The sequence below is a fragment of the Apium graveolens genome, chromosome 10 (assembly GCF_009905375.1).
Source record: "Apium graveolens cultivar Ventura chromosome 10, ASM990537v1, whole genome shotgun sequence".
NCBI classification, from domain to species: domain Eukaryota; kingdom Viridiplantae; phylum Streptophyta; class Magnoliopsida; order Apiales; family Apiaceae; genus Apium; species Apium graveolens.
In genome coordinates, this window is record NC_133656.1 from 194,370,705 (window position 1) to 194,514,883 (window position 144,179).

The 144,179-nt window shown below is 35.0% G+C and overlaps 4 protein-coding genes and 1 pseudogene across 5 annotated transcripts; all 5 read left to right on the top strand.

The window, feature by feature from the left end:
• Positions 1-40,752: 40,752 nt before the first annotated feature.
• Positions 40,753-45,439, top strand: LOC141692298 (transmembrane 9 superfamily member 5-like). 2 transcript variants are annotated; one of them, XM_074497059.1, is made up of 7 exons: positions 40,753-41,091; positions 41,641-41,681; positions 42,009-42,597; positions 42,720-42,851; positions 43,572-43,728; positions 43,813-44,297; positions 44,942-45,439. In XM_074497059.1, exons 1-7 carry the CDS (start codon positions 40,946-40,948, stop codon positions 45,156-45,158), a joined length of 1,767 nt encoding a protein of 588 aa, XP_074353160.1. In that variant the 5' UTR covers positions 40,753-40,945; the 3' UTR covers positions 45,159-45,439. The 2 variants fall into 2 exon arrangements, with proteins under 2 accessions (XP_074353160.1, XP_074353161.1); XM_074497060.1 differs by lacking the exon at positions 41,641-41,681.
• A 464-nt stretch (positions 45,440-45,903) lies between these two features.
• LOC141689277 (cell division protein FtsZ homolog 2-2, chloroplastic-like) lies at positions 45,904-52,249 on the top strand. Its single transcript, XM_074493526.1, has 8 exons — positions 45,904-46,120; positions 46,435-47,133; positions 48,207-48,506; positions 49,445-49,535; positions 50,503-50,627; positions 50,998-51,090; positions 51,733-51,789; positions 51,865-52,249. Exons 2-8 carry the CDS (start codon positions 46,543-46,545, stop codon positions 51,976-51,978), a joined length of 1,371 nt encoding a protein of 456 aa, XP_074349627.1. The 5' UTR covers positions 45,904-46,120; positions 46,435-46,542; the 3' UTR covers positions 51,979-52,249.
• Positions 52,250-52,689: 440 nt separating this feature from the next.
• On the top strand, positions 52,690-55,487 carry LOC141689278 (cytochrome b-c1 complex subunit 9, mitochondrial-like). The gene is made up of 3 exons (XM_074493527.1): positions 52,690-52,860; positions 53,693-53,740; positions 55,189-55,487. The coding sequence occupies exons 1-3, from the start codon at positions 52,759-52,761 to the stop codon at positions 55,234-55,236; spliced, it is 198 nt and encodes a 65-aa protein (XP_074349628.1). The 5' UTR covers positions 52,690-52,758; the 3' UTR covers positions 55,237-55,487.
• A 6,894-nt stretch (positions 55,488-62,381) lies between these two features.
• Positions 62,382-90,342, top strand: LOC141691533 (large ribosomal subunit protein uL1z-like; annotated as a pseudogene).
• Positions 90,343-91,894: 1,552 nt separating this feature from the next.
• Positions 91,895-95,265, top strand: LOC141690258 (large ribosomal subunit protein uL1-like). Its single transcript, XM_074494960.1, has 6 exons — positions 91,895-91,982; positions 92,074-92,100; positions 92,824-93,043; positions 93,713-93,878; positions 94,425-94,630; positions 94,991-95,265. Exons 2-6 carry the CDS (start codon positions 92,096-92,098, stop codon positions 95,042-95,044), a joined length of 651 nt encoding a protein of 216 aa, XP_074351061.1. The 5' UTR covers positions 91,895-91,982; positions 92,074-92,095; the 3' UTR covers positions 95,045-95,265.
• The last annotated feature ends 48,914 nt before the right edge of the window (positions 95,266-144,179 follow it).

A 144,179-nucleotide genomic window follows, 5' to 3' on the forward strand; every position in this document is an offset into this window, starting at 1 on the left:
CACATCCAGGTACAACACTGTATTAGCAGTCAAGGCTCCTGCAATGTAAGATTCAGACAGAAATTTCACAAACCCTTTGAAACTGTCAGGGGCTTGGTTAGCATCAGTAAAAGCCAAATAGTTTGTTCCTTTCTCTGGGATAGTTGCTCTAACAGTGTTTTGTGCCATTGTAGTTTAGTGAGTGGGAATGGGTAAGAATAATTTTTGAGAAAGAAGTAAAACTGAGAGAGAAATTTGTTTTTGCTTGAGAGGCTAGGTCACTTGAGATCTCGAAAATTTTAAGTATGTATGTGTATCGAGAAGTCTGGGTAATTATAGTAAAAGCAAATGACTTGTCGAGAACTCAAAAATAGACGTTTAGGATTTGTCTATCGAGAAGTCATTTTAAGAAAAGAAGTACATATCGAGAAGTCATTTTAAATTACTCTTATAGAGAACTAAAAATTGACTTATCGAGATGTCAAATAAATACCCAGTTTGTCCAAAATTGGACTGAATTAATTCCAATTTTTATTTGAATAAATTCAAAATAAAATTGGAATACATTTTCCAAAAATATTTTACCAAAAAAATTTATTAAATTAAATTATTTTAGTTCTGAGTTATTGATAAGTCAAAAATTATACTTGTAGAGAACTCTGTGAATTACCACTACTAGAGAACTCTACAAGGACTTATCGATAAGTCATATATAAGCCTATCGAGAAGTCACTCGAGAAGTATGTAAATTGACTTGTCAAAAACTCACTCGAGAAGTCCTAAAATGACTTGTCGAGAAGTCAATTAGACTTATCGAGAACTCAGTTCTATACTTTTGATTAATATAATTCTGTCTTGTGTTAGTTTTACAAATTAAGGATGTAAATTAACAACTGAGCAGTTTACTTAGAATTTAAAAAATTCCAAGTTTAATTTTGAATTTTGAAAAATAAATATGCAGAGATTTCTGAAATATTTATAATTCATATTTCAGTTAATTTCTAATTAAATAAAATTAATCTTGATTTACTGGAAATTAATCCGCTGCAACATATTAGTTGAGTTCTTGCCTTAGGATGAAGAATTAAGCATTCCAATTTCACTTACAAGTCTAGTGAAAGTTGTGGAACAAAAAAGAGCTCAATGGTACCATTTGTAGAATGTTCTGTAATAAAATGGTACCTTAAATCAATGTGCTTTGTTCTAGAATGATTAACTGGATTAGCCACTATAGATATAGCACTAGTATTTTCACACATGATAGGAATTTTGTGTAACACTAGGCCATAATCCATTAGCTGATTTCTAATCCAAAGCACTTGAGCACAACAACTTCATGCAGCTATGTATTCAGCCTCATCTGTAGAAGTTGATACAGATTGTTGTTTCTTTCTATACCAGGATACAAGTATTTATCCAAGAAATTGACAGCTTCCACTAGTACTCTTCATGTCAACCATGCATCCAGCAAAATCTGCATTTGTGTAACCAACAGTTTCAAAACCAGTTCCCTTAGGATACCATAATCCCAAGTTTGGAGTTCCCTTCAAATATCTGAAAATCCTCTTTACAGCCATCAAATGTGATTCTTTTGGATTGGCTTGAAATCTTACACACAAACATGTTGTAAACATGATGTCTGGTCTACTTGTTGTTAAATAAAGCAATGATCCAATCATCCCTCTATAACTTGAGATAACTACACTCTTTCCCTTTTTATCTTCATCCAACTTTGTTGCGGTAAACATAGGTGTAGATGCGGGTGAACAATCAACCATACCAAACTTTTTCAATAGATCCTTGACATACTTAGTTTGGCTGATGAAGATACCATCACTTCTTTGACTGACTTGAAGTCCAAAAAAGTAACTCAGTTCCCCCATCATATTCATCTCATATTCATTTTATATAAGCTTGGAGAATCTTTGGCAAAGCTTCTCATTAGTAGAATCAAAGATGATATCATCCACATAGATCTGAACCAGGATCATATCTTCACCATGTTTCTTGTAGAAGAGAGTTTTGTCTATAGTAACTCTAGTAAAACCATGCTTCAGTAGGAATTCTAACAGTGTGTCATACCAAGCTCTAGGTGCCTATTTTAGTTCATATAGAGCCTTGAGTAACTTGTACACATAATTTGGAAATTCTGGATCTTCAAAGCCAGGTGGTTGTTGTACATAAATTTCTTCTTCTAGCTCACCATTCAGGAATGCACTCTTGACATCCATTTGATACACCTTAAAATTTGAATTTGCAGCAAATGCTAGAAAAATTCTTATTGCTTCAAGTCTTGCAACTGGAGCAAAAGTTTCATCATAATCAATTCCTTCTTCTTGTGAGTAGCCTTTTGCAACCAACCTTGCTTTATTTCTGGTAACTATACCATTTTCATCCATCTTATTCCTGAACACCCATTTTGTTCCAATTATGCTTTTATTATTTGGTGCATGAACCAATTCCCAAACTTTGTTTCTTTCAAACTGATTCAGCTCTTCCTGCATAGAGATATCCAGTCAAGATCCAGTAAAGCTTCATCAATTTTATTAGGATCTACTTGAGACATAAAACATGCATGTAGGCACTCATTAGCAGTTGCACTTCTAGTCCTCACACCAGCAGTAGGATCACCAATAACTGCTTCTCTAGTGTGACTTTTATCCCACTTCCTTGTATGGGTTTTTTGACTTCTGCCTTCATCATTTTCTTCATTGTTGGTATGACTGCTAGATCCTTCTTCTTTTTCTCCCCCTGAGTTTGTGCTATCAAATTCAGGTGTTTGGGATGAGCTTCCACTTTTATGATTTTCCAGTTGAGTATTCTCTTCATTTAATATATGTTGTGCATTAACTTCATCTTCCCCATCAGAATCACTATCAATGTTGAGGTTTTCAAATGCAAGGGATTCTGCTTCATTATCATCAAGGCATTCCAAGCCTGGACACTTGTCATCATCAAAAGTCACATTTGTGTTTTCCATAATTTTCTTTTGGTCAATCACATAAACTTTGTAGGCTGTTCTTTCTAATGAATATCCCAAAAAAATTGTTTCAAAGACTTTTGAGTCAAATTTTCCCACATATTCAGAGTTTTCTTTCAAAATATAACACTTGCTTCCAAACACATGAAGATGCTTTACAATAGGCTTTTTAGACATGATTGAGTAAGGTGATTTTCCATGTTCTTTGTTGATGAGATATCTTTTTTGAGTGTAACATGTAGTGTTAAAAGCCTCTTCCCAGAAACTTGTGGGCAACTTGGTATCTTGCAGCATTGTTCTAGCAGCTTCAACTAATGTTTTGTTCTTCCTTTCAACTACTCTATTTTGTTGAGGTGTTCTAGCAGCTGAGAATTCTGAACAATGCCTTTACTTTTGCAGAATTCACTCAATGTAGCATTTCTGAATTCTGTTCCATTATCACTTCTCAATCTTTTTACACAATTGTAATCTTCAGCCTATTTTCTATCTCCTTGATGTGTGGAGTTTCATCTTTAGAGTGAATGAACTCTACCCAAGTGTATCTTGAGAAATCATCCACCATCACAAGTGCATATTTGTTCCTTGAAATTGATAAGACATTTACTGGTCCAAACAAGTCCATGTGAATGAGCTGCAATGGTGCACTTATAGAATTCACAGTTTTTGACTTGTGACTTGATCTTTTCATTTTTCCTTTCTGACAAGCTTCACAAACTTTAACTTGAGCAAATTCCAGTTTGGGCATATCTCTTACTAACTCCTTTTTGACTAAGGTATTAATTGCCTTGAAATTCAAGTGAGACGGCTTTTTATGCCAAAGCTTGCTTTGTTCTTCTGATGCCTTAGTGTAGAAGTAACAAATGTCATCCTTATTTGTTGAGTCCAAGTCTGCAACAAATAAGCTTCCTTTCCTTGCTCCTTTCAGAGCAACTTCACCAGTTTTCTTGCTGATAAAAGTGCATTCTTCTTTGTTGAATAAAACTTCAAAACCTTTGTCTACAAATTGGCTAACACTTAGAAGATTCACTTCAAGACCAGCTACCAATGCTACATCATCAATGACAACATTTTCAGAAACAATCTTGCCATATCCCATTGTGAATCCTTTGTTGTTATCTCCAAAGGTCACCAAAGGGTCAGCTTTCTCCTCAAACTGTGATAGCAGGGCTTTATCACCTGTCATATGCCTGGAACATTAAGTGTCTATGTGTTAGGAATATGTTGTGAACTTGATGATAAATTAAACAAAACACCTTAGTAGATTTAACTTAGTGAAGTTTGTAGCACTCGACGGATGATCATATATAGTCCCGACGGATGATTCAATATAGTCCCGACGGATGATAATTTGACATTCATCGAGTGAGTAGCTTATGTAATAATAAGTATTGTAGCACATTTCTGCAAACAACTTTGTGTAGATTCTGTAGGAGCATATGAGTCATGTTGACTACTAGTAGATATGCAGAATAGGTTGATTAATTGTAAATATGAGATGTCTTGTAATTCTGCATAAGTGAAATAGAGTCAAGTGACAAATAGCTACCCGACGGATGATCAACAAAGCTACCCGACGGATGATCAACAAAGCCACCCGACGGATGACAAGCATGTACCTGACGGATGATCAAATTCAAATATCTGTTGACAGTGACAACACAGTCACATGCATCGAGTGTTTGCAAAAGGAATGTGGTAGCCTGTTTAGCAGGGATTTGAGAACAAAGAAGCATTACCATTTCCATGCTATTATGAAGATATTCAAAGATACTGGAATAGAGTAGTGAAGTAGCATAGAGTTAGACTATATATGTTTTGTTTTATTATCCTGTCTTATTGTCATGTAAACTTGGTGATATATAAACCAAGTGTAGCAAGTAGAACAAATATCAAACTAAGCACACACATTTTCAGAGAAACATTTTCAAGTTGTATTCAGTAGCATTTCTCTGTAAGTTTAGTTGTTCATACTTATAAGCAGCTATGAGCTATTCAAGCTTCCCAGGGTTCTCACTCGATGTATATATATATATATGGTGGATACTTTCATATCCACCAGAAAGTTTTAAAAGCTTGTGTTCTTATTACTTTGTGCTTTGATTCATATAATTCATTTATTCCGCACTCTGCAAATCAAACACATATATATTATCAAGTAAGAACTGTTTTAAAATCTTAAAAAAAAGCCAGAATTACATTCAACCCCCCTTCTGTAATTCTTATTGTATTGTTAGGGAATAATAATTGGTATCAGAGCAAGCTCTTGAAGTACAAAGACTGTAAAGATCACAACAAACAGCAAGATGAACAAGAAGGATGTTGGAGTTAAAATTCCTTTTCTGGACAAAGAAAATTATCACCACTGGAAGGTGAAAATGCACCTAAATCTTCTTTCCCAAGATGAGGCCTATGTGGATTGTATAGAGAGAGGTCCTCATGTACCAATGAGAGCTGTAACAGGCAATGAACCATCTGTTCCCAAGCCTAGGCATGAATAGTCAGATCCTGATATTGAGCAAGTCAGGGAAGACAAGAAGGCTATAAATATATTATTCAATGGAGTTTATGGTGATATGTTTGATAACATCATTAACTGCAAAACAGCCAAGGAGGTTTGGGACAATATCCAGATTATTTGTGATGGTACTGAGCAAGTAAGGGAGAATAAGATGCAGCTGTTAATCCAACAGTATGAGCACTTCCATTGTGAAGATAGTGAGTCTTTCACTGATATTTTTAGTAGATTTCAAAAACTACTAAATGCTTAGAAGTTGCATGGAAGAGTCTATCAGATAAAGGACTCTAACCTCAAGTTCCTTAGATCTCTTCCAAAGGAGTGGAAACCAATGAAATTCTCATTGAGAAATTCTTAGGATTATAAGGAGTTCACCTTGGAGAGACTGTATGGCATCCTGAAAACTTATGAGCTTGAAATCGAGCAAGATGAGAGGATTGAGAAAGGAAGGAAGAAAGGAGGGTCCATAGCACTGGTTGCTGAGTTAGAGAAGGAGAAATAGATGAAGGTAGAAGCTGTTGAGTCTACATCAAAGTTCTGTGAAAACAAGGGCAAAGGGCTGGTAGCTGAAAATGAAGATCATTTGAGCCAAGATGATATGGATGATATTGATGAACATTTATCATTCCTTTCTAGAAGATTTTCCAAGCTCAAGTTCAAAAAGAACTTTGGAGCAGCCAAGCCAAGTAGAAACATGGTGGATAAATCCAAATTCAAATATTTTAAATGTGGCTTGGATGGGCATTTTTCCAGTGAGTGTAGAAAGTCAGAATCTAGCAAGAAGAAGTTTGAGCCTATTGATTATAAACAGAAATACTTTGAGTTGCTCAAGCAAAAGGAAAGGGCTTTCATTACACAAGAAAATGACTGGGCAGCTGATGGATTGGATGAAGATGAAGAAACAAGCTATGTCAACCTAGCCCTGATGGCCAAATCTGATGAAACAGAAACAAGTTCTTCAAGTAATCAGGTAATCACCACTAACCTAGCACATTTATCTAAAGCTGAGTGTAATGATGCAATCAATGACATGTCCACGGAATTATATCACTTGCGTGTTACACTTAAGTCCCTAACTAAGGAAAATGCTAAAATTAAAGAAAAATTATTTTTAAGTGAGAGGAACAATGTGCTAGAGTCTCAGTTCATTGAATTTGAAAAATTGAGAATTGAATGTAAGATTGCTAAGGATGAATTAACTGAGTCCTTGAAGAAAGAAGAGATTTTAAAGAAGCAGCTTGAACGAGAACAGGAAGTGATTAAAGCATGGAAATCATCCAGAGATGTCCATGCTCAAATCACTAAAGTTCAAGGTATTGAGTCCTTTTGTGATGCAGCCTGGAAAAGGAGTAAGGAGAAACTGGAATCCAACTTGGTTGAAGGATTGTTGACAGATGTGGACTCAACGGATAATGAGAATCATCCGTCAGATAATCAAAAGGATTATCCGTCGAGTGACAAAGAGCCACATCCGTCGGCTGTGAGTAAACCTGTGAGCAAAGCTAAGCTTGCCAAGCTGAATTAAAAATATGGATCAGTTTCTAAAAACTTTGTTTTAGAAGAATCAAGTCAAGTGAAGAAGGAGAAGAAAGTTAATGTTGGTCATCTGTCCATCAAGCAATTGAATGACAGATTAGAAAAGATTGAGGCTAAAACAGAAACTAAAAAGAAAAGCAATAGAAATGAGAAAGTAGGAATTAACAAGCATAACAACTACACACCTGATAAATATGCACCAAAAAAAATTTGTGTTAAGTGTGGTAGTGTTAATCATCTGTCTGTTAATTGCAAACTTGCCATGCCTACTTCTGTGTTTGTGTCTCCCTCTTTTCCTAAAATGAATGATATACCTACCATGCCTATGAATGCTATGTCTACTCAGAATATGAATGCACAATTTGCTAATATGCCATTTACACCTAACCCTTATTATGCTGCATTTAGTATGCCACAAATGCCATTTAGCATGCCTTATTGGAATAACATGTTTGCAAACAACATGCCTTTTTCCTGTCAATCAAAATGTGCATGATAATTCTGTTCTAATGAATGGTTTCAAAGGTCCAACTCAAATGACTAAGGATGAATCAGAAATTCCCAAGTCAAATGAAATTAAACCTAAGAAACCAAAGAAGAAAGCTAACAAGGCAGGACCCAAGGAAACTTGGGTACCAAAATCAACTTGATTCGGTTTTGATGTGTGCAGGGAAACAGAAAGAATCTTTGGTACCTGGATAGTGGTTGTTCAAGGCACATGACTGAAGATTCTACCCTGCTCACAGAGTTCAAGGAAAGAGCTGGCCCAAGTATTACTTTTGGAGATGACAACAAAGGTTATACTATGGGATATGGCTTGATTTCAAAAGGCAATATCATCATTGAAGAAGTTGACCTAGTGGATGGTCTCACGCATAATTTGTTGAGTATTAGCCAGCTTTGTGATAACGGCGATTCGGTAACCTTCAATTCAGCAGCCTATATTGCGACAAACAATAGCAGCAACAAAGTGGTTCTCACTGAAGTGAGAAAAGGAAACGTGTATCTAGCTGACTTCAACTCATCTAATGCAGAATCAGTCACTTGTCTTCTCAGTAAAGCAAGTCAAGATAAAAGTTGGCTATGGCACAAGAAGCTGTCCCATCTAAACTTCAAGACCATGAATGAGCTTGTCAAGAAAGAACTAGTTAGAGGCATTCCTCAAGTGGAGTTTTCTAAGGATGGATTATGTGATGCCTGTCAGAAAGGAAAGCAGATTAAGGCATCATTCAGAAAGAAGCTTGATTCAACAATTGAAGAACCATTGCAATTGCTTCACATGGATTTATTTAGACCAGTCAATGTGTTATCCATTTCAAGGAAAAGATTTTGCCTAGTAATTATGGATGAATTCCCAAAGTTCTCTTGGACATATTTCCTAAAGTCTAAAGATGAAGCTAGTGAAATCATTATCAATCACATAAGGCAAGTCAACAATCATCCTAATTTTAGAGTAAGAAGAATCAGGAATGACAATGGAACCGAGTTCAGGAATTCTATGATAAGATCATTTTGTGAAGAGAATGGGATTATGCATGATTTTTCTGTAACAAGGACTCCACAAAAAAATGGAGTAGTGGAAAGAAAGAACAGATCTCTTATTGAAGCTGCAAGGACAATGCTTGAAGAATCAAAGTTACAAACATATTTTTGGGCTGAAGCTGTGAATACTTCCTGCTACACTCAGAATATTTCTCTGATTAATCAAGCAAAGTGTATGACACCCTACCAATTTTTCAAGAACAAGAAACCAACTCTGAATTTTCTTTATGTCTTTGGCTGCAACTGTTTTATCTTGAGGAATCAAACTGATTAACATGGGAAGTTTGATGCTAAAGCAGATGAAGGAATTTTTGTTGGATATGTTGTAGGAAAGGCATATAGGCTCTACAATCTAAGAACCAACATTGTTATGGAATTAATACATGTTGTGTTTGATGACAAAAAGATTGATGGACTGCAAGATAGAGATTTCCATGAAAGCCTCAAGTTTGATAATGTGGAGATGGTTAGTGATGACAGTGATGATGAAAGTGATCAAGAAACAGTGAATAAGGATAATGCAGAAAAATCTACAATTAATGAAGCACATAATTCAATATCTGTCGAGTTGCAAAATGCTTCATCCGTCGGGGGACAATCTGCCTTATCCGTCGGGAGACAATCAGCTTCATCCATCGGGACACAAAGTGCATCATCCGTCGGGTCATTAAGAGATGCTGAAAGTCAGAATAGATCACTTACAGAAAGTTTCCCTTTCTCAAATCAAAGATTCACAAACTCAGGGGGAGTTTCTAATAATCAAAACTCAGTCACACATCAAGACAATAATGAGGCCTCTTCATCTAGAGCTAATCTACCTCAACAAAGAAAATGGACTAAAGATCACCCTTTTGAGCTCATCATTGGTGATGCATCTTCTAGATTTCAAATAAGGAGAGCAACTCAAGAAGAATGTCTATCCAGTAGCTTCCTATCTAAGGAAGAACCAAAGAAGGTAGAAGAAGCTTTGTTGGATCCTAATTGGATTTTAGCTATGCAGGAGGAGCTAAATCAATTTGAAAGAAACAAGGCATGAAAGCCGGTACCCAAACCTAAAGGAAAGAATCCAATTGACACCAAGTGGGTATTCAGAAACAGGATGGATAAAAATGGCATAGTAATCAGGAACAAAGCTAGATTGGTTGCTAAGGGCTACTGTCAACAAGAAGGAATAGATTTTGATGAAACCTTTGCTCCTGTTGCAAGACTTGAAGCCATCAGAATCTTCTTAGCCTATGCAACTCATGTCAATTTCAAGGTCTATCAAATGGATGTCAAAAGTGCTTTTCTGAATGGAGATTTGGAGGAGGAAGTCTATGTTAGTCAGCCTCCTGGTTTTGAAGATCCAAATTTTCCAGAATATGTTTACTATCTTTTGAAAGCACTTTATGGACTGAAGCAAGCACCTAGAGCCTGGTATGACACTTTATCAAAGTTTCTTTTAGAAAATCACTTCACGAGAGGTACTGTTGATAAAACTTTATTCTTCAGAAATGTTAATAGTTTTAGTATACTTGTTCAAATTTATGTAGATGATATTATATTTGGCTCTACTGATGAAAAAACTTTGCAAAAAGTTTGCCAAATTGATGTAAAGTAAGTATGAAATGAGCATGATGGGAGAACTAACTTACTTTCTTGGTTTACAAGTTAAGCAAGTTAGTGATGGAATATTGATTAGTCAAACTAAATATATTCATGATCTTTTAAAGAAGTTTGATCTAATGGATTGCATATCTGCAAAAACTCCCATGGCCACTACAACTAAGCTTGAATTAAACACTACTGAAAAGTCTGTGAATATTTTAAGCTACAGGGGCATGCTTGGCTCACTTTTGTACTTAACAGCTAGTAGGCCAGATATAATATTTGCCACTTGTCTTTGTGCTAGATATCAGGCTGATCCTAGAGAATCTCACTTAGTAGCTATCAAGAGAATTTTCAGATATCTCAAGGAAACACCAAAACTTGGCATTTGGTACCCTAGAGATTCTGGTTTTGATCTAACTGGTTATTCAGATGCAGATTATGCAGGTTGTAAAATAGACAGAAAAAGCACAACATGACTCTGTCAATTTTTAGGGAACAAGCTTGTGTCCTGGTTCAGTAAAAAGCAAAATTCAGTTTCTACTTCTACAGCTGAAGCTGAATATATTGCTGCTGATAGTTGCTGTGCACAGATTTTGTGGATGAAAAATCAATTGTTGGACTATGGTCTACAAGTAGATAGAATTCCCATTTTCCAGTGATAACACAAGTGCAATTGCCATCACTGAAAATCCAGTGCAACATTCAAGAACAAAGCACATAGACATCAAGTACCACTTCATAAGGGAACATGTGATGAATGGTACTGTGGAACTTCATTTTGTTCCAAGTGAAAAGCAGCTTGCAGACATATTTACAAAGCCACTTGATAAATCCACCTTTTCAAGGTTGGTAAGTGAGTTAGGTATGCTTAATTACTCTTGAATCATTTCAAATATTTTTGTAAGTTGTCGCGCAGCCAGAAACTTAATTGATTTTTCTGTTTTGAATGAAATTTTGGCTAAGTCAAAATTTACATCCCGACGGATACTCATTATCCATCGAGTTTGATCATCCGTCGGAATACTATTTGTTAATAAAGATCAATTATTTTTCTGGAGTATTTTTTTTAACTCGACGGATAACTGATTTATCCTCATACGTCGAATTGTCTTAATCCTAGTCGTTAAAACTCTGAACATTATCCATCGAGTATACTTACAGTTTGTAAGCATGACACGACGGATAAGTGACAGAATTTTTACAGTTTATTTATTTTTAAACGGCTATTTTGGGCTATTTTGATTGGTTACTTTATTTCTCTTTATTATTTTTGTCAGTTTATTTCTAAGATAGTATAAAAACAGAATTTATTTTTATTCTACTTGTAACATCCGCGATATCGCGTGTAATTATTTTTATCAATAAATAATTTTTATATGATTATTATGTGATTTCTGGTGAATTATCTGATGATTGGTGTAAATATGTGAATGCTTATATGTGATACAGTATAAGTTTGCTAATTTTATTATGACCAGAATAAAATATAGATAATTACGGTATTTTTATGGTAATTTTTGGGTTGTTAAATGATTTTATATTGATTTATGAAATTATTAATTATTTTCTGAATAATTACAAAATTATTTTATAAGTCGGGAATCGTCCGACTTCAACCGTTTTTACGTTTTTACAACCCGAAACTTTTCCGAAAACTCCTTCCTAACCTAATTTGGTAATTCCGGACATTTTCCGTGTTTTGACTTTTTCGATCCGGATTACGGTTTAACCCGTGAGCGGCCCGGCGCAAGATTTTCGATACGATAATCATTTCGGTGAATCAACAAAACCCGTATTTTCGAAAGACGAGATATTATTATATTATTTTCGTATAGAGTATTTTATAAAAAGTCCGGTTGGGATAATTATCCAAAATTGATATCAAATCGGATCGTTATTGCAGTTACTTAGCGACTAAGCAACTAATTTAACGATCCAAAACGAACCAATATTCCGTAAATATAAATAGCATATTTATTATTTCATTATATTCGTTTATTCATTTACAACCAGTAAAAATATAGTAATTACAGAGAAAAACCCTAAAAACCGATACGTTCTTGAAAATCAAACGCACAAACGAAGACGTTATCGAACTCCGATTCGGGCGTACAGCATATCAAAACGACGCTCTCGAAATTTTCTTTCTGAATCAACCATTTGTTTTCGCCCAAAAATCAAGGTATTTTTCTGATTTAATTATTTAAATTCGAATTAATTATGGATTAAAATATGAATTTTTATTCTTGATGTTTTTGATATGATTTGATGGCATAATCGTGTAGATTATTTCTTCCTGGTCATTTTGGTATATTATATGATAAATTTGGAGTTCAATAACATATAGAAAATGAGGTTTAATTCTCGGATTTATAAAATTAGGGTTTTTAGCCTTTGAATGTTTTCAATTCGATTTGGGAACTTTTAATCTGATGATTCTGGGCTTGATTAAGTTATACCAGCTTATAAATCGTTTAAAAATGGCTCGATTCACGTCAGTATATGTGACGTTGGGTGCCTATTTTGGTTTCGCCGGAAAAAGCTTGAACTGCCGGCTTTAATGGCGATGTTGTCGGACCTGTCTGTTTAAGGACCTACTGTCCCTGATATTGCCATAACTAGATTCCCGTTGAAATATCGAATATAACCCAATCAAGAAAGAGGCATAACCGTGGCGTTTAGACTGAGATCAGAGTTAGCCGAAAAAGTTTCCGGTCACCGGATTCTGGAGAAATCCGGCCAATTCTTGGCTGTTCTTCGAGACCCGGTTGACCCGGATCTTGACCCACTAGAAGACCCGGTTTTGATCTTCTGAAATTATAATTCCAATCCTGAAAACTGTTATTGCATATTTTTATTTAAAAATTAGTTTAAAATTCTATTTTTTTTCTAAAACTTCATTTTAAATTCTAAAAAATCAATATTTAATTCTGAAAAATTATTTTTAATTTTAAAATAAATCATAATTAATTAATTAATTAATTTTAGTTGATAATTAATTATTTAATTAGTCAATTAATTTAAATATTAATTAATTAATTAATTTAATTAGTTATTAATTAATTTTAATTGATGAATTAATTAGATTTAATTATTTAAAATTGATTTAAAAATTCCGAAAAATAGTTTCGAGCTTCAAAATATTATTTAAAATTATTTTCAAGGCTCGATAATTATTATAAAATTATTTTAAAGTCAGATTCGGGTGTTTGAACCCTATTATTTAATTATAAAATGATTCGGAATCCCGTATTAATTCCGAAAAATATTTAAAAATTGGTAATAAATACCTGGAAAATTATTTTAACCCCAAATCTTCTTTGAAAAATTATTTTGATCGAATACCTTACGTGTTACGTGCTACATGTTCACTGATTGATGCGTTATATGCCTATGTGGTTATGGTTTGACTATTCTATTCATAACTTTCAATCCGTACGTCGGATTTGGGTAAAACGAAGGGTAGGTAAAAGCTTGTGACGTCTATGTGATAATTATAATGATATGAGATTGAGTATTGATAGATACTTGTGATGCCTAGCAGAGTCAGCGAGGCATAGAAAAGGAAACTAGTGATTTATAAATATAATCAAAGCGTAGAAAGAGAAGGAAAGTGATTGATAAATAGAAGCAAGGCATAGAAAGAGAAGAAAAGTGGTTGATGAGTAAAACTATTAGATGAGTACAAGTAAAGTGGAAATCGTCGATGATAAGGCAAGTATTCTGAACCTTTCTTTAAAATATATTGCAAATATTTTCGAATTGTTTCATAACATGTCGCTATTATTCAAATAACTCTTGTTTTATACTGCAAGCACTTTAAACTATTTAACCTTGAACCCTGATTCTTATTGATCTTTAGCCATAAGCCGTATTCTTCATAAACCATTGATTGTTGAATTCTCACATACGATCCAAACACATACGATACTACCCCACAAATACATATCTACCACATACTGATTTTGATATTGAGTTTCTTAACATACCAACCCTTATTTCTTGTTTAACAAAAGACCAATTTTTGGAACCCTTGAATCCTTGGTCTTCTACTTTCTGATTCTTTCCTTGATTGAAAGCCAATCTTTTTGAATTCCTTGTTATACCCACATGGTATTGTGAATCACCCTATGCTTCAAGATAAATGTTGTTTATGATTCAACTTATTGATTACATTGGTGAAAGGCATATGTCATAGCCTACTCGTTTATTCGAGTATTTAACTCAACTCAAATAAGAATGTAATAAGTAAATAGTGGATCTATCATCAGAGAGATCTCACAAAGTAACATCTGTCAAAGAATAAAGAAACAGTGTTCATCTGCAGACTTGAAGATTCACTGGAAGAAGTTCAAGAATTTGATCATGCCTCAGTGATATAAATCAAGATCGTGGATTTTATCAAGTGACAGAGATCTCGTCAGGGTATCATTTATTACAAGGATTCAATCAGAATATCAAAGTCAAGACATGAAGAAATGTCACCAAAGTTAGTCACTCATGAACCAGACAGTACATCGAGTGTCAGCATTGAAGTGGCGGAATTGATTCATAAGTCTCAGTGACTTTCAGAAGATTGTCAGAAGAATGGATGCTGCTCAGGGTTAGTATTAATTCTCTATTAATTAATTAAGTCATATAATTTAATTAAGAAAATAAATTATATCTGCAAAGTTTAATTTATTGATTAATTAAATTAAATTGATTAATTAATTTAGAATTAATATTAAGGATTTACAAAATTTTAATTGGTTTAAAATCTGCTTAAATTCAGCAAGACAATTCATTTGAACTAGTATGACAATCGGTATGACAATTGATAGTCATACCGAAAGTCATGCCAATACATTTAATTGTCTTATTAGAATTTCTGTTTAGATTAAAATCAGTTATTAATTCAGCAAGACAATTTATTTGAACTAATATGACAATCGGTATGACAATCAATAGTCATACCGAATGTCTTGCTAGCTCATTTTAATAGTCTTGCTAGTTGTAAATTTTGTCACACCGAAAGTCTTGTTGGCCAAAAGGATTGTCATACCAGATCAATTTACATTCGGCTGTTTGATAAAAAGAAGCAGAAGTCTGTTACATTCGATTAGCAATCAAAAACAGAACATACTCAAGAACAAAAAGAAAAAGGAGCAGAAAAATATTACATCTCATCTGCAACTTCAAGATCAATTTCTAGATAGTAAAGTTAAATCCAATCAACTAGAAATACTTATCTTGTTCTTGTGTATCAATCTAGCGGATTAAAATTCCTAGAACTTAATCTCAAATCGCATTTAGCATTTGATCTTTTAATTACAAAATAGAAAAAGTTCATGTCGAATTTATTCTAGATTTGTAATAATTGATTTGAGATTAATCCCTTGTAACCGATACCGTAGTTGTAACACCTTTCAAGTTTAATAAAAGTTTTATTTAACTTGAATTTTGTTTCACAATTTTATTCCGCATTTTATTCGACTAAACGGTATTGTTTGCATTCAACCCCCCCTTCTACAAACAAATTGGGACCTAACAATTGGTATCAGAGCCTTCTGATTAACGTACAAATCTAGATCCTAGACTTTTGTGTTTCTTTCACTTCTTGAATTTTTTATTCACTTAAAAAAAAATCATAATGACTACACAAAAAGTTGGAACCGTTAAAATTCCACTTTTCGATAAAGAAAATTATGTTATGTGGAAGAAGAAGATGCTACTGTTTTTACAGGTTGCTAATCCCAAATATTTGCAAGTGTTGAAGAAGGGTCCAAAAATTCCTATGGTTATGGAACCAGAGGTAATAGAAAATGATGTGGTGATCACCAAAGCGAGAACTTATGTGAAGGATCCTGAGGACTTCTCTCCTGCTGAAATAGAAGAAGCTTCCCTGGATGCTAGCCTTCAATTAATCTTAGTAGATTCCCTTAATCCCCTGATGAATAGACATGTGATGAATTGTAAAGATTCCAAACATATCTGGGAAACTATTGAGATTATTAATGAAGGCACAGAGGAAGTTAGGGAGAACAAACTAGAAATCCTAACCTCTGAGTATGAATACTTCAAATCCAATCCAGGAGAAGGAATCACTGAAGTGTTTGAGAGGTACAATGCATTGATCAACAACCTGAACATTAATGGTAAATACTATTCCATCAGGGAGGTCAACAAAAAGTTCCTTTTAACACTGCCAACTCATCTCGAACATAGAATCACTGCCATAAGAGAAGCAAGAGATCTGAGTGAGATTTCTTTGGAAAGGCTCTATGGTGTGTTAAAGACTTATGAGTTGGAGCAGATTCAGCAGAAGGAAGTTTACGGGAAAGGAAGAGTGGTCAGCACGTCTACTGCTCTAGTAGCTGATGAACAACAACAACAACCACAATATCAACAACAATCTCAACAGTCAGAAAGAATGGTACAGTCTTCCAAGGTTGAAGATAATGTGATAGTAGCAGAATTTGATTCTCCTACTACAAATCAATCAGGAGATGATTATTATTCCTTGGAAGAACTGGAGCAATTGGAGGATGAGTCAATGGCCCTGATTGTCAAGAGATTCTCAAATGTCAGATTCAAAAGGAATCCCAAGTTCAAGTACAAGTCCAACTACAACAGATTTCTGAAAGGTGGATCTTCATCCTCTAACACCAGCAGTGGTGGGTATAAAACAGGGATGGTTGATCGAAGCACCATTCGATGCTTCAACTGTAATGAGTTGGGACACTTTGCCACAGAATGCAGGAAGCCAAAACAAGCTAGGAAGAACTCTTACGATTCTAATCAGAAGAGTAAATCTGAAAGGGCGTACCTGGCAAAGGGAAGAAGCTGGGATGATACTGACAGTGAAGATGAAGAAGTTGGGAATCTTGCTCTCATGGCTAGTAATGCAAGCACCTCATCGTCAAGAAAAGAGGTGAAATTTACTGATGCTGAATTAGTTTATCATCTAGGAGGTTCCTTAGATTGTGCTCGTCGTGATAATGAATTGTTAAATCAACAAATCAAAGACCTTGAGGAAGAGGTCAATGAATTAAGACTTGTGCACATTAATCAAGATAAACTAAAAGAACAAGTATCTTTTCTAGAGAATAGAGTTGACTGTTATAGACAACTCGAAACTATTCTCAAAGACAAGATCACCGGTCTTGAGGCTAAGGTTAAAGCTTACTTTAATTCTTGTTCGAAGTCCAAAGAGTTTTACAATAAGCAAGCTGTTAATCAAACACATATAATAGGTTATGATTACAATGCTGCTATTGGAAAATTAGGCATAAACTCCCCTCCTCATGTATGTGCTAAAGGCAGGGAAGTACCATATGTGCTTAAGGGTGTTGATGAACCCCTCTATAAAGAATCAATTGCTGAACCATTTGATGAGACCTCTTTTATTATTCAAGAAGAAATCCGTGCTGAAGATAATGCTAATGGGAAAGATGTCTCCAAGTCAAGTGTGTCAAAAGTTCCAGTCAAGGTTGTGAAAGCAACTGAGACTAACTCAGACACACATGAGTTGGATAACACAAATGCCATGTCTACCATGCATAAGTTGCCTATTGTTAATCCTTCTCATTAAGCATGTGGTGTTCCTGATTGTATGTCTTGTGCTTTTAATCTGTTGTTTGCTTATTTTAATGGTAAGCATGTTTCTAATGATAAGACTACTCCTCGTCAGCATGTGAATAATAGAAAGCATGATAGGTCTATGACTGCTAGTCCTCCTAAAGCTAGAAAGGAGACATTTGTGCCTAAGCCTAAACAGAAATTTGTCAAGGCTGTTCACAAGGTCAAATGTTCAGTCATTGAGAACGTTGAGAATATTGAAATTAAGAATGTTGTTTTGCCTGATAAAGGCCAATTTTACAAGTATGCCGGACCCAGCCAAGCTTGGGTTCCGAAGAAGGTCTAATCCATTTGTATTGCAGGGCATTAAACAGGTACAACCGGTAGTGTGGATTCTTGACAGCGGATCGTCAAGACATATGACCGGAGATAGAGCCCTGCTATCAAATGTGGTTGAGAAAGCTAGCCCAGTGGTTACCTTTGGAGATAACAGCAAAGGTTTAACGGAGGGATATGGCTGTTTGCTAGCTGGAAATGTTATCATTGAAAATGTATATGTTGTGCAAGGACTTGAACACAATCTGCTTAGCATTAGGCAGTTCTGTGACAACGGCTACAATGTTTTATTCGACAAGCTGAAGTGTCAGATTCTGCACAAGAAAAGTGAAAAACCCTCCTTAATGGGAATCCGGAAAGGAAATCTGTTCGTAGCTGACATGAACTCTGGAAGCAATCTTGAAGTCAATTGTTTCTATGCAAAGGCATCGTCAGATGAGAGTTGGCTATGGCACAAGAGACTTTCCCATCTCAACTTCAAAACAATGAATTCTCTTATCAAAAGAGAATTGGTAAGAGGTCTGCCTCAGCTGGAATTCTCTCCAGGAGGACTATGTGAGGCTTGCCAGAAAGGAAAGTCAAAGAAAGCAAGTCACAAAGGCACTGACACATCTTCCATAACTGGTGTTCTGCAATTATTGCACATGGATTTATTTGGTCCAGTTAATATCCTTTCTATGTCAAAGAAGTGTTACTGTCTTATGATAGTTGATGACTATTCCAAGTATACGTGGGTTTTATTTCTTCACTCTAAGGATGAAACACCACAAGTTGTGATTGATCATATCAAGATGATTGAGTTAGATTCTAACATCCCTGTTAGAGCAATAAGGTCAGATAATGGGACAGAATTCAAGAATGCACTTCTCAATGGATTCTATACAGACAAAGGGATTACCAGACAATTTTCAGCTCCTAGAACCCCTCAGCAAAATGGAGTGGTAGAAAGGAAAAATCGTACATTGATTGAAGCTGCAAGAACGATGTTAAGTGAATCAGGTCTTCCAATGTACTTTTGGGCTGAAGCTGTCAATGCTGCATATTATACTCAGAATCGAACTCTAATCAACAAAGACTTCATGAAAACTCCTTATGAGATTTTGAATGAACAGAAACCTTCTATCAAATACTTTCATGTATTTGGTGCCAGATGCTTCGTGCTCAAGGATGGGGATAATCGTCGTGGTAAGTTCGAGGCAAAGGCATATGAGGGTATTTTTGTTGGATATGGAAGAAGATCATATAGAGTGTATATCATTGATCAACACAAAGTAACTGAAAGTGTCAATGTTACATTTGATGACACTAAACTCCCTAGTATCCAAACTGAAGATCCTTCTGAGAAACTGAAGTTTGATGATACGTCAGATTCAGAATCAGAACATGGTCAAGAACCTGAGGTTGTTGCTGGTGAAGAACCTGTTAATCCTGATGATACTCAAGGTAATAGTGATGGAAACTTTGGCAACAATGGAGATACCACTGCTACTGACGGAGAATCTTCAAGTCAACATGGCAACAACTCAGGGGGAGATGCTGAAGGATCATCTAGTAGGACATAACATCACAATGAATTTCAAGGCGAATCATCAAGATCAAATCTTCCAAGACAGACTGTCTGGAATAAAGCTCACCCTTTTGAGTTGATTATTGGTGATCCAGATGTTGGAGTCAGAACTAGACGTGCTACTCAAAATGAGTGTCTGTTCTCAGGATTTCTTTCTGAGATGGAACCTAAGAAAATTGAAGAAGCACTGACTGATCCAGATTGGGTGATTGCTATGCAAGATGAACTCAATCAGTTTGAAAGTCAACAAGTCTGGAAACTGGTACCTAGGCCTGTACACAAGAAAGCTGTTGGTACTAGGTGGGTATTCAGGAATAAACTAGATGAAGATGGTGTGGTTACAAGAAACAAGGCAAGACTGGTAGCTAAAGGGTATTCTCAAGCTGAAGGCATTGATTATGATGAAACCTATGCTCCAGTGGCTAGACTTGAGGCCATCAGGATATTTCTGGCATTCGCAGCATTTTCAAACTTTAAAGTTTATCAAATGGATGTCAAGAGCGCCTTTCTGAATGGAAAGCTGGATGAAGAGGTATACGTAGAGCAACCTCCTGGTTTTGAAGATCCAGATCATTTGGATTTTGTCTTCTTTCTTTTCAAGGCTATCTATGGGCTAAAACAGTCTCCAAGAAAATGGTATGACACTCTCTCTGAATTTCTTATTGAAAATAGCTTTATTAGAGGTGTCATAGACAAAACTCTCTTTTCTAAAACACATAAGAAGGATACTATATTAGTCCAAGTCTATGTGGATGATATAATATTTGGGTCTACTAATGATAATCTCTGTAAGAGATTTGCTAAGTTAATGCACAGCAAGTTTGAAATGAGCATGATGGGAGAGCTGAAGTTCTTTCTTGGATTACAAGTAAATCAAAGGTTAGATGGAACATTTATTTGTCAATCCAAGTATCTCAAGAAACTCCTCAAAAAGTACAATCTAGAGGATTCTGCATCAGCAAGGACTCCATCAACTACAGCTGTCAAGCTTGGACCATGTGAAAACTCCATTAAGGTAGATGTCACAAGCTACAGAGATTCAGATTACGCAGGACAATTGAATAAGTCTGTATTTCAGTTTTACTATTTTGTAAATATTTTCTGATATTTTTACTAAGTTATATAAGTCTTTATAAATTTATATATGTGTGTGTTTCTGTGTTTAAACCTGATATGACAATCGGCAAGACAATTGAAATTGTCTTGCTGAAAGTCATTTCAGTTCAAATTTTGTTATTATATTATTCAGTACAGTTTTATACTGGCAAGACAATCGGTATGACTATCAATTGTCTTGCCAGTTATAAACCATATATATAATTATTTTCCTTTTATTATTATACTGGTATGACAATCGGTATGACTATCAGATTGTCATACCAGTTATAATTTTAGTATTTATTTCTGTTTTATTCTTTTCCTTCTTTTGCCTGGTATGACAATCGGTATGACAATCCCAGATTGTCATACCAGCTGTTATATATAGGCGTGTGTTTGTTGTTTTTTTTTACCATTTTCAGCAGTTCAGTTCTTTTCAAAAAATTCGAACAGTTTTTTTTCTCTTCAGTTTCTCTCTTCTCTCTCTTCGAACTGCTCTTTCCTTGCTCGAGTTTTTACTCAGCAAACTGATTCTTCACTTTGTGATATATACGTACAAGTATATATATACAGAGGTGCTGTTGGATTTTTATTAAAAAAAAAAAACACACAAAAACAAATAAAAATCAGTTTGCCCCTTCAAATTCAATTTGTGTTTGTTGATTTTAAACTTTCTTTTTTAATTTTAATTTCTGATTTGTGTCTTTTGGTTTTTCAAAACTGCGTTTGTGAATTAAGAATTTTAACGAGATACATTTCTGTCTAAATTTTTCGATTATAATTAATTTAATTCGAATTATTAAATTAATTTAATAAATTCGAATTTTCTTAATATTATTCTTAAAATTCTGAAAAGCGTGTGTCTTATTATTATTTTAAATGGCTCTCAATTTCCAAATTGTCGCGCATAATCAGGTTGGTTATTTTAATCCGGAAAAATGTGATGTTGAAAAATTTAAGCCATGGATTAGATTTTTAAATGACCATTCGATTGTTAGCTCTGCTATTAAATCAAATGTGATTTTAAACGTCGATCTACTTAGACTGATTTGCACAACCTCTACTGTGGCCGATGATTCAAAATCTTTTTCATTCACCGTCGCAAACACACAGTATGTAGTTGATGAAACAGTCGTCAATCGTGCGTTAAATTTTCCACTAGACAATTTCTGTAATTTACCCTCTGAAAATGATATCACAAATTTTTTCAATGCTATTCACTATCAGGGGGTGATCAATTTAACCAAACTTTCTAAATCAAATTTGGTGTCTGAATGGGATATTTTCTTCGATACACTTTCCAAAGTGTTTGCCAACTGCACAAAATCCAATTTTCATAACATCACTTCCACTCTGCAGTATATTGGTCTGGCGGTTGTTTTCAATCAAAGGATCAATTTTGGCAAACTACTTTTTCCCATTCTCTTGAGACGTCTAACTTCTGCTTTACGTGATCATTCTACAAATCGTAGGGTATCATGTTACTATGCTCGTTTTCTCATGCTTATAGCAGATCATCTACTCACACCTGAACACAAAGCCCTTTTTGCTAACTCTGTAGTAACCGAACCCCCTCCAGTTAGCAAAAAGATTTACACTCGCCAAGACACAACCTTCAAATTCATGCAAGTTCCAGTACTTGTATCTGCTTTCATGGCCACTTATATTCCTTTACCTATTTTCAATCTTCCCGGCCATGAACAGCAACCTCAACCTCCAGTGGTTCAAGCCACCCAGGCTCTTCCATTACAGGTAGTAATTCCTCACTCTCACTCTCTTCCTACTTCTGTTGAAAGACCCCCAGTGGTTGATAGGGCTGACCATGAAGTTGTAGAACCACAGCTTCAATCCCAGGTCATAGAGCCAAACACAGAGTCACATTCTATCTCAACCTTCCCCCCACTGTCTAAAATGTTACCCAGAAGATTTCTAGGAAGTAGTACATTGTTAAATATGAGTGAACCCTCAGCTCTGCCTCCTCCTAAGAAAAGAAGAACATATTCTGAGGCATCTGAAAGCCCATCCTTGTCCTCCCAACAGGACATGGACTTTGAAATGGCCAATGAACAGTTACTAGAGGCATTCTCTCAACAGGATGCATCTATTGAAATTCGCCATAGGGCCATGGCATCTTGTACTGAGTCAAGAACAATTCCATTACTCACAATGGAACCATACACTTCCCCAGATCATACTCAGGACACACAGCGAGGAGTGCACGTAGAGTCGGTTATAGTGCCTGCCATAGTTACGGCAGAAGAGCAGTCACATGCTTCAGAGGGAAAATCTGACTCTCCGCCATCTTTAATAGAGTCATTTTCTCCCCTCCCAGATCCAACACCTCTGGCTCCCTTATGGGATTCTCCACTCGCAGATTTATCTGGAGAAAGTGGAGGGCAACTCGGTCAATCTATCCCTGAAGCAATTCAGACATCTATTCCAAAAGATTTGATAGTATTGACTGAGGATCGGGACTCGCGAATTCCCATTGCACCACCACTGACCTCTCTTGAAGAGGCTAGGGTGATTTTTAATGCAGGTACAGAAGAACAGCAACAGGAAGACTCCTCACGAGCAATTATATTGAGAGAAACATATGCACGTGAGGTGAGTGAACCAAACACGAGTGAAATTCAGGTGAGAGCACACACAGACACTGATACTGTAAACCTGTTAGCTCAGATTGCTGCCCTAAAGGAAGAACTTGCTAAAAGCCAAGCTGAAGCTCAAGCATTCAAAGTACAAGTGGTTGAACGGTCTTCTTCTTCCACCTCTGTCAACAATCAGCTTGCAATCATAAGGAATGACATCTCAGATCTAAAGACCACTGTAATACCAAAGCTCAATTCTATTCAGGACACTCCAACTTTATCAGCTGATGACATATCCAACTTCTGCTCTCTACACACAAGAATGAATTCTCTTGAAGACCTCGTTGAGATGAATCATTCACTGGACTCCTCAAGATTTCTAAAGATAGAGACGGGCATGGAACATCTCAATGAAGGGATGAAGCACCTATATTTCATGATCAAGAATTCTCATTGCCCTAATGAAGAACAAAGAACTTATTTTGAAGGACCGTCTGGTGGAGGATCAGGCTCTGGAGGTGATGGAGGTTCCAAAGGAAAGTCAGTAGAGGATCCCTCAACTAAGAGGGAGAAGAAAGGGAGTAGTGCCAAAGGGAAAGAAAAAGATACCTATGCTGGAAACAAAGGAAAGGCTGATGATGTTTACTACAGTGGAGAATAGGATGACTTTGATATTTTTGACATTCCCACTGAACCAGTTCAGGAAGATAAAGATGGGTTATTTGAAGCTGAAGAGGAAAGTGATTTTGGAGAATGGGAAGAAGAAGCTCAAGTGGATCCTATGTTTGAGAAAGAATTTCAGAAGGAGCAGTCAGAGATGAAAAGAAAAGAAGCTGAACTCAAGAAGGTCTCTCAGATCATTGACATGAGAAAAGACATTCAAAGAACAGAAACTCTTCAAAAGCAACGTCTTCATGACATTAAGGCTCAAGAAAGGAGAAGAGATGTCAGACTAAAGATTGGTGAAAAATGGGATGAAGCTAGGAGAGTACTTGATATGCCTCAGCTGAGCACTAACAATGATAGGCAGTTCCTACATCTTCTTGACAAGCTGGAAATCTCAAATCCAAACAATGACATGTACATGAATGCTATCAAAACTGAAGTCTCAAGGATCACAGCTGCTTTTGATAGATCCCTAAATGAGATGAGCATTTTTGTATATTGTCAGAGTGAAGGATCTTTCAAGGTGTCACTTCATCTATTTGAGAATCGTTCTTTGTCAGAGATTTGGGTTCTTTTAAACAAAGTCAAAAGAAGCTCAGAATTGAATGAAGTTCTTCGAGAAAGGCTTAAAGAGTTTGTCAGCAGGGCTAGTCCTCAAGTGGTCAACAATCCTCATCAGGTGAGATTCTTTAAGTCTGATTGTCTTCAAATCTGTCAGCTAGATGTACAATCTCTTAAAGACTACTCAGCTAAGCATCTGGTCTGGATGGAACATCATTTGAGAACTGCTGGATATTCATCCATGTTGAAGACTCAAGCTGCTGACTTGATTCAAGCTTATTGTGAAAAGAATGTTAAAAGATACAATCAACTCAAGAATAAGCTGAAGTCAGTTGGAGTTCAACCAGTCAGACCAGCAAGCTTCACTTCAGAAAAGGATCGTGTCTTTGACAAGGAATTGCTTCAAGATTTAGAAGAAGGTGAAGTCAGAAGAGAAGACAACTGAAGTCAATTAGCTCAAAACTCAATGTAATATGATTAGAGCTTTATGAATCAAGATAGTCTAATGTAGTTATATGTTCAGGCTAGAGGAACATCTATCTTGTATTCACTTGTAAATTTCATTTGGAATCTGGAAAATGTTAAATATAATCCAGAACTTTTCTGCTATTTACTTTACATTACTGTTTATATCTTTTTCTTATTTGTTAGTTGAGTTATCCTCTAGGTATTTGTTGTTATTGTCTAACAAGCAAATAGGGGGAGATTGAAAGGCATATGTCATAGCCTACTCGTTTATTCAAGTATTTAACTCAACTCAAATAAGAATGTAATAAGTAAATAGTGGATCTATCATCAGAGAGATCTCACAAAGTAACATCTGTCAAAGAATAAAGAAACATTGTTCATCTGCAGACTTGAAGATTCACTGGAAGAAGTTCAAGAATTTGATCATGCCTCAGTGATATAAATCAAGATCGTGGATTTAATCAAGTGACAGAGATCTCGTCAGGGTATCATTTATTACAAGGATTCAATCAGAATATCAAAGTCAGGACATGAAGAAACGTCACCAAAGTTAGTCACTCATGAACCAGACAGTACATCGAGTGTCAGCATTAAAGTGGCGGAATTGATTCATAAGTCTCAGTGACTTTCAGAAGATTGTCAAAAGAATGGATGCTGCTCAGGGTTAGTATTAATTCTCTATTAATTAATTAAGTCATATAATTTAATTAAGAAAATAAATTATATCTGCAAAGTTTAATTTATTGATTAATTAAATTAAATTGATTAATTAATTTAGAATTAATATTAAGGATTTACAAAATTTTAATTGGTTTAAAATCTGCTTAAATTCAGCAAGACAATTCATTTGAACTAGTATGACAATCGGTATGACAATTGATAGTCATACCGAAAGTCATGCCAATACATTTAATTGTCTTATTAGAATTTCTGTTTAGATTAAAATCAGTTATTAATTCAGCAAGACAATTTATTTGAACTAATATGACAATCGGTATGACAATCAATAGTCATACCGAATGTCTTGCTAGCTTATTTTAATAGTCTTGCTAGTTGTAAATTTTGTCACACCGAAAGTCTTGCTGGCCAAAAGGATTGTCATACCAGATCAATTTACATTCGGCTGTTTGATAAAAAGAAGTAGAAGTCTGTTACATTCGATTAGCAATCAAAAACAGAACATACTCAAGAACAAAAAGAAAAAGGAGCAGAAAAATATTACATCTCATCTGCAACTTCAAGATCAATTTCTAGATAGTAAAGTTAAATCCAATCAACTAGAAATACTTATCTTGTTCTTGTGTATCAATCTAGCGGATTAAAATCCCTAGAACTTAATCTCAAATCGCATTTAGCATTTGATCTTTTAATTACAAAAATAGAAAAAGTTCATGTCGAATTTATTCTAGATTTGTAATAATTGATTTGAGATTAATCCCTTGTAACCGATACCGTAGTTGTAACACCTTTCAAGTTTAATAAAAGTTTTATTTAACTTGAATTTTGTTTCACAATTTTATTCCGCATTTTATTCGACTAAACGGTATTGTTTGCATTCAACCCCCCTTCTACAAATAAATTGGGACCTAACAATTGGTTATCATTTTGAATTATTTTAGAATTGGATAGTTTTATAAATATCGACCGGATTCGTGGTCGGACCAGATTCGTGGTCATAGTAGGCCAATGTGTGCCTTGGATCCAGTATATAGAGCAAAGTTGGGAGCCTTGCCCGGGATTAGTGCGTGACTGATCAGCAGCATAACCTTGGTTTTTAAAATGAAAAGTGAATGTCCAATTCTAATCATTTCTTATTCAGAAACCTGATTCTTCTGAATCGTTTCAATTGGTAATTGTTTAACCTTCATTGCTGCTATTATTACTTGCTGAGCTAGTAAGCTCATTCTTGCAAAAAAAATTATGTTTTTAACAGTTGAAGAAGAAAGTGTCGGTAACAAGGATTCCTTGTCCAGTATGCGAGCGAGGGTTTCCGGTTAAATTGGATCGAGCTAGTAGAAGCTTTATAGTGTAGGTGGGTTATGAAAGATTGTAATAACGATATCATTAGCAATTGTAAGTTGAACTAGTTGGGTTTTGGTGCGATGTAATAAAAGTTAAGGTTGTGGCTTGTTCTCATACTTTAACCTGTTACGATCCGTGGTTGTGTACAGAAGGGTCCATGCATTTAATAATTTACATACAGGTTTAAATATTGTGGTGTGTGTTTTGAGCCCCAAACTTCTGACCTGGGTTTGGAGGGCGTCACACTACTCTTTTATCATTCTCAATTCAATTGCTCTAACTTCCTTTCTTCTCCAAAGAAAATATTCTATATGCAAATTACTCAGTCTTTAACAATGGCACCAGTCATCAAAATCATGTCTCAAACTGGATATATCTACGAAAAGAACAACTTCACGGCTCATGTAAACAAGGAGATTCAACAGTCTGTAGAGTTTCACAAAATTATGGACTTTGTGAAAAGCTGTAAACTTAACTATGCAATGCTGGAATCTCCCACAATCTACTGTAAAGTTGTAGAGGAGATATGGACAACTGCAGTATATAGCTCTACTGACAGGACCATCACTTTCACTCTCAAAGGTAAACAGTTTTGCATTAATAGTGACATTATCAAAGCATGCTTTAGAATTCCTGATAATACCACTACTGTTCCACACATAGACACATATATAGTTAACATGCTAAATTCCATCGGCTATGCACTTTCCACTTCTAATTTAAGTGAAATTAGGAGGTTAGGTCTTAGAACGGAATGGAGCTTTTTATGTGATGTGGTCACTAAGGTATTTTCTAGTAAGATTAGTAACTTTGATTCTGTTAATATTTACATGTTTAACATGCTTTACATGCTAGTTACTGATAAGTACTTTAATTTCAGTGACTTGGTCTTGTTTGAGTTAGGTTATAAGTTAGAAGAACTAAATAAGAGAGGTAAAAGTGTCTACTATGCTAGATTTTTTATGATACTTGCTAACGACCTCATTGAGAACATTATAATTGAGAACCCAACCAACAAGCTGAATTATTGGGTTCAAGAAAGGAGGATTATTACAGATCTCAACAGGACAAACCACCACAAAGAGGTGCCTCTCCTTTATTTTCTAATCATGGAGGGACCTCAGGTAAGTGAGGTAAGTTCTACTGTCTCCACTCTTCCAACCTCACACACTTCTTTGCCTTCAAATGTAGCAATGACATATGTGTCGATGACCCAGCAGATGCCTACCCAAGCTACTAAATCACAAATTTCAAAATCCAAGTCTAAGAAAGCTCCCTCTTGTTTCTTTCAAAAGAAACCAGTTGCAAAATCCACTAAAATTAAAGAGGGGAGTGTGAAGGAGGGTAAGAAAGGTGAGGGACAGGGTGAAAATCAAAGAATCCCTAAGAATAAGATTGGAGAGGTGAGTGTTTTCCAGCCTAGCCACACTGCAGCTTCTCAACAAACTGCAGTGCTTAAAAAGGACTTAAGCTCATTACTAGTTGCATCCTCCCAAAAGGATGTGACTATTGAAGAAAGCTCTCAGCCAAGAGCACAGGCCAAGAGGGTAAGGGACACTAGCTCACCCCAAACTTATGTCAGAAAGAAGAAATCTAAACCAACTAGGGATACATGGGGTGCACACACAGTGTAAACTAAAGCAATAGACTCAGTCATTGCACCCTCTCAAAGTCAGTTTGATGTGGCTCCAATAAATGTGGAGTCACAACCAAAATCTTTAACAATTGAAGTACCTGAAACACCAAATTCACCCACACACTCACTGGATGTTGACATGATCTATACATCACTTCCAAATTTTCCACCTTTAACTTTTTGGAGAAGCCAAAAATCTAAGCAAGTGAGCATCACCTTTTAGATGATTTGTTGGCTCACTTGCCATTTCTTTCTGAGCCTGTTGAGACATATGTGCCTAAATTTTCATCAATCTGTACAGAGTCTACAATAGTCTCCACTCCAAACTCATTCATTTCTTTTATCCCGATGGATATTCATCATCCGTCGAGTAGTGATTGTATCACGACGGATAAGCCTTACAGCAGTCATCCGTCGGATAGCAATACTACTGTCCCGATGGATATTCATCATCCATCGGGTGTCTCTACATAACTTTAAATTTCTTCAATTATTACAAGTGCAGAAGATTTAGTGGTAGTTCTATCACCCCTAGGATTGAGGGAAGGGAGTGAATTGAGTGAGAGTCGGGGTTGCTCCTAGGAAAAATGAGAGAAAATGAGTGAACAAATGCAGTCCATTTCTTCAGGACTGGCAAAAGTGAGTGAGAGGAGTCCCACCTTAGATGGTGAAGGTGAGGGTGTGAGGGTGGGAAGCCAAAGGGAGCCCTTGATGTAAGAAAAGAGATATTATGAGAGAAAAGAAGGTACAGAAGAAATAAGGGTGGATATCATTATAGTGAGTTAATAAATGTCAATAAAGCAAACATATAGGAACTATCTCAGCATAGTCAAGTTGTTATAGATTCCACCTCTTTGGATGCTGAGACATTTACTCATCCGGTTCCAGCATATCAATTTTTGGCTGGACAGGGCAATGAAAATGCAGAAAGGATGCTGAATTTGGTGCACACCCCTCAATCCATGCAAAGAGCAAAGGATGCCATCACAGCTATGCCTTCCACAACTGGTGATGACATAGACTATGATGCTGGTGGATCAGAAGAATTCTTTGGTGATGATAGTGAAGAGGAGTCACTGGACATAGGGGAGAAGTAGGCCCTAGTTCCAGATCTGGTATGCCATCTTGGGCATTTTCAAAGAAATGTGATGAACATTATTTTAAGACCACCCTCATTCAACTCATCAGTCAGACACAATCTGCTTTACAATCAACAACAAATGCCAGCACCAAGAAGCTTCTACAAGCACACCTTGCTTCTCTTCAATTATAGCAAATCCAAGGCTTTCAACACAGTCAGGATGTCACTTCTATCAAAAATGAGGTTGATCAAATGAAGAAGGACATTTCTGAAAGATTGGATGCTAAACTTCCAGAAGCAACTATGATTGATATTAAGAGATAGCTAAGGAAGAACTCTGATCTTGCTACTTAAGTGGACTCCTTGGATAAAAGGATGACTGTTATGGAAGCTTCTCTAACAGCTATTCATCTACATCGAGCACAACAAACAGACTTGCTTCAAAAGCTAGTGGCAGCACAAACCTCTTCCTCTACTCAACTTGTTGATAACAAAAAGGGGAGAAAGAAAGTGATATTGTCCCAACCAGTCAAGAGGGATCAAGGAGTGAGGGGGAGCAGAAAGTGCTAAACATCCAAGTCAGCAAAGTAATTGTGCCAACAATTGCTTTCACAAAGCCTTGGACAGCATTGGCATAATAAATCTGGCAGCAGCAAAACTAAACACAGATGACAAACTGTTAAAGATTGATGTAGCAGCAGCTGAGAAGGAGTTAGAAGAAAAATGGAAGAAAATAGATTCAGAAATTTAACAAAAATTTGGACCAATTCAGAAGCCAGACAAAACATTCATTCATCACTCTCAAGTCAAGAATATTTATGTGAATGAAATGAGTATGAATTATCTGGAAAAAGGCCAAACATCTTGCATCAAATATCCAAAACAGATCTAATCATGAAGCCTAAAAGGAACTACTCAAAGTTCTCAGACAAAAAACCTATGGATATTGTGTATGAGACACCTAGGCCAGATGAGAAGAAGATGTTGACTAGGTCAATTGCATTTTACGAAGATCCAGTAGATTCAGCACTCAAAAGAAGATTAGTCAAGATTTACAGAAATGGTAAGGAAATTTGTGTGGTGGCTGGGCACCCTATGTTTGTGGAAGCTAAAAAGGAAGATAAGGAAGGAATAAGGCAAGAAAAGAAGCAAGCTACTCTGGATGCTAAAAAGCTCAAACAAAAGAAGAAGCAAGCTGCTATCTTAGCCAAACTTCAAGTTGTGAAGACCACAATTGAGATTTCTGCACAACCATCTGTAATTGTTGAAGCTCAAGATCAAAAAGTGCAAGATGAACCACAACAGAAAAGAAGATTCATATACAACCTCCATTCCAAAAGAAAATTGGACTTTAGTGATGAGGAAATTGAAGAATTTATTCCCAAAAAGGCTACAACTTCAACTCAGACATCAAAATCCTCAGTGGTATTTGAAGAATTCAAGGTGGGGGATCCAACTAGGAACATTCATGGTGAGCCCATTATTCCTAAGGAGGAGCCAGTAGACTGGGGTAGTTTGCCAATTCCTGAGCTAAATTCCCCTATCTTTAACAAGACAAAGAAGACAAAGACAAGAGCAAGCAAGAAAGCGAAGCCTGTGACTCTCAGATCTAAGACCCTAACCAAATCTCAATCTACAGTCAACAAGGGAGATTTGTTATACATCTGTGACATCAAGGAATTCTCTGACATAAATCTCTAGTTAGAAGAATTAGAAGAAGTAAGAGGAATTGATGCTCACAAACATCTCCCTGAAAGGCTGGTGTTTAAATACAAGGGAGGAAAAGAGATATTATGGCCACTTCACAGGATTCTTCTAGAAAGCCAAGATGTTCTAATAAAGATCTACTCATATTTCAAAAAGAACTTTGAATTCAATGTGACTGCAAGAAGATTAGTTCTAAAGAAGATTGAGGAGCTGAGGAGTAATAGAACTAAAGATGCACTACCAAAAACTCTGTCAATTCCCTTCACAGGAAAGAGAGTGCATTTGAGGCCCTATTGGTTGATGGAATTCAGGGATGAAAAGGGAGTAAGAAGATTCTTCAGATTGGAGGACCAATTGAGTATCTCTAGCAATGAGACTCTATTGGAAATGCAAGAAATGCTAGATCTCTCAGAAGCTGATGAACTTCCACAGACAACTCTAAAATCAGATAGAAGAGAACAATAGGAGGCTTGGGAAGAAATCCAGACAATCAAGGAAATAGATTTATCTGCTCAGACTAGAGGAGCACCATGATAATGATTGTGAGCAACTTCTTTGTATACTTTGCATTGTTCAATTTTCAGTAAATAATTGTAGCACATGTCAGTTTTATCTACTATTTCTATTCTGTATCTTTTGGATGTTTTGTTATCATCAAGTTTCTCTTAATTTATAGCTACAATTCCAGTAGACATAAATTGGGGGAGATTGTTAGGAATATGTTGTGAACTTGATGATAAATTGAACAAAACACCTTAGTAGATTTAACTTAGTGAAGTTTGTAGCACTCGACGAATGATCATATATAGTCCCGACAGATGATTTAATATAGTCCCGACGGATAATGATTTGACATCCATCAAGTGAGTAGCTTATGTAATAATAAGTATTGTAGCACATTTCTGCAAACAACTTTATGTAGATTCTGTAGGAGCATATGAGTCATGTTGACTACTAGTAGATATGCAGAATAGGTTGATTAATTGTAAATATGAGATGTCTTGTAATTATGCATAAGTGAAATGGAGTCAAGTGACAAATAGCTACCCGGCGGATGTTCAACAAAGCTACCCGACGGATGATCAACAAAGCCACCCGACGGATGACAAGCATGTACCCGACGGATGATCAAATTCAAATATTTGTTGACAGTGACAACATAGTCACATACGTTGAGTGTTTGCAAAAGGAATGTGGTATCCTGTTTAGCAGGGATTTGAGAACAAAGAAGCATTACCATTTCCATGCTATTATGAAGATATTCAAAGATGCTGGAATAGAGTAGTGAAGTAGCATAGAGTTAGACTAGATATGTTTTGTTTTATTATCTTGTCTTATTGTCATATAAACTTGGTGATTTATAAACCATGTGTAGCAAGTAGAACAAATATCAAACTAAGCACATACATTTTCAAGCTGTATTCTGTAGCATTTCTCTGTAAGTTTAGTTGTTCATACTTGTAAGCAGATGTGAGCTATTCAAGCTTCACAGGGTTCTCACTCGATATATATATATGGTGGATACTTTCAAATCCACCAGAAAGTTTTAAAAACTTGTGTTTTTATTACTTTGTGCTTTGATTCAAATAATTCATTTATTCCATACTCTGCAAATCAAACACAATATATATATATATCATCAAGTAAGAACTGTTTTAAAATCTTGAAAAAGAAGCCAGAATTACATTCAGCCCCCCCCCCTTCTGTAATTCTTGTTGTATTGTTAGGGAATAACACTATGATCCAGATGACTTTCTTCACTTTGCCCTGCACACAATGAGTTTTCAGTGTGTTTAGCAACCCAAGCAGTGTTGGGTACTTTCTTCTTGTTAACTGATTTAGCAGAAGTAGAATGAGTAGTTTCAGATAAAATAGAGTTCATTGACTGTTGAGCATTTTGCCTTTCTGTTGTAGATCCAATTTTTGTTTCTTTGAGGTCTACTCTCAGTTTGTGACAACTTTTCATCACTTTCAAGTTACAAGGAATGCAGTCAAACTTATCACAGAAGGACTAGGGATCACTTGCATTTGCTTCATTGTATTTGTAGGCTCCTTCAGTTGGCTTTCTAACTGCCTTTTTATAAAGGTGAGTTAGGTGATTCACAGAGTCACATTTTTTACATTTCTTTCTTGGAACATCTGCAACATAAGAAAAATTGTTGCTTTTGTTTATCCCTATTTCCCCATTTCTATTTTTCTTTTTCTTCCTTGCATCTTCAGTTTTGGTTTCTTTAACAGGTGTCTTGGGACTTTGTTTGTCCATGAGCTTCTCTTCAGTATTGGAAGACTGAGTTGATTCTGCAGTTTTCTTCTCTTTGTCCTCATCAACAATTTCTTGTTTGATAATCAATTCTTCTTCACTGAAGTTGACTTCACATGCCTTGAACATAGGTGATACAACCTTTTTCAGCGTAGCTGGAACATTTTCATTAGTTGTTGCTTTTCCTTTGTCACCTATCTCTTTTTTCTTGCTATTCAAGGCATCATAGTTAAGACCAATAGCAATATTTTCACATGGTTTATTTTTCTCACGGTATTATCCAACCAGCTCAGATGTATTTCTGAAAGACTTCAACTTCACCTCATTCTGTTCCAGCTTCTCCCTTAGCACTGCTTCAATTTCATTTGCACACTTGAGCTTGTTCTTGAGATAAACATTTTCTTGCTTTACAGCTTCAAGCTCCACCAACAACAATTCAGTTTCTTGCTTCTCACTTTCAAGCTTCTCATTTATCTTTGTTAATATGCTAACTTCTTCATTAGCAGCACCCATGCTTGTGTGAATGTGAAACATTTATGTGCTCATCTTTTCTACAGTTTCCTTATATTGACTCATATTTAAATTAATGGTGGTAAGAGTTGGTACCTGTGATTAAGATGAGGATGATTCTTCTTGCTCCAAGGCCATGAGTGCATAATTTTCAAATTCTTCATCTTCATCATTTTCAGAGTCATCCCAACTTTTACCCTCTGCAATATAAGCTTTGTTTTGCTGTTTCTTCAGAAGAGCTTCATACTTTGCTTCCAATTCCTTCTTTGATTTCTTGGGTGTCCTGTATTCTGTAGCAAAATGGCCCAACTCATCACAGTTGTAGCACCTTATCTTAGATCTGTCAACAGATCCAGTTTTATAACAATTCTTGCTATCAGAAGTGTACTTCCCTTTTCCTTTCCAATTGTTGTCTTTGTTGAAAGACTGTCATTTACCCTTGAAAAATCTTATCTTCTTTACTCTAATATTAGAGAATTTTCTAGCCAAATAAGCCATAGACTGATCTAGCTCATCTAGTTCATCAAGAGTGTAGAACTCATCTTCTTCCAATTCCAGAATGACTTGTTCATGTGAATCATTTGTTCTTTGCTCACTAGTTGAGGTCACTGGAGTTTGAGATCTTAGCTCATCAGTAGGTGTTTGGATTTCATTGACAATTAAGGCACTTGATCCATCTACAACATGTCCTTGACCAGATCCCAATGATTTCCTTTGAATCATTTCTAGTTCATATATTTTGAGAATTCCATATAGAACTTCCAGTGTAATTCTGCTCAGATCTCTCCCTTCTCTGATTGCTGAAATTTTCTGTTCCAAATGATCAGGGAGAGTAAGCAAGAACTTCAGGTTCACTTCTTAAGCTTTATAGTATTTGTCATGGAGCTGCAAGTCATTTATCAGCTTGTTAAACCTTTCAAACACATCAGTTATACTTTCCTTTGGCTTGGCCATGAAACCCTCATACTGTGAAATCAGTATCCATCTCTGATTAGATTTAACTTCTTCAGTACCTTCATAGAGTATTTCAATCTTTTCCCATATTTGCTTGGCAGTGTCACAGTTGACAATGTTGTTGTACATCACATTGTCAAGTGACTCAATCAATATCAATTGCAAGCCACTATCCAGGAAAACTTTCTTCTTTTCAGGCTCAGTATACTCAGAAGGGTCTTTTGGAGCATAATGAGCTGGAATGACCATATCACATCTGTTGATTTTTCAACTCTAACCATAGGAGTGAAGGGCCCATATTTGAGTATTTGAATATAGAGTGGATTCGCCATCCTGATAAACAACAACATTTTCTTTTTCCAAAGAGTGTAGTTAGCTTTGTCAAAGGTAGGAATTTTGATGCTATTGATTTTCTGTGTATTCATTCTTCCAAGATCTTGAATCTGTTTAATTTCAGATTTTGCTCTGATACCACTTGTTAGGAAATGAATAATACACAGGGGGGGTGAATGTGTTTTACTATTTTTGAGTTTTTCTTGAATCTTTTATGGTTGAACAAAGTAAATTAAATCTTGTAGTAAAAATGTGTTCATGCAGAAATTAAACTTGCAGAAAATAAAGAACACAAATCTTCAAAACTCACTTAATTTTATAATAAAATTAAGAATGTTTTGTTGGAAAATGAATAACACACAGAGGGGGGTGAATGTGTTTTACTGTTTTTGAGCTTTTCTAGAATGTTTATGGTTGAACAATGTAAATTAAATCTTGTAGGGAAGATGTGTTAATGTAGTAAACAAGTATGCAATAAATAATAACACAATCTTTTCAAAATTCACTTAATTTTTATATTAAAAATCAATAATGTTTTGCTACAAAATTTCTAGGCTCTTTTTTGATAAAGAGCTTAGCTTCTTCTTGAGATAGTTACAAGATTTTCTATCTAAATTGTTACTTATGACTAAAGGTCCAGTGTTAACTTTATAATTCAGTTAATTATTGGTTTACACAGTATACAATAAGACATGTTATTAGTTTTTGTAAACAGTCACTTGTCATTTCCATTTATAGAAAAGTATATCTTCTATTTATGGCTTAGCATATCTTTAGCATCTTGTGATCATCTTGATCTTCCTTTGTCAGTTAATCTTCATCATTGACCTTGCACATCCTTCAAGCTGCTTTTTGTAGACTTTACAATCCAGCTGCTTGGATTGTTTGTTGATTATTGATCTTGGATATTGAACTGATCTGTAATGCTCTACTTTAAGATTTTACCTCGAGATCTCCATTTGGTCTATAGAGAACTTGTCTTCTCGATAAGTATATTGGCTTATCGAGATCTCTAATGCTCCATAGCAAATTTGACTTGTAGAGGTCTCTGAGTTCTCTATAAGAGAATTTGGCTTGTAGAGATCTCTAGTCTTTATATCTTCATTTTGACTTATCGATATCTCTGAGTTCTCTAATGGCTAATTGACTTGTCGATAACTCAGAGTTCTCTAGTCAAATTTGACTTGTCGACAACTCAGAGTTCTCTAGTGAATTTTGGCTTATCGATATCTCTAAGTTCTCTAGTGAAATTTAACTTATCGATAACTCAGAGTTCTCTAATGAATGTTGACTTGTCGATAACTCTGAGAGTTCTCTAGTGCCTTTCCTGACTTCTCGATAAGTCATTTTGAGTTCTCGAATGACTTCTCTATAACACTAAATCTGTGACTTGTAGAGATCTTGACTTGGAATATTTTTCCTAAAATAAATTTATTCAACTCCAAACTTTTTCATAATTCTTCTGAGGCATAATTTTCTTGATCTTTTTCCAGATATAATTCTTAGGCTTGACACTGTTTATAGAAAAAGACTCCAGTCTCTTCCTTTGACATTTTTACAGACTTTAAGTGTTACAAGTACAAAATACAAATTAAGATAACAATACAACTTACTTAGGGTTGACAATGTCTTAGTCTTGTTAAGGTGCAGGTATGTCTTACACAACAATTCCTTTCATCAATAAAAACTTATCATCTAAGCTAAAGGTATGCTTAGCCAATTTATGTGTCGTAACCTAAATTACGATTAGATTAAGAAAAAGATTCCTCCATAAATTTAGATAATAAAACTGTTTTATCAGTAAAGATATCGCCTTTAAAAATATATACATCAGATCTGATACTTAATTTTGCTAGCAATCTTCTTGCTTCTAATCATCTCTTATTCCAAGATAATTTTCGTCCAAGTAAATCTGAAAAATAAACAAAACAAAGCCAACAAACACAAATAAGTCTATGCAAATCATAAGAAAGTATAAGACTAAGAATATCATTATGCCAGTATACATGACAGTATTCCTAACCAAAATGGATCCCTTTTGTTAGACACAAATAGTAAACAAATAAACACAAATAAATTGATGCAAATCATTAGAAAGTATAAGGCTAAGAATATTAGTATGCCAGTATACATGACAATACTTCTAACCAAAAGGGATTTTTTTTGTTAGACACAAATAGTTATGAACGACACATAAAAACCACAATATAACGTTAAAAGGCCATCATACATGACACTCCCCGCATAAGTACAAAATGCCACCATAAATGACAACCAACAATAGTTTATTAATTACATAGGTTATTTATAAAATAAATTTCAATTGTTACGGGACTTATTTCATTAGATTTTTTTATTAGAATTTTTATTTTTTATAAGCATTATAATCTCCACATTATTACGACACTTTTATTATACTATTTTCATGGAAATAATATTATTAATTATTGTTGGGATTTGTATTTTCATTGATTTAATCCTTTTATCCTTATTTTTATATTATAATTTATCTTTTTAAAATCTTGTTCTACATCAAATTGGTAACAAGAGTTTAAGTTTCTTCATTAATTTTTTTTATTCAGAGAACTTGGAGGTTTTTAAAAAATCATTGTTCTGCCGGAGTTACCTTCCATCGCTAGAGTTGATTATTGTTCAATGTTCATCATTGGCTACTCATCCGAAATTTAGTGTTCATCCGAGAACTGTTCATCAAAATGGGAGAATGATATAAGTTAAATAATTAAGGGTCGGTGATAACCATAATTCTTTTATTTATATTTCTGGTCAAAATACAGTTTGGTAACCTAAAATTTCTGAAAATTATGAAGCAGTCTGTAAAATTTTTAAAATTACAAATCTGCCCCTAAAGCTTTCGAAATTTACAAAACAATCTCTGAATTTTGCAAAAACTTTGAAAACAGTGTTTTTTCTTCTAGAATTTTAACGTCTAACCCGTGGAGTTTCTGAATTTTGACATTTCAACCCTGTAACTTCTGATTTTTGATAGTTCAGTCCCTTATATTCGAAAACTTTGCATTTGTGCAATACTCTAAGACATGTCTAGGTACATAAAATCTGAAAGTAAAAGTGTGAAAGATAACATCTATTTTCTTGAGTGTTAACGCGATGATTTTTACAACAAAGTCTATGTTTGTTATCATGTACGTTATTTATTAATATAAATTTAAGTTGAAGGAGTTAGATAATTAATAAGATGAACTTAAGAGATTGGAAATAAAGGTACAAAATTGAGTTGAGTAAAGAAAGGGGCAAACGTGCAAAACAAGAAATAAACGAAACAGTAGATAATGCAAAGAGGACTTGTGAGACTCTCAAATCTCAAGTAGATAATCTTATTAATTTGGACAATAAGAAAAAAGCCAAAGGAACAAATGAAATTGAATACATTGAAGACACATATATGAAAAATTAGTTGAACGAGAATAATGTGATTGGGATAAATTTATTGAATTGCATGAAACATGATATCAAAGATGTTCATGATAGAGAATCCTATGTGGAGCAAGTTTAAGTTGTTCAAGAAAAGTTAGATAATTTTATTGAGGTTGAGCATATAGACTTCGTAATTCTGGAATATTTGCCTAAACATCCTTCTTTTACTTGTAGTTTTCAAAATTATTTGCAACTCAAACGTTTTTCCAAAATATCACGAAGTTAATACATTGGTTATAATCTATTAACTAAATAGGTAATTTATAATAAAAATCAATTGTTACAAGACTTAATCTATTAAGTTATTTATTAGGATTTCATTATAATATAAGAATTGTAATTCTCATATTATTACAAAATTTAGGTTGTACAATTTTCTTGACAATGATATTATTAATTCGTATAATTCATTACTTTACTACTTTTGTTCTTATTTTTATATTATATTTAATCTTTCTAAAATCTTGCCATACATTAATGACTTAAAATTTTGATCATGCAATTTACTGGTAAATATATCTAACTACAATTATCACTCACAATTAACTTAAATTGATGTTAAAAACACTTAAGGACTTATTCCCGAGATTTTTAAAGGGTAAGAATTAAGGGTGTACGCGTTGTAGTTTGGTTCGATTGGAGGATAAAAACCCGCAAAAAAATGTCGGTATATAAAAACCAACCAAATCTAATCACGTAATTACGATTGGTTGCGGTTGATTTGGCGGTTCAACCGCTCAAATATTCAAAAAAGACTAACTTCAATAAATATTGCATATAAGAATTATAAGCCATTACAAAAGAAATTATATTTTTCTAAATATTCAATAATTTTAAATGACAAATAAATTTAATTGTCTAGTAACATATTACAAAAGAAAAATTAACACTTTAATATAAAAGTTGATGCAAAATATTCCAGACTTTATTTATATTGGGTCAAGTTCAAATTTCAATACTTGAGTAATTTTATTTATATGTATATTTCAAAAAAAAAATTAAAAAATATATTAATTTATATAATATGCAAATATAATATGCGATTGCAGTTGAATTTTCGCAGTTTTTAAAATAATAAAATCCGCAACCAAAACGCAAATTAATGGTTATCTAAAAATAAATCCAAAATCACTCGTGTTTTACGGTTAACCATAATATGGGAATCGATTGCGGGTGGTTTTTGCAGTTGAGCGGATTGAACATATAACCCTAGAAGAAAGTAAATAATGAGATAAAATATTTTAATCTCATTTTTGAAGTAAAATTTTAAAATAAAAATTGATTAAATTTGCATATTTATTACCGCTTCTCCTTTTAAGGATCCCGAAACAATAAGTTAAACTACTTGGGGTCTTTTTGTATACGGGCTTATAAGTTACTTATAGTTTATAAGATTGTAAGTATTTATCTCGGATTGTTTGTCGACCCAACTTATAAGTCGAATTTACAACATATAAGCTGATAAGTTAAATGTTAGTAACGACGTACTTTTTCTCAACTTATTTTGATTTTTTACTTTTTATTAATTTTAGTTTTTAAATATATGTTTTTAAATATTAAGTTAATTTAAAAGTCATGAATTTAAATAATAATATATAAAAATTATTTATTTTAATTTATTTAAGTTAAAAAAATCTGACTTATAAGTAAAATTAACCAAACACTTATATAATTTATAAGTATTCATCTACTTATCATTTTAAATTTTAAGTTGCTTATTTATTTTAAGTATATGTTCCTTATTTTGGAATTACCAGACGAGCACTTATTCTTCGATTCACTTATTTTTCGATTCATTTTCCTTCCTTTTTTTTAACACGGTGCAAGTGGTTAATCACTTGACTTTCTTCCCCACTGACTAAAATGTTCCCAGATTAGAAATCCACAAATCTTTACTTTTGGGTCCATCGGACCGGACAGAACATCCTTATGTTCCTGTCTTAAACCCCTTTTCTTGCATCTATCATCTATCAATTATTATAAAACCTGGGTCATAAACCATGATTCAAATCACGGGTTTCTTGATGTATTTTATGACAGCCCATTTGGCTATTTCACTTCAATTTGCCATAGCTGCTGCACATTACAATGCGGGTGATCAAGTTCCAATCTTTGTTAATAAAATTGGCCCTCTTCACAATCCAAGGTTGTTTCTTTAAGCCCTTTCTTGATTTTAATATTATGTTGTGTATGTATATGTATATCTGAATGTTGTGTGATTTTAAGTTCTAATCACAATTAGTTCAAAATATTGAAGAAATGAAATGTGGGTTGTGAATTGTGATGGTACTAGCCCTTTTCGGCATTAGTGAAATTTGTGATGGTTGTGTAAGTAATTGCAGCTAGAGCTTACTTTTCGATAATAATGTGTTGTCTTTGTTATTAAAATTGGCCCTCTTGACTCTCCAAGGTTGTTTTTTAAGCCCCTTTTGATTTCAGTCTTATGTTGTGTATGTATATGTATATATGAATGTTGGTGATTTTTAGTGTTTTTTTAGTTTTAATCACAAGTAGTTTAAAATCTTGAAGAAATGAAATATGGGTATTGTGTAATTTTTGTGATGTTACTAGCCTTTTTTGGCATTTGTGATGGTTGTGTAAATAATTGCAGCTAGAGCTTGCTTTTCGATAATAATGTGTTGACATTGTGATCCCTGTTTTAATCTTATTCGTGTTATTTGTTGTTCTGTTGCAGTGAAACTTACCAATACTATGAGTTGCCATTCTGCCGTCCAGGTTAGCGTGTAGGTTAAAGTAGTCATTTGATAAGAAATAACTGAAGTTTTTGTTAAGTTTAAGTTGATTGATTTACTAAAATAATATGTACTGGGATGTGATCTGTCTATGTGTGTGTGTTAGTGTACCAAGTACCAACTGAACTCTTTCTTATGGAAGAACATAATTGTAAGTTGTAACTGTGTCTAAAATTTGGTCAAACTGTAATAATAAATGGTATTTATGGGCAGTGTCGAGAAAGTTCCATAAAAATAATGAAATTTCCTGCTACATTTCTTTTGTTGATCATCTTTATTTTAACGTATTTATGCATTCTCTATATTGCAGCTAGTGTGGTCCAGAAGAAGGAGTCTCTCGGGGAAATATTAAATGCTGACCGTTTGGCCAATGCTTTGTATGAACTTAAATTCCGGGAAAAGAAAGTTGGTCATATACTGTGTGAAAAGAAGCTTACTGAAGATGATGTCACAAAGTTCAGAAACGCTGTTATTAATGAATTTTACTTCCAGATGTATTATGATGATCTTCCGATGTGGGGATTTATCGGGAGAGTTGAAGATAATAGTTGGAACAATGATGAAAAAGGGCCCAAGTATTATCTATTCAAACATGTTCAGTTTGATGCACTTTACAACGGTGACCAAGTGATTGAAATTCGTGCTTTTAGTGACCCAGCTCATGTAGTTGATATAACAAACAATGAAGAAGTCACTGTTCAGTTCACATATTCTGTTTCTTGGAATGAAACCTTCATTGCTTTTAAGAGTAGAATGGACAAATATTCTAGGGCGTCCCTGCTCCCAACAGCGAAGCAAATACATTGGTTCTCGTTTATTAATTCAATTGTCATCATTGTGCTCCTGATGGGACTTTTGGTAATGATGTTTATGCGCCATCTCAAGAATGATCTAAAAAAGTAATTCATGTTTGTTATGTTACTTCCAATTCTAATTGTACTTCTTTTACATCTAGTAACACAAGACCAAAGTGAACTTACAAAGGTTTTTTAATTTTTTATGTCTCATGTCCCTATTGCAGGTTTTCAGGTGGTGATGAAGAAGAAGATAAGGAAGTTGGTTGGAAATACATACATGGAGATGTATTCAGACCTCCTTCTCAATTGCACCTGTTCTCCGCTATACTAGGTTCTGGTACTCAGTTCCTGATAGTGTAAGCCACATTTATTTTGTCGTATTTCACCCAGTTTATATGCTGCAAAAGTAATTTTTCATATATCCATTTCTAACCTATTGCTGTCATGAATTACATGTTGCGTGCGACATGATAAGGCAGTGTATTCCATAGTACTTTGTCAGCTTTTTGGGGCCAAATGAGCTTCTTGATCCTTTACTTGGTCATACTGGAGACCCAAACCTACGAATCTAGTTGAGCGCTGTGTATGTTATAGAAAGGGAAGGGGCTATCTTTTTTACAAGGCTCATAACTAGCAACTAAAGATCACAATTTTCAAAAATCTAAATTAATTCACATTTACCATCAATATTGAGTTTGTTGGATAACTTTAGTTGCTGGACTTTCTTTTTGTAGTGGTAAATTGGTCACAGATTCCAATATGATATGACAGGCGTGACAGAACAACCTAAATTAAATTTGAAAACTAATGACCCCCATTATTGTTGACAATTCTCTGATGACCAATGTACAGGGAAGATGTACAGTGAATTAATTGACTTAGTTTTGTAATATTTTCTGCGTCATGCATGTGTCCAGAAAATGATTCTTGTTTCGGATATCTTGGTAGGCACTATGTTTAGAGTTTATACCATTAGGCACTATGTGTCCTATTCTTGGTAGGCACTATGTTCAGTGTGTTCCTTATTGAAAATTCATAATGCTTAAAGCCTATTGTTGTTCTGCACTACTATGCAGATCGGTCTTCTTATTTATCATGGCATTCTTCGGCGTCCTATACCCGTACAACTTGGGATCTCTCTCAACTTCTGTTGTAGTAATATACTCTCTAACATTTCCTGCTGCTGGATACTGCACCGCTTCTTTTCACCGCCAATTTTCTAAAACCGGATGGGTAGACTATATTTCACCTTTTCATTTATTATCTATCTTCATCTTTTACCCTTGTTCTCATCAAGTGATTTGCAAATTTTTCCAGGAAAAAAGTGTTCTTTTAACTGGGATTCTGTACCTTGGGCCATTGTTTTTTACAGTATTTATCCTAAATACAGTTGCGATATCATTTGGGGCTACCGCTGCTCTTCCACTAGGTACTATTGTAGTGATCTTACTCTTATATACACTTGTTGCTATGCCATTGCTTGCGTTAGGGGGGATGATAGGGCACCGGCTTAGTTCAGAGTTCCAAGCACCTTCTGTTACAAAGAGAGTCGCAAGGGATATTCCGTCATTAACTTGGTATATGAAGACGCCTGGTCAAATGTTTGTTGGGGGTCTTCTACCTTTTAGTGCAATTGTCCTTGAACTGCACCACCTGTATGCAAGCATGTGGGGTTATAAGATCTTCACACTTTCAGGCATTCTCTTCATAACGTTCATCATCCTCATTGTACTTACTGCCATGCTAAGTGTTGGGATGACATACATTCAGCTTAGTCTGGAAGACCATGAGTGGTGGTGGAGGTTCGTAACACATACTTTGTTATTATATTAGGCTTTAAAATTCTTGTTTTTTTTATGTGACCCAGTCCATGTTACTTGTAAATAAAGCTTCTAACGGTATATCCATGTCCGTCATATTTTTTCTCCCGGAGAAATTCGGCCAATCTTGTCAGAGATGTTGATATAGTAAAAATAGTTAATTGTATTTGACACTTGACTTACTTTAACCTGAACGATATGTACACCTGGAGCAATAAAGCTCAGCACCTCTTTTGGACTTGTGAAGTTACTATAGAGAACCAATTCTAGCCCATTGACAGCTGCTAGCCAGTCTTGAACTATTAAAGTATCAATTGAAGGATTAGGTCCAAGTATTTTTGGCACCCGATCGGCTGATTCCTTAAATACTAGGTGAGTATAGACTGTTGTCACCTCAATAAAAAGTTGCAGTTAATCATAGAAAGATGTAGTAGCAAAATACAGTAACTCCAGTCTTTGGAATAGATAAACTTGGGCCTTCCCCACTTGATCTTACCAAATGTGTCATGCCAAATTTTGTCAAATGTTGTATCATGGGAGCTTAAGTATTAAGATATTTACACCTGTAGAAATAATGGTTTTACACATGCATGAATATTATTGATCTTTTGAAGTGCTTGATGCAGATCTATATTGCGTGGGGGCTCAACTGCCATCTTTATGTTTGGATATTGCATCTACTATTACAAAAATTCCAATATGAACGGTTCACTGCAGCTACTCTTCTTCTTTGGTTATAATGCCTGCTTGTGCTACTCAATCTTCCTGATGCTGAGCACAATAAGTTTTTATGTCTCTTGGATATTTGTCCGCCGCATTTACCATGCCATCAAAAGTGAATGAGATCTTCTCTACAGCGATGGTGGATTAGTAATCCGCCTCGACAGCAAAGCAACGGATACTAAAGGCTGGCGTGATGTTCAGTGAGATTGCGAAAAAATATTACATGAGAATGAGAATTGAGAACAGGGTATTAGAGTTAAGGAGTTCAAATTTGTTGTATACTAGTATCATAGTAACATTTGCACACGAATTTTGGAGAGAAGTATATGTTTCTCTTCTTTTATCCATTTTCTTCGTATTGCATAGGCTATAGCGGTAAATGTAGTCTATTTTTCACGTTATCACATTTTTCTTTTAATCTTCTTCGCAACAAATGTCTGAATGAACACATTTATATGTAACAATTTGCAGTATTTTACCAACAAAAATCATGCAAGTATTACTAACACTTGAATCAAAAATTTTGGCTAAATAACACTTGAATCATTATTATAACACACAACGTACTCCTGCATCAATACATAATCACAAGATGCTATTCAAATATCACTCTCAACAAAAAATCTAATTTGTATACGGTAAAATGAGAAAATTTATCTGATAAAATAATGGTAAGGATTTGCCTCTTATTGTCCCATAAAAATTGATTTTTGCTCATTCCGAGATCGGAAACTGTTCCAGAAAATTATATTTTGGCACATCCGAGACCGGATAAATCAGACAAATACATTTTAATATACAAAAATAAAAACAAAGGGAAAAGAGAGTTTTTGTACAGCTATTAGGTCTTCTAGGGACTACAACCCTACAACAAAAGCGCCAAAGTGCCAAGCACCACCTACTTCACATCCTTCTCCTCTAAAACCCCACCTCTCCGATACAAAATCAAACCCCCTTTATTAATTTCCACACACAAAACAACACCTTTATTGTTATTTTTCTCATTTCAATTCTTAAAAAAATTATTTCTTGTTTAGTCCTCTCAATATGCTTCAAAATTCAATCTTTTAGCTCTTTCTCAGGTACCCTTTTCTTTATTTTCTTTAATTTAGTATAATGTAATTCAATCTTGTGATTTCTTGGTTCAGCTTAATTTGCATTTGGGTTTTTTGTATTTTGTTTTGTATGCAATGTACTAGTAAATCTGGTTTTATCTGTATGTATAATCTTCTATGTAATGCACTTTATTTTTGGTTGTTTTTAGATTTGTGTTTTTTTAGGATTTTATGAACATTAGTTCATATGTTTGAAACCCCTTTTAGTGGAAATGATAAATTTAAGTACATTTTGGGTACGTTCTTGAAATGATAAAAATGGGTATTTTTCGATGTTTTAGGTTGAGGAAGCATGGTTGGTGATAGAATTGCAGAGATTTAGGAATTCTGGTTTCGTAAGTTAGGTATTAGGATCATATTGTAAGTTAAAGAATTGGGTTTTTTTGGCTATGGCTACTCTTGTTCCTTGTTCTCTTGTTGGGGCGGATGGATTGAAGCTGGTGGGAATTTCATTTGGAGGTGTTCGTATGGGTAGAAGTCCGTTCCGGAAGATTGTGTCAAGCTTTCCACGTTTCAAGTGTTCAACCAATTCTCATAGAGTTACTCCAAATAACAATAAGGACTCTTTTCTAGATTTACATCCTGAAGTTTCAATGCTCGGAAGAGAAAAAGATTACAAATTTTCGACAATAAAGGATACATTTAGCGATGATAGTACTGAATCAGTGCGAGAATCATCTAGGTCAAGTAATTATAATGAAGCTACGATCAAAGTTATTGGTGTTGGAGGTGGTGGTTCCAATGCTGTGAATAGAATGATTGAGAGTGCTATGGATGGTGTTGAATTTTGGATAGTGAATACAGATGTTCAAGCCATGAAGATGTCGCCAGTTAATTCTGGGAACCGTCTACCAATCGGACAAGAACTAACTCGGGGCCTTGGTGCTGGTGGGAATCCAGAGATCGGAATGAATGCTGCAAATGAAAGCCAAGCAGCCATTCAGGAGGCACTCCAAGGGGCTGACATGGTCTTTGTAACTGTAAGTTCATCTTTCACTTCCTACTGCCCGATTTTTCTGTTGGAAGTAGAATTAGATTATGCATCTTGAATACATCTGGAAAGCAATCATATTAAAGTTTATGATGTAGAATAAATATGAAACTTGAACTCTGTAGTGTATATAGAAGTCTGCTTATTTTGTTACTCTGTGACAGTTGTCTCCTATAATTCAAAATGGGGATTTGGAAGAACTCGGAACTTTTCTCTATGCATCTGACTTGCCCTTGTTTCCTTTGACGACCTCTTCTCTCTGCATATGAAGTTTTAATCTGAAAGTACATTTCAACAGAACTCAAGATAACTTGACACCACAACCACATTTCCAGTTAACTTGACAGTGAATAAGAAAATAATTACTAACGTTCAATCCCATTCAACAAAAATTACTCGATTTCTATACATCATTAAATCGATGAAACACGCCCCCCTTCCCAATTGTGAACTATACTTGAGAATGAGTATTGCACAGGTGTGGCAGTTGCATAACACTTCTATATAATTTTATCAAGCCAGAGTATGATTATTTAGTAGGGAACAACATGTTTTGATTGAATAGGTACATGTGAATTATCTACAATTTAGGAGTGTTCATGTGTTTTAACCTTTTGTTGCATATGAGCAAAGAACAACTGGGTGGGGAATGAGGCATTTAGCATAACATAACCTGGTATGGAAAAGGTTCATTTTCATTTGCAAATATATCCAGCGCAAAGTTATTTTATAATTCAAACGCAAAATGTGACTACCTCACATAAAGAAATCCTGATATTATTAGTTTTGGCACCCTCAAGGTTTTTACTAAGTTAATAATAGAATTCTCAAGTGTTCTCGTTCCACTTTAGGAATTAGTGTTAAGGATTAATGCAAGAGGAAGTGTTAGTTGTGCTAACAGTAAGTCAAACTAGTTATAGTTTCCGGGCTTTGCTTGATTTTGGTCTTCACGTGGATATCTGTTTATTTTACTTTTGTTATGTCCTGGCGTTTCCCTGGTTGTGCCGATCTCTTGCTTGTATTGATGTCCTTAATCTCCTGATATATTATACGGAAATGTAGGCTGGTATGGGTGGAGGAACTGGTACAGGAGCTGCCCCAGTAGTTGCCGGAATCGCCAAATCGATGGGTATTCTGACAGTTGGCATTGTGACAACACCGTTCTCATTTGAGGGACGTAGAAGAACTGTTCAAGCTCAAGAAGGAATTTCAACTTTGAGAGACAATGTCGATACACTCATTGTTATCCCAAATGACAAGCTACTGACTGCAGTTTCTCAGTCCACCCCTGTAACAGAGGCATTCAATTTGGCTGACGATATTTTGCGGCAGGGTGTTCGTGGAATATCTGACATAATTACGGTACATAATGAATCACAACTGCAGCTTTCAGTTCCTTAGCTTCAGATCTATATTTTATTTACCATTTTTTTTTGCTAATTTTAATGTATCATTTCAGACCTTCTACCTCAGCTAGTTCTTGGGTTGCTTAAATATACATAGATACAACTCGTTCCTTTGTGATCTATGATAACAATACTATGCAGTATCAGGATGTTCTGTTTTGCTGATTCCTAAATCTCTAATCTTACCTTGTTTATCCAAATGGAAAAAAGGAAAGTTCTGCAACTAGAAGTGAACATTTTGCATATATATCATACTGCTCTAGTCGTTCGAGTAATGCAATATTTTATATTTGATGAAAATGCAAGTTGAATAGATTGGTGATTGTGTATATATTTATAATTAAATAGTGCTGTACCATAATTTATAACTTGCCAAAAGCTTTCTGACTAAAAGGTAATTTATCATGATGGTGATAGGGAAACTGGACAGTAATAATCCTAGCATAAGTGACCACGAATGCGAAACTAAATTGAATCTTAGTGTGAGCGGATTATGATTGTCTTAGGTTTTCTGGTCTTTATGTTATTCAAAAAAATGATGGCATATATTATGGAAATTTTTTGGACCTTCTCTTGTCTACAGATTTTTTTTGGATGTGCTACTACAAAGACCCTTTGATCGTTATATATTCTTCAATCAAAAATTCATGCTACCTTTTCTCCACCCCGTGAGTTGCATTACTTTTTTGGAAAATTCGGAAAAGTTTAAATACAGTATGCAAATGGTTGACTTGGGTGTTGTTTTGGTAAATTTTGTGAAAGCTATTGACAATAACAATATTTCTTAGCCTCAAAATTTATATTAAATCACAGCAATTTTAAACCCAGAAACTTTGAATCTATTCGTTGACAAAAGGAGTATCAACATTGACTGCTTGTAGATATGAACTGCAGATCCCTGGCATGGTCAATGTTGATTTTGCTGATGTGCGGGCCATTATGCAAAATGCTGGTTCATCTCTTATGGGAATAGGAACTGGAAGTGGTAAGTTGCATGTCCTTTGCATCCTTTCTTCTAGTTATTTTAAAAAAAAAATTATCCGTTATGATAAGCAGATGGAGCAAGAAAACTTATATGTAATGGGTAAAAAGATGATAGAGAGGAAAATATTAGACATGTAATGAACACGTGAAGGACAAACTCACATGTAATCACATATTGTACTTAAAATTACATGGACTTATGAGGGTAATATTGATGTGTGCAAGTCAACTACAATCCAAAAAGTAAGCACCTCACATCCAACTTTCTGTATTGAACTTATTAGTTTATTTAAGTTAAGACTCTAAGTTATAAATTCTTAATTAATAAATGGACCGATTAAGTTAATTTTGGTTTGTAAGTTGGTCAACTTATGTGGAAGCTCACCCAAACAGGTTTGGTATACTCAGATAATAGAAGTTGCATGCATATTATGTGGTTTATGTAGTAGACTGCAGGACTTCTCTCTGTCTGTATGTACTTTGTTGGATCTAAAAAGAAATTTCTAGTACAATTTTAAATAAATGTCAATGGTGAAAATTCGTAACTATCTACTCCATAAGCAACTGACTTTTATCTTTCTGTTGAGAATCATGCAAAATTAATTTTGGGATCAATCGTCATATTTAATATATCGGAGTTCATAGAAAAACGAGAATGCAATATATCAACTTATTAAGTGTTTGATTGCGGCACGGACTTCAAACCTTGAGAAAGAAGAACTTTTTTACCAGTATAAGATCATGGGTGTGTTGCAAGGTTCCTGTTGAGGTGAATCGAGCCTAACATTTACTATTATTTAATGTTGAACAAGTACATCAATGCTTTTTGAACTTCGATTGCTTATATAAGCGCACTCTGATCTTTGCATGTAAATATGCTTCATCTGTGTGTGTGGATGGTTGTCTGCCTACGGGAGTGGCTTTGCTTTACAGTTTTGGTTTTATTATAGATTCCTATCCTATTACAGGCAAGACCAGAGCAAGAGATGCTGCACTAAATGCGGTTCAGTCACCTTTACTTGATATTGGTATAGAAAGAGCTACGGGTATTGTTTGGAACATTACAGGCGGTACGGATTTAACTTTGTTTGAGGTAGGTTTTTATTGTAAATTTTGTAAGTGATAGTTTCAGTCCTTTCAGTTTATATATTTGGTGAATTTTGGGGTCACCTTTTATAATAAGATAAAGCTACTGTTTTTGGTCAATGTTCAAGATTAACCTAAAGAAGCAGCAAATGAGATAATGAGTAAGCTATAACTGGGAGAAATATCAGGGCTTAGGATATTGCGGTCTACTCTGTTGTTTGCTTCAATGAATATTAATATGGATTAACTGTTTGAACTTTTTTATTCTTGTCATTCTTGCTAAATTTACTCCATTGAAGTTGATGTCGGACTTTATTTCGTATACCCTTTATTGAGCAAGTTTAATTAATGTTCTCTTACAAAAACTTTACTTGAAGGTAAATGCTGCAGCAGAGGTTATATATGACCTTGTAGATCCAAGCGCGAATTTGATATTTGGAGCTGTTATCGATCCGTCACTAAGTGGTCAAGTAAGTGAAATTTCTTATATTATAGCTTCAGCTTACATCTTTTAAAAGATACATCCAGTATTCCACCCCCATTCCAAGATAAAGAAAGAGAGAAGAAAAACACAGGACTTCATTTTTATTGTTTGAAGTTATTTGTTTATCTTTGTATTTTCAACTTCTTTCATCAGATTTAAATATTTCCGTGTGAAATAGGCTATGCTTTACAATTTGGAATTCTGCAAATTCTTTATGAAAGCAAAATGAGATTTTTGGTGGAATGGAGGAAGTATGCATAGATAATAGCTTAACACATACACTGGACTTCAAACCTGTTGGAAACTCTAGGTGTACTTTCTTAAGTTACCTCTAAAGACACCAGGAGCCTATGTCACCTATTATAAGCAGTTTATAAGCTACTTATACATAAATTAGTAGGTTGTAACTCATAATTCATTTTGAATTAAATTTTAGTTAAATTAAGATGCGAGAGTTGTTTTGCTAATTTTGCTTGAAATTTGACAAGTAGAGGAGCCAAATATGCTAAAGTAAGACAGTTACTGGGTGCTTAGTTTTTAATAAATCTCAAGGGTTTGTGTAAAATCTATTAAGAACAATAAAAACTTATGAGCACTTAATCTGAGGTCAGAAAATATTTGTTCTCAGGTCAGCATAACTCTGATTGCCACTGGATTCAGACGACAAGAGGAATCTGAAGGACAGGTGCGCCTCTCATACGTAGATAATATGTTCGCACCTTTGTTTGTGTAAGGTCTTGATATATAGGTATATATGCAGGGACAAGGAGATGTTGCTTCTGGAATGAGCAGGCGTCCTTCATCATTTACTGAAGGCAGTTCAGTAGAAATACCTGAATTCTTAAAGAAGAAAGGCCGTTCTCGTTATACATAAGCATAGTGTTATATTCCCTCTCATCCTTTTGATATTTACCCACTTCTTTCTGAATTCTCGTCTCCCCAGTTGGTACTGTTTCATATATACTTGCTTTTGATATTAACTCATATATTAGCATATTGTTACCAACTTTAAAAATTCAGGATGTACAGTTGCTGTTAAGTAACCCTTGTTGGTATTTTTAAGCTTTAGTTGTATCCTTCATTCACGGGAAAATATGTCTTTCCACGACATCGTTTTGATTGTTTATTCGATCTGATTTTGCAAAGACTGGGTTTTATCACTTAATGGAATGATTTTTTTCAGTTTGGAACACAAAATATAAAATGTAATGGCACGAATGTCCATTATTTCATACACCACACTTAAGGATTAATCTCATGTCGATTGTCACGTCGAATACATATAAAAACTTAACATTTACTTATCAGAATTGGCTAAAACATATACTCATTTTTAAGAAATACAATGCAAGTCTAATTAATAAAATATAGTATATTATTTTAAAAAGATATTACCTCAGTTTTTCACTCTCTTTTTTCTTCAAGATTCCTGCATCAACCATCATCCAACTGTGTCAAAAAAGGAAAAAAAAAGTCTTCTACTGAAACATGGGCCAGTAACTAAATGGGCTATCGAATCCGGGCCCAAACTTTTGACCCGGTAATTCTGCTTCACAATAAAGAATAAAAAACGAACCCTAATTAAACATTTCAACAAAATTAGTATCAAATTTATCTTCTTCTTCTCAAAAATCAAATAATCCAAAATTCAAAAATGGCAGGCAACAGATTAATGGAAGGTTTCTACAGCGTCTTTATGCGCCGTACCTCCGTCTACGTAACTTTCCTCATCGCCGGCACTTTTCTCGCTGAACGGGTCAGTATATACACACAACTTTGTATCTATACATCTGTTTTTCATTAATTATTTTTTATATATGAAATTGATGAAATTGAATAGATCTGGTGTTTATTTTTGTGTGTTTGGTTGAATTATGTGCTCTCTCTCTCTCTCTCTCTCTCTCTCTCTCTCTCTCTCTCTCTCTCTTTCCTGTTGAAGTTGAAATGGATCTAGAAATGTGTTGTTGTTGTAGTTACATAAACTTCGTGGAATTATCGGAATTGTATTGTTTATTGGATGAGGAGAGAATTGAGAAATTGAATTAGGGAATGGATCTAGAAAGATGTTGTTTTAATTATGTAAACTAGGTGGATTTTTTGTAAATGTATTGTTTATTGTATGAAAAGAGAATTGAGAAATTGAACTAGGAAATGGACTAGAAAGGTGTTGCTGTAATTACGGAAACTACATGGAAGTATTGTAAATGTCATTTATCAGATGAAGAGAGAAATGAGAAATTGAATTAGGATTTTGCTCATTGTAGTTGGACCTGATTATGTGATATGTAATTAACTGAATTTGTGCCAAGTGAATCGAGGAAATGAAATAAATTGTTGTAAAAGCTGTGTTCCACACGTACAGTCTTGACTTTTTTACAGTGATAAACTTCGTTAACGTCACGTGATGTATATGTGCATGTAATTCTTTTGTTATACAGCGACTGTTATATGTTTCTAATGTGGCGTTAGGGGTTTAACAAGGCCGTGATTATGTGTTGAGTTGATTACTATGTAGAAGCAAGGTCTATTTGTTAAATTAGCGTGCTGTTTTGTGATGATGAAAATTTTTATGTTGTTATTGATTACAGGGAGTTGATTACGGAATCCACAAGCTATGGGAGAACAATAATATTGGGGTATGTTCTTCTATTTACTACTGTAGCTTGAATTTGTACGTGTTCTGTTTAGTGTTAGCCTGTGATTACCTTCTTAATACTCCTCAATTGTGTCGGGACATGCATCAGATTTGTTATTTTTTCAAACTAAGACACGAATTTACTGTAAAGATTTGCTGTCGTAAATACATTATTCCATCTCACTTTTTAGTCTTAAAATTGGAAGATGAAAAGAGGTTCTTATGTCAGACATAAGTTGCAAATTTTTTTAGCTGTTCCCTTACCAATTATTACTCTCCACAATAAGATAGAAGAGAAGAATATACCGGGTGTGTTACCTTGAATTTTTCAAGTACGATGTTGTGTTTGTAGGAAGTAATTGTATGTTGTGTAGAGGTAGTACTTAAGACCCAAAATATAACTCATATTTACTAAAAAGTACTCCTGTCTGAACATATTATAAGTAGGCGTAGCTAACTGTCACCAAACTGAGTTTTTTACATTGTTTTCTGAGATTAAATTTTACATTTTTTAGCAATGGTTCTGGCAAGATTCTGGTGTGTGCCAGTTTTACAACCATAAGAGAAGGGCTACATCTGCTCTATTGTATATTATTGTTAATAAAAATTATGTGCAACACTTTTGATCAGTAATGGGTAACTTTGACATAATTGTGTTGAAATATTTTGAGGCATAATTTAATCAAGTAGGAGTTGTGTGTCCAATAATTAGTAATGTACTGTGTTCTAAGATAATTACGACTAAAACTTCAACATTCATTCTAGCATGCATTGTTGCTGTTTGTTCCAGCTTTATACCAAAATATCCTTTTAAAAAATATTATAAAATTCTGTTTTTGAAGCTGAATTTTAAATAATTTATATTTGCGAAGGTACCTATACACTACTGTAGATACTTTTAGGATTTTAAGACCAATTCGGATCATTTTGATCAGGTAAACAACTTGGAAATAAAATGGGACACTGCATGTAGGTTGGGTTAGCTTTGCAGTTTTCTATGAGATGTAGGCTGTAGACTTGTTACTACCTTCTTTTCTGTACCTTTTGTGTTGTGACTATGTTGCTCTTTATTAAACTGTTGTACTCGTGTATCATAGTAGCCTATCAAGGTGCTATACATAGCATTTTGTTTTTTCCAAATTGAAGACACCCACCCATTTATCCACCTTACCACAAGGACAGAACCCTCGACGTCCCGTTAAAAGGAGAGAGGGTAATACTGCTAGAGTAAGATTGATGTGGCTCTTTGGTCATAGCGTTACTTACAGTTGATGTTGTGGGGTGTGTGTGTGTATATATTTATATATATATATATAAATATATATATATATATATATAGGAAGGTTAATGGAATAAACTACATGAACTATGCAAGTGTTCTAAATGCAGTTCTGTTTCTGTCAGAAATTAAATTAAATTCTAATATTGAATCAAACTTTTGTCTTGCAGAAACGATACGAAGACATTTCAGTGTTGGGACAGAGGCCAGCTGAGTAAATTTCCTGGTTTTTTCTTCTGTATAATGTGGCTTAATGACCGCAAAAACATGATCTAATGATCTCTTAATAAATATTTAATTATTTGGATATATTTGGCTGTGAATTTGAACTCTTGGATCCTCAGACTCTTAAAAGAAGCTCCTTTGTTTTGAAGCATGTAAGGTTTTGTCACATTGTCAATGAAGGTGTTGTATTGCCTGACTAATATATATGGGCATTTTGGTTGATAAAATATTGGTTGTTTAGTAATCTGTCTTCCAAGGAAAAGCGTTCATTAATCTGCTTTTATTATCTTGAGCATTTCCCAGTAAAGTCTCGATGATAGCATCCTTTTATTTGGTTGCTAAATCTTGCAAACTTGTAATTTCTTCTGTAGCAGCAAGATATACCAATAGAAAGTTAAAATAGGTTTATACAAGAAATCGTGTAGACCTAAATGTCATCTAACAGCAAGTCCAAGAGTGGTCTAAAGGTCCAAATTTGGACCGATTTCGGTTCAAATATATCCAATAGTGGTCTAAATTTCTGTTCAAATTTGGACCGATAAATAGTACAGGTTCAAATTTGAATCGACACTATTTATCGGTCCAAATTTGGACCGAGATTAAAATAATATTTTTAGTAATTTTTTTTTTAATTTATTGCCTAAAATTTTGATTTCGGGTATTTATAAATGTAATTAACTAACTTTGGGATATTATTATTAGTTATTTAACACATTCAAATATTAAAATAAATATTACAACACAAAAAACTTGATTTGAAACGGAATATAAATGAAATTGAATATGAACTAAATTATCAATTTAGTCCGACAAATTATATAAAATTAAATCTTATATTTTATAAAAATAAAATATTTATAATTATAAAAGCTTATAATATTAAAAATAAATATTTTAATATTTGAACCGAAATTTGGACCAAATTATTGGAATTGAAAAGAAAATCGATCCAAATTTGAACCAAAATTTGGTCTAAATTTAAACCAAATTATTGGAGTTTGCCCTGACCAACGAATGTCACGCACTGGATTAAGCTTAAAACACACCAAAAATAGAAATCCTCTCCCCTTTATGTTTCCTGTAGTTGCTAATTGCTACTGAAAATATATCAAATTTTCTCTAGATTTCCGGAAGCTTCCTCGCTAACTTCGAATATATCAAATTTTCTCTAGATTTCCGGAAGCTTCCTCGCTAACTTCGAATATATCAAATTTTCTCTAGATTTCCGGAAGCTTCCTCGCTAACTTCGAATCTCTTACTGTATATTATTGCTTCAATCCCTTCCAATTATTTACATTTCTGAGGAAGTGTTCGGCACGTATTTTAAGGTGCCTAAAAAATATAGTTATGTAACTTATCTTTACAATTTTCTTTTTCCAAATAAAAGTTGAATGTTTTAATTTTTATTCAGAAAAATAAAATTATAAAAAAAATTACAGAACTATACTTTGTATGCACCTTAAAATGCGTGTCGGACACTCTCTAAGAAATGTAAACTATTGAAAGGGACGGAGGGAGTATATGTTAATCAATGTTAAAAAGAACCATTTTAATTGTTGTGAAATTATAATTTTGCCCTTTTATTTTGAAAAATTATAAATATGACATTATTACACATTTTTTATTAAAAATAAGAAGAATTGCTGTATTCAATAAGAATCAAACCCCTTACCTTTTACTCACAAATTTCATGTCACAACCATCAAGCTACTTAATTTATTGAGTTCAAATTAAATTTCTTATTAGATTAGTAATATCATCTCCTTTTATCAAATTCTATTTTTTATTATTTTAACTTATGAGTGAATAAAATGTATATGTAAACCAAGGGTAAAAAGAGGTATTTTCATGGCTGTCAAATCACAATTTTGCCATTTTGTTTTGAAAAATTATAAAAATGTCAATATTACACATTTTTTGTTAAAAATACGTAGAATGACTTAACCAATAGGAATCAAACCACTTACCCCTTACTCACAAATCTCATGTCACTGCCATCAAGCTACATAATTGTTTGAGTCCAAATTAAATTTCTTATTAGATAAGTCATATCCTCTCCTTCGTCAAATTCTATTTTTTATTACTATAACTTTTAAGTGAATAAAATGTTAGTTTATACAATTATATAGTTGTGACGTAAATTTTGTAGTTAGACAAACACACACATATATCAATTATGTTGTAATTATTATGATATATATATTTTATGAATTAAATATTTTTTACAATTTTTTTGGATTTGTTTTAAAAAATCATAATTTCATTTAATTCGGTTTGACTTGTGTGTTTATCGAGTCAAGAGTATTCGATTTAATCCCGAAATACTTGGAATGAGTAATCAGATAAAAAAAATTAAATATACGAGAATCGAACTTGTGACTAAATTTTATCTTAGAATCATGGTGCTATAATGAATTTTGATTTTATTTAAAAAGTTTTGTTTAAAAAAATATATATTCTCTTTTTTTAATTTTAACTTTTGAGTAAATGAAATGATAGTTTATATAATTATATAGTTACAATTTAAATTTTGTAGTTAGGCACACACACATATCAATTATGTTTTTAAATATATTTTATAGAATTAAACATTTTTTATACTTTTTTGGATTTGTTTTCAAAAAATCATAATTCTGTTTTATTCAGTTTGACTTGTGTGATTGTCGAGTCGAAAGTATTTGGTTTAATCCGGGAGTACTTGGATCTAAAAAATCAAATATATTAAAAATTTAACTTTAAAAACTAATTCATTAGGTCATCTCCACGCATTGCTCTATTTTTAATATAACTTTATCTTCAGATTTCACCTCTTTTTTTTTACTTATATTACCATTTCATCTCCAATCATTTCTTCAAATTTTACTTTAAATTTACTTAATCACTATGTACAATGATTAAATAATTTTAAAATACACAGAGAGTCGGGCCTATATGATGTACAAACATGTGAGGGGGTTTATTATTGCACGGTGCTTTCCTTTATTTATAAAGATAGGATAATTCATCGTCGGAGCCCCGTAACTTCATATATAGAGTAAGAAATGAAGTAATATGGCATATAAAGATGTGATTGGAGATACCCTTATTATAGATATGTATCACATAAAAAATTATATATTACTTTTAAAGATGAAACCAATTGAAACAATATGCATTACTCTTATTCTTATCATTATTATATACATACTCCTACATAACAGAAAAAATATTAATTATAATTTATCACGAAGGTAAAAATATTAATTTTGTACGATCGGACATATGTTGATTATACAATGAGATGAGTAAGTAAATTTTGTAAGACTCTTAAATAATTAGGTAATTGTGTTGGTTTAATATTTTTCTTACCTTCTCTTTATTTTTAGACTTCTTAATATTTAATCTGAATAGATACAAGTTTGACCCGAGTCAGACTCAAAATCTGGTTTTATTCGATTAAAGAAAAATCAGCTAGTGAATAGTTCAATTATGTGAACTCGGTCGATATCTTGGCTAAAACGTTCGAGTTTTAGAACAATTAATTGGGTTAGTCGAATAATGACACGAAAAAATAAAATACTAAAATTTGATATATATATAAATAATATATTAAATGTAGTGCACTTCATTACTTGTATTAAGTATATTTGTAATATAAGAAAATTAGTGCTGAAAGTTTTAGTAAATTAGACAACATTCATTTTTACACCCTCTTTTTGAAAAAATTATTTTTATCATTATATTTTTCCGAGTGTACTTCATTTGTTATTATTTTCTAATAGAGAATGTTAGTTTTTTATCAGTTTTAAAATATTTTACACTCTTATTAGTTTACCCGCTTAGTCAACCTAAGTGTTAACAATTGAGAATTGAGACGAATTAGTAATGAATCTGCTCTCTTTATTTCACTCTTCATATTTTTAATCTCAACAAAATAAATAGGAATGAGAATTAACGTCACCCCGATCGATCCCAACCCGTTCGGGTCAGGGATTTCGAGAAGTTTTCGGGGGCGGGCCTAGCAACGATGAAGGTTTTATAAAATTTCGGGACCGGGTGGAGTTTAGGATTACTGTCTCCCCGTCCCATTTTCCCGACCCCGATTATATGTATATATATACATAACAATATATTTATATATTATATTAAATTAATTATTATAAAAATATAAATAAAATATTATTTTGTTAATTAAATTAATCTAAAATTTTGTTGATCAAATTTTTTTACATTATTATTTAAAATATTTGTCTGAATATTAATTTATCATTTCTTTATATTGTAAATCAATTTTAATATGATTTGATTTTAAAAATATGAGTTATTACTAATATTTTTGTATAATACGAATTAGTAGACTTTAAAAAAAACAAAAAAAAACATGATTATTATTTTTAATTATATCCAGAATTCTCGCAGGATTTCCCGTTCGGGTGAGGACTGGAAAGGAATAGAATATCCATTCAGTAGGGGTGTTCGCGGTGCGGTGTCGCTTGGACCAAAACCTTAAACCAAACCGCGGGTGTGGTTTGTCCAAATTCTCAAACCGCACCGCGTAAGTCTTAAACCGCGCAAACCACACCACGAAAATGCGGTGTGGTGCGGTGCGGTTTAAGCTGTTTGAGCAGTTTAAACTATTTAAGAAAATAATAAATTTTAGTGCAAACGATTTACAATTTTCAATACATCAATAAATGAATTAACAAATAAGTTCTTGGTTAATACTATTACTTCAAAATATAATTTTAGTAAATCCGAATCATGAACTATAATTTCTATTTTCTGGCATACATCAGATTAAATTTTAAATTATCTTAGTTATTGACAAAAAAATAATAAATGGTAACATCCAACCATCCACTATAAGCTGCAACATTGCTACATAAATGCTTATTATATATTTATTTATATTATAAAAGGACAATAATATTATAAATATTAATTAATTATAAAGGTACAAACATATTATATATATAAATAAATATATATATATATTATAATAATATGCGGTGCGGTTTGAACCACGAGAGCAAAGTCTCAAACCGCACTGCATCGCGCGGTTTGACAAAAATACAAACCACGACCGCACCACGAATAATTTAAACCATGCGGAGCGGTGCAGGGCGGGCGGTTTGTGTAGTTTGATGTACACCCCTATCATTTAGGGTGTAGGGTGGGTTTGGGGATCAGATAACATTTCTTGATCCCGAAATGACCCAATGCATATCCCCATAAACAAACTACAAGTATTTTTGTTACAACAATATAGTTTTAATTTTTTTTAATAATTATGTTTATCTACCTTAAACTAAGTATCTAATATTAAAATTATCGGGGGTGAGCGAAAATCGAACTTTACGACAAAAATAATTTTCACCACTTAAGTTGCCTATATGTTCGAAAAGGAAAAAAAATAAGAAAATACAGTGATGACCTTTATGTCGTCTCATTTTCATTGCATATTTATTTATTTAATTTTTTATGAATTGTAATTAAATTTATAAAAATATATCATTCATTATTACGTAATTGATGTATGAATATAAAATAGAGTCAAAATAATCATTTCCCGTATTCAAAAATTACTTTCTTATAAACGTAAATTCGTTCGAGATAATATTTCGATATAAATATAGCTTTGTGCCTCGCACGGGCTTTTACGCTAGTTTAATTGTTATATACTGTATCAACACATATGTTAGCCTCGTTAGCTTAGCACAACTTCAATATCTAGAATTCACCCGGTTGTCATTGCATTAACGTCTAAATTGTAAGATGGTTAAGAATTATTTATATTTTATAAACTATATTATATATTCTATATATGATTGACGTAAATCAGTTAGCGTGGTTTTGATCGTCAAGTGGTATGGTTATCGGTGATAATACTGTAGTATGTCATTTCAAATGTGTAAGAGAATATAACTGAGAGTAGTGCTAACTATCCCAAATCTCTACTTCCAATTTTTTTTAAAATGACGCGACATAGCATTTGTCACGTTTTTATTTGTGGGCACATATGTATACATTTGGAATTCTATCTCATTATCGATAAATTTACTGAATTATACATCTTATACATCAGCATTTGGAAACAATTTTTAGAACCATTTTGAAGACTAGTATTTTCCCGTAACTAAATTTGTAAAATACTCTCTACCCCAGATAAGCTACAAGTGCTTACAGCAAAAATAAGTACCCAAGATAGTAAAAAAAATAATTTTCATATCATTTCTAACATCTAACATATTTATAGTATGCAAGTATTTTATCAAAAAATATTAAGAAAAACACATAAACAAAATACCCTCAAGGCAGAACTTACTCTTGGCCCATCATAATATCTGGCCCAAAATTATAACTTTGACCAAATCATGAGCCACCTGACTAGGGTTTAGATATCTCTTTTCCGCTCACTCTCTTTCTCTCTCATTCGCATTTGCTCAGCCGCAATCACCAAAATTAGGGTTTCAATTCAAGGTACACTCTATCCCCCAATCTATGCACACACGTATATGTATCTATACATTCTACATACTTATTCATATATCTTCTCTTCACAAGTTCAACACACCCAATCTTCAACCATGAGGTACTTTAATCAATCTAATTATATCTGCTTTTTGTTCATTAAAATGTTAATTAACTATTTCATTTACTAATTAAAACTTCCATCTATATATATTTGTGTGTGGTTTGTTTATTTTTTATATTTAGTGTTACTTAGATATTTTGACTAGTAATATTATTACTTATAGTTTTTGATTCGTGTGTTTTTCCGAACTTATATGTATATGCAACTATTGTATAATCTCGATATGTGAGTACTCGATAAATGAATACTGTTTTTGGTCCCATCGTAAGAGCCGGTGCATTTTTAACTTGATATAACTGAATAAAGGTTTACGCTCCCGGGGTATTCACTTATCGAGATTTAACTGTATATGTAGTTATGTGCGTTGAACTGTTTGCGTTACGTAATTAAGTGCAAAATCTGATTATTTTTAAGACGCGCTTAAATGGACGTGATATGTTTTAGTTCTGTCAATTTTGGTTTTAATCAAGTTGTTTAAGTTAGTAATTAGTGCCTTGAGCTTTTTAATCTTGTTCATTTTTGTTGGTATTGGGTGCGAATAACGTAACTGGTTATTCTGATGATATGTGGGATGGTTTTTATAGTAAGTTGCAGAGTGAAGCATTAAGGGAATCCATAGCGCATATTGTTAAGGAAGCTAGTGAGAAGAAAAGGAACTTTACAGAGATGATTGAGCTCCATATTGGTTTTAAGAATTACGATCCTCAAAAGGATAAACGTTTCACTGGGTCGGTGAAGTTACCTCACATTCCGCGTCCTAAGATAAAGGTTTGCATGCTTGGTGATGCTCAGCATGTCAGAGAGGTAATGTCGCTCTTTCTGTTTTAAGAATGAAGGGTTTACAGATAGTGTAAAGTTTCTTGTAACATATTTTTTTCTAATAGGTATATATTTATAATATATGAGTTTGTGTATATAGGCAGTTTACTAAACAGATAATACAATGCACTGTTGTCACCGGAATGGTATTTGGTTATAAGATGCACGGTACTTTCATTATTATAATCTCTGTTTTGACTACTGAATTATATATGTTTGTCGAAATATCCCTTGGTCTGATATTTCTAAAAATGGTTTATCCCGTGTTTTACTAGTTCATAGTAATGCTCCTAATGGATACGTTTGATCTCCCCTAATACGTATTATTTAATCCCCTCTTTCGAGTTATTTTTCTAACCCGTTTATTCATAGATTATAATTTAAGTGTTAGATATATTTGTGATGTCATGTCTAATCTGTTGTATTTTGTTTCAGAACTTAATATCAAGACTTACTGGAAATCAGAACTAACTGAAGTCAGAACTTATATCAGAACTTAAGGCTGTCAGGATTTATATCAGGACTTAAGTATGGATACTTCGGATAAGGAAAGCAGCTGATTAACAGGAAATGATCATGACTAAAACAATAGAAGATATGCTTGAAGAGTTAGAAGACTAGAAGACTTGTAGAAGATAATATCTGATTGATATATTTTAGGAGACAGAATTATATTCCATATCAATTAGAAGATATTTTGTAGTTGTGTACTATATAAACACAGCTTAGGGTTTACACTATATGTGTTATTATTCACGAGAAAGATTATACATTGTAACCTAGCAGCTCTTAGTGATATTGTTCATCACTGAGAGAGAACAACTGTTCTATTGTAACAGAGTTTATTATATTGAATATATTTGATTATTGTTTCATACTTGTGTTCGAAATCGATTTGATTGTATAAACACTATATTTAACCCCCTTATATAGTGTTGTGTGACCTAACAAGTGGTATTAGAGCCTTTCTGTTAACACGCATACAGTAAGCCCAAAAAATCAATCATGTCTGAAGAAACACAAACTCCAACTAAGCCCACCAAAACTCAAGATACTTAAAACACTCAAACTCACAGTCGATATGAGACTATTATGGTTCCCATACTGAGAGCATCTGAGTATCCTATATGGAAAGTGAAGATGGCTATGTTTTCGGAAGCTACAGATCCAAAATACCTTGATAGAATTAATGAAGGACCATATAAGCCTACAAAGCTCTCTGTTGCAGTTGCTGATCAACCCGCAAAGACCATACCAAAGGAGAAAGGTGAATACACACCTAAAGATATCTCATCTATTTCCAAGGATACATGGGTAAGGCATTTGCTGTATAGTGCAATTGATAATTTCATGTCAAACATGGTAATTGGATGCAAGACTGCAAAGGAGATATGTGATGCTTTGGAAATAAGATGTCAGGGAACTGATGCAATCAAAAAGAAGAGGAAGACTATACTCACTCAAGAGTATGAGCACTTTGACTCAAAAGCTAATGAGTCATTAACTGATTTATATGACAGGTTTGCCAAACTCTTGAATGATCTGTCACTGGTGGACAAGGAATATGATCTTGAAGATTCAAATCTAAAATTCCTTTTAGCTTTTCCTGAAAATTGGGATTTGAAGTCAACTACCATAAGAGACAACTATGGCCTTACTGAAACTACTCTTGATGAAATTTATGGTATGCTCAAGACTCATGAACTTGAGATGGATCAAAGGAACAAGAGGCATGGAAGAAAGTCAAGGACAGTTGCTCTTAAAGCTGAGGAGGAATCTCCTAAAGTGGTTGTCTCAAAGAGGGGCAAAGGAAAAGCTCTCATCTTAAAGTCTGATTCAGAATCATCAGATTCTGATGATGATGATTCAGAAACTGAAAGTTTATCAGAAGTGGATGTTGATGCAGAGATGATGCAACTGTGTGCTCTTAGGGTGAGGGGTATCACAAAGATAGCCTACAGGAAATTCAGAAAGGGCAAGAAGTTTTCCAGGAAAGGTGGAAGCTCTGAAAAGAAAGGATTCAGAAAGTCTGAAGGCAAAGGAGGAAATTCTGACAGAGGAGACAACTCAAATGTCAAATGCTACAATTATGGTGAAATAGGCCACATATCTCCTGAATGCAAGAAAGGAAAAAGTGATAAAGGCAAGGCACTTGTCACAAAGAAGAAAAGCTGGACAGACACTTCAGATTCTGAAGATGAGGTGAACTATGCCTTGATGGCAAATGCTGATAGCAGTCCTGAAACTGCTGAATCGAAGGTACCTCAAACAACTTTTGCTTTTCATACTGATGATATTACTTAGTTGAGATTATATCTTAAAACCATGTTCATTAGTTTTAGAGATCAGACTTTAACAAATGAAAGATTAACATCTGAAAGTCTTGCTCTTAGAAATAGAAATGACTATTTAGAAAAAGAGTTAGTTATGTTCCATCAAACTCGGAAAGAAAGAGATGATACTTTGTATGTTAGAGATGAAGTGCTAAAACTGAATAAATCTCTTAAATCTGAATTAGAAAAGGAAAGATAAATCATCAAAACTTGGATTAACTCTGGCAGAACAACTTGAGATATACTAAGTAGTGGAAACTTGAAAGAGGGCTTAGGTTATGAAGATGATAAAGAAGAAAAGAAAACTGTGTCATCTAAACCAAACTTTACCAAGAAAGCTGAAAAACCTAAAGTTAATCATGTTAAGTTTGTAGCAAAAACTGTAATGTCTGATTCTGAAAAGATGAAAGATTCTAGGACATAAGTCAAAGATAAGTCAACTTCTGACAAATTGAAACAGGACAAACCAGCTTCAGTAAATATAGGTTTAATGATAAAGAAGCAGCTTAAGCATAAGCTGAAAGAGATTAGAAATGTGAACAAGGTAAAGGAAGCTAGGAAAAATAGGAATGAAAAGGAAGGTGTGAATAAAAGCAATAATTATATGCCTGTTCCTAATGCTCCTAGAAAGCAATGTTATAACTTGTGGAACTCTAACCATCTTGCTTCTTTTTGCATGAAAAATAAAGATATAAACTCTTTACCTCTTAAATCAGGAGTTAAGAGTCAGTATGTTAGGTTTAAACCATAAAATCCTTGTTTTCATTGTGGTAGTTTATGGAATTCTATTTATACTTGTAAGGAATATCATAGTTTGTACTATTATTATTATCAAATAAAACCTTTTTTGAAGAAAGTTAGTGTAATTCCTTCTAGTGTAAATTCTGATGTAAAGTCTGATATAAAGTCTGATAAAAAGCATGTTAGCATAAACTCTGAAATTAAATCCGCTGCAAATGCTAACAAACTTAAAAAGGCCAAAGGATCCAAGCAAGTCTGGATCCTTAAAGCTAACCAATAGTGGTCTTTGTGATTGCAGGGCAACAGGAAAAACATCTTAGTTCTGGACAGTGGATGTTCAGGATATATGACTGGAAATAAAGCCCTGCTATCAGACTTTATGGAGAAAGCTGGCCCGGGAGTTTCTTATGGAGATGGCAACATGGGAAAAAATATGGGATATGGAAATATCAATCTTGGGAATGTCATCATTGAAACAGTAGCTCCTGTCTCAGGTTTTAAACACAATCTGCTAAGTGTGAGTCAAATCTATGACAGAGGTTATCATGTGGATTTTTTTGAAGAACACTATGAAGTTGTAAGTAATTCTACAGGCAAAGTGGTTCTGAAAGGTTACAGACATGGTAACATATATGAAGCCAGACTTTCAACAAACTCTGATGGTTCTACAATCTGTCTGTTAAGTAGAGCATCAATTGAAGAAAGCTGGAATTGGCACAAGAGACTTTCTCATTTAAATTTCAACAACATAAATGAGCTAGTAAAGAAAGATCTTGTGAGAGAACTACCAAAATCAGTATTTGCTCCTGATGGCCTTTGTGATTCATGTCAAAAGGAAAAATAAAGAAAATCTTCATTCAAGAGCAAAACTGAATCCTCAATTCTTGAGCCTTATCACTTATTGCATGTTGATCTATTTGGTTCAGTCAATGTCATGTCTATTGCAAAGAAGAAATATGCTATGGTTATAGTGGATGAGTTCACAAGATACACTTGGGTGTATTTCTTGCACAAGAAGAATGAAACTGCATATACTCTAACTGATCATGTCAGACAGCTGGATAAGTTGGTTAAAGATTCTGTTAAAATCATAAGAAGTGATAATGGCACTGAGTTCAAGAATTCAATCATGGAAGAGTTTTGCAAAGAGCATGGAATAAAGCAGGAATTTTCTGCACCTGGAACTTCACAGTAAAATGGAGTTGTAGAAAGAAAGAACAGGACTCTCATTGAAGCTGCACGAACTATGCTTGATGAAGGAAAGCTGCCAACCTACTTTTGGGCTGAAGCTGTGCAGACTTGTTATTCCTAGTGAACTAACAATGAGATTTACAGAAGGGGGGTTGAATGTAAATCTCAAAACTTTTTCAAGTTTTGAGCAGTTTCAAAGGCTGTGTGTTTAAGATAAACAAGTGTGTGAATTGCTTTAAGCTAATACAGACAGATATATATTCAAGCACAAAAGTACAGAACACAACAGACCTTAAAAACTTTTCTGGTGGATTTATTGTTCCACCAGAGATGGTATTTCAGAAAATCTGTGATTCAAGAAGTTGATCACAGCTGCATCCTAGTACAAACTAGATAATTTTTCTCAAGATTTTTCTAAACAGCTCTGGAAAAATTCTATTCTAATTACTAGCTGCTACTTGGTTTATATAACACCAAGTTTACAAGTGAAGACAAAGATAAAAAGTACAATAATAAAATAAGTTCTCCACTTGTTTCTTCTCTATTTTACTCCAGTGCATTGTTGATTATTGCCTCTTTATACTAGAGTAGAACGGCTGCTTTTTCTGATGTTCCTGAAATAGGCTACCACATCTCAGTTGTCTCTGTCAACCCATGTGCCTCTGTTTGTAGGTACAACTACCACTTGTCAACTGCTATTTAACAGAACATCCGTTGAAGCCTTCATCCGTTGATGGCTTTATCCGTTGATGTGTTAGCAGTTGAAGCTCTATCCGTTGATGCACTCATCCGTTGAAGGATGTTATCCGTTGAAGCTTTAGAGACATCCATTGAAGCTTTGTTTCTCATCCGTTGAAGGTCTTTAAGTTATCCGTTGACACCATTTCATTTATACAAAATTACAAGGCATGAAATATTTACAATTGGCCTTCCTATCTGCATATCCTTTAGTAGTCAACATGACTTATAATTTTCCTCAACATTTAAGAATTATATCTCAAATTCAGAGACTGAAATGTGCTACAACACTAGACTTATTTCTAAGTAAAGCTACACCATCAACGGATAGCCAAAGTGGTCTTATCCGTTGAGGCTACAAACACTAGATTTCTATTTAAGTGTTTTGTTAAACATATCATCAAACTAATGTACATATATTCCTAACAATCTCCCCCTATTTATGTCTATAAGAATTGTAGACATAAATTCAAGGTTAACTTGATGATAACAAAACACTTAACAAATATATGAACTGAAACTAAGTAGAAATTTAAAAGTGCTGCAAAAGTGTATGTACTAGAAGGTAATTGAAGATTTACAGTGTTTCCAAGGGTGCTCCTCTAGCCTGAGCAAATCATCTTTTTCTTCTTTGATCCCTGGTTTTCTTTCCTAGCCCTTTGTCATTTTCCTCAATTTGGAGTTGGAGTTATCTGAAGAATTCAGCTTCATCTTCATCACTGATATCCAACTTAGATTGCATTTCTTTGAGAGTTTCATTGCTGGCAATCTTGAGTTGGTCTTCAAGTCTGAAAAATCTTCTGACTCCTTTATCATCTCTGAATTCCATCAACCAATGAGGTGATTTGTGAATTGTAGTTCCCCTTTCTTGAATGAGTAAGGTTCTGGGCAAAACATTGGGCTCCCTCCAAGTTTTCCTTATGTTGGCAATCTTGTTGAGAATTTCAGTCTTGGCAGTCCTGGTAAAGCCAGAATCCTTTTGTATGGCTGAAAAGACTCTGATCAAGGTAGAGTAGCCTTCATTCAGAATCCTGTAGAGAGGTCATGTTCTTTCCCCAGCTCCTTTGTATCTGAACACCAATCTCTCTGGTAGCTGTCTGTAAGCAGCAATTCCCCTTACATCCTCCAGCTCATCCAGATAGAGTTCAATGTCTGAAATTTCTTTTATGTCACAGATGTGAACATAATCATCTTTAGAAATGGGTGGCTTAGGGTTAGGTTTATGTTTTTGAGTGAATTTCTTAGAGTTTAGGGGAGGTATAGATTTGGATTTTCTTTTCTGTTTCTTTGGTAGTGGAAGAGTGGTTAAAAATGTAGGCAAATTGATGGTGTCCCAATCAATAGGTTCCTCTTTTGGGATGATTGGTTCACCATGGATGTTTATAGTGGGATCAGCAACAAAGGGTTCAGGTATGGAAGGTAGAGATTTAGTTTCTTCAGTGTTGCCTTCACTCCTTCTATGTGCCTTGGCTTTTCTTCTATTTCCCTTCTGCCATTTCTCTTTTTCCTCCATGCTTTCACCAAATATACTCCCAAAAACCTCATCTAAGTTTGCAATCTTGTCTTCACCCCTGACTTCAATTCCTTTCTCATTTTCAACTAGACTTGACTTTAGCTTTTGTTCAAGGTTTGCTTGTGCTCTTTTGTCAGCCTTGAGTTTTTCAGCTTCTTTCTTTAACCTTTTGGTTTCTTCCCTCTTGGCTATTGAGAATTTGGGATGTCCTTGCATCACACATATGCTATTTCCCTCTCTAAAGATAATAGCCATGTTTCTCCTTACTGCCTCATCCATGGTCTCCTTGTGCTTTATGATGCTTGTACCCAAAACTTTGTCTTCATCAGGCTTTGGAAGAGGAAAGTCCACTTCTTTCATCTGAGCAAAGTCTAGAGGGTTCTTTGTGGAGTCCTTGCTAGATCTGGTGTTGGGCTTGAGAACCATAGATTTTAGATTCTTGAAAGAAGTCTCTCCAACCTTATTTCTCCTTTCTGGCTTATGCTCCATATTGATTGGTTCAACCTTTGTGCTATGTTTCACAGATATTGATTTATCTTGTGTTGAGCCAAATAGCTGTTGCATCCTTTCATCAATTCTCCTCCTTTGCTTTTTCACTTGAATTTCAGCTGCTGCTAGCTGGATTAAATCAATTCCATCAGGCTTTCCTTTGATTTGAATGATTGGAGAAGTAGTGATGGCAGGAACTAGCACTTTAGATATTTGGATTTTTGTAGATGACTCTCCTTCCCCTTCCCTTTTACTCTCCCCCTTTTTGTTATCATTAAGGAGAGGGGTCAAGCCCTGTGCTTTTGCCAGCTGCATAAGTAGATTTGTTTGAGATTGTTGGTTGTGAAGAATGGTGGCCACAGAATCTTCAATAACTTGAACTCTGTCTTCCAATTTGGCCAGCCTCTTTTCAGTATGTGATTCCTTTTTCAATCTTAACAAAATGTCCTGCATTATACCAAAGGGCATGACTGAATCCAATTTTTCAGAATTGTAGGATTTCAAGTCAGCAATATCCTTTCTGAGTTCATCCACACTCAGATTCTGTTTTACTTGCTGCAACTTCATGAGATGCAGTGAGTCCAAGTGAGCTGTAAGGATAGCCTTTGTACCAGCATGAGAAGTTTTCTGAATGGCATGTTTGATAGTACTGATTTGTTTGACTAAGGAGACATTGAATTGCCCTGTTGTAGACTCCTTTGTGAAGGCCCATTCAGGTAGATTTGGAATATAACTAGGGCCTTCATCTCCCCCTAAGTTCATGCTTCCATCAGAAGAAACAAAGTCATCATCATCAGAATTTACTCCAAATTCTTCAAATGACTCACCAGCTGTTGAAGGCATCTTGTTAATAGCAGTTTTGTCCCTTTGAAGAGATGCTGTTGTATGTACTAGATGCAGTGTCTTTTCTGCCTCCACATTGCCCTGTGCAACCAATACTTGATAGGCTGAAACAGGATGAGTAAAAGTGTCAGCATCCAAGGAAATGTTATCAATTACAGCTTTGTAATGTTGCTGAAATTGTCTTTCCTTTTCAGCATCATTCACAATCATTGACTCATTAGCAATGGCTGGTTCCATCCTTATATCTGCTGTACCTGCCTTTCTCTCATTTTCTCTATGTTCTTGCATCAGGGGCTCCCCCTGGCTCACACAACTCACTCCCTCACCTTCACCTATTAAGGTGGTACTCCTCTCACTTACTTCTGCCATGCTGGAAGAAATAGCATGCATATTTGAGCTCTCAATCTCTCTTTTTGCCTGGGAGCAACCCAGCCTCTCACTCAAATTGTCACTCCCTTCCCTCAGTCCTAGAAGTGATTGTACAGTAATCAAGTCTTCTACACTTGGAATTGTTTCAGTTGTGTGTGTAGAGACTATCAACGGATGAGGAATAGCCGTTGAAGGTGAAACTGATGGTATCAACGGATAACTGCTGTCAAGCTTATCCGTTGAAGAACAACCACTTGTCAACGGATGAGTGATATCCGTTGAAGAAGGAAAAGAAGTAGAAATTGAAAGTGATATAACTGTTGAATCTGTGTAGATTGATATGAGTTTTGGTGACACAGATCCTTCAATTACATCTGAAAGAATTTGCGGGTGATCCAACAAATCATCTAAAAGATGATGATCACCTGTATTTGAGTGGGGCTCCTCCCTGAGTTGTAAAGAGGGAGAATCAGGAATTGATGGGAATAACATATCCACATCTAGAGATGGTGAGGAAGTGTGTGGTGATTGATGTGTGTTAATTGTGAGAGAATGGGGATGTGACTCCACATTTGTTGGAGCCACATCAAACTGAGTTTGAGAAGGCATAGATACAGATGGATGTATCTGTGCAGTGTGTGCACCCTGTGTAGAAGATTGGGTTCTAGCTCTCTTTCTTCTAATAAAGGCTTTTGTTGGTGAGTGTTTGGCTTTAGTGTCCCTCCCTCGTTTGTGTGTTCCTGGTTGGGAACTATTTTCAATAGTTACATCCTTTTGGGAGGATGCAGCTAGGGATATGCTAGTAACCTTTTCAACCATCACAGCTTTTTGAGAAACTGTGGTTTGGCTAGCTTGGGAAGCACTTTTCTCTCCTTCCTTATCCTGGGGGTTTCTTTGATGTTCACCCCTCCCCTCACCACTCACACCCTGTTCACTCCCCTCAGGGTTAATGGTAGGTGTTACAAATGTTGTCTTTTGAGAAACAACAGAGGTGGTTTTCTTTGTCTTTGATTTTGAAAGTTTAGTTTTGGTGACCTTGGTAGGAATCTGTTGGGGCATTGTCACAGATTCCATGGCCACACTAGAAGATAAAGAAATAGAGGGGTTGGAAGAAGTAGGAGTTGTAGAAGCAATTACCTCACCTACCTGTGGTGCATTCATGATTGGTAAATATACCAATGGCACACTGCTGTTGAGATCCATTCTCAATAAATCTGCAAGAACTCTTTTCTCTTGTGCCCAGCACTTGAGTTTATTATTCTCATTCGTAATGACCAAACCTTCAGCAACATGGTTAGCCAATAACATAAAGAATCTAGCATAATAGATGTTATTAGGTCTATTAGCTTTGTTACCTAATCTAGTACCCAATTCTAGCATAATATAGTTGCTAAAATTAAAATACCTATCAGAAACAAGCATATAGAGCGTATTAACAAGAGATGAAGTTATGGCATCAAAATTGCTAATTTTCCCAGAGAAAACCTTGATAAAGGCATCCCCAAGAAAACTCCATTCTTTCCTAAGGCCTTTTCTTCTAATACTCCCTAAGCTAGCAGAGTTAAGAGAATAACCTATGGAATCTAACATGCTGGATACATCATTATCAGTGTGTGGTGTCATGGCATTGTTCTCAGGTAATTTAAAACATGCTAGTAAGTCATCACAGTTAACACAGTGATTTTTACCTTTGAGAGTGAAGGAGATAGTCATATCTATGGAGTTGAACTCAGCAGATGTCCAAATCTCCTCAACTACTTCACAGTAAATCGTTGGGGCTTCCAGCATTGCATAGCTAAGTTTACAGTTTTTGATGAAGTCCATCATTTTGTGATAATCTGAATGGGCTTCATTCTTTTCTACCAAAGCTATGAAATTGTTCTTCTCATAGATGAACCCAGATTGAGACATAATCTTTACTACTGGTGCCATTGTTGTGAATAGAAATTGCAGAGAATAACTTGAAGGTTTTGCAGAGAGAAAATGGTAAAAGCTTTGAAATTTCAAGAAAGCGTAAAGTAAAAATGAAAAATCAGAAGGGCTTATATACTTTCTCAAAAAAAAACATAAATAAGAGATTAAACAATAAATATGTGTAAGTGAATTTCAGCCGTTTAAGAATAAACTGTAAGTATTCTAAAAACTACCTTTAAAACAAATACATACAGCTGTATGTATGAGTATCAACGGTTAAGACAATGGAATCAACGGCTGTGAAACACTTGAATCGACTGATGTGATATTTCAACGGATAAGGTAAACTGTCATCCGTTGAAGAGCACTTCAGTTTTATCCGTTGACGGATAAAAATTCCAGAAATGTATATGACTTTCAACGGATAATGAACATCCGTTGATAGAACAATTTTGACTTTCAACGGATAGGGAATATCCGTTGATGGAATAATCTATGTTAAAAATCAAATTTGTTCTTGCAGCTAATACATTTCAGGCTTCAATTCAAATTGCAATAAGGACATGAATTTTAAGAGTAATTAAGCATACCTAGCTCACTTACCAATCTTGTGAATGTTGATTCATCAAGTGGCTTGGTAAATATGTCTTCAATTTGTTGTTCACTTGGAACAAAATGAAGTTCCACTGTACCTTTCATCACATGTTCCCTAATGAAGTGGTACTTGATATCAATGTGCTTGGTCCTTGAGTGCTGCACAGGATTCTCTGTTATGGCTATGGCACTTGTGTTGTCACAAAAAATAGGAATTCTATCAACATGTAGTCCATAATCAAGGAGTTGATTCTCCATCCATAACACTTGAGAGCAGCAACTTCCAGCAGCAATGTATTCAGCCTCAGCTGTAGAAGTAGAGACTGAATTTTGCTTTTTGCTAAACCATGATACAAGCTTGTTTCCCAGGAATTGGCAGGAGCCTGTTGTACTTTTCCTGTCTATTTTGCAACCTACATAGTCTGCATCTGAGTAGCCAATTAGATCAAAACCAGACTCTCTAGGGTACCAAATTCCTAGATTTGGAGTCCCCTTGAGATATCTGAAAATTCTTTTAATAGCTACTAAGTGAGATTCTTTAGGGTCAGCTTGAAATCTAGCACAGAGACATGTAGAAAACATTATATCTGGTCTACTGGCAGTTAAATATAAAAGTGAACCAACCATGCCTCTATAACTTGTAATGTCCACAGACCTTTCAGTCTTATTTAATTCAAGTTTGGTGGCAGTGGCCATGGGAGTTTTTGCAGATGAACATTCTATTAAGTCAAACTTCTTTAAAAGATCATAAATATATTTAGTTTGACTAATGAAAATTCCATCACTAACTTGTTTAACTTGTAAACCAAGAAAATAGGTTAGTTCTCCCATCAGGCTCATTTCATAATTACTTTGCATTAGCTTAGCAAACTTTTTACAAAGCTTATCATCTGTAGATCCAAATATTATGTCATCTACATAAATTTGAACAAGTATACTAGAGCCATTAACATTCCTAAAGAAGAGAGTTTTATCAACAATACCTCTAGTGAAGTGATTCTCCAAAAGGAATTTTGATAAGGTTTCATACCAGGCTCTAGGTGCTTGCTTCAGTCCATAGAGTGCTTTCAACAAATAATACACATAGTCTGGAAAATTTGGATCTTCAAACCCTGGAGGTTGACTTACATAAACTTCTACCTCCAATTTCCCATTTAGAAATGCACTCTTGACATCCATTTGATAGACTTTGAAATTGGCATGGGCTGCATAGGCTAGAAAAATTCTGATGGCTTCAAGTCTTGCAACAGGAGCATATGTCTCATCAAAATCTATTCCCTCTTGTTGAGAATAGCCTTTAGCAACCAATCTGGCTTTATTCCTTATGACAATGCCATTTTCATCCATCTTGTTTCTGAATACCCATTTTGTGTCAATAGGACTCTTGTTCTTTGGTTTGGGTACCAGCTTCCAAACTTTGTTTCTCTCAAATTGGTTCAGCTCTTCCTGCATAGCTAATATCCAATCTGGATCCAATAAAGCTTCTTCCACTTTCTTAGGTTCCTCCTGAGATTGAAAACTACTATACAGACATTCATCTTGAGTAGCTTTTCTTGTTTGCACTTTAGATGATGCATCACCAATGATCAGTTCAAAGGGATGATTCTTGGTCCATTTCCTTTGAGGTGGAAGATATACTCTAGATGAGGTGGCCTCAGTATTGTCATGATGTGAGACAGAGTGTTGATTAGTTGAAACTCCCCCTGAGTTGTTGGTCCTTTGCAGGGAACTTGGAGTTCTATCAACTGATGATGTAAATCGATTATCCGTTAATGAACTATGATCAATGGATGCTTCATTTTGTACTTCAACGGATGATGCACTATGTCTTTCAACGGATACTGCATTGCCTCTATCAACGGATGCAGAATTTTGTGCATTATCCAAGGGCATGTTTTGAATCCCTTTTGAAGTGTCATCTCCATCAGTCTCCTCTTCACTATCATCACAATATATCTCAATGTTGTCAAATTTGAGTCTCTCATGGTGTCCCTCATCTGTTAGTCCATCAATCTTTTTATCATCAAACACAACATGCACAGATTCCATAACAATGTTGGTTCTTAGATTGTAGACCCTATAAGATTTTCCAGCTGAGTAACCAACAAATATTCCTTCATCAGCCTTTGCATCAAACTTCCCTTTATGGTCAGATTAATTTCTCAGTATAAAGCATTTACATCCAAAGACATGAAGAAAGTTTAGAGTTGGTTTTCTTCTCTTGAACAACTGATAAGGAGTCATGCCTTTAGCTTGATTGATCAAAGAAATATTCTGAGTGTAGCAGGCACAATTAACAGCTTCAGCCCAGAAATATGTTGGTAACTTTGATTCTTCAAGCATTGTTCTAGCAGCCTCAATTAAAGATCTGTTCTTTCTTTCAACTACCCCATTTTGTTGAGGTGTTCTTGGAGCTGAGAACTCATGCATGATTCCATTTTCTTCACAGAACAGCCTCATTGTCAAATTCTTGAACTCAGTTCCATTGTCACTCCTGATATTCCTAACCTTCAAGTCAGGATGATTATTGACTTGCCTGATGTGATTGATAATGATTTCACTTGCTTCATCCTTTGATCCAAGAAAATAGACCCATGAAAACTTTGAGAAATCATCTACAATCACTAAACAATATCTTTTTCTTGCAATTGACAATACATTGACTGGTCCAAACAAATCCATATGTAGCAGCTGTAATTGTTCATCAATTGTTGTTTCAAGCTTCTTTTTGAATGATGCTTTCCTTTGTTTGCCTTTCTGACAAGCATCACACAAACCATCCCTTGAGAATTCAACAAGAGGAATTCCTCTAACTAAGTCCTTTTTGACTAGATCATTCATTATCTTGAAATTCAAGTGGGATAGCTTCTTGTGCCATAGCCAACTTTCAACTGGACTTGCTTTGCTGAAGAGACAAGTAATAGATTCTGCATCAGTAGAGTTGAAGTCAGCTAAGTACACATTTCCTTTTTTAACTCCGGTTAGAACCACTTTGTTGTCTTTCTTACTGGTGACAACACAGGCTTCAGAATTGAAGGAAATTGTATTCCCTCTATCACATAGTTGACTGATGCTCAGTAAGTTGTGCTTGAGACCATCAACTAATGCAACTTCATCAATGATGACATTCCTTGTTGAAATCAAGCCATATCCCATAGTAAACCCTTTGCTGTCATCTCCAAAGGTTATGTTAGGGCCAGCTTTCTCCTTAAACTCTGTGAGCAGGGAGAAATCTCCTGTCATGTGTCTTGAACAGCCACTGTCCAAGTACCATAGATTTCTTCTGTTTCCCTGCACACCATAAAATCAATCAAGTTGATTTTGGTACCCAAGTTTCCTTGGGTCCATTCATGTTAGCCTTTCTCCTAGACTTCATTCCTCCTGCATCTTTAGACTTAGGTAACTTTGAGTCAACCTTGATCTTAGATGTAGTTGGTTGAGGTGTAGGGTTAGTCACAGAATCATTTAGCACATTTGGAATTTGATAAGGCATGGATTGTGCAAACATGTTATTCCACATAGGCATATTGTATGGCATTTGAGGCATACTAAATGCAGCAAGATAAGGATTGTTAAAATATGGCATGTTTGCAAAATGTGCATAAGGATTCTGTTGAGACATAACAGGCATAGCATGCAGAGGTGATGCAGACATATTAGGCATGGAAGAGGGTACATGTATGGGAGTTTTCTTAATAGATTTGCAATTAGCAGATAGATGATTAACACTATTACAATGCACACAGTTTTTTCTAGGAGCATACTTATCAGGTGTGTAATTGTTATGTTTGTTAACCCCTACCTTCCCATTTCTATTAGATTTCCTTTTAGTTTCCTTTTTATCCTCAACCACTTTGAGCCTATTCTTTAACTGTTCTAAGGTCATGTGTCCTATATTCACCTTACTGAAATCTTTGGATGTGCTTGCTTCTTCTTTGACAAAGTTCTTGGAAGTTGAACCAAACTTTTTGTTGAGTTTCTTTAGATTTTCACTTTTAGAAACATCTGCCTGTTTTAATTGAGGAACCTTCAACGGATGCTCCTTTTCTTCCTTCAACGGATAATTTTCATCATCCGTTGATTCCACATCCGTTGACAGCCCATCAATTAATTCCATTTTCTTTTTGTTTTTATCCCAGGCAGCCTCACAAAATGATTCAATTCCTTGTACCTTGACAATTTGAGCACTAACATCCCTAGATGTCTTCCAGGCTTTAATCACCTCTTGCTCTCTCTCTAATTGATTAGAAGGTATTTCTACTTTCTTAACAGATTCAGCTAGTTCATTTTCAACAGATATACAATGTAGCTTAGTTTTCTCTAGGTCAATCAACTTATCTTCTAACACAGCATTTCTATTACTTAAAAACAGATTGTTCTCTTTAATCCTACTATTTTCTTTAGCAAGAGATTTAAGAGACACACGCAAGTGATACAATTCAGTAGACATGTCATTAAAAGCATCATTGCACTCTTCTTTAGTAAGCTGTGTTAAATCAGTAGTGATTACCTGGTTACTTGATGAACTAACTTCATTTTCCTCAGAATCAGCCATGAGAGCCAAGTTGACATATTCCACATCTTCATCCTCTTCTTCTCCATCAGCTGCCCAGTCTTTTTCTTGAGTAATGAAAGCCTTCTCCTTTTGCTTGAGTAGATCAAAATATTTCTTTTTGTAATCTACTTGGTCAAATTTCTTCTTTTCAGTAGTTGGCTTTCTGCACTCACTTGCAAAGTGTCCACTTATACCACAATTGAAACACTTGAACTTGGATTTGTCCACCATGTTCTTATGAGGTTTAGTGGCTCTAGTGTTTTTCTTAAATTTCATCTTTGCAAATCTTCTGGACAGAAATGCAAGATGTTCATCAATACCATCAGAGTCATCTTGGCTGGAGTTGTCTTTATTCTCAGCAACTTGCTCCTTACCCTTGCTTGATTCTGATTTGCTTGTGCCATCTTTGGAGTTTAATGTTGATCTCACAGTTTCTTGTTTGCATTCTTTCTCATTTTCAGCTACCAAGGCAACTGAACCTCCTTTCTTTCTTCCCTTCTCCAATACCTCATCCTGTTCCAGCTCTAGTTCATAAGTCTTCAAGATTCTATATAATCTTTCAAGAGTGAAGTCCTTATAATCTTGAGAGTTTCTCAAGGAGACAGTCATGGGTTTCCATTTCTTTGGCAAGGATCTTAAAAATTTAAGATTTGAATCCTTCACCTGGTACACTCTACCATACAGCTTCAGTCCATTCAACAGCTTTTGGAATCTATTGAATGTGTCATTTAAAGATTCATTTTCTTCAAAATGAAAATACTCATACTGTTGAATGAGAAGCTGCATTTTGTTTTCTTTTACTTGTTCTGTACCTTCACACAGTAGCTGAACTGTGTCCCAAACCTCTTTGGCAGTTGTGCAATTTATCACATTATCAAACATATCCCTGTCAAGACCATTAAACAAAATGTTCATAGCCTTCTTATCCTTGTGGACTTCTTCTGTGTCTTCCATTGTCCATTCTGCTCTAGGTTTTGGAATGGATTGACCAACAACAATTGTGGCTGTAGCAACTGTGGCTACTTTGTGGGGAATGTGAGGACCATTTTCAATGCAGTTTACATAACCTTCATCTTGGGAGAGTAGATGAAGGTGCATTTTCACCTTCCAATGGTGATAACTGTCTTTGTCAAGAACTGGGATTTTTACTCCAATATCCTTCTTACTCATCTTTGTTAGTTTCCAAGAACTTTAAACTCTTTGTATGTCAAGAGCCTGCTCTGATACCAATTATTATTCCTAGTGAACTAACAATGAGATTTACAGAAGGGGGGTTGAATGTAAATCTCAAAACTTTTTCAAGTTTTGAGCAGTTTCAAAGGCTGTGTGTTTAAGATAAACAAGTGTGTGAATTGCTTTAAGCTAATACAGACAGATATATATTCAAGCACAAAAGTACAGAACACAACAGACCTTAAAAACTTTTCTGGTGGATTTGTTGTTCCACCAGAGATGGTATTTCAGAAAATCTGTGATTCAAGAAGTTGATCACAGCTGCATCCTAGTACAAACTAGATAATTTTTCTCAAGATTTTTCTAAACAGCTCTGGAAAAATTCTATTCTAATTACTAGCTGCTACTTGGTTTATATAACACCAAGTTTACAAGTGAAGACAAAGATAAAAAGTACAATAATAAAATAAGTTCTCCACTTGTTTCTTCTCCATTTTACTCCAGTGCATTGTTGACTATTGTTGACTATTGCCTCTTTATACTATTGCCTCTGTTTGTAGGTACAACTACCACTTGTCAACTGCTATTTAACAGAACATCCGTTGAAGCCTTCATCCGTTGATGGCTTTATCCGTTAATGTGTTAGGAGTTGAAGCTCTATCCGTTGATGCACTCATCCGTTGAAGGATGTTATCCGTTGAAGCTTTAGAGACATCCGTTGAAGCTTTGTTTCTCATCCGTTGAAGGTCTTTAAGTTATCCGTTGACACCATTTCATTTATACAAAATTACAAGGTATGAAATATTTACAATTGGCCTTCCTATCTGCATATCCTTTATTAGTCAACATGACTTATAATTTTCCTCAACATTTAAGAATTATATCTCAAATTCAGAGACTGAAATGTGCTACAACACTAGACTTATTTCTAAGTAAAGCTACACCATCAACGGATAGCCAAAGTGGTCTTATCCGTTGAGGCTACAAACACTAGATTTCTACTTAAGTGTTTTGTTAAACATATCATCAAACTAATGTACATATATTCCTAACAAGACTGCTTGTCTACACAGAATGCTACACTCATAAACAAACATGAAAAAACACCATATGAGATGGTGAAGAAAAAGAGGCCAAATCTGAAATACTTTCATGTATTTGGATGTAAATGTTTTGTTCTTAAGACTCATCCTGAACAGCTGTGAAAATTTGATCTAAAAGATGATGAAGGAATTTTTGTTGGATATCCAATTTCCACAAAAGCCTTCAGAGTCTGCAATTTAAGAACAAGGGTTGTCATGGAATCTATCAATGTATATTTTGATGATAAAAAGATTACTGGACTTGAAGATTTCAATGATCATGATCAGCTGAAATTTTAAAATCAAGATTTAAATTCTGATTCTGCAAATTCTGATGACTTAAATCCTGATCTTGTAAGTTCTGACGGGTTAAGTTCTGATGTCATTGAAACTGTGGTAATTACTCCAAAGGAAAATGCACCTGTTCAGGGGGAGCAAGCTAATGATCCTACCACAACTCAAGACTCTCAAGAAACATCAGAACCTGTCACTGGCTCTTCAAGTTCTGATTCATCAAGTTCTGATAAGCCAAATTCTGATAATTCTGGAAACTCTGATTCTTTAATTCCTGAAAGATCCAACTCAAATTCTGAAATTTCAGAGAGTATAACTTTAGGGGGAGCATCAGAAAATGCTGATGGGGATAACATGGATCATGGGGGAGGATCCAGTTCTAGAGAACAACTTTCATCTGCAAGGAAGTGGACTAAAGCACATACACCTGACTTAATAATTGGAGATCCTGAAGCAGGTGTCAGAACTAGAACAACAACATCAAATGAATATCTCTATCATTCCTTTCTATCTCAGGCTGAACCAAAGAAAGTGGAAGAAGCTCTTCAAGATGCTGATTGGGTGCAAGCAATGCAGGAAGAGTTAAATGAATTTGAAAGAAATAAAGTCTGGACCCTAGTGCCAAGACCAAAGAACAGATCAATTGTTGGTACAAAATGGGTGTTCAGAAATAAAACTGATAGTGATGGCATAATTACAAGAAACAAAGCAAGGATGGTTGCTAAAGGTTACTCTCAACAAGAGGGTATTGACTATGATGAAACATTTGCTCCAGTTGCTAGATTAGAAGCCATTAGAATCTTTTTGGCTTATGATGCTCACAAGAAGTTCAAAGTCTTTCAAATGGATGTGAAAAGTGCTTTTCTCAATGGAGAATTGAAAGAATAGGTATATGTTGAACAACCTCCAGGCTTTGTAGATCCAAAATTTCCAAATTATGTCTACATGCTTGACAAAGCACTTTATGGCCTTAAGCAAGCTCCAAGAGCATGGTATGAGACTTTAGCTCAATTTCTTCAGGAAAGTGGATTTAACAGAGGTGCAATTAATAAAACAGTGTTCTACCTCAACCATAGAAAGGACTTACTTTTGGTAAAGATATATGTTGATGATATCATCTTTGGTTCTACAAATGTCAAACTCTGTGAAAGGTTTGTAAAGCTAATGCAGTCAAGATATCAAATGAGTATGATGGGAAAACTTAGCTATTTTCTGGGACTTCAAGTCAAGCAAAATAAAGAAGGTACTTTCATAAATCAATCCAAGTACACCAGAAATTTACTCAAGAAATTTGGAATGCAAGACTGTTCAACTGCATCCACTCCCATGGCCATTGCAACCAAGTTAGATATAGATACTGGAGCATCATTAGATATCACTAACTACAGAGGTATGATTGGCTCTTTACTCTATTTAACTGCAAGTAGACCTGATATCATGTATGCTACCTGTCTTTGTGCAAGATTTCAGGCTGATCCAAGAGAGCCTCATTTAATAGTTGTGAAAAGAATTTTCAAGTACCTCAAGGGTACAGCTGATCTAGGATTGTGGTATCCTAGAGAATCAGATTTTAAGCTAATAGGTTACTCAGATGCAGATTATGCAGGATGCAAAATAGACAGGAAAAGCACTAGTGGAAGCTGCCAGTTTCTTGGAGGCAGATTGGTTTCTTGGTTTAGCAAGAAATAGAAATCAATTTCCACATCAACTGCAGAAGCAGAATATATTGCTGCAGGAAGCTGTTGTGCACAAATTCTTTGGATGAAGAATCAGTTACTGGACTATGGGTTAGAATTTTCTAAAATATCCATTTACTGTGATAATCAAAGTGCTATTACTATGACAAGTAATCCAGTTCAACACTCACTGACCAAGCACATCAGCATTAGGTACCATTTTATAAGGGAACATGTGATGGAAGGTACAGTGGAATTGCATTTTGTTCCAACAGATCAACAACTAGCAGATATCTTCACAAAACCACTATGTGAATCTACTTTTACAAGACTGGTAAATGAATTGGAATGGTTTCAGGTTCTTTCTCAAAATCTGCTTAGTTTTTATTCTCATGCATCAGACTTTATGATCAGTGTTTACAGATTGTCTTATCTCCATGTGATCTGTGCTTAAATTATAATATATTAAATACTGATTGTTATCTGATGTGATTCTATATACTTTGATAGTGTTTTGAATATTCTGTGACTATTCAATCCAATGAGGATTATTTGTTAGATGCTGACTTAGTAGTATTTAACAAACTATGTATCCCATGTTTGAATTAGTTGTTTATGTGGAAATCAATAACACAAACAAACTCTGATTTTGATCTTAGTCAAATTTACTTTGTGTATCTTATTACTAAGTCACAAACTAGATTTTTGCTTCTTATCTGTCAAATTTTGATGTCAGTAAATCTTAAGGATGAACTACATGCTTGATAAGCCTCACTTATCTGAAGAAAAGAAAAGCAAAGAAAATTGAAGTCAGGTACTCCTTTGAGATCTAGAGTAAATATGTGAAAGAGAAGACCCAAGTGCATTGCTGGTATTAAGTTATATGCATTAGAAAAGCAAATAAATTTTTCTTGGTGACTTTTCACATTCTCTGATTACTGGAGAAATACTCTGATAATAGCATAAATTCTGATAGCAGTTGTGACTCATTTATACTGAGAAGCCACTGTAAAAAGAATGTCAAAAGATGCATAAAATGAACACAAACAATTGAGGTGGACTCTTGTATAAATTTATTCTATAGTAGACTTCAAAATTAAAGACGGATTTTAAGCACTTTTCTTAGTTATGCCTTATTTCTAAGATATACTGAAGTTTATCAGACTTTAATCTTTATCTGATCATTTGCAAATGTATACACTCTCACTCCATATGAATGAAGAAAATTACTGTGGTGATTAAGTTGTTTTTGACAAACAGTTAAGCATTATTTGCATAAATTCTGAGGACAAGTTCTGATTAAAGTTCTGATGATTAAACTCTGAAGAAACCAGTCAGTATTTGTATGAAGAATCACAGAAACATACATTCACTTTTTGAGTATAGAAGCCATGTTCTGATGACCGTTAAATTCTGATAATAGTCAAGTTCCGATGTAAATCCTGATGGAAACTCTAATGCTTATGTGGCATTATTTATTTACTTGACTTATTTGTGATATTTACTGTAACAGTCATAATTATCAGAAAATAATTAGGTGAGATAAAACAGTGATAATCATTTGGTTTATGGGTTGCGTGTTTGTTTTGAAAAACAGCATGTGAGCAATAATTACTGCACATTTCCCGTGCCCACTAACCACCGTTTTGACTATTTACTGCGTGACAGGTGTCTAATGTCGGTTCTGCTTTAAAATTTAACGTTTTAATTAGTGGGTGTATAAATAAGAGAGTTAACAGATTTTATAATCTTTTACCTACTTTTCTTATTCTATAATTTCTCTTATTCTCTCTCACTCTCTAACATTCTCTGAAGCTATTTTCTTACAAACATTTTATCAAACACCTTGTGTACACACTATTCTCACTTGATTTTTCACCGAAATGGCACCAAAGGACATCATTTTTAATGGAGCCAAGTTTGTTCCCAACAACTACATGGCTATTCTTAGCAAGGACGAAGCTCCATCCGATCTTCACTTCGTTCAGAACTTTCTTGCTAACAGTGACATTGGGTATGCATTGACCCAACCTCAATCACTCTCAGGAACACATATACTGGAGTTTTGGAGGTCAGGAGTTTATGATAATGGTGGTGAAGCTGGATCCCCAAGTATTATCTTTATAACAGGGGAAGATGAGCACCTGGTTACTTTGGCTACAGTTCGCCAAGCTTTACATCTTCCAGAAGATTGTACTTTTAATGCTCAGATTGAGGAGCCACTTCTGCAAAGTATGATGGCCAATCTTGGCTATGAGAAAGGTTTGTCCAAGCTGGGACAACTGAAGAGGCCATACATAAGAAAGGAGTGGGGTTTCTTCTTTGACTGCATCACCAGAGCTTTTGCCAACAAATGCTCAATTTTGATGCCATCCCTATCTTGAGTCAGCAAATCGGGTATGCTCTCTTTAATCAAACTCATTTTGATCATGCTAGTGCTGTGCTAGGATTTATTGGGGATAGGATGTAAGAGGACAAAAATACTGTTTATTTTTCTAGATTTTGTCAACTCATTTACAGTTTTTGTTGCTCTGATAAGCCCCAGAATTTTAGTGAGTCAATTCCACCTTTTAAACTTACTAAAAGGGCTTTTACTGACTTATTATCTACTGATAATAAGAAGAATGTACTAAGACCACTCCAAATTCCCATATCTGTTAAATAAATCTTAGTAAATTCTGACCCCAACAAATACAGAACCATATATCCTGATGTAGCACCCTCTCAACCTCCATCAACACCTACAACCAATACACAATCAGCTCAAACTTCTCAACCACAACCACAACCTACCATCAGTTAATATTTTCAACCAGCTCAATCATCTCAACCATTAGTACCTACCATCAGAACCTCACCTCTCAAAACCAACCCAACCTATGGTACTTCTCAAAAGGTGCCAGTTGTAAAATCTGACAAATCCTCTAGGCCTAAAAGGACTATTTATGTGCCTAAATCTCCACCAAGGAGAAGGAGAAGGATCATTCTGAGGAATGAATCTGATGATGAAGATGAACAAATACAGGTTCCCACATCAAAACCTGTAGAGTTAGAAGCTGAAAATATTATTTTTCAGAAGGAGGGAGAAGCTGAAGAGGTAACCCCTTAGAAAAAGAGTGAAGCTGAGGGTTCTAGTCTTCATAAAAGAAAAAGGTTATCAAACTCTGATACAGATAATGTCTCTCCTCCATCAAGAAAATCAAGATCAAAGAAGAAGAGAGCAGGTGTGAAGATTACACAAGCTCAATATGAAGAAACCGAGGAAGGGGATCAGGAATATCTGATCTCACAAGAACCAATTATCATTGAAGCCCTTCCAGTACCTAAAGACAATGTTCATGACACAGTGATCACACCTCCTATCTCTCCAATCAAAGCTACAAATAATGTTGAAGAACAAGACACAAGTCCTGAAATAGATATTCACAATTTGAATATACCTTCAATTCTCTATCTGGAAGCTCCAACTGCAGCTCAACCATCTACTGTTACTTCTCCAATCTTACAGGCTGAGATACCATCTACACAAATTCTGGATCTGAAAACAGAAGATCAGAATAAAGTTATTCCAGAATCTCCTTCAATTACACACACTCCTGTGTTATCAGAAGATGAGGAGATGTTATCAAGTTCTGGAGACAGTGCTCCAGTTAATGCTCCCATTCTTGGAAAGGAGAAACTGCTTACAAAGTTTGTTGAACAAGATGCTCATGTTCCTTGGGAAGAAACTCATAGAGGAGTTGAGTGGACCAAGAAGTAGAATGAATTTGATTTCATTCCAAGCTCTAAAGTTCTGATAGAGCATATTGCAAAAGCTGATGAGTTATTGACAAACTCTGATTTCAAGCACCAACTCAAAGTCACAACTCTAAGTACAAAAAACCTTCAAGGTCAACACTCCATTACTCATGAAAAAGTTGACAAACTTCTGGAAAGAGCTGATAAGCTGGATATGGAGATCAAGCTAGACAAAAAGAGGTTTATCAGACCTATTCATGAGAAAGTTGAAGCTATTGAGAAGTTTCAAGAAAAGCAACAGGCCCAACTTACTGAGGTCCTGGAGAATCAAACCTCTCAACAAGCTCAATTGAATGAAATTCAATCTTCAGTAGAACTTCTTCTCTCTCTCTCTCTCTCTCTCTCTCTCTCTCTCCTACTACCAGATGATGCCAAAAAGGGGGAGAAGGTAGTTAAGTCCAAATGCTCAACTAGTCAAATACTGAAGAAGAAGGATGATAAAGGTGATGACCAGGGAAACTCTGATAAAAGTAGAGGTCAGAGTCAAGGTCAAGGAAAAGGTCAAGGAAAATCTTCACATAAAGTAATTTCTGATGTTAGCAAATCTTCTACACAGAAGAGGTCAAGTTCTGATGTTGTGCATGCTAAAAGTCTGATGTCAAGTTCTGATATCCTGATTCAGTCAGGATCTAAAGACTCTCAGAAGTTTTTACAAACTCTGAAGCTAAAGGGAAAGCAGACTACTGTCTACTATAAAGATCCTAAAATTCTGACACTTGATGAAGAAATTGCTAGAAGACTATTTCTCAAGGATAATCCTGGAATGGATTTAGAGACTTTAAAGGAGGAAGAAGCTAGATTTGTAGCTGAGAAGACAAATCTAAAGTCTAAAGTTTCTGATGCAAAAAAACCCTCAAGGCCTAAGGTAAAAGACATTGTGATCAAGAAAATGTCAAATTCTGAGGCTTCAAAGCCCAAGACAAGATCACAAGTTGATCCCAAGGATAAAAGGAAAGGAAAGATTGATGAACCAACAAAGCCACAAGAGATGAAGATTCCTCAAATCCTGATAAAACATGTATGCAAACTGGTTCAAGTATTTGATGATGATGCTGCAGTAGATGAAACTGTTCAAACTCTGAAGAGAAGGAAGATAACTGAAGAATCTAAGACAACCTCTGACACAGCTCAAGTTGTTCAGAGTGAAGAACAGCAAGCTATAGAAGAAACATCAAATTCTGATCAAGTCATCAAAACATCAACCTCTAACAAAGCTCAAGTTGATTTGAACAAATTGACAGTTACTGATAAGAGAAAACTCCTATGGAAGAATGTTAATCCATTAGATCCTAAGAAAAGCCATTACTATCTGAGTTCATTACTGTTCGATTGAAAGCCAGAGAAGCAAGAGACAGAGCTGGATTAGGTTCTAAAGAAGCCAAGATCAAGACAGGAGTTTAAGTACTTACTAGAGATCCATTTTTATTGAGTAACAAACCTCTTGAAGAAGTTACACAGAAACACCTTGATAAGGTTATATCTGTTCAAGTGGTACTGGATGCTCATAATAAAAGTAATATCAAAGAAAAGCTGATTATGTTTCTTGAAGATGGAAGAACATATAGAATGTCAGAATCAGATGTGCTGAACAAATCTCTGAAAGAACTTCAATTCTTTCATAATCTTTTGGAGATAAAGTCTGAGATTACCAGGTGATGGTCAAATTTCATCATGAAGATCATAATGGATAAAGCAAGAATTTCTGGATCAAGGGTTACAGAATTTGTTCCAAATATAGTTGAAGATGATGGAAGTGAAATTCCAATGAAGAAGGATTCTGCTAAACTTGAAACTTGAAGTCATTTTGAAAGAGAAATGTATGTGCTACAATGAAGACTCATCCCATCCAAGAGTAATCAGACTTGGTGATGGTTTAGAAAGAAATCATATCTCAGCACTTAGGACTGCAATCTACCAGATTGGAAGTCAAGATGAAGATATGAAGCAAGTCAAAGCTACATTAGCTCAAGTCCTGAGGAATGCAGAAGAAAAGCTGATATCAAACTTTGTCAAGAAATACTTTGGTTTGAGATTGACTCGGTAAATTTGGTAAAAGCTACAAGGACTATAAGTTGTAGCTAGTTGTCTAAATTAAACTCTTATTGCATTTGTACTTAAATGTTTTTGACATCATCAAATCTATTAACTTGTATATTTTTCATAATTTACAAGTTGGGGGAGATTGTTAGATATATTTGTGATGTCATGTCTAATCTGTTGTGTTTAGTTTCAGAACTTAATATCAGGACTTACTGAAAATCAGAAATTACTAAAGTCAGAACTTATATCAGAACTTAAGGCCGTCGGGATTTATATCAGGATTTAAGTGCGGATACTTCAGATAAGGAAAGCAGCTGATTAACAGGAAAGGATCGTGATTAAAATAATAGAAGATATGCTTGAAGAGTTAGAAGACTAGAAGACTTGTAGAAGATAATATCTGATTGATATATTTTAGGAGACAAAATTATATTCCATATCAATTAGAAGATATATTGTAGCTGTGTACTATATAAACACAGCTTAGGGTTTACACTATATGTGTTATTATTCACGAGAAAGATTATACATTGTAACCTAGCAGCTCTTAGTGATATTGTTCATCACTGAGAGAGAACAACTGTTCTATTGTAACAGAGTTTATTATATTGAATATATTTGATTACTGTTACATACTTGTGTTCGAAATCGATTTGATTGTATAAACACTATATTCAACCCGCTTCTATAGTGCTGTGTGACCAAACATTAAGAATTTTTAATCACAAACTGCGAATAAATTTAAAGGGCTTTAGTCCAATTCAGGTTTGATTCTTCAAAACTAGCATCATAAGTAATATTTGTTTTTAACGTGTTGTTATTAACCTTTCTAATTGCACCTTAGGAAACACTTTGACATTGATATGCCAGACTTGATTTAGTAGATTGTTTGTTATGAAATTTACTGCATGCGGAGAAAATTGGTTTGGAACCCATGGATGTTAAAGGCATGAAGAAGCTTAATAAGAATAAGAAACTAGTGAAGAAACTTGCAAAGAAGTACCGTGCTTTCTTGGCTTCTGAAGCTGTCATCAAGCAAATCCCCGTTTTCTGGGTCCAGGGCTCAACAAAGCAGGTTGGTTTGTATTCGGCGTCCTTAAAATCGTGCATCTTGTCATTGATTTCTCGTGCAATAATCATTTCATAGGTTTGGATTTTGTAGTTGTGTAATGTATCTTACAAATATTTATATGCCATTGTTCTATGTAAAACACTATTACGTAATGAACTAGAAAGAATAAACGCAAGTTTAGCATGTTTTCATTTAGATTCTAAATTTATTTTTTAAGCTTCTGTATATCCACAAAAAGTTTAAAACATAGTTTTTCTTGAAATTAAAAAATTTAGGCTTAAATACATATATAATATGTTTATTGTTCGATAATTCATATTGGTATGGTTATGAAGAGATAAAGCTAGCTCATAGAATTTATTCATTAGTTGATTTTGCTCTCAACATGGGTTTCAACAATTTTCTGTTCCATCAATGTATGAGTAGTATTTAGCTTATCACTAGTATATGGTTATTTCTGTCATATTATAATCAGGACATGTCGTTTAATCAGAAATGAATTCTAATTGAGCACTCCTGATAAACATAGATATTTATGTGTGGAGAAAGTATATGTGTTGGAAGCTATGTCAAGTTTGGGACTTCTTTGGGTAAATTTTGTTGCTTGGAAATGCCATAAATTAATATTATACACGGGGATCTGGTGTTATATGTCAATGCAGGCAAGTTTCCTACACTTGTTTCACACCAGGGATCCCTTGAGTCCAAAGTGAATGAGACTAAGGCCATCGTAAAATTCCAATTGAAGAAGGTACTTTGTATGGGAGTAGCTATTGGGAACCTCAGTATGGAGGAAAGGCAGATCTTCCACAATGTTCATATGAGTGTGATCTTCCTAGTTTCTCTCTTGAAGAAAAACGGGCAAAACGTAAATTTTTTCCCATTTTGTTGAAAAATAAGTCTAGTGGTAACTAAATTTTTTTATCTAGTTATATGTTGCCCTTTGCAATAAGTAATTTTACCAGCCTTTGCAATAAGTAATATGACCGTAGCTTGGAAACTGTGGGACATTTATATAGCACCTCCACCGGATCTCAAATCGAGCAAAGAATAAAGTCCTTAATACTATGTAAATACTTTATGGTAATGAAATAATCAATATATGTAAAGAGTTAAAGGCGTTATAATAAGATTTTCACCCCTAAATAATATTTTTGATTGTAACATTTTGGTGGATAACTTGTTCTGTCACATTTTATTTTGTTTTGGTGTAATTTTATTTCGTTATTTGGATCAGGTCAGATGCTTGTACCTGAAGAGCACTATGGGAAAGACTGTCCGCATCTTTTAAAACAATTTTCCTATATTTGATTGAAGGTTAATGAAGGAAATGTATACGCGATATGCTATTCCTTTGCATTCTTGTGATTGGCGAATATTATTAAGCTACGTGTTTATTTTAGTGCCATTGCATATGACAATTGTATTGTTTTGGAATTCTGTTTGGAGATTGAAGCCATATGATTCTCTGTATATATGCTTTGCTTATAAATACACTGAGCTTTTCTATCTGCTTAATATATATCTACTACCTGAAACAGAATGAGAGTGATCCTTGTCAACACACAGTAAAAGAAATTATTATTTTTGGTAAAGAAATGTTTTAGATCTTCGGTAGCCAGAAAAGAGCTAGAGAAATGCTACATTTTCCAAAACGATTCCCAAAACTGTTTTTAAATGATGATGTGTAAGGATAATAATTGGTAATTTTTTCGATAATGAAATGGGATCCCGCGTGCATTTATGCGCTCACAAATTAAATTGTTATAAATATCAAGTCATGTTATTTGGGTTAAGTTTTCGACACGGATTTTGGTTACATAACACTACTCAAAGAGCTATTCAAAGAGCTATGCGTCTTTATTGTCCTTTTAAAGAGCCAGAAAAGATTAAAGTATTGAACACATGTGAAATCATCCCTGAAACAAACAGTAGCATTTTAAAGCACCACATCACAAATTATTGTGTCAAACACGCACAACTGTTCCTTAATAATCACAGCAAAAATGAAAACTCACAAAATCAGTTGAAAAATGTATAACAATGAACATGACATCAAAATCATTCAAATCCTCAGTTGCCAACCTAAAATTACAGTCATATATTGGACTGAGTTTAATCGATTATAATATCAAACTGGATAAAGTCAAGATAGTAAATGTGCACTGTTAAATATTGTAAAATGACTTGACTAGAGTTGGTAATGTATTCTAATGTTAGAGTTGGTAGTTTTTTAATCAAACCGTGTAATTACGTATGTATCCCCATGTATTCTCGTTAAAAAGTCTTTATACTCACCACCATAATATCAAGGCTAAAGAAAACATAAATACAACATCATCCGTGTTCTTAGTGTCGAGAGTGACGACTTAAACTTCTTTCTAATGTATAAGTTGTTAATATAATTAGGTAAACTATCAAAATTACTAAGTTTTTTCTAACTTTTTTTGTTAATTTTATCATTTTCTGATTTTTTTGTAAAATTACAGTACAACCAAAATCAAATAGATATATAACTAATTATATCGAGTTTTTTTTGGTTGAATTTGAGATTGTAGGGAGTTGCAAAAAAATCGTATTTTTGCAAAAAAGATTGAAGCGTAGTATTTTTTTATATAGGGTCTAGATCATCGTGATACCGATTTATAAAGCATAATAATAAATTTTAGTTATTAGAAAAGATTATTTCGATTTTTTATTTCTCATTTGAATAAACTTATATATAATCAATATTTATTCACACTTTGGCACCCTACGGAAATCAATTAAAGGAAATTAAGTATTTTTTTTTAAAGAAAAATAGGTTCGGGTTGCACGTGATAAGAAGACTCTCACGTGACTAGGGTTTAGTCATCTTTGTCCATCATATATATTTTTCTCTCTCGCATTTGCTCAGTAGCAGCCGCACCAAAATTAGGGTTTCATTTCAAGGTACGCTTACGCTCAATCTCCCCCAATTTATACACACGAATATTTGTATCTATTCATTTAAATTAATCATTCATATCTCTTCTCTACACAGGTTTAAGACTCAATCTTCAACCATGAGGTAAATAAATCACTCTAATTATCTCTCTTTTTTGTTAATTAAAACGTTAATTTACTGTTGTATTTACTAATTAGTGCTTGCATCTGTATGTTTGTTTATCAATCTGTGCGTATTGTACTGTTTGTGTATCTAATTTTGTGATATTATGATTTCATGTGTTTTTTTGAACATTTTTATGTACTTATATGCAAATATTGTAGAATCTCGATAAGTATATACTCGATAAACGAATAATCCCGAAAAATGAATAATGTTTTAGGTACCAACATAATAATCGAGACAGGGCATTTTTAAGTCGATAAATGAATTATCTTGATTACTGGATAAAATTTTACGGATGTATATGTATATGCAATTACTGTATAGCTTCGATAAATGAATAAATGAATGACCTCACTTGAAAAAACGGTCTTGACATAATAGAGATAGGTAATCTCAATGACCTAAAATTTTACGGTTCTGAGGTTATTCGTTTATTGTGGCATAACTTATAGGTATGTGTGTGTGTTAAACTGCCTGGTGTAAGTGATTTTTTGCAATTTCTGATTTTCTTTAATGTGTAATTTGGGTTTACATTAGTTTTGTTAAATTTGGTTTTAACGAAGTCTTTTAAATTACTAATTATAGCCTGCAGCCTTTTTTAGTTTTGTGCATTTACTGTTAATATTAGGTGAGAATAATGTAGTTGGTTATTCTGATGTTATGTGGGATGGTTTTTAATAGTAAGCTGCAGAGTGAGGCATTAAGGGAAGCAATAGCGCAGATTGTTAAGGAAGCTGGTGAGAAGAAGAGGAACTTTACAGAGACGATTGAGCTCCAGATTGGTTTGAAGAATTATGACCCTCAAAAGGATAAGCGTTTCAGTGGGTCAGTTAAGTTGCCTCACATTCCGCGTCCTAAGATGAAGGTTTGCATGCTTGGTGATGCTCAGCATGTCGGAGAGGTAATGTTGCTCATCATTTTAAGATAAAGAGTTTTAAGATAGTGTAGAATTTCTTGTAACATGTTTTTTTAGTAGGTACGCTTATGAATTATGAGTTTTTGTGTATAGGTAATCTATTAAACAGATATAAAACGCACTGTTGTTACCAGAGTGGTATCTGGTTATAAGAAGCAAGGTGCTGCCATTATTACCCGCTCTGTTTTGTTTTAACAACAGAATTTAAAACTTTTGCCATCTGCTATGTTTGTTGAAATATTTCTGGTCTAACAATTCTACAAATTTTTAGTAACACATTTTTTCTGCTCATAGTAGTGGATACTAGTTGATCTCATCTATTCTGTATTATTTAATCCTCTCTTTTGAGTCATTTTCTAAACTGTTTAATTCATGGTTATTATCTCAAGTTTTTAAAATGACAACCTACGAGTAAATGTTTTTAGAATAGTGCAACAAATCAATGAAAACCTATTGTTCCAGGGAGCTAAGGTCCATAATATGACGGGAGGGTGCAATGAATGCGTAGTAGATGATTTTTCAAAACTAGCATCATAAGTAATATTTATTTTTAACGTGCTGTTATTGACCTTTCTAATTGCACCTTAGGAAACAATTTGACATTGGTATGCCAGGCTTGATTTAGTAGATTGTTTCTTATGAAATTCACTGCAGGCGGAGAAAATTGGTTTGGAATCCATGGATGTTGAAGGCTTGAAGAAGCTTAATAAGAACAAGAAACTAGTGAAGAAACTTGCAAAGAAGTACCATGCTTTCTTGGCATCTGAAGCTGTCATCAAGCAAATTCCCCGTCTTTTGGGTCCAGGGCTCAACAAAGCAGGTTGGTTTATTTTCGGTGTCCTTGAAATTGTGATTCTTGTCATTGATTTCTAGTGCTCTGATTATTTCTGAGGTTTGGCTTTTGTAGTTGTGTAATGTTTATTACTATTGTGTATATGTAGGCCATTGTTTTATGTGGAATAGTAATAACTGATGTAAAATTAGCATGTTCTCGTTAAGATGATAAAATTATTATTTAAGCTTTTATTTATGCACAACAATTTAAAAACATTAGTTACCTGAAGCTAGGAAATAAATAAACCAGGCTCTAACATTTTATAATTGCATGTAAAATATGTTTATTGTTTGATATTATATTAGTTAAGCTATTATGAAGAGATAAATCTGACTCATAGAATTTATCCTTTGAGATGATTTTGTGCTCAACATGGATTTCTGCAATGTTCTTTTCTATTTATTAGTGGAGAAAGTTTATGTGTTGGAATCTATGTTGAGTTTGGGACTCCTATGCGCAAATTTTTGTTTCTTGTAAATGCCATAAATTATTATGATACATTGGGGGATCTGGTGTTATATTTCAATGCAGGCAAGTTTCCTACACTTGTTTCACACCAGGAGTCCCTCGAGTCTAAAGTGAATGAGACCAAGGCCACTGTAAAATTCCAACTGAAGAAGGTACTTTGCATGGGAGTAGCTGTTGGAAACCTCAGTATGGAGGAAAAGCAGATCTTCCAGAATGTGCAGATGAGTGTGAACTTCCTAGTTTCTCTGTTGAAGAAAAACTGGCAAAATGTAAGTTCGCCAATGTGTTGATAAATAAGTGGAAGTTAACCTTTTTCGGAAACTTTTTTGTTTTATAACTTTATTATATGTGAAATGGAAGTAATTTTTCCATAGCATGTGAAATTTGGGATATTTATATGGCACCCTTCACCGCTCTAGATCTTAAATTGAGCATAGAATAAAGTTTCTAATACTATGTCAATATTTTTCGGTAATGAGAAACAATATAAGTAAAGAGTTGAGACGTAGAGACGTATTTAATAAGGATTTTCCACCTAAATAGTACTCTTGATTGTAACATTTTGGTGAATTACCTGTTCTATTACTGTATGTTTTATTCCGTTTGTAATTTATTCCGTTGGATTGCAGGTCAGATGCTTGTACCTGAAGAGCACAATGGGAAAGACTGTCCGCATCTTTTAGAACATTTTTTTTGGATTTGGTTGAAGGTAGTTAATGAAGGAAATGAATGCACACCTAAGCTACCTGTTTATTTTGGTGCCATAGTTGTATGACAGTTGTGTTGTTTTGGAGTTCTGTTTTGAGATTTAAGCCATATGATTCTGCATATCTGCTTTACTTACAGATAATGTGAGCTTTTCTATCTGCCCTGATTAAGATATCTTGTCATATGTTTCCCTTTATCTGAGATGAATGAGTGATTTTTGATAACACAGAGGAGATGATATTGTTATTTTGTCAAAAAATTGTCTGATATCCTCGGTTGGTAGATATTGTCCCCAGAAAAATATTGAAGTATTGATCACAAGTGAAAAAAATCCTTGAAACAATAGTATTTCAAACCAGTGCAGCACAAGTTATTGTATGGAAAATGCATAACTCTTTGTTTAATGAGTGGAAAGAGCTGAAGCATTACCTGTTTGTTAATATTTATTATTTGCTTTCTGTAAACATTGACAGCTTCCAGAAGTAAAATTTTTTACAGAAGCCTTGCCCTCCCAATTTTGCCTTGGGGATGGAGGAGAGGTGCAAATGCACTTTTTTCCGAAAAAGTGAAAAGAAAATACAGTACATTTATACATGAGTCTAATTTTGATTAAAAAACAAATGTGTATCAAAAGTCTGGGAAAATCAGATTGTACCTCTTAATTTATATTTTTACAATTGTTATGTCACTTTTTTCATCATTTCACTAAGTAAATTAAATTTTATATCTTTTAAATAATGTTAATAATTGAATTTTGATATAAAATTGCAAGTTTTAAATTTTTAAATGATAATAGTAATTTCAGTTTTACTTTTCATTTTATATTATTATTGATAATATTTTGTAATTTTACAAAATACCATTTAACAATTAGTTTTGATTATTTAATTAAATTTAATGAAGTAGAGTAATAAAATTTTGAAATTAATATTATAAAAATGAAAATCAAATGTAAAATTAATAGTGCTATTTGAAAATTAAAAATTTATTATTTTATAATTGATATAAAAAAATATACAATTTTAATATTATTTAAACAAGATAAATTTTATTTTGATCAAGTATATTACTGAATTTCCGGTTTTATTACTACCAAATTCAACAAAATTCTGGAAAATAGTGCATAATGAATGACAAAATTGATGCAAACTGAAATTGACAAAATTCTGATACAAATTTATTTTTAAAACAAAACAGTAGGGTGCTATCATCAAGAATATCCATTCATTTTCTTGATTTCTGGGTTTTCTATCTTAATCCATCCTAGTATTTTGATCAGTTTAAAATATTTTTTGTACAATTGGGTTATTTTTTAATCATAAAGTTTGAATTTTTATATACAAGATAATATAAAGTTTGAATCTTTTACCCAAATTTGTTGTTGTGGGCTTGTGGGTATATTTGGGTTTATTATATTTAAATATGAAAGAAAAGAAAAAAACTCCATTATACTCCTATACATCTGGATTCTCGGCCTGCGGAAGAAGATGTAGTGAGCGGTTTTCACTGTGGAAGAAGAAACATGGGTGGTGATGGTCGGAAGAAAACAAGGAAGTTATTAGGAATATGATAGAGAGTAGTTTCTTTCGATTGGTCATATATTGCTGCTTTGGTTAAAATTGGTTTTGATTTTTGGAACTCCTTCCTCTCATTGCCTGCAACATAAAGTGCTCAATCCCGTAGATTGCTGGCGGTGTCTATTTGAAGAAAATGGATACTAAACATGGATGTATAGTAAGAGCGCGATTCCAGTAACGTGTTATCTTCTTCCTATGTATGAGAAATGTTAAATGCATTTAAAATTAGGTAAGTCCTATGTGAATAATGCCATAGGCGAGGTTTGTCTCGTATTAATTTTTTTAAATTTTGTCATCAAAATTTATTTTCACTTAAAATCTTTACATTTTTTATATATTGTGCACATACACACAAGGCAGAGGTATTTCGGAAAACAGCTTCTTCATTCTTTGAATGAGGGGAAGGCTGCGTACATCTTACCCTCCTCAGACCCTGCGAAAGCGGAATATACTGGGTATGTTTAGTTTTGTTTACTCTAAAAATTGAGCAATTATATTGTTTTTCAGCCCAGTTAGATAGGCCCATATGGCACGGCAGTTGGGCTTTTCTACGGATGTATTTGCTCAATTCTTGTTCTGGGTAGTGGCTAATTTTTTTAGCAAGGGGATTGTCAAGTTGGAGGCTGAGATTTTTTGAATAATGTAGGTGTGACATCTTGTTGCTGTGTAGACGACACTTTTTAAAAAATATGTAAAAATTTAACATTCCGATCTTTAATCCCCTTCGTAGAAAATATATACAATTATATTTTCTTGGTTATATTTGTTCAACAAGAAACCCCTAAGCTATATTTTATATTAACATATAACCCGTGTCATTCACGATTATTTTTATCATTATATTTTATAATTTTTATTTTTTAATATATTGTTAGTTGTATTCGAAACTTATACCTCTTTAATAATAATTTTAAAACTATATCTAACGGTTCTCATCAATTTGATCTAGCGGTTCTGAATTGAGCGATCAAGAACCAACAACCAAATTTTTAATGTTTGGTTTTTAATATAATAGTATAGATAATGACAATTATATTTTATTAGTACCCTTCAAATTCACAATTTTTAAATATTACATTAAAATCCTAACGTACAGATTTAAATATCATGTAAAAATAAGTAAGTACGCAAATTATTAAATAGATTTGTTATTTGGATCGGCCACTTTATAACAAAAAATAATTATTCAATCTCTACCGTTAGCATTATTTAAAAAATACTTGTTATAAAATTAGTATTCTACCACTTGGATTTAAATGAAATATTTTCGGCAATTATATTTTTGATTTAATCTTAACATCCATACGGTTGAATCGCATAAAAACATTCGATAAATATAATTTTAGGCCGCACTAACAGAATTATTTTCTATTCGAATCTTTAGAAACTCCAAACCCAGATAGATAATTAAATTTAATATATGTAAAACCTCTTGACTAAAATTTTAGATAATAATGATAGTCAATCATTTTAATTTTTATTATTAGAGATGTAGTAATAACATGTGTTAAGATAATTCAAATAGTAATTAATATACGTTAAAAAGTATAACTCAACCAAATCAAGCAATATATCACGGTTAGAACATGGTCCAGGAAGAGTAATATGTAATTAACCATGCCCCTATTTCAAAGAATAAGAAGATTGTTTCCCCGAGACCCCGAGTTTAGTACAATACAAATATAGAGTGTGATAAAAAAAATAAAATTAGTCAAAGTACGAAATTTTAAGACAAATATAAAAATTAAGTAGTACTTCCTCCGTCCCCCTCAATTTTTTATATTGGGGGACGGGGGCTCGACACGCACTTCAATGCTGTTATTAAATATGGTTGCATAATTTTTTTTTTAAATTTTTTTCTTCTAAATTAAAATATGATGTTCAAATTTTAATACAAAAAAAGAAAATTTTAAAAATAAATTACACAAATATACTTTATATTTACCTTAAAATACGTGTCAAGTATGTGAAAAAAACTGTAAAGATAAGAGGGACACGGAGGTAGTAATATTCAATAACAGTGGAGAGAACAATACTTGAGTCCACGTTTGTATGTATGCACAAGCGACTTAACTACAAGTAGATTAACAAGTAGAGATGTTCAAAAAATCTGAAAACCGAAATCCAATCCGATTCAAAAAAATCTCGAAAAGCGTAATCCGGAAAAAAGCCCGTTCCAGTTTGGTCCGGCCGGCGAGCATTAAATGGGCCTCCTTTTTTCTCGAAAATTTGCCCCGGCCCGAAACCCGAAAAATTCGGTTAAAAGCCCAGATTTAACAAAGTTCGGATAAAAACCTGGATTAAAAAAAAACTGGTTAAAAGCCTGATTTAAGCTCAGATAAAGCCTAGACATTTTGAAAAACCCCATTTAAAAATTTATTTATTTTTATATAAAATTTGAAAATATACAATAAATTTTATAATTTTTAAAAATTATATTATAATATTAGAAGTGATTAAGGTATATATGATTATTTGTCGATTTATTTCGTTAAAGTTTTCTATTTTTTTATTATATTAAAAAGGTATGAATGACAATTACTAAATTATTTGTAACTGTAATCAAAATTTATTTTTATAAATTGAAAATGATTTCCTATTTAAATTTATAATTTTAGATTATATTGTCTGTGACCATACAAAATGTATGAATTAGACAGTCTAGTGCATCAAGAATGCATACAGAGCAATAACAACTAACAAACTTGTGTTTGACACTAATAACTAGCTGACCATCCTGATTTTAGACAATACAAATTGTTGTACATAATTATATTATTATAATTATATATATTATATTTAAAATATAATTATTTGTTTCGGTATCTAAACTACTCTCTATGATATATCAAGATATTATTTTCTCCCGTATTTAAACTACTCATAGTTCGAGTTATAAAATATGAAAATAATATTTAATATATAAATAAAAAGCTCGGATAAATCCCGATTTGACCCGATCTGTCCCGGCTCGAGGGCTTAAAACGGTCCTTATATTTCTTAGGAAGTCCGACTCAGCCTGATTTTTAAAAAGGCCCGACCCGATCTGTTTCCAAAAAAATCGGGGTTTTTAAAGTCGGGATAAACCGGATCTGATGGGCTTTTTGTGCATCTCTAGATTCAAGTGCTCTAGTTCTAGATATAATGATATAATTTTATTTACTTTTACCGAGATTACACCCAGTTGCTTATACATATTTTCGAATTTTCTCTCCAAACTGGAATCTTTCTTCTACTATCTTTTCGTATTCGAATTCGTGTATGTTTAGTGTAAAGTCTGGATCTTGTTAAATTTGCATCTGATTTGTTGTTCATCGTATTACTGTGATTTTATTCTCATCGGAAAGATAATTTGATTATTTTTGTTTCTTCATTCTTTGCGTTTTCTGAAATTCTACTTGTAAATATGCTATAACCCGCCTTTCATGTAATTGGGTGGATTAAGTTCTGCTTGTAGGTTCTAATTTCGTAAATTTATATTAAATTGAAAATTTGTTCAAATATTACTATTCTAGAAAGCCCTTTTCGAAATCTGCATTTTGCTTTTATATTTCGCTTTCATTTTTCATGATTCAGATGCCTTAAATTGTAAAATACTGAACAGGTCAGAGGCTAATTCTGTTCTGCCATCCGCATTTATTTGTTTTATAAATTCGTTACTTGTTTGTTTTTGACGTGCCTTACCATTCTGGAAAGGTCTCGGAATTTCCTACGACTTTCGTGTTTCATACTTTTCCATTTGAATTCGTCTTTATGCATTAATTTGGCATTTTTTAAAACTGATCATATTTGACCTTATCAATAATTAGTGATTTTGTGTGATACTTGATTAGAGTGTTTTGAGATTATTTTGATATATTTATATATGATTGTGCAGATTTAATATATTTGGGTGTGTGATATTTGAGTATGTGTTTTGAGTTATTTATGTTATTTGTATGACTTCGGAGTTTGTAAGACATCCGTCGCTAGTGGATAATCTCGTTCTTTGCACCACCTATGTGGTGTAACTAAAATGTTTGGGCGTGTCGCCGAAGTTGTGGGACACGTATAGCAATCACTAATATGTTTATGATTTGGCCTTTTGGGTAACATGTGTTTATTGTCGTGTAAGCCCCTGTAAATTATTGGGTAGCATCTGCTTTGTGCTATGCAAGCCCCCGTAAGTTTTGATGACTACATATTTCTGGAAATCCGAAAATGTAGGATATCCTGTAAGTGTAAGATTATCCCCCGTGGTAGTAAGTTATTTTGAGTATTTTGTTTTGCTAAATAAGTTATTTTGAGTATTATTTGTAAACATATGATTATGTGTAAGAGTATGATTATAATTTATCAGTTTTGCTTTCGATTGTACTATTTGTGATTATTATATGTAAGTGATAAGAATATTTATAAGAGTATGATATTGTTATTCCTAGAAGACTAACAATGAGATTTACAGAAGGGGGGTTGAATGTAAATCTCAAAACTTTTTCAAGTTTTGAGCAGTTTATAAAGTTGTGTGTTCAAGAAGAACAAGTGTGTGAATTGCTTTAAGCTAATACAGACAGATATATATTCAAGCACAAATGTAAAGAACACAACAGACCTTAAAAACTTTTCTGGTGGATTTGTTGTTCCACCAGAGATGGTATATTAGAAAATCTGTGTTCAACAATGTTGATCACAGCTGCATCCTAGTACAAACTAGATGAATTTTCTCTCAAGATATTTCTTAACAGCTCTGGAAAAATCTATCTAATTACTAGCTTCTTCTTGGTTCATATATATTACCAAGTGTACAAGTGAAAAACAATATAAAATTACAATAGTAAAATAAGTTCTTCACTTGCTTCTTTTCCTGTTCACTCAAGTACTTTGTTGACTATTGCAACTTTGTACAAAAGAAGAACGGCTGCTTTTTCTGTTGATCCTGAAATTCGGCTACCACATCTCAGTTTTCTCTGTCAACCCACGTGCCTCTGCTTGTAGGTACAACTACCACTTATCAACGGCTGATTAGCAGAACATCCGTTGAAGCTTTCATCCGTTGATGACTTCATCCGTTGAAGGATGTTATCCGTTGAAGCTTTCATCCGTTGATGCTCTCATCCGTTGAAGGATGTTATCCGTTGAAGCTTTAGAGACATCCGTTGAAGCTTAGCTTCTCATCCGTTGAAGGTCTTTTAAGTCATCCGTTGATACCACTTCATTTATACAAAATTACAAGGCATGAAATATTTACAATTGGCCTTCCTATCTGCATATCATCTAGTAGTCAACATGACTCATAGTTTCTCTCAACTTCTAAGAATTACAATTTTAAATACAGAGACTGAAATATGCTACAATACTAGACTTATTTCTAAGTAAAGCTACACCATCAACGGATAGCCAAAGTGGTCTTATCCGTTGAGGCTACAGACACTAAATTTCTACTTAAGTGTTTTGTTAAACATATCATCAAACTAATGCACATATATTCCTAACAATCTCCCCCTATTTATGTCTATAAGAACTGTAGGCATAAATTCAGGGTTAACTTGATGATAACAAAACACTTAACAAATATTTGAATTGAAACTAAGTAGAAATATAAAGAGTGCTGCAAAAGTGTATGTACTAGGAGGTAATTGAAGATTTACAGTATTTCCAAGGGTGCTCCTCTAGCCTGAGCAAAACATCATTTTCTTCTTTGTTCCCTGGTTTTCTTTCCTAGCCCTTTGTCATTTCCCTCAATTTGGAGTTGGAGTTTTCTGAAGAATTCAGCTTCATCTTCATCACTGATATCCAACTTAGATTGCATTTCCTTGAGAGTTTCATTGCTGGCAATCTTGAGTTGGTCTTCAAGTCTGAAAAATCTTCTGACTCCTTTGTCATCTCTAAATTCCATCAACCAATGAGGTGATTTGTGAATTTTAGTTCCCCTTTCTTGTATGAGTAAGGTTCTGGGTAAAGCATTTGGTTCCCTCCAAGTCTTCCTTATGTTGGCAATCTTGTTGAGAATTTCAGTCTTGGCTGTTCTGGTAAAGCCAGAATCCTTTTTGATGGCTGAAAAGACTCTGATCAAGGTAGAGTAGCCTTCATTTAGAATCCTGTGGAGAGGCCATGTTCTTTCCCCAGCTCCTTTATATCTGAACACTAATCTTTCTGGTAACTGTCTGTAGGCAGCTATTCCCCTTACATCCTCCAGCTCATCCAGATAGAGTTCAATGTCTGAAATTTCTTTTATGTCACAGATGTGAACATAATCATCTTTAGAAATGGGTGACTTAGGTTTAGGTTTTTGTTTTTGAGTGAATTTCTTAGAGGTTGTGGGAGGTGTAGATTTTGGTTTTCTTTTCTGTTTCTTTGGTGGTGGAAGAGTGGTTAGAAAGGTAGGCAATGTGATGTTGTCCCAATCAATAGGTTCCTCTTTTGGAATGATTGGTTCACCATGGATATTTATAGAGGGATCAGTAACAAAAGGTTCAGGTATGGAAGGTAGTGGTTTAGATGTAGATTTGGTATCTTCAGGGTTATCTTCACTCCTTCTGTGTGCCTTGGCCTTTCTTCTGTTTCCCTTCTGCCATTCCTCTCTTTCCTCCATATTTTCACCAAATATGCTCCCAAGAACCTCATCTAAGTTAGCAATCTTTTCTTCACCCCTGACTTCAATTCCTTTCATTTCTTCAACTTGGCTTGACTTTAGCTGTTTTTCAAGCTTTGCTTGTGCTCTTTTGTCAGCCTTTAATTGCTTGGCTTCTTCTTTCTTAGCTATTGAGAATTTGGGATGTCCTTGCATCACACATATGCTCTTTCCCTCTCTAATGATAATAGCTCTATTTCTCCTTACAGCCTCATCCATGGACTTTTTGAGATAGGCAATACTCCTGCCTAAGATCTTGTTCTCATCATCTTTTGAAGGAGGAAAGTCCACTTCTTTTAAAGGATTCTTTGTTGAGTCCTTATTGGATCTTTCATTGGGCTTGAGGATTATAGCTTGTAGCTCTTTGGAAGAAGCTTCTCCATCCTTAAGACTCCCTACTGGCATGAGCTCCATGTTGATTGGTTCAATCTTTGTGCTAAATTTCACAGATGTTGATTTATTTTGTGTAGAACCAAACACCAATTGCAACCTTTCATCAATTCTCCTCCATTGTTCTTTCATTTGTATTTCAGCTGCTGCTAGCTGAATCAAATCAATTCCATCAGATTTTCCCTTGATTTGAATGATTGGAGAGGTAGTGATGGCAGGAACTAGCACTTTAGATATCTGAATCTTTGTAGAGGGCTCTCCTTCCCCTTCCCTTTTATTCTCCCCCTTTTTGTTATCATCAAGGAGAGGGGTCAAGCCTTGTGCTTTTGCCAGCTGCATTAGGAGATTGGTTTGAGATTGTTGGTTGAGAAGAAGGGTGGCCACAGAATCTTCAATTCCTTGAACTCTGTCTTCCAACTTGGCCAGCCTTTGTTCAGTAACTGATTCCTTTTTCAATCTCGAAACCAAGTCCTGCAAAGTACCATAGGGCATGACTGAATCCAATTTTTCTGAAGTGAAGGATTTCAAGTCAGCAATATCTTTCCTGAGATCATTTAGACTCATATCTTGCTTTACTTTCTGCAACTTCATGAGATGCAGTGAGTCCAGGTGAGCTTGGAGGATAGCCTTGATATTTGCATTTGAAGTGTTCTGAATGGCCTGTTGAATAGTGATGATTTGTTTGACCAGGTGGACATTGAATTCACCTGTTCTATGCTCCTTAGTCAGGGCCCATTCAGGTAGATTAGGAATGGAACTAGGGTCTTCATCTCCCCCTATGTTCATGCTTCCATCAGAAGAAATAGAGTCATCATCATCAGAATTTACTCCAAATTCCTCAGATGGCTCACCAGCTGTAGAAGGCATCCTGTTAATAGCAGCTTTATCCCTTTGAAGAGATTCTGTTGAGTGCACTAGATGTAGTGTCCTCTCTGCCTCCTCATTGCCCTGAGCAGCCAACAGTTGATAGGCTGTCACAGGATGAGTAAAAGTGTCAGCATCCAAGGAAATGTTATCAATTACAGCTTTGTAATGTTGCTGAAATTGTCTTTCCTTTTCAGCATCATCCACAATCATTGACTCATGAGCAATGGCTGGTTCCACCCTTGTATCAACTGTACCTGCTTTTCTCTCTTTTTCTCTATGTTCTTGCATCAGGGGCTCCCCCTGGCTCACACATCTCACTCCCTCACCTTCACCTTCTAAGGTGGTACTCCACTCACTGACTTTTGCCATGCTGGAAGAAATAGCATGCATTTTTGTGCTCTCAATCTCTCCTTTTGCCTGGGAGCAACCCAGCCTCTCACTCAAATTTTCACTCCCTGCCCTCAATCCTAAAAGTGATTGCACAGTATTCATGTCTTCTACACTTGGAATCATTTCAGTTATTTGTGTAGAGACTATCAACGGATGTGGAATATCCGTTGAAGTTGAAACTGTTGTTATCAACGGATAACTGCTGTTAAGCTTATCCGTTGAAGAGCAACCACTTGTCAACGGATGAGTGATATCCATTGAAGAAGGAAAAGAAGATGAAATTGAAAGTGATATAACTGTTGAATCTGTATAGATTGATTTGATATGTGTTGATACAGATCCTTCAATTATATCTGAAAGAATTTGCGGGTGATCCAACAAATCATCTAAAAGATGATGATCACCTGTATTTGAGTGGGGCTTCTCCCTGAGTTGTAAAGAGGGAGAATCAGGAATTGATGGGAATAGCATATCCACATCCAGAGATGGTGAAGAAGTATTTGGTGATTGATGTGTAGTTATTGTGAGAGAATGGGGCTGTGACTCCACATTTATTGGAGTCACATCAAACTGAGTTTGAGAAGGCACAGAGACAGATGGATGTATCTGTGCAGTGTGTGCACCCTGTGTAGAAGATTGGGTTCTAGCCTTCTTTCTTCTAATAAAGGCTTTTGTAGGTGAGTGTTTGGCTTTAGTGTCCCTCCCTCTTTTGTTCTGTGTTCCTGGATGGGAACTCTTTTCAATAGTAACATCCTTTTGGGAGGATGCTACTAGGGATGTGCTAGAGACCTTTTCAACCACCACAGCTTTTTGAGAAACTGGGGCTTGGCTAGCTTGGGAAGCACTCAACTCTCCTTCCTTATCCTGGGGGTTTCTTTGATGTTCACCCCTCCCCTCACCACTCACACCCTGATCACTTCCCTCAGGGTTAATGGTTGTTGTTACAACTGTTGTCTTTTGAGAAACAACAGAGGTGGTTTTCTTTGTCTTGGATTTTGAAAGTTTGGATTTGGCGACCTTGGTAGAAATCTGTTGGGGCATTGACACAGATTTCATGGCCACACTAGAAGATAAAGAAATAGAGGGGTTGGAAGAAGTAGGAGTTGTAGAAGCAATTACCTCACCTACCTGGGGTGCATTCATGATTGGTAAATATACCAATTGCACACTGCTGTTAAGATCCATTCTCTTCAAGTCTGCAAGAACTCTTTTCTCTTGTGCCCAGCACTTGAGTTTATTATTCTCATTGATTATGACTAAACCTTCAGCAACATGGTTAGCCAATAACATAAAGAATCTAGCATAATAGATGTTATTAGGTCTATTAGCTTTGTTACCTAATCTAGTACCTAATTCTAGCATCACATAGTTGCTAAAGTTAAAGTACCTATCAGAAACAAGCATATAGAACATGTTAACAAGAGATGAAGTTATGGCATCAAAATTACTAATTTTCCCAGAGAAAACCTTTATGAAGGCATCCCCAAGAAAACTCCATTCTTTCCTAAGGCCTTTTCGTCTAATACCCCCTAAATTAGCAGAGTTAAGAGAGTAACCTATGGAATCTAACATGCTGGATACATCACTATCAGTGTGTGGTGTCATGGCATTGTTCTCAGGTAATTTAAAACATGCTTGTAAGTCATCACAGTTTATACAGTGATTTTTACCTTTGAGAGTGAAGGAGATAGTCATATCCATGGAGTTGAACTCAGCAGTTGTCCAAATCTCCTCAACTACTTCACAGAAAATCGTTGGGGCTTCCAGCATTGCATAGCTAAGTTTACAGTTTTTGATGAAGTCCATCATTTTGTGATAATCTGAGTGGGCTTCATTCTTCTCTACCAGAGCTATGAAATTATTCTTCTCGTAGATGAACCCAGATTGAGACATAATCTTCACGACTGGTGCCATTGTTGTGAGTAGAAATTGCAGAGAATAACTTGAGGGTTTTGCAGAGAGAAAATGGTAAATGCTTGAAATTCTAAGAAAGCGTAAAGTAATAATGAACAATCAGAAGGGCTTATATGCTTTTAAAAAAAAAATAAATAAAGGATTAATCAATAAATAGGTGTTGGTGAATTTCAGCCGTTTAAGAATAAACTGTAAGTATTCTAATAACTACCTTTAAAACCAATACATACAGATGTATGTATGGTATCAACGGTTAAGAAAATAGAATCAACGGCTGTGAAACACCTCAAACGTCTGATGTGACATTTCAACGGATAATGTAAATTGTCATCCGTTGAAAGGTACTTCAGCTTTATCCGTTGACGGATAAAAGTTCCAGAGATATACTTGTCTTTCAACGGATAATGAATATCCGTTGATAGAGCAATTTTGACTTTCAACGGATAGGGAACATCCGTTGATGGAATAAACTTTGTTAAAAGTCAAATTTGTTCTAGCAACTAATATATTTCAGGCTCCACATCAAATTGCAAAGAAGACATGAATTTTAAGAGTAATTAAGCATACCTAGCTCACTTACCAATCTTGTGAATGTTGATTCATCAAGTGGCTTGGTAAATATGTCAGCAATTTGTTGTTCACTTGGAACAAAATGTAGTTCTACTGTACCATTCATGACATGCTCCCTGATGAAATGGTACTTAATATCAATGTGCTTGGTCCTTGAGTGCTGCACAGGATTCTCTGTTATGGCTATGGCACTTGTGTTGTCACAAAAGATAGGTATTCTATCAACATGAAGTCCATAATCAAGGAGTTGATTCCTCATCCATAACATTTGAGAACAGCAACTTCCAGCAGCAATGTATTCAGCCTCAGCTGTAGAAGTAGAGACTGAATTTTGCTTTTTGCTAAACCATGATACAAGCTTGTTTCCCAGGAATTGACAGGAGCCTGTTGTACTTTTCCTGTCTATTTTGCAACCTGCATAGTCTGCATCTGAATAACCAATTAGATCAAAGCCAGATTCTCTAGGATACCAAATTCCTAAATTTGGTGTACCCTTGAGATATCTGAAAATTCTCTTGATAGCAATTAAGTGAGACTCCCTAGGATCAGCTTGAAATCTCGCACACAGACATGTAGCAAACATTATATCTGGTCTGCTAGCAGTTAAATATAAAAGTGAACCAACCATGCCTCTATAACTTGTAATGTCCACAGACCTTTCAGTCTTATTTAATTCAAGTTTGGTGGCAGTGGCCATGGGAGTTTTTGCAGATGAACATTCCATTAAGTCAAACTTCTTTAAAAGATCATGAATATATTTAGTTTGACTAATGAAAATTCCATTACTAACTTGTTTAATTTGTAAACCAAGAAAATAGGTTAGTTCTCCCATTAGGCTCATTTCATAATTACTTTGCATTAGCTTAGCAAACTTCTTACAAAGATTATTATCTTTAGAACCAAATATTATGTCATCTACATAAATTTGAACAAGTATACTAGAGCCATTAACATTTCTAAAGAAGAGAGTTTTATCAACAGTACCTCTAGTGAAGTGATTCTCCAAAAGAAATTTTGATAATGTTTCATACCAGGCTCTAGGTGCTTGCTTCAGTCCATAGAGTGCTTTCAACAGATAATACACATAGTCTGGAAAATTTGGATCTTCAAATCCTGGAGGTTGACTTACATAGACTTCTTCCTCTAATTTCCCATTTAGAAATGCACTCTTGACATCCATTTGATAGACTTTGAAATTGGCATGGGCTGCATAGGCTAGAAAGATTCTGATAGCTTCAAGTCTTGCAACAGGAGCATATGTCTCATCAAAATCTATTCCCTCTTGCTGAGAATAGCCTTTAGCAACCAATCTGGCTTTATTCCTTATGATAATGCCATTTTCATCCATCTTATTTCTGAATACCCATTTTGTATCAATAGGACTCTTGTTCTTTGGTTTGGGTACCAGCTTCCAAACTTGGTTTCTCTCAAATTGGTTTAGCTCTTCCTGCATAGCTAATATCCAATCTGGATCCAATAAGGCTTCTTCCACTTTCTTAGGTTCCTCCTGAGATAGAAAACTACTATACAGACATTCATCTTGAGTAGCTCTTCTTGTTTGCACTTTAGATGATGCATCACCAATGATCAGTTCAAAGGGATGATTCTTGGTCCATTTCCTTTGAGGTGGAAGATGAGCTCTAGATGAGGTGATCTCAGTATTGTCATGATGTGAGATAGAGTTTTGATTAGTTGAAACTCCCCCTGAGTTGTTGGTCCTTTGCAGGGAACTTGGAGTTCCATCAATTAATGATGTAAATTGATTATCAGTTGATGAGCTATGATCAACGGATGTTTCATTAAGTACTTCAACGGATGATGCACAATGTCTTTCAACGGATGCTGAATTTTGTGCATTATCCAGGAGCAAATTTTGTATTCCTTTTGAAGTGTCGTCTCCATCAATCTCTTCTTCACTATCATCACAATATATTTCAATATTGTCAAATTTGAGTCTCTCATAATGTTCCTCATCTGTTAGTCCATCAATCTTTTTATCATCAAACACAACATGCACAGATTCCATAACAATGTTGGTTCTTAGATTGTAGACCCTATAAGATTTTCCAGCTGAATAACCAACAAATATTCCTTCATCAGCCTTTGCATCAAACTTCCCTTTATGGTCAGATTGATTCCTTAGTATAAAACATTTACATCCAAAGACATGAAGAAAGTTTAGAGTTGGTTTTCTTTTCTTGAACAACTGATAAGGAGTCATGCCTTTAGCTTGATTGATCAGAGAAATATTTTGAGTGAAACAGGCACAATTAACAGCTTCAGCCCAAAAATATGTTGGTAACTTTGATTCTTCAAGCATTGTTCTGGCAGCCTCAATTAAAGATCTGTTCTTTCTTTCAACTACCCCATTTTGCTGAGGTGTTCTTGGAGCTGAGAACTCATGCATGATTCCATTTTCTTCACAGAACAGCCTTAATGTCAAATTCTTGAATTCAGTTCCATTGTCACTCCTGATGTTTCTTACTTTTAAGTCAGGATGATTATTGACTTGCCTGATGTGATTGATAATGATTTCACTTGCTTCATCCTTTGATCCAAGAAAACAGACCCATGTGAACTTTGAGAAATCATCTACAATCACTAAACAATATCTTTTTCTTGCTATTGACAATACATTGACTGGTCCAAACAAATCCATATGTAACAGCTGTAATGGTTCATCAATTGTTGTTTCAAGCTTCTTCTGAAATGATGCTTTCCTTTGTTTGCCTTTCTGACAAGCATCACACAGACCATCCCTTGAGAATTCAACAAGAGGAATTCCTCTTACTAAGTCCTTTTTGACTAGATCATTCATTGTCTTGAAATTCAAATGGGATAGCTTCTTGTGCCATAGCCAACTCTCAACTGAACTTGCTTTGCTGAAAAGACAAGTAATAGATTCTGCATCTGTAGAGTTGAAGTCAGCTAAGTACACATTTCCTTTTCTAACTCCAGTTAGAACCACTTTGTTGTCTTTCTTACTAGTGACAACACAGGCTTCAGAATTGAAGGAAACTGTATTCCCTCTATCACATAGTTGACTGATACTCAGTAAGTTGTGCTTGAGACCATCAACTAATGCAACTTCTTCAATGATGACATTCCTTGTTGAAATCAAGCCATATCCCATAGTAAACCCTTTGCTGTCATCTCCAAAGGTTATGCTGGGGCCAGCTCTCTCTTTAAACTCTGTGAGCAGGGAGAAATTTCCAGTCATGTGTCTTGAACAGCCACTGTCCAAGTACCATAGATTTCTTCTATTTTCCTGCACACCACAAAATCAATCAATTTGATTTTGGTACCCAAGTTTCCTTGGGTCCATTCTTGTTAGCCTTTCTCCTAGACTTCATTCCTCCTGCATCTTTAGACTTAGGTGAGTTTGAGTCAACCTTGGTCTTAGATGTGGTTGGTTGAGGTGTAGGGTTAGTCACAACATTATCCAGCACATTTATAGTATTATTAGGCATGGATTGTGCATACATGTTATTCCACATTGGCATATTGTATGGCAATTGAGGCATACTGAATGCAGCAAGATAAGAATTGTTAAAATATGGCATGTTTGCAAAATGTGCATAAGGATTTTGTTGAGACATAACAGGCAGAGCATGTAGAGGTGATACAGACATGTTAGGCATGGAAGAGGGTACAGTTATGGGAGATTTCTTAATAGATTTACAGTTAGCAGATAGATGATTAACACTACTACAATGCACACAGCTTTTTCTAGGAGCATACTTGTCAGGTGTGTAATTGTTATGTTTGTTAACTCCTACCTTCCCATTTCTGTTGGATTTCCTTTTGGATTCCTTTTTATCCTCAACCATCTTGAGCCTATTGTTTAACTGTTCTAAGGTCATGTGCCCTACATTCACCTTTCTGACATCTTTGGATGTGCTTGCTCCTTCTTTGACAAAGTTCTTTGAAGTTGAACCAAACTTTTTGTTGAGTTTCTTTAGATTTTCTCTTTTAGAAACATCTGCCTGTTTTAATTGAGGAACCTTCAACGGATGTTCCTTTTCTTCCTTCAACGGATAACTTTCATCATCCGTTGATTCCACATCCGTTGACAGTCCATCAATTAATTCCAGTTTCTTTTTATTTTTATCCCAGGCAGTTTCACAGAATGATTCAATTCCTTGGACTTTGGCAATTTGAGCACTTACATCCCTAGATGTTTTCCAGGCTTTAATCACCTCTTGCTCTTTCTCTAATTGATTGGAAAGTATTTCTACTTTCTTAATAGATTCAGCTAGTTCATTTTCAACAGATACACAATGCAGCTTAGTCTTTTCTAGGTCAATTAACTTATCTTCTAACACAGCATTTCTATTACTTAAAAACAGATTGTTCTCTTTAATCCTACTATTTTCTTTAGCAAGAGATTTAAGAGATACACGCAAATGATACAGTTCAGTAGACATGTCATTAAAAGCATCATTGCACTCTTCTTTAGTAAGCTGTGTTATATCAGTAGTAATTACCTGGTTGCTTGATGAACTAACTTCATTCTCCTCAGAATCAGCCATGAGAGCCAAGTTAACATATTCCATGTCTTCATCCTCTTCTTCTCCATCAGCTGCCCAGTCTCTTTCTTGAGTAATGAAAGCCCTTTCCTTCTGTTTGAGCAGATCAAAATATTTCTTTTTGTAATCTACTTGTTCAAATTTCTTCTTTTCAGAGGTTGGCTTTCTGCACTCACTTGCAAAGTGTCCACTCATACCACAATTAAAACACTTGAACTTGGATTTGTCCACCATGTTCTTATGGGGTTTAGTGGCTCTAGTGTTTTTCCTGAACTTCATCTTTGCAAATCTCCTGGACAGAAATGCAAGATGCTCATCAATACCATCAGAGTCATCTTGACTGGAGTTGTCTTCATTTTCAGCAACTTGCCCTTTACCCTTGTCTGATTCTGGATTTCTTACACCATCTTTGGAGCTTGATGTAGATCTCACAGTTTCTTTTCTGCATTCTTTCTCATTTTCAGCTACCAATGCAACTGAACCTCCTTTCTTTCTCCCCCTCTCCAATACCTCATCCTGTTCCAACTCTAGTTCATAAGTCTTCAAGATTCCATATAATCTTTCAAGAGTAAAGTCCTTATAATCTTGAGAGTTTCTTAAGGAAACAGTCATGGGTTTCCATTCCTTTGGTAAGGATCTCAAAAATTTAAGATTTGAATCCTTCACCTGGTACACTCTACCATACAGCTTCAGTCCATTCAACAGTTTTTGGAATCTATTGAATGTGTCATTTAAAGATTCATTTTCTTCAAAATGAAAGTGCTCATACTGTTGAATGAGAAGCTGCATTTTGTTCTCTCTTACTTGTTCTGTACCTTCACACAGCAGCTGAACTGTGTCCCAAACCTCTTTGGCAGTTGAACAATTTATCACATTATCAAACATATCCTTGTCAAGACCATTAAACAAAATGTTCATAGCCTTCTTATCCTTGTGGACTTCTTCTGTGTCTTCCATTGTCCATTCTGCTCTGGGTTTTGGAATGGATTGACCAACAGCAATTGTGGCCGTAGCAACTGTGGCTACTTTGTGGGGAATGTGAGGACCATTCTCAATGCAGTTTACATAACCTTCATCTTGGGAGAGTAGATGAAGGTGCATTTTCACCTTCCAGTGGTGATAACTGTCTTTGTCAAGAACTGGGATCTTTACTCCAATATCCTTCTTACTCATCTTTGTTAGATTCCAAGATCTTTAAACTCTTTGTGTGTCAAGAGCCTGCTCTGATACCAATTGTTATTCCTAGAAGACTAACAATGAGATTTACAGAAGGGGGGTTGAATGTAAATCTCAAAACTTTTTCAAGTTTTGAGCAGTTTATAAAGTTGTGTGTTCAAGAAGAACAAGTGTGTGAATTGCTTTAAGCTAATACAGACAGATATATATTCAAGCACAAATGTAAAGAACACAACAGACCTTAAAAACTTTTCTGGTGGATTTGTTGTTCCACCAGAGATGGTATATTAGAAAATCTGTGTTCAACAATGTTGATCACAGCTGCATCCTAGTACAAACTAGATGAATTTTCTCTCAAGATATTTCTTAACAGCTCTGGAAAAATCTATCTAATTACTAGCTTCTTCTTGGTTCATATATATTACCAAGTGTACAAGTGAAAAACAATATAAAATTACAATAGTAAAATAAGTTCTTCACTTGCTTCTTTTCCTGTTCACTCAAGTACTTTGTTGACTATTGCAACTTTGTACAAAAGAAGAACGGCTGCTTTTTCTGTTGATCCTGAAATTCGGCTACCACATCTCAGTTTTCTCTGTCAACCCACGTGCCTCTGCTTGTAGGTACAACTACCACTTATCAACGGCTGATTAGCAGAACATCCGTTGAAGCTTTCATCCGTTGATGACTTCATCCGTTGAAGGATGTTATCCGTTGAAGCTTTCATCCGTTGATGCTCTCATCCGTTGAAGGATGTTATCCGTTGAAGCTTTAGAGACATCCGTTGAAGCTTAGCTTCTCATCCGTTGAAGGTCTTTTAAGTCATCCGTTGATACCACTTCATTTATACAAAATTACAAGGCATGAAATATTTACAATTGGCCTTCCTATCTGCATATCATCTAGTAGTCAACATGACTCATAGTTTCTCTCAACTTCTAAGAATTACAATTTTAAATACAGAGACTGAAATATGCTACAATACTAGACTTATTTCTAAGTAAAGCTACACCATCAACGGATAGCCAAAGTGGTCTTATCCGTTGAGGCTACAGACACTAAATTTCTACTTAAGTGTTTTGTTAAACATATCATCAAACTAATGCACATATATTCCTAACAGATATGTATTTGGGTGGTAAGCATTTAATTTTGTTTTGTGAATTGAGTATTTATTTTTTTAATTGTCTCATTCATTATTTCTATTATTCTTCATTCAGATATTTAGTTATGCTCTTACTCTCGTTATTTTTAATCATTGTTCAATATTGCGTTATTTTATATTCGTATATGATCATTTCGTTCACTGCCGGTACTTTGTTCTCTTTGTTTTCCTCCGACATGTATTCTTGCTTAGGTGTGCTACTTATTGGCAGAGTGGGAGTTGTGGAACTTTGAGTAGTTCGGCCTTTTCTTAAAATTTTGTTAGAGTTTATAGATTTTGGAAATTGTAAGGTTTTATTGGATTTCAGTGGAGTTTTAGTAACGGAGTTCAAATTTATTTATTATTTCGAGACATCTTAATTAGTTTGGTTGTTAAAATCACCCTGAAATTTTGACTTTAATTCTTAATCTTTAACTTTCTTTGAATTGACATGTGAATGGGACCGTTAAAAGTACCCAAATCTTTAATTCTAGAATGAAATTGTATTCATGTGAATTTTTAAAGTAAAAAGTGGGAATGACTTCAGTGTTTATCGAAAGATTTTGAATCTTTAGTTCCTTTATTCAATGAAAAGTAGATATTAATATTTGTTTGAAAATAAATTTCGATTTGAATTATTATTATTTGATGGATATTTTCATTTGAGTTAATTTTACTTTTATAGTGGGTCATGCATAAAAATAATTGAGGTAAATGTAAGACAAAACTTCCAAAATTAATTTACAATTAATGTCATTTAATACATTTTTAACATATGTATAAAGTTAAAAAGATTTTATAATACAACTTACGCATTCCATGATAAACATATTTGAAAGGACTACGGAAAAAAGATAATTTATAAAAAACAGTTCTTGTATGCATTCGTTATTTTCTTACCTTAAATATATTTACCAAATCTTTCTTTTCTGACCGCCTCGAAGAAACAAAAAAAGATCTTGTTATTTTTTCAATAATTTCTGATCTGTAATGAATCTCTTAGTAGGATTGAAAATTTAGATAAAGATAAAGATCTGACCATATATTAGAGAAAAAAGAACGGACAGATTTTATTGGATTACCAAAAAATCTTCATTTTTTTCTTAAAATAGCTGATTGGTCACCTACTTCGCTTTTTAACTTTTACAACTTATCAATTTTAGTGAAGTACATGGATGAAATTTACTTTTTGTTACATCTATTATTTATATTTTTTTGACGAGTCTTTATCTATACTCCTAAAATTATGGTTAGAAATTAAAAATATCAGCTATTTGTTTACGAATTGATTACTTTTACGTGTCAAAGAAAAACATATCAATATGAATTTATAAAACTGTGAACAATATATAATTATCATGATATATTTCGAAACCTCAATGTAAATTTATAATATACCAACAATAATATATTTTTAAGCAAATAAGTCAAAATGTGCGTGTAATATTTTCATAAAGTTATAGTAAACGTGACGCCTTTAGTGATTACACATTAAATTATGTTATGTGATACGATAGTTCACAATCGTTTTAAGATAAAATCGCGCCAAATTTATCTATTAAATTTAATTATACATCATATTTCCCGTTATTTTTTTGAGTGTTCAAGTCAAATATTTTTAATTATTTAATTCGACCGTTAACAGTCTCTGTGTGGCATAAGCATAATTGTCATTCGTGTAATTCAATAATTCAACTTTATCAACGTGTGTTATGAAAAATATAAATGTCCAAGTTCAAGCAGTACTACATATTACTTGAAAATTAAACTGATATAATTTACACCAAATTTCATCACTTTCTCATATATTCAGATTTACTGGACAATAGTAAAAGATATTAAACTATAAAATAATGTTTCAAATTAAAAAAATTAACGACCAAACATGATATTATTGATGTGTATGTCAACTACAACTTGTAAATTACAGGTCATGAGTTGAAATAGATTGAAACGGAATTAAGAAAATAAATTTAAACATGTTTTATTATATCATAGTACTTGACCATGAAAAATACATAACTTATAAATTAAACCCCTTCCTAGTTTTCTTGATTTCATGGACTAGTCACATGAATAAGAAACCGGCCTTGACTACATTTCGGACATATTGGAGTGCTTTCTTGCACCATCACGTAGATGTAGCAAAATTTGCAACCCATAACCACAAGTTTTGATGGGATTGTGACTGGTATATTGAGATCTGGTATTTTTGGTCGTTCCAGACCTACTTCGTGCTGATTAGCTTCAGAGTTCTCCTTTTGCTCCTAAAAAACACATATATCAAATAAAATGATAATATTGTTAGTATTAAATAAATAAATTTAATTCGCTTGCGATACCTTAGGAGGCTCACCAACCTTAATTTTCATGTCTTCTTTGTTACAAATGCTCATGTTATTCTTACTACTACTGGCCATACGTATTGTATAGTTTTTTTTAGCTATAATCTTTATGCATATAATACAACACCCCCATCATATATATACTACTTGAATATGCCAACTAGATAGCATTTGGAAAACTTTTTATTCGTTTTTGTGATAAGGATTATTCAGATTTTTAATATCTACATGTCAAGCATTTAATAGATTTCTTCTTTTCTTTTCTTTTTTGCAAGGTCAATACTTAATATTTAATGGCCTACAGTTTTCGAATTATACAACATCTTAGACATCTTAATATTCAGTGTTAATCTAAATTGGATTTACAATTTGTTACTTGTGTGAAATAATTATTATCTAATTAATATTTTTTATTCATTAATGATATACGATTTTCAAGATTACTAAACAGAAGTTAAAATTACATTTGAATTGATATTTCAATTACAACAAATGTAATTATTTTCCATTAATGTAAATCAAACAAACTCACATTATGATTATTATATAATAAATTGCAATGATATAAAAAGTGACGACATATAAAGAATGCAATCCATTAACGCATGCCAGACTTTATTATGATATTATTTGACTCACGTTAATTACTGTCTCTCTGTCTTATTACTTGTGGACATTAGGATTTCACGTAATATTAGATTAGAGACGTTAATGAATGTGGATACACATACGTTAGATTCAAAAAATCTAAATTGTTAGATTTAGATACTTGTCTAAATATTTAGATTTTTCATGCAAAAATTAGTTGATCAATATAACCTATTATAGAATAGTTTTATTTGAGTTTGTTTTGTAAAAAAATTAAGGTCAAATTGTTATAAAGCTTCAACGTGCACAAAAATAAAACCCAGTTTGATTAGAAATATAAGAGGAAAAAAGAATACACACATACAATGTGACATTAGATTAATAAATAATATGCCACAAAAACACACTTAACATATCCTACAAAGCATCCCCAACGGTCCTAGATGTTGGAAATAAACACCTTGCAATTTGATTGATAATTAGAATTTAGGGAAGGAAATATGTGTCAAGTTGCATTAAAAAAGCAGAATTTTGCCTAATTTAAAGGTTTTAATCTTCATACTGTCATAGACAAAACTTGTCAGGAACTTGCCTAACTTAAAGTTTTTTTGGTAATTAATTATATGCACATATAAGGAGTCAGACCTCCAAGGTGTACACGAACTCAACCATGCACCAATACTTTGCACCAATACTTTCTTGGCTACCAACTTAATGTCCCCTTTACATAGAATTAGTATTTTGTTAATATTCACTCTAAATAGGCTATATGTTACCTCTTTAACCAAATACAAGACTGTGGCTCTATCAAGTAGGAAACTTACATCTAAATCCTTCAAATTGCCAAGATAACAACAATTTAATACCCATTCAAATTGTGAAAAAATGCCTCCACATTATAAACATGATTAAGGTAAATAATGACATATCCATATTTGAGAATTCTACCTGCTATTGCTATGCATTGGTATCATGTGATCACGATGGAAAACCGATCGAGGCAGTCTCTAAGTGCAGACCAGGCTTAACACCAAATATTATAGAAGTCTTGGATAATAGAGAGGCTCTCAGTTGGGTTAAGACTCAATATCTTTCAAACACACTGTTTGAAATGGATTGCTTACTAGCTAATCAAGCTGTTATAGGGAAAATCTGATATAACACTATTTTTGGAAGTTGTTGGAATCACGGATTAAAATATGTATATTTGAAGCTATTTATACGAAAAATGCAAATAACACAAGATGGATTTTGACGGATATTGTGACTGATCTTGCTTGATAAGCCGTAGAGTGCCTTGAGAGAATATGTGTATTCTCCCTTGAAGCAAAACTAATGGTCATCCTATACAAGAGGCCTACGTACCCTATTTATAGGGGTTCAAGCCATATGTAGTTCTTGAAGGACAAGTTACCTATAGACGAGTTAGGGTTTTGTCCGGTCCATCAAGGTACAGACCCAATACCCGTGGAGACCATCCGTGAGAGGCTCAAGTTGACTATGGTTCGAGCCTATAAGTCCGTGAGACAATCATGAAACGGGGGGTAATCCTCTCGTGAGAAGGCACGAGGGCACCTATATAGTCCTCTCGTGATAAGGCACGAGGGCACCTTTAGACTCACATGCGACCCCTAGGGCCCTGGCATGCGTTGTTGCCTCATTATTGATGACACCTATGGACCTCACATGCTACCCCGTGGATCCTTAGCATGCGTTGTGGACTCGTGGTGGTTGTATGTGCGATTGTTAATAATCTGGCCACGCATAGTGATTCCACCCATGCGACCCCCTTGAGGGTTTGGCTATGGGATTTCATGTAGAGATGATATAAATATGACAATGGAGCTCCCCCTTGAGAGGTGAGGCTTGTTGGTCTTCAATAATACGATGTGACCCCAAAGGAGTTAGCCTACAAGTATTAAAGTAATAATTGGTCTTCAAATATATTGTAGTAATGCTACGTGGCCTTTAGAGCGGGCTCACTAGTATAGTGGTAGCGACCCTTAGGGCTCACTAATGACCCCACGACAGGGGTAACGTCATGATGTCCTCATCATATGACCCCCATAATGGGCTCACATGTTCTTAATATGCTGATTTGAGATGTCCCCTAGCCATAGAGCCATATATCTTCACTCATGGCCTCTTATAGAGATATTGATGAGATGTGACCCCAAATTATGTTTAGGCCTCGCATTCGTTATCATGAGATGAGGCTCACTTGTGTGTGAGGTACGACCCTAAATGAGATGAGGCCACTTGTCTTCACTGGTAGATCGATTATGATCCTTTACGAAGGTAGGTTCATGTACCTTGTCCTAACAGTGTGACCCCTATTAGGGCTCATGTCTCCCTTTCATAGGGATGAGAGGTGACCCCTAGTCATGAGGTCTCATGCCTTGATAATTTATAATTAATAGTTGGGCCCCTTAGGGAATGTAGGCGTAGTGTGAGAGCTTGTTGGGCATGTTTAGGACCCATGCCTCCTAAACATGCCAAAATTGGGCATAATTATCCCCGATTTTATGTTCTCATTCTGAATGCAATATGGAATAAGAAATCTCGGTACCTTGTCAAATGAGGTGACTCCGAAAGGATTAAGCATGCGACCCCTGCGGGCCTAGCCTTTTGAGTTATTCTCGTGCCGGCCATGTGATCACTGAGGCCATGTCTTGTACAGTGATCCATCTATGCATCCTCTGAGGCTATGCTAGTAGTCCCTTTTTGCTTGATGTTATGAGATGCAATAAAAAGATGTGTTCAGGGATGATGCAATCCCAAGAATATGTAAGTGATGTTAATCTCAAAGGGGTCCTTCCAAGCATAATGTAGTAGGAATTTGAGAAGCGACCTCATAGTCTTTGTAGTTGAAAGATATAATCTCGTTCGCTACTCATGTATAATGTCTACCTGATATGTGAGCTCGGGTTCTCACTAGCGTCTTCAAGTCTCTTTAAAGTATGAGTAGAAGTCCCTTTAGAATGTAAGGAGAAGCCTTTTTCTTTCATCTTCAAAATTTTTTCGAATATTTTGGGCTCGTCTAAAAATAAAATATTATTTTGATTCCTCGCTTTATGCTATTTTTCACCTTTCTTTTAAATTTCGGTAATGATGCAAAGCTAACTTCCCAGTCCGTTGAATCATCCTCGCACCAAGCTTCACAAGCTCACAAGCGAGAACTAAAGTAAATAATCTAAGAGCCCCCTCAAGTTAATAAACTTAAATTTACTTCAAATTCAAGTCCACGTGCGCTTGACTTTTGTTTACAAAACTCTGTAACTTGCTTATATCACGTGGGCCAAGGATTTTAAGTAATTCCTTTTAACCATGCATGTATTGTATGTAGACTCCTCGTTATTTTGAAAGCGGACCCTACTTCAGACCATATAACCTCACATAGCCGTTCAGACAAGATTTCTTCTTCTCTTTTTATTTAATATTCGAACATGCACGGCGTCCTCACATGTATTAAGACTAATACACCACAAGATAACTAGCAGTCCTCGCATTGATTTCTTTTGTAAAACGGAGACGCCTCGCAAAAAAATCCCGCCATGTATAATATTTTTTATTTACGCAGACCCTATCAAGACCAAGTTAATGTAGCACAAATGCACAAGAGTCGAGCTTATTTATTTATTGTGCGGGCTCCGCAGTTAATTTCAATTCCAGCCTTCACACAAGTCTTGTACTCGTTGCTTCCATTTTCTTTCAAGTCACTAGCGAGCCAATATTAGCTTTTGTTTATTTTTGATTATTACGGACTCTACTGGATATATAACGAGTCCTTGATATAAAATTTCTTTTTTGAACTTTGTTGGCCCCGCTTCATTTATTCGCCTAGCATCAACGAAAAATCATTCTCGCATTATATATTTCACTTGCGCCCCACAGTTTTGTCGCATTTATATTTGATTCCGTAAAGCTTGTTAGTTCAAGTTGGTAGTCCTCGCAGTAGCCTTGCTAATGTTCTTCATCGTGCAGTTTTCATTCCATTGTTTTTTAACGATCTCGAGGCTTCGTATCTACACATCCTCTTCGTATTTGGACGTCATCCTCACGCTCCTTTATTTTTCTAAATAACATGTTATCACATTTGAATTTAATTTAGTTAGTACGCATTTGCCTCCTATGGGTCGCTGTAGGGCTATTAGCCTCTCATGCGTTCCTCACAGATAGGGGTGAACGCGGGTCGGGTTGGGCGGTTTAGAGGTAATAAATCGAACCAGCCCAATTAATTCGGTTTTTAAAAATTGAACACGTTAATCAAAAAAATTATTTTCAACCCAACCCTACCCTTTATATATTGGGTCGGGTTAGTTCATGTTGGTTTAGGTTAAAACTCGAATAAAACTGTTTAAATATTTTTAGGAGCCAAAATTACAAATAATTTTAATCAAAAGTTGAAGTGTACCCCATAATTTAACAGAAGATAAAAATTATTGGATACTATATATACTGTGTACTTTTCTAGTTTAGAGTCAATAACTTATGGTACTGTGTTACCCGTAAAATAATTATTTTATTTTAAATATATTATTTATTACAATAAATACATAAATTAAAATTTCAAATAATAATACTATAATCAAAAAAATGGGTTGGGTTGGGTTATTAAGGGTTTAAATTTTTTAAACCTTGACCCAACCCATTAAATTCGGGTTGACAAAAAATTAAACCAATTAAAATTCGGGTTTTGGATAGTTCGGCTCCGTCGGCCGAAATAAGGGGCGGGTTGGGTCGTTTTTGCGGTTTGGTCGGTTTTTGTTCACCCCTACTCACGGGTTTTTTGATAAAAAAATTAACTTTTCACAAACCGCCTTGGGATTTAGTTTAATGGCCCCTTTATCAAGTAAGGATCATTTTAAACAATGCCTCTAGGTTATGTGTTAGTTGACCTTGTAGTCTTTGTAGGGGTCACATTAGCGGACATCATGTTCCTTATGAGGTCACTGTAGCGGCCCTAGTTGATATTCCTTTACGAAGAAATCTATCTAGGTCCTACTTTCAGCAAACATCTCTCAGTACATATTGCGACATATCTTTAGCAGACTCACTTTGTAGACCACCCTGCGTTCGCGGGCCCGGGGCCGCTCATTGATAGGGGATTAAAGAAATGAAGTTATTTTTCTTTTTAGAATAACTTTATGGAGATCGCTCTCGTGATCTTAGTTGTCCATTGATTTTGAGTAGAGTTTATGTGCATCAGTGAACAGTCTTTAGGCGGACCTAAGTTTAGAATCGTGGATGGGGATCACATTTGGCCTAGCGTTGCGTAGTCCCAAACTTTTGAAGCGCCTCACATCATTTACTCGGGCCCTGTATGCAAACTGTTCTCTTACTTTTAACAATTCTTCCAAGTGCTTTAGGCTAGCTAAATTGAGTCTTTAAATGAACCCTACCGCCATTGATTCTCAGCAAGGCCAAGAGGCCTCGCAATGAAAGATGTCAGGTTTAATTTTTTCAGTAGCTAGATGCGAGCCTTGTCCTGTAACTTTTAAATGTGGAAATTATGGAGTAGACGTCTCTGCAATATCGTTACCCCCCAATTTCTTGTTAGCATTGTAGATGTGATGATGAATCAAATGTTGTAGTGATTTTCTTCTGCTATTTGAGTTGACACAATATGTCCAACGCTGCCCCGGGTTACATGATCTCATCAACACTACCCCTAGGTCATCAGCCCTCATCAACTCTACCCCGGGGTCATCAGACCTCGTCAATGATACCCCGGGGGAATCATGCATCATCAACGCTACCCCGGGGGAATAAGGCCTCATCATCGCTCTTGAACTTTATAAATAGCAATAACTCCCTTGTGGTCTCGTTCAGAGGCTACCAAAACCATGAGGGATACTGGATAGTGGCATAAGTAGGGTGCCTCACGGAGAGATATCGGAATACCATGAAATCCATGTAGGTTATCCAAGTAGGGGGTCTCATTGAGAGAGGCCGTCACTACATAAAGAAGACCCTTCTGGTAGTACAATAAGGGGTCTCGTCAAAATATGCCATGAAGAGGCATCGTTGTAGGGACATCTTACGGGACCTATAAGAGGCATCCTATGAGGGGGAATCCCATTAGTGGACCTCTTGCCTAATAGGGTTAGGGTCACACGCCCCTTCTCTTCAGGCCAGGGGTCTCCCGATAGTCCTCATATTTGTCCCTAGAGTAGCGGTTAGCTCTGTTTTTTGAGATTGAGACATCCTTCTCCCAAAGATGTCAAATCCTCTTCTTCGAGTGCCAATTGTTATAGGGAGAATATGGTATAATAGTACTTTTGGAGGTTGCTGGAATCACGAAGCAAAATATGTAGATTTAAAGCTATTTCGACGAAGGATGCAAAGAATACTAGATGAATTTTAACGGATGTTGTGACTAATCTTACTTGATTATTGGTAAAGTGCCTTCAGAGAATATGTGTATTCTCACTTGAAGCAAAACTAATGATCATCCTATAAAAGAGGCCTACGTATCCTATTTATAGGGGTTCAAGCCACACGTAGTTCTTGAAGGAAGAGTTACCTCTATACGGGCTAGGGTTTCGTCCGGTCCATCGAGGTCCAGGTCTAATAGCCGTGGAGACCATCCGTGAGAGGCCTGCTATTCTTTAACAATTTAACAACAGAATTACAGAATGGGGGGGGGTTGAATGGAATTCTGATTTTTTTTTTAGAAATTTAAAACTTCGTACGAGTATATATATAACAGTGTCTGAATAAGCTAGGTGCGGATAAGAAGTATTCAAGTATTCAAAATACAAAGTAAATAAACAGAGCTGTTTAAAAACTTTCTGTTGGCTTGATATTTCCACCATATATATATGTAGAAGATCTCTGTGTTGCAAAAACACATAGCTGCTTACAAGAGTTCTTACAAACTAAACTTGAGAGTGCTAAAAGATACAACTTACAAATGCTCTCTTGTTCTTGCTTGTGTTGACTATGTCAACTAATAACTAACTCTTTACTACACTTGATTTATATATCATCAAGTTACATGTGTAATAAAACAAAACATAAATCTTAATCTTTGAACGTCCCTATTTTGCATGGAAATGGAAATGCTTATTGATCTTCATAAACCTGATTACAGGTTACCACATTCCTTTTGTATACAATAAACTCATGTGACAGTCTAGTCACTTTTAACTGCTATTTGAATCTGTTATCCGTAGATACTCAGCTTGGATTATCCGTTGAGTCACTTATGGATCATCCGTTGAAAGTGCCTTACGTCATCCGTTGAGTGCTTTGCAGTTTATCCGTTGATAGTATTTTCTTAGCAGCTGATACTCTTTCATTTATGCAGAATTACAAGGCATCATCTATTTGCAATTAACCAACCTATTTTGCATATTTTGCTAGTAGTCAACATGACTTGGAATTTCTAACAATTTCTAAACCACTAAGATATTTATATTATACAAGAATGTGCTATAGATTTATTTAAACATAAGCTACTCCTTCACTTGATGGTTACAAAATCATTTAATTTATCTACTTAGAGTGTTTTGTTAAGTTATCATCAAGCCTATAACATATTCCTAACAATCTCCCCCAATTTATTTCTAATGGAATTATAGGCATAAATTCAGGTTAATTTGGTAATAACAAAACACCCTAATGAACACTAAGACTGTAAGCAGTAGATAAATTGTAAAATACTTCAAATAAAATTTGAACAATGGAAGTTGAGTGTAGTTATATGTCATTTCAAGATGCTCCTCTAGCCCGAGCTGATTATTTCTTTCTCCTTGAATCCCTAGTCCTCTTTCTCAGCCTTTTATGATTCTCCTCAATTTGGTGTTGGAGTTGTTTAAATAATTCAGCTTTATTTCCATCATTGAGATCCAGCATCTCCTGCTTTTTTTGAGTGTATCATTGCTTGATATTTGTAGCTGATCTTCAAGTTTGAAAAATCTTCTGACACCCTTTTCATCTCTGAACTCCATCATCCAATAAGGTCTCAAATGCACTGTATCACCATTGTATGAAATAGTTAAAACTCTAGGCAATGCATTTGGATTTCTCAAGCTTTGTCTTATTTGGCTGATCTTGCTAAGTACTTCATATTTGGCAGCTATGGTGAAGCTAAAATCCTTTTTCATTGCAGAGAACACCTTCACAAGAACATCGTGGCTTTCATTGAGAATTCTGTGTAAAGGCCAAGTGATCTCCTTGCCTCCCTTGTATTTAAACACCAATCTTTCTGGCAGCTTGTTATAAGCATCAATTCCCCTTACTTCATCTAGCTCATCCAAGAAAAGATTGATATCTGAGAATTTTTTGATGTTACAAATGAATAGTTGATCATCATTATTGACTTTGGGCTTAGGCTTAGAAACCACTTTAAGTTGAGGTAGATTTGTCTTGACTCCTACACTTCTCTTCCTTAGATTTCTCCTTTTGGTGGGCAGAGGTAGATTGAATTCAGGTAAAGGTCGTCTGTCCCAATTTATGGGTTCATCCTTGGGTAAGATAGTCTCACCATAAAAGTTGATGTCTGGATGAACCTTAAATTCAACAGGTTCCTCAGGGGACATAATTGGTTGATTTGTAGTTGTAGATTGAACTTGATCAGTTTCCTTTTCAGTAGGACTAGCTGGCCTTTTTGCGTGAGCTTTCTTTCTAATCCCCTTTATCCACTCTGGTTTTTCTTCCTTCTTCTTTGGTTCATCAACTAAAGTCTTCTCAGTTTCAGTTAAAACAGCCTGCATTACAACTCTTCAATTTTCTTCTTCTTTAGCTTCCTCAAACTGAGGGTGCCCAATCATCACACAAATCATCTTGCCATATCTATAGATTCTTTCAATTCTTGATCTTAACATGGCATCTTTGGTGATTTTGAAGTTTTCAATAGATGCACCCATCAGCTTCTTTTTATCTGGACTAGGAGGAGAATAATCAACCAATATTGGGTGCTTTGATGATATTGTGACACTTGTTTATTTAGGCTTTTTAGCACCACAAAGTTGTTGAACTCATTCTTTGTTGAGGGTTCACCTTTATCTCCTTTACCTAACTGCATATCATCCAAGGTGATTGGCTTCAACTGTGTGAAATGCTTCACTGATTTATCCTGAGTAGCATTTGAGCCAAAAAGTTCTCACTTCTGTCATCAATCTTCTTCATTTGCTCTTTTAACTTGAGCTCAACTGCTGCTAGATTGATCAGATCAATGTTGTCCAAAGCTGGTGGCTTAGAGATAGTAATAGATGGTACTATCACCTTGATGACTTGAATATTCACATCCTTCTCCCCCTTTTTGTTATTATTAAGTAAAATAGGGTTTGAATTTTGAGCAACCATCAACTGTTGAAGTAATTGAGTTTGAGATTCTTGGTTTGAAAGTTTCTTGGCCATTGAGTTCTCAACAACTGTCATTATGGAACCCAAGGCCTCAACCTTCCTATTCAGATCATTTTCCTTTCTGAGTTTCTGTTGAATTTTCTTTATTATTGACTCAGGAAGCTTGATCTTGATTTTGTCATTGAGGTCTTTTTTGACCGTCTCAATGGCGTCTTTGAGCTCATCCACATCTTGATTCTGTTTAAGAGTCTGAATTCTGTGCATCTATGGAGATTCAAGATGGGCTTCTAAAAGACATCTGGTACTGGCACTGATGGTGACTTGAATGGATGATTAAGTCTGAGAAATGAGCTTGAACATTGTGGAGTTGAAATGATGATTAATGCAATAGTTGGTTAGCATCCAGGCTGGAGTGCTTGTAGATGAACTAGGGCCTGCATCTCCCCCTAAGTTCATGCTAGCTTCATCAATATTTTGCCTATTGACTCATCACCAAAAGAGTCACCATAATCATACTTAAAATCATAACCAATTGTAGGTGGAAGAGAGTTGATTGCATCCTTTGCTCTTAGCAATGAAGCTGTAGTATTTACCAGAATGAGAGTCCTCTCTGCTTCCTCATTTCCCTGAACAACCAATGTTTGGTAGGCTATAACAGGATGAGTAAATGTCTCAGCATCTAGGGAAATAAAATCTATAATAACTCTGTATTCTTGCTGATATAGTCTTTTCCTTTCTGCCTCATTGACATTCATTGACTCACTTGCAATGGTTTCCAGCCTTATACCTTATGTACCTGCTTTTCTCCCATTTTCTCTCTCTTTTTGCATCAAGGGCTCCCCTTGGCTCCCCGGCCTCACACCCTCACCTTCACCATCGAATGTGGGACTCCTCTTACTCACTTTTACCATGCTGGAAGAAATAGCATGTGGAAGTTCACTCATTTCCTCTCATTTTGCCTGAGAGAAACTCAGCCTCTCACTCAAGTCACTCCCTTCCCTCAAACCTAGGAGTGATTTTAAAAATACTAAGTCATCTACACTTGTCACGGTTTTGAAAATATTAAGTTGTGTAGAGACTGTCAACGGATGAGTGATATCCGTCGAAGTATCAGTTGTGAGTTTCAACGAATGGATGCTGTTAATCTTATCCGTCGAGGGACAATCACTTATCAATGGATGAGGAATATCCGTCGAAGAGGTAGAAATGAAAGATTTATGAGTTGAAACTATGGTTGTCTGTGGAGATTGCATTTAGATTTTGATGCACAGACTCATCATTAGTTTCAGAAAGAAAGGGCAAATGAGCTAACAAATCATCAATAAGATGATGCTCACTTGCTTTAGATTTTGGCTCCTCCAAGAATTTTAAAGACGGAGAATCAGGAATTGATGTGTTTATCATGTCCACATCCAGTGAGTTTGTGGGAGAATTGTGTGTGTATGGTGTATTGATAGCGAGAGATTTTGGCTGTGACTCCACATTTATTGGAGACATATCAATCCGAGTTTGAGATGGTTCAGTAACTGAGTCTTTGACATCAGTTGGCACTATATGTGCGCCCTGTGACTCCCCCATTGGTTTTGATTTCTTCTTTCTGATATAAGTTTGAGTTTGGTCTGTATCCCTTCCCCTTTTGGCCTGTGCTCTTCATTGAGAGCCTGTTTCAATAGTTACATCCTTTTGGGAGGATGTAACCAGTAATGAGCTAATTTTCTTATTAAGCACCACAGTCTGTTGGGAGACTGTGGTGTGGCTGGTTTAGTTCACACATACCTCACCTTCCTTATCCTTGGGGTTTTTTTTAATGTTCACCCCTTCCCTCACCCACCTTACTACCCTGAGCACTCCCCTCAAGTGAAGTGGTAGTTGTAACAACTAATGTCTTTTGAGAGATACCAGAGGTTGGATTATTAAACTTGGATCTTGATTTAGATTTTTTGGTTTGGGTAGGCGTCTGTTTGGTCAATATCACAGATGTCATTGCCACAGTTGAAGTTGGAGAAGTAATGGGTGGAGAAGAGAATGTAGCAGAAATAGATATCTCAGTTACCTGTTGTGCCCCAAAGATTGGAAGATAGGTGAGAGGTACTTCATTATTAAGGTTGTTCCTACTTAAATCTGCAAGAACTCTCTTTTCTTGAACCCAACAAGCAAGTTTGTTGTTTGGATTCTCAATTACAATGTCCTCACAAATAAGGTTAGCTAACATCATCAAAAATCTAGCGTAATATATATTTCTGGGGCTTTTCTTAATATCCCCTAATTATACCCTAACTCTGGCACGACATAATTACTGAAGTTAAAATACTTGTCAGTCAAGAGCATGCAAATCATGTTATGCAGAGAGGAAGTGATAGCATCAAAAGTACTAATTTTGCTTAAAAAGATTTTGATAAAAGCATCACACATAAAACTCCACTCTTTCCTAAGACCCTTTCTCCTGATATTACCTAAACTAGTAGTTCCAAGAGAATAGCCCATGGAATTGAGCAGGTTGACCATATCGGTGTCAGTGTGTACAACCGTTGTATTATTTTCAGGTATTTTAAAGCAAGATTGTAGAACATCTGGGTTAACACAATAGTTAGTACCTTTGAGAGTAAAGGTAATTGTCATGTCTGAAGAACTGAAAATAGCAGATGACCAGACTTCCTCCAAAACTTCGTAGTAGATCACGGGAGACTCGAGCATAGAGTATTTCAATTTACAGTTGCTAATGAAGTCCATCATCTTGTGAAAGTCTTCAGAATTAATAACACTCTTGTCCACAAGTGTGACAAAGTTATTTTTCTCATAGATGAACCCATACTGAAACATTATGTTAGGAATATATGTGCATTAGTTTGATGATATGTTTAACAAAACACTTAAGTAGAAGTTTAGTGTTTGTAGCCTCAACGGATAAGATCACTTTGGCTATCCGTTGATGGTGCAGCTTTACTTAGAAATAAGTCTAGTGTTGTAGCACATTTCAGTCTCTGTATTTAAGATATAATTCTTAGAAGTTAAGAGAAAATATAAGTCATGTTGACTACTAGAAGATATGCAAATAGGAAGGCCAATTGTAAATATTTCATGCCTTGTAATTTTGTATAAATGAAGTGGTATCAACGGATATTTTAAAGAAATTCAACGGATGAGAAACAAAGCTTCAACGGATGTCTCTAAAGCTTCAACGGATAGAGCTTCAACTGCTAACACATCAACGGATAAAGCCATCAATGGATGAAGGCTTCAACGGATGTTCTGTTAAATAGGAGTTGATAAGTGGTAGTTGTAACAGCAGACAGAGGCACATGTGTTGACAGAGATAACTGAAATGTGGAAGCCTAATTTCAGGAACATCAGAAAAAGCAGCCGTTCTACTCTAGTACAAAGAGGCAATAGTCAACAAAGTACTTGAGTGATATGGAGAAGAAACAAGTGGAGAACTTATTTTATTATTGTATTTTTATCTTTGTCTTCACTTGTACACTTGGTGATATATAAACCAAGTAGCAGCTAGTAATTAGATAAGAATTTTTCCAGTGCTGTTTAGAAAAATCTTGAGAGAAAAATTATCTAGTTTGTACTAGGATGCAGCTGTGATCAACATCTTGAATCACAGATTTTCTGAAATACCATCTCTGGTGGAACAACAATCCACCAGAAAAGTTTTTAAGGTCTGTTGTGTTCTTTACATTAGTGCTTGAATATATATCTGTCTGTATTAGCTTAAAGCAATTCACACACTTGTTTATCTTGAACACAAAGCCTTTAAAACTGCTCAAAACTTGAAAAAGTTTTGAGATTTACATTCAACCCCCCTTCTGTAAATCTCATTGCTAGTCCACTAGGAATAACAATTGGTATCAGAGCAAGCTCTTGACACACAAAGAGTTTAAAGATCTTGGAAACTAACAAAGATGAGTAAGAAGGATATTGGAGTAAAAATCCCAGTTCTTGACAAAGACAGTTATCACCATTGGAAGGTGAAAATGCACCTTCATCTACTCTCCCAAGATGAAGGTTATGTAAACTGCATTGAGAATGGTCCTCACATTCCCCACAAAGTAGCCAAAGTTTCTACGGCCACAATTGCTGTTGGTCAATCCATTCCAAAACCTAGAGCAGAATGGACAATGGAAGACACAGAAGAAGTCCACAAGGATAAGAAGGCTATGAACATTTTGTTTAATGGCCTTGACAAGGATATGTTTGATAATGTGATAAATTGCACAACTGCCAAAGAGGTTTGGGACACAGTTCAGCTACTGTGTGAAGGTACAGAACAAGTAAAAGAAAACAAAATGCAGCTTCTCATTCAACAGTATGAGTATTTTCATTTTGAAGAAAATGAATCTTTAAATGACACATTCAATAGATTCCAAAAGCTGTTGAATGGACTGAAGCTGTATGGTAGAGTGTACCAGGTGAAAGATTCAAATCTTAAATTTTTAAGATCCTTGCCAAAGGAATGGAAACCCATGACTGTCTCCTTGAGAAACTCTCAAGATTATAAGGACTTCACTCTTGAAAGATTATATGGAATCTTGAAGACTTATGAACTAGAGTTGGAACAGGATGAGGTATTGGAGAAGGGAAGAAAGAAAGGAGGTTCAGTTGCCTTGGTAGCTGAAAATGAGAAAGAATGCAGACAAGAAACTGTGAGATCTACATCAAACTCCAAAGATGGCACAAGCAAATCAGAATCAAGCAAGGGTAATGAGCAAGTTGCTGAGAATGAAGACAACTCCAGCCAAGATGACTCTGATGGTATTGATGAGCATCTTGCATTTCTGTCCAGGAGATTTGCAAAGATGAAATTTAGGAAAAACACTAGAGCCACTAAACCTCATAAGAACATGGTGGACAAATCCAAGTTCAAGTGTTTCAATTATGGTATAAGTGGACACTTTGCAAGTGAGTGCAGAAAGCCAACTTCTGAAAAGAAGAAATTTGACCAAGTAGATTACAAAAAGAAATATTTTGATCTGCTCAAGCAAAAGGAGAGGGCTTTCATTACTCAAGAAAAAGACTGGGCAACTGATGGAGAAGAAGAGGATGAAGATGTGGAATATGTCAACTTGGCTCTCATGGTTGATTCTGAGGAAAATGAAGTTAGTTCATCAAGCAACCAGGTAATCACTACTGATTTAACACAGCTTACTAAAGAAGAGTGCAATGATGCTTTTAATGACATGTCTACTGAATTGTATCATTTGCGTGTGTCTCTTAAATCTCTTGCTAAAGAAAATAGTATGATTAAAGAGAACAATCTGTTTTTAAGTAATAGAAATGCTGTGTTAGAAGATAAGTTGATTGACCTAGAGAAAACTAAGCTACATTGTATATCTGTTGAAAATGAACTAGCTGAATCTGTTAAGAAAGTAGAAATACTTTCCAATCAATTAGAGAGAGAGCAAGAGGTGATTAAAGCCTGGAAGACATCTAGGGATGTTAGTGCTCAAATTTCCAAGGTCCAAGGAATTGAATCATTCTGTGAAACTTCCTGGGATAAAAACAAAAAGAAACTGGAATTAATTGATGGGCTGTCAACGGATGTGGAATCAACGGATGATGAAAGTTATCCGTTGAAGGAAGAAAAGGAGCATTCATTGAAGGTTCCTCAATTAAAACAGGCAGATGTTTCTAAAAGTGAAAATCTAAAGAAACTCAACAAAAAGTTTGGTTCAACTTCCAAGAACTTTGTCAAAGAAGAAGCAAGCACATCCAAAGATTTCAGTAAGGTAAATATAGGACACATGACCTTAGAACAGTTAAAGAATAGGCTCAAAGTGGTTGAGGATAAAAAGGAAACTAAAAGGAAATCTAATAGAAATGGGAAGGTAGGGGTTAACAAACATAACAATTACACACCTGATAAGTATGCTCCTAGAAAAAGCTGTGTGCATTGTAGTAGTGTTAATCATCTATCTGCTAATTGCAAATCTATTAAGAAAACTCCCATACCTGTGCCCTCTTCCATGCCTAATATGTCTGCATCACCTCTGCATGCTATGCCTGTTATGTCTCAACAGAATCCTTATGCACATTTTGCAAACATGCCATATTTTAACAATCCTTATCTTGCTGCATTTAGTATGCCTCAAATGCCATACAATATGCCAATGTGGAATAACATGCTTGCACAATCCATGCCTTATCAAATTCCAAATGTGCTAAATGATTCTGTGACTAACCCTACACCTCAACCAACTACATCTAAGATCAAGGTTGACTCAAAGTTACCTAAGTCTAAAGATGCAGGAGGAATGAAGTCTAGGAGAAAGGCTAACAGGAATGGACCCAAGGAAACTTGGGTACCAAAATCAACTTGATTGATTTTATGGTGTGCAGGGAAAAAGAAGAAATCTATGGTACTTGGACAGTGGCTGTTCAAGACACATGACAGGAGATTTCTCCCTGCTCACTGAGTTTAAGGAGAGAGCTGGCCCTAGCATAACCTTTGGAGATGACAGCAAAGGGTTTACTATGGGATATGGCTTGATTTCAACAAGGAATGTCATCATTGATGAAGTTGCATTAGTTGATGGTCTCAAGCACAACTTACTGAGTATCAGTCAACTATGTGATAGAGGGAATACAATTTTCTTCAATTCAGAAGCCTGTGTTGTCACCAGCAAGAAAGACAATAAAGTGGTTCTAACTGGAGTTAGAAAAGGGAATGTGTACTTAGCTGACTTCAACTCTACAGATGCAGAATCTATTACTTGTCTCTTCAGCAAAGCAAGTTCAGTTGAGAGTTGGCTATGGCACAAGAAGCTATCCCATTTGAATTTCAAGATAATGAATGATCTAGTCAAAAAAGACCTAGTTAGAGGAATTCCTCTAGTTGAATTCTCAAGGGATGGTTTGTGTGATGCTTGTCAGAAAGGCAAACAAAGGAAAGCATCATTCAAAAAGAAGCTTGAAACAACAATTGATGAACCATTACAGCTGCTGCATATGGATTTGTTTGGACCAGTCAATGTATTGTCAATTGTAAGAAAAAGATATTGCTTAGTGATTGTAGATGATTTCTCAAAGTTTTCATGGGTCTATTTTCTTGGATCAAAGGATGAAGCAAGTAAAATCATTATCAATCACATCAGGCAAGTCAATAATCATCCTGACTTGAAGGTTAGGAATATCAGGAGTGACAATGGAACTGAGTTCAAGAATTTGTCAATAAGGCTGTTCTGTGAAGAAAATGGAATCATGCATGAGTTCTCAGCTCCAAGAACACCTCAGCAAAATGGGGTAGTTGAAAGAAAGAACAGATCTTTGATTGAGGCTGCCAGAACAATGCTTGAAGAATCAAAGTTACCAACATATTTCTGGGCTGAAGCTGTTAATTGTGCCTGCTACACTCAGAATATTTCTTTGATCAATCAAGCTAAAGGCATGACTCCTTATCAGTTGTTTAAGAGAAGAAAACCAACTCTAAACTTTCTTCATGTCTTTGGATGTAAGTGCTTTATACTGGGGAATCAATCTGACCATAAAGGAAAGTTTGATGCAAAGGCTGATGAAGGGATATTTGTTGGTTACTCAGCTGAAAAATCTTACAGGGTCTACAATCTAAGAACCAACATTGTTATGGAATCTGTACATGTTGTGTTTGATGATAAAAAGATTGATGGACTAACAGATGAGGGACACCATGAGAGACTCAAATTTGACAACATTGAGATATATTGTGATGATAGTGAAGAGGAGATTGATGGAGATGACACTTCAAAAGGGATTCAAAATATGCCCTTGGATAATGCACAAAATACTGCACCCGTTGATAGAGGTAATACAGTATCCGTTGAAAGAAATAGTGCATCATCCGTTGAAGTACAAAATGAAGCATCCGTTGATCATAGTTCATCAACGGATAATCAATTTACATCATCAGTTGATAGAACTCCAAATTCCCTGCAAAGAACCAACAACTCAGGGGGAGTTTCAACTAATCAACACTCTGTCTCACATCATGACAATACTGAGGCCACCTCATCTAGAGCACATCTTCCACCTCAAAGGAAATGGACCAAGAATCATCCCTTTGAACTGATCATTGGTGATGCATCATCTAAAGTGCAAACAAGAAAAGCTACTCAAGATGAATGTCTGTATAGTAGTTTTCTATCTCAGGAGGAACCTAAGAAAGTGGAAGAAGCTTTATTGGATCCAGATTGGATATTGCAGGAAGAGCTGAACCAATTTGAGAGAAACAAAGTTTGGAAGCTGGTACCCAAACCAAAGAACAAGAGTCCTATTGACACAAAATGGGTATTCAGAAACAAGATGGATGAAAATGGCATTGTCATAAGGAATAAAGCAAGATTGGTTGCTAAAGGCTATTCTCAACAAGAGGGAATAGATTTTGATGAAACATATGCTCCTGTTGCAAGACTTGAAGCCATCCGAATTTTTTTAGCCTATGCAGCCCATGCCAATTTCAAAGTCTATCAAATGGATGTCAAGAGTGCATTTCTAAATGGGAAATTGGAGAAAGAAGTCTATGTAAGTCAACCTCCAGGGTTTGAAGATCCAAATTTTCCAGACTATGTGTATTATCTGTTGAAAGCACTCTATGGACTGAAGCAAGCACCTAGAGCCTGGTATGAAATCCTATCAAAATTCCTTTTGGAGAATCACTTCACTAGAGGTACTGTTGATAAAACTCTCTTCTTTAGGAATGTTAATGGCTCTAGTATACTTGTTCAAATTTATGTAGATGACATAATATTTGGTTCTAAAGATAATAAACTTTGCAAAAAGTTTGCTAAGCTAATGCAAAGTAAGTATGAAATGAGCCTGATGGGAGAACTAACATATTTTCTTGGTTTACAAGTTAAACAAGTTAGTGATGGAATTTTCATTAGTCAAACTAAATATATTCATGATCTTCTAAAAAGGTTTGACTTAATGGAATGTTCATCTGCAAAAACTCCCATGGCCACTGCCACCAAACTTGAATTGAATAAGACTGAAAGGTCTGTGGACATTACAAGTTATAGAGGCATGGTTGGTTCACTTTTATATTTAACTGCCAGTACACCAGATATAATGTTTGCTACATGTCTGTGTGCTAGATTTCAAGCTGATCCTAGGGAGTCTCACTTAATTGCTATCAAGAGGATTTTCAGATATCTCAAGGGTACACTAAATTTAGGTATTTGGTATCCTAGAGAATCTGGCTTTGATCTAATTGGTTATTCAGATGCAGACTATGCAGGTTGCAAAATAGACAGGAAAAGTACAACAGGCTCCTGCCAATTCCTGGGAAACAAGCTTGTATCATGGTTTAGCAAAAAGCAAAATTCAGTCTCTACTTCTACAGCTGAGGCTGAATACATTGCTGCTGGAAGTTGCTGCTCTCAAGTGTTATGGATGAGGAATCAACTCCTTGATTATGGACTTCATGTTGATAGAATTCCTATCTTTTGTGACAACACAAGTGCCATAGCCATAACAGAGAATCCTGTGCAGCACTCAAGGACCAAGCACATTGATATCAAGTACCACTTCATCAGAGAGCATGTCATGAATGGTACAGTGGAACTACATTTTGTTCCAAGTGAACAACAAATTGCAGACATATTTACCAAGTCACTTGATGAATCAACATTCACAAGATTGGTAAGTGAGCTAGGTATGCTTAATTACTCATAAAATTTATGTCCTAATTGCAATTTGAATTGAAGCCTGAAATGTATTAGTTGCTAGAACAAATTTGACTTTTTAACACAGATTATTCTATCAACGGGTATTTCCTATCCGTTGAAAGTCAAAATTGTTCCATCAACGGATGTTCATTATCCGTTGAAAGACATATACATTTCTGGAATTTTTATCCGTCAACGGATAAAACTGAAGTACCTTTCAACGGATGACAGTTTACTTTATCCGTTGAAATGTCACATCAGTCGATTCAGGTGTTTCACAGCCGTTGATTCTATTTTCTTAACCGTTGATACTCATACATACAGCTGTATGTATTTGTTTTAAAGGTAGTTTTTAGAATACTTACAGTTTATTCTTAAACGGCTGAAATTCACTAACATATATTTATTGTTTAATCTTTTATTTATACTTTTTAATTTGAGAAAGTATATAAGCCCTTCTGATTTTTCATTTTTACTTTACGCTTTCTTGAAATTTCAAAGCTTTTACCATTTTCTCTCTGCAAATCCTTCAAGTTATTCTCTGCAACTTTTACTTACAACAATGGTACCTGTAGTAAAAATTATGTCTCAATCTGGGTTCATCTATGAGAAGAACAATTTCATAGCTTTGGTAGCAAAGAATGAAGCCCACTCAGATTATCACAAAATGATGGACTTCATCAAAAACTGTAAACTTAGCTATGCAATGCTGGAAGCCCCAACGATTTACTGTGAAGTAGTTGAGGAGATTTGGACATCTGCTGAGTTCAACTCCATAGATATGACCATCTCTTTCACTCTCAAAGGTAAAAATCACTGTGTTAACTGTGATGATTTACTAGCATGTTTTAAATTGCCTGAGAACAATGCCATGACACCACACACTGATAATGATGTATCCAGCATGTTAGATTCCATAGGTTATTCTCTTAACTCTGCTAGTTTAGGGAGTATTAAAAGAAAAGGCCTTAGGAAAGAATGGAGTTTTCTTGGGGATGCCTTTATCAAGGTTTTCTCTGGGAAAATTAGTAATTTTGATGCCATAACTTCATCTCTTGTTAATATGCTCTATATGCTTGTTTCTGATAGGTATTTTAACTTTAGCAATTATGTTATGCTAGAATTGGTTACTAGATTAGGTAACAAAGCTAATAGACCTAATAACATCTATTATGCTAGATTCTTTAAGTTATTGGCTAACCATGTTGCTGAAGGTTTGGTCATAACCAATGAGAATAATAAACTCAAGTGCTGGGCACAAGAGAAAAGAGTTCTTGCAGATTTATTGAGAATGGATCTCAACAGCAGTGTACCATTGGTATATTTACCAATCATGGATGCACCTCAGGTAAATGAGGTAATTGTTTCTACAACTCCTACTTCTTCCAACCCCTCTATGTCTTTATCTTCTAGTGTGCCCATGGAAACTGTGACAATGCCCCAACAGATTCCTACCAAGGTCACCAAAACTAAAATTTCAAAATCAAAGACAAAGAAAACCACCTCTGTTGTTTCTCAAAAGACAACAGTTGTAACACCTACCCTTAACCCTGAGGGGAGTGAACAGGGTGTGAGTGGTGAGGGGAGGGGTGAACATCAAAGAAACCCCCAGGATAAGGAAGGAGAGATAAGTGCTTCCCAAGCTAGCCAAGGCACAGTTTCTCAAAAAGCTGTGGTGGTTGAAAAGGTCTCTAGCATATCCCTAGCTGCATCCTCCCAAAAGGATGTAACTATTGAAAATAGTTCCCAACCAGGAACACAGAACAAACGAGGGAGGGACACTGAAGCCAAACACTCGCCAACAAAAGCTTTTATTAGAAGAAAGAGGGCTAGAACCCAATCTTCTACACAGGGTGCACACACTGCACAGATACATCCATCTGTATCTATGCCTTCTCAAACTCAGTTTGATGTGGCTCCAACAAATGTGGAGTCACAGCCCCATTCTCTCACAATTCACACACATCAATCACCACACACTTCATCACCATCTCTGGATGTGGATATGTTATTCCCATCAATTCCTGATTCTCCCTCTTTACAACTCAGGGAGGAGCCCCACTCAAATATAGGTGATCATCATCTTTTAGATGATTTGTTGGATCACCCGCAAATTCTTTCAGATGTAATTGAAGGATCTGTGTCACCAAAACTTAAATCAATCCACACAGATTCAACAGTTATATCACTTTCAATTTCTACTTCTTTTCCTTCTTCAACGGATATCACTCATCCATTGACAAGTGGTTGTTCTTCAACGGATAAGCTTAACAGCAGTTATCCGTTGATACCATCAGTGTCACCTTTAACGGCTATTCCATATCCGTTGATAGTCTCTACACACTCAACTGAAACAATTCCAAGTATAGAAGACATGATCACTGTACAATCACTTTTAGGACTGAGGGAAGGGAGTGACAATTTGAGTGAGAGGCTGGGTTGCTCCCAGGCAAAAGGAGAGATTGAGAGCTCAAATAAGCATGCTATTTCTTCCAGCATGGCAAAAGTAAGTGAGAGGAGTACCACCTTAGTAGGTGAAGGTGAGGGTGTGAGGAGTGTGAGCCAGGGGGAGCCCCTGATGCAAGAATATAGAGAAAAAGAGAGAAAGGCAGGTACAGCAGATATAAGGGTGGATCCAGCCATTGCTAGTGAGTCAATGATTGTGGATGATGCTGAAAAGGAAAGACAATTTCAGCAACATTACAAAGCTGTAATTGATAACATTTCCTTGGATGCTGACACTTTTACTCATCCTGTGTCAGCCTATCAGTTGTTGGCTGCTCAGGGCAATGAGGAGGCAGAAAAGACACTACATCTAGTACATACAACAGAATCTCTTCAAAGGGATAAAGCTGCTATTAACAAGATGCCTTCTATAGCTGGTGAGTCATCTGAGGAATTTGGAGTAAATTCTGATGATGATGACTCTGTTTCTTTTGATGGAAGCATGAACTTAGGGGGAGATAAAAGCCCTAGTTCTATTCCAAATTTACCTGAATGGGCCTTGACAAAGGAGTCTACACCAGGGCAATTCAATGTCTCCTTAGTCAAACAAATCAGTACTATCCAACAGGCCATTCAGAAAACTTCACATGCTGGTACCAAGGCAATCCTTACAGCTCACCTGGACTCACTGCATCTCATGAAGTTGCAGCAAGTAAGCCAGAATCAGAGTGTGGATGAACTCAAGAAGGATATTGCTGACTTGAAATCCTACAATTCTGAAAAATTGGATTCAGTCATGCCCTATGGTACAATGAAGGACTTATTGTTGAGATTGAAAAAGGATTCAAATACTGAAAAGAGGCTGGCTAAGTTAGAAGACAGAGTCCAAGTTATTGAAAATTCTGTGGCCAGCATTCTTCACAACCAACAATCTCAAACAAATCTACTTATGCAGCTGGCAAAGGCACAAGGCTTGACCCCTCTCCTTGATGATAACAAAAAGGGGGAGAGAAAAAGGGAAGGGGAAGGAGAGCCATCTACAAAAATCCAGATATCTAAAGTGCTAGTTCCTGCCATCACTACTTCTCCAATTATGCAAATCAAAGGAAAGCCTGATGGAATTGACTTAATCCAGCTAGCAGCAACTGAAATTCAAGTGAAAGAGCAAAGGAGGAGAATTGATGAAAGGGTGCAACAAATGTTTGGCTCAACACAAGATAAATCAATATCTGTGAAACATAGCACAAAGGTTGAACCAATCATTATGGAGCACAAGCCAGAAAGGAGGAATAAGGTTGGAGAGACTTCTTTCAAGAATCTAAAACCTATAGTTCTCAAGCCCAACACTAGATCCAGCAAGGACTCCACAAAGAACCCCCTAGACTTTGCTCAGATGAAAGAAGTGGACTTTCCTCTTCCAAAGCCTGATGAAGACAAAGTTTTGGGTGCTAACATCAAAAAGCTTAAGGAGACCAAGGACATAGTTGAAAGAATGAAAATGGCCATTATCTTTAGAGAGGGAAAGAGTATCTGTATGATGCAAGGACATCCCAAATTTCCAAAGGCCAAGAGGGAAGAAACCAAAAGGTTGAAGAAAGAAGCTGAAAAACTCAAGGCTGACAAAAGAGCATAAGCAAAGCTTGAACAACAGCTAAAGTCAAGTCAAGTTGAAGGAGAGAAAGGAATTGAAGTCAGGGGTGAAGACAAGATTGCAAACCTAGATGAGGTTTTTGGGAGTATATTTGGTGAGAGTATGGAGGAAAGAGAGGAATGGCAAAAGGGAAACAGAAGAAAGGCCAAGGCACATAGAAGGAGTGAAGATAACACTGAAGAAACTAAATCAATATCTAAACCACTACCTTCCATACCTGAACCTTGTGTTGCTGATCCCACTATAAACATCCATGGTGAACTAATCATCCCAAAAGAGGAACCTATTGATTGGGACACCATCAAATTGCCTACCTTTTTAACCACTCTTCCACTACCAAAGAAACAGAAAAGAAAATCCAAATCTACACCTCCCCTAACCTCTAAGAAATTCACTCAAAAACAAAAACTTAAGCCTATGCCACCCATTTCTAAAGATGATTATGTCCACATCTGTGACATAAAAGAAATTTCAGACATTGAACTCTATCTGGATGAGCTGGAGGATGTAAGGGGAATAGCTGCCTACAGACAGCTACCAGAGAGATTGGTGTTTAGATACAAAGGAGCTGGGGAAAGAACATGGCCTCTCTACAGGATTCTGAATGAAGGCTACTCTACCTTGATCAGAGTCTTTTCAGCCATACAAAAGGATTCTGGCTTTACCAGGACTGCCAAGACTGAAATTCTCAACAAGATTGCCAACATAAGGAAAACTTGGAGGGAGCCCAATGCTTTGCCCAGAACTTTACTCATTCAAGAAAGGGGAATTACAATCCACAAATCACCTCATTGGTTGATGGAATTTAGAGATGATAAAGGAGTCAGAAGATTTTTCAGACTTGAAGACCAACTCAAGATTGCCAGCAATGAAACTCTCAATGAAATGCAATCTAAGTTGGATATCAGTGATGAAGATGAAGCTGAATTCTACAGACAACTCCAACTCCAAATTGAGGAAAATGACAAAGGGCTAGGAAAGAAAACAAGGGAACAAAGAAGAAAAAGATGATTTGCTCAGACTAGAGGAGCACCCTTGGAAATTCTGTAAATCTTCAATTACCTCCTAGTACATATACTTTTGCAGCACTTTTAAATTTCTACTTAGTTTCAATTCATATATATGTTAAGTGTTTTGTTATCATCAAGTTAACCCTGAATTTATGTCTACAATTCTTATAGACATAAATAGGGGGAGATTGTTAGGAATATATGTGCATTAGTTTGATGATATGTTTAACAAAACACTTAAGTAGAAGTTTAGTGTTTGTAGCCTCAACGGATAAGACCACTTTGGCTATCCGTTGATGGTGCAGCTTTACTTAGAAATAAGTCTAGTGTTGTAGCACATTTCAGTCTCTGTATTTAAGATATAATTCTTAGAAGTTGAGAGAAAATATAAGTCATGTTGACTACTAGAAGATATGCAAATAGGAAGGCCAATTGTAAATATTTCATGCCTTGTAATTTTGTATAAATGAAGTGGTATCAACGGATATTTTAAAGACCTTCCACGGATGAGAAACAAAGCTTCAACGGATGTCTCTAAAGCTTCAACGGATAGAGCTTCAACTGCTAACACATCAACGGATAAAGCCATCAACGGATGAAGGCTTCAACGGATGTTCTGTTAAATAGCAGTTGATAAGTGGTAGTTGTAACAACAGACAGAGGCACATGGGTTGACAGAGATAACTGAAATGTGGAAGCCTAATTTCAGGAACATCAGAAAAAGCAGCCGTTCTACTCTAGTACAAAGAGGCAATAGTCAACAAAGTACTTGAGTGATATGGAGAAGAAACAAGTGGAGAACTTATTTTATTATTGTATTTTTATCTTTGTCTTCACTTGTACACTTGGTGATATATAAACCAAGTAGCAGCTAGTAATTAGATAAGAATTTTTCCAGTGCTGTTTAGAAAAATCTTGAGAGAAAAATTATCTAGTTTGTACTAGGATGCAGCTGTGATCAACATCTTGAATCACAGATTTTCTGAAATACCATCTCTGGTGGAACAACAATCCACCAGAAAAGTTTTTAAGGTCTGTTGTGTTCTTTACATTAGTGCTTGAATATATATCTGTCTGTATTAGCTTAAAGCAATTCACACACTTGTTTATCTTGAACACAAAGCCTTTAAAACTGCTCAAAACTTGAAAAAGTTTTGAGATTTACATTCAACCCCCCTTCTGTAAATCTCATTGTTAGTCCACTAGGAATAACACATTATTTTAACTACAGGTTCCATTGTTGCTAAGTATGCAGTTATAGAGAGAGAAAGGGGTTTTGGAGATGAAGAGAGTAAAAGTTGCTAAGTAATTCAGAGAGAGATAATAGTGAAATACAGAAATGAATTGGGCTTTTATACTATCTCTGAAAAAGATATAAAAAATTATTAAAAATAAAATAAAATATCCAATGATATTTGCCAAAAATAACCGTTTAAAAATAAAGCAGACTGTAGAAATTCCAAAACTTATCCATCGACATATAAATACACACTGTAAGTAAAGTCTTCGGCTAGAGTTTAGAATTAACAGCAATAACTGAATCAACTCAACGGATATATGATGTGACTTTATCCGTCGAAGGATAAAGTACCCAGAAATATTTTGACTTTCAACGGATAATTCTTATCCGTTGAATTCCATAAGTATTTACCTTTAGCAAATCCTGATTTTGGTGTCAGGATCTGAAAACTTGCAAATCCTGATTTTAGTGTCAGGATCTGAACTTGCAAATCCTGATTTGTATCTTTAATAAAGTCAAACTTATTTCTAGATGCATCACAAATTGCAAAGACATCAAAAGGAATTTAAGAATAATTAAGCATACCTAACTCACTTACCAACCTAGTAAAAGTTGATTCATCAATTGGCTCGGTAAAGATGTCTGCAAGTTGCTGCTCACTTGGAACAAAATATAGTTCCACTATATCATTCATAACATGTTCTCTAATGAAGTGATACTTGATATCTATGTGCTTTTTCCTTGAATGTTGTACATGATTTTCAGTGATGGCAATGGCACTTGTGTTGTCACAGAAAATTGGAATCTTGTCCCCATGTAGACTATAATCCAACAGTTGATTCTTCATCCATAAAATATATGCACAACAGGTACCGACATCAATATATTCAGCTTGAGCTGTGGAAGTAGAAACTGAATTCTGTTTCTTACTAAACCAGGACACAAGCTTGTTTCCTAGAAACTGAAATGTGCCAGTTGTGCTTTTCCTGTCTATTTTGCACCCTGCATAACCTGCATCTGAATAACCAATTAGATCAAAGTCAGAATCTATAGGGTACCAAATGTCAAGTTTTGGTGTACCCTTGAGATATCTGAAGATTCTCTTAATAATTACTAAATGATATTCTCTAGGATCAGCCTGAAATCTAGCACAAAGACAAGTAACAAACATTATATTTGGCCTACTGGTTGTTAAACATAAAAGTGAGCCAACCATGCCTCTATAGTTTGAAATGTCCATAGACTTTTTAGTAGTGTTCAATTCAAGTTTAGTGACAGTGACCATGAGAGTTTTCGCAGATGTGCAATCCATTAAGTCAAACTTCTTTAAAAGATCATGAATATATTTGGTTTGAATAATGAATATTCCATCACTAACTTCCTTAACTTGTAAACTAAGAAAGTAAGTTAGTTCTCCCATCATGCACATTTCATATTTACTTTGCATCAATTTGGAAAACTTTTTTCAAAGTTTCTCATCTGTAGAGCCAAATATAATATCATCTATATAAATTTGAACAAGTATACTAGAGCCATTGACATTTCTAAAGAAAAGTGTTTTGTCAACAATACCTCTTGTGAAATGATTTTCTAAAAGGAACTTTGACAAAATATCATACCAGACTCTAGGTGCTTGCTTCAATCCATAAAGTGCTTTCAAAAGATAGTTGCCATAATTTGGAAAGTTGGGGTCTTCAAAACATGGAGG

Bases quoted from the DNA above. Each gene is read 5' to 3' on its own strand.
- LOC141689278 (XM_074493527.1), top strand. From the start codon at position 52,759: ATGGCAGGCAACAGATTAATGGAAGGTTTCTACAGCGTCTTTATGCGC. The intron at 52,861-53,692 runs GTCAGTATATAC...TATTGATTACAG, and splicing joins GCACTTTTCTCGCTGAACGG to GGAGTTGATTACGGAATCCA. The intron at 53,741-55,188 runs GTATGTTCTTCT...TTTGTCTTGCAG, and splicing joins GGGAGAACAATAATATTGGG to AAACGATACGAAGACATTTC.
- LOC141692298 (XM_074497059.1), top strand. From the start codon at position 40,946: ATGATTCAAATCACGGGTTTCTTGATGTATTTTATGACAGCCCATTTG. The intron at 41,092-41,640 runs GTTGTTTCTTTA...GTTCTGTTGCAG, and splicing joins GGCCCTCTTCACAATCCAAG to TGAAACTTACCAATACTATG. The intron at 41,682-42,008 runs GTTAGCGTGTAG...TCTATATTGCAG, and splicing joins GTTGCCATTCTGCCGTCCAG to CTAGTGTGGTCCAGAAGAAG.
- LOC141690258 (XM_074494960.1), top strand. The intron at 93,044-93,712 runs GTAATGTTGCTC...AATTCACTGCAG, and splicing joins ATGCTCAGCATGTCGGAGAG to GCGGAGAAAATTGGTTTGGA. The intron at 93,879-94,424 runs GTTGGTTTATTT...ATTTCAATGCAG, and splicing joins TCCAGGGCTCAACAAAGCAG to GCAAGTTTCCTACACTTGTT.
- LOC141689277 (XM_074493526.1), top strand. From the start codon at position 46,543: ATGGCTACTCTTGTTCCTTGTTCTCTTGTTGGGGCGGATGGATTGAAG. The intron at 49,536-50,502 runs GTAAGTTGCATG...ATCCTATTACAG, and splicing joins GGGAATAGGAACTGGAAGTG to GCAAGACCAGAGCAAGAGAT. The intron at 51,091-51,732 runs GTAAGTGAAATT...ATTTGTTCTCAG, and splicing joins ATCCGTCACTAAGTGGTCAA to GTCAGCATAACTCTGATTGC.